Source organism: Cricetulus griseus, chromosome 7 (assembly GCF_003668045.3).
Source record: "Cricetulus griseus strain 17A/GY chromosome 7, alternate assembly CriGri-PICRH-1.0, whole genome shotgun sequence".
Classification (NCBI taxonomy): Eukaryota; Metazoa; Chordata; class Mammalia; order Rodentia; family Cricetidae; genus Cricetulus; species Cricetulus griseus.
Genome location: NC_048600.1, coordinates 128239740 through 128382286, shown reverse-complemented (window position 1 = coordinate 128382286; position 142547 = coordinate 128239740). Strand labels below are relative to the sequence as shown.

The 142547-nt window shown below is 47.8% G+C and overlaps 2 protein-coding genes and 1 non-coding gene across 8 annotated transcripts in view; 1 reads left to right on the top strand and 2 right to left on the bottom strand.

Annotated features, from left to right (window-relative positions):
• Positions 1 to 27059, bottom strand: part of Tmem94 (transmembrane protein 94) — a gene marked incomplete in the record, with an annotated part of 31438 nt that extends 4379 nt beyond the window's left edge. The window contains 23 exon segments of one of the 5 annotated variants that reach the window (XM_027425675.2): positions 99 to 198; positions 333 to 448; positions 702 to 840; positions 915 to 1096; positions 1867 to 2084; positions 2176 to 2278; positions 2627 to 2800; positions 3088 to 3403; positions 3979 to 4188; positions 4590 to 4754; positions 4884 to 4988; positions 5284 to 5340; positions 5660 to 5776; positions 5964 to 6050; positions 6243 to 6345; positions 6638 to 6789; positions 7258 to 7460; positions 8005 to 8141; positions 8386 to 8513; positions 8755 to 8874; positions 17835 to 17896; positions 18259 to 18426; positions 26948 to 27059. In XM_027425675.2, coding sequence (XP_027281476.1) covers positions 99 to 198; positions 333 to 448; positions 702 to 840; positions 915 to 1096; positions 1867 to 2084; positions 2176 to 2278; positions 2627 to 2800; positions 3088 to 3403; positions 3979 to 4188; positions 4590 to 4754; positions 4884 to 4988; positions 5284 to 5340; positions 5660 to 5776; positions 5964 to 6050; positions 6243 to 6345; positions 6638 to 6789; positions 7258 to 7460; positions 8005 to 8141; positions 8386 to 8513; positions 8755 to 8874; positions 17835 to 17896; positions 18259 to 18289 — 3025 coding nt within the window. 5 annotated transcript variants of the gene reach the window in all.
• Positions 27060 to 61533: 34474 nt separating this feature from the next.
• Positions 61534 to 61667, bottom strand: LOC113836708. Its single transcript, XR_003487152.1, has one exon. It is a non-coding gene; the product is annotated as a small nucleolar RNA SNORA70 (small nucleolar RNA).
• A 16304-nt stretch (positions 61668 to 77971) lies between these two features.
• Positions 77972 to 141819, top strand: Grb2 (growth factor receptor bound protein 2). Of its 2 annotated transcripts, XM_027425682.2 has the most exons (7): positions 77972 to 78130; positions 87037 to 87239; positions 90929 to 91009; positions 129954 to 130051; positions 135943 to 136065; positions 139352 to 139520; positions 140031 to 141819. In XM_027425682.2, the coding sequence occupies exons 2-7, from the start codon at positions 87162 to 87164 to the stop codon at positions 140214 to 140216; spliced, it is 735 nt and encodes a 244-aa protein (XP_027281483.1). In that variant the 5' UTR covers positions 77972 to 78130; positions 87037 to 87161; the 3' UTR covers positions 140217 to 141819. The 2 variants fall into 2 exon arrangements, with proteins under 2 accessions (XP_027281483.1, XP_027281484.1); XM_027425683.2 differs by lacking the exon at positions 90929 to 91009 and having other exon boundaries at positions 77973 to 78130.
• The last annotated feature ends 728 nt before the right edge of the window (positions 141820 to 142547 follow it).

The following is a 142547-nucleotide window of genomic DNA, read 5'->3' as shown; positions in this document are numbered from 1 at the left end:
GGGCTTTTTCACTCTTTGCTTAGAAAACTCTCATCCCTTCTGAGCTACAGCGGTGCCCATCCCTGCCAGGGCCCAGGAGGAGGGGCCGCAGCACTCACTGTCAGGGGTGCAGTCAGTGAAGAGAGGCACCAACAGCGGTACGTTGTCAATGTTCTGCAGGTGTGGCCGCACCTGGTGGATGCCCCGGGGCAGCTTGGCCTGCAGGAAGCAGAGATGTCGGTAGTCTCAAGATAGGGAGCAGAGAATGGACTCTCCTGCCTCCTCCTGCCCTTCACTTCCTGAGTCAGTTCTGTGGCCACTTCGGGGACATGGGGCAGATTCCACCATCGTACCCGGTTGCAGTCCTCCAGGAAGCTGGGGATGTCACTGTCCGTAGGCTGGAAGCTGATGAGGTCTGAGTGACCTTCCTCCTCTAAGAGGAGGAGTCCTTCGGCATCATCTCGGGACACTGTGGGGAGGAAAGCCTGTTCTCGCCTTGGGCCGGCCTTCTGCGAGTCTCAGCCATGCCCTGCAGATGGTACAACCTTCTGCCCCCAGGCCTCCACTTTTAACAGCCCACTGTTACTGCCCACAGAACATGGGGCTGTTTCCCAAGGGAGTGTGCATCTAGGCAGGTCCTAGGCAAGTTTCTCCTGGCTGTACTTCTCAACAAGTGGATCTCGCCACACTCACTCCTGCCCGCCACGAGCCTCTGCCCTCACCCTGATTCAGGTCATCATGGAGAGAGCCCGCATGGCTGGGGCTAGAGGGAGGGATCTCAGAGCCAGGCATGTCACCATTGGGCGTCAGGGAGACGTGGCAGTTCCAGCCTGTTTCCAGGCCCATCTTTTCAGCAAACACCTGTGAAGGGCAGATGGTGATGAGGGTGAAGGGGTGGGAAAGACCAGTGGGGACAAACGGGAAGCTCTCCCCACCTTGCTCTTGAGCTCATCCTCCAGAGAGAAGTAGACGAAGCGGATACAGGCGTTGACCAGCCCATCAATGAGACGCACAATGTCCAGGCGGGCCTGGTACTGGGAGGACACCATGCCCATGAAGATCTGACCGCTCAGGGCCTGCATGCAGTCTTCCTTCTCCAGCACCTCCCCGATCCCTTCTTCAGGTGGGCACAAGACACAGAAGCCAGCCGGCATGTGGCAAGACAATCAGGACACAGCCCAGTCAGGACACGGAGGAACCAGCAGATTCCAGGAGGCAGCCCAGAGCCACACACAGAGAGGCCACACCCAAATCAATGAGCATGAGGGCCCCCAGAGGACCACACACACACACACACAGCCACACAGGCGCACAGAGTCAGGATACATAAGAGCCAACATACATAAGAGAAAGACAATGAGAGGTACTCATTACTGAGGTGACTGTCCTGGAGAGCCACTCTGAACAGGGCTCAGGTCCTGCCCAGCCCTGTTCCAGGACTAGGGGGCGGGTCCCACCCTTAGCACATGTCTCCTGGGCTTATGAGATACTGCCAAATATGTATGTTTGGGATGGAAGGTAGAGTCTGTGTCCCTCTGTCCTGACAGTCTGGGCTCCGGCTTTTGTCCTACCCTGATAAGCTAACGTTTTATAATGCGCCATTGTAACCCTTCCTAAGAAGACACTTCCATATACATTCGCCCTCTTGAACACCAAAGAAACCCATGAGGAAGAGAGAGAGGACATCCAGTTTTAGATGAATAGAAACTGAAGGAGTCCCCATGTCACCGGCTACTGAATGCTACACTGGCATCCCAATTCCTGTGGACTGCCCATGGCACTTCCCCCGAGTGATGTCAGAGCCCTCTGAAGCCCATTAGCTCCTGGGGTTCTCAGCCCTGGGGAGCCCCCTGCCATCCCCACTGAGGTGAAGGAAGTTCACGGTACCATCAGAACTCCAGCTGTTGCGGCGGATGTTTGGCTTGATGGGGACAGTGCTAGGCAGCTCACACATGGTGAAGATGCTGCTCTGGCCGGGCGCCTGCACCAGCTCGATGCACTTGCCATTGAGCTGAGAGGACAGGCTGCAGCTCATGGGCTTGTAGGCAAAGGCGGAGCAATAGCCAGACAGGCAGGCTCGCTGGTAGAAATCCAGGACTTTCTTCCTGCCAGGGAAGTGGGAAGGAAGGAAGACAAGTGTTCTTGAGAGGCCCATGACCATGAGAGGCACGCAGACCAGCAAAGTCCCTCAGTCACCTGTCAGAACCCGAAAGAGGGTAGATGTCAGCACCATCCCAGAAGTCTGTGCAGGCCTCCAAGACCACGTCAGCAGTGCCATGGGACAGCATCTGCTCTGTGCCTGTGACGGGGAAGAGAGACCAGGTCATGAGGCCACAAAACAGCTCCTGCCTTATTCTGACCCAGCACTGTCCTTAAAGAGGGTGCCAAGTTACTCCTGATAGAGAAAGGGCCTCCCGTCAGACCTCCTGGTCAGTGAGCCACCATGGACTAGTGAGGCTGCCACTATAATCCTATCCTCTGGAGAGTCCCACTCTATGACTCTGGTCCCCAAGCCCAGTCCCTGCCACATCGGAGCATTCACTTGACTTATCTTCCCTCCCCTGAACAGACAGGATGGGGTATGGTTCCTGCCCATCAAGCCTTGGAAGGTTTGTCTGGAAGCCAGTTGAGCTGAAGTGAGGCTTACTGGTGGCGGTGTCTTTGATGAAAAGGCTGATCATGTGGCTGAGTGGGGGGCGCCGCTTGGTGACACAGGAGGGCCGCCCCAGCGATGTCTCCTTCACAGTCTCAGCACTGGGCAGGCGGTAGAGCGCCAGGTGGTTCTCCTGCTTGAAGAGCTCCTTGGCCCCTGGAGTGAAGCCTGTGAAGGAGGGCAGCACAAAGGACCATAAGAGAGGAGACGGGCTCCCCTGCCCAACTTACGTGGAACAAGGGAAACACAGAATCTAGTTGCCCTGGCCAGTGCCTGCCATCTTTATACCCCAGCAATTAGTCATCCTGCCAGACTAGAGAGCTAAGAGCGGCTATGTTCATGACAAATGAAAGCCATGCCAGGGACCGTCAGTACCAGGCCTGCTCTGAAAGGTCAGCAGTCACTCAGGTGGCCCCACCCCCTAACACCACCGCCACAGCGCCATACCGCCATACCAATGAGCCGGGCCAGCTCGCAGAGGCCCCAGGGCACGTGCACCGGCAGCACAGCACTGTGGCTCTCCTGCAGGGCGATGTTGCACAGGTGGTCGGAGAAGCGGCACAGGCGTTCAGTGACGCTGGCGTTACACAGATTCAGCAGCACATTGAGGCCCAGCGGCTTGAGGGAGGTGAGGTGTAACTGCCAGTTGGAGTCATCAAACTGGATACATGAAGGGTTCTGCTGGTCTTGGGACAAGCTCAGCATCTCCAAGTGGTAGTCACACACAAAGTCCTCAGCCTCATAGTGCTCACCCTCGGTCCCGGGCTGGGTCTGGAGGAAATGTGGGGGTAAGGGAAGCCCTAGGCTGGGAGGAGGTGTGGGAAGTCTCTGATGCCCAAGCAGGCCCAGTACTAGCCCCACAAGAAAGCCCATTTTCCCCAGGAGGGTACCAGTGCCCACAGTGCTCTCCTGTCTGTCCCTACCCTCCGCCTTCTATTTAGGATCTGTACCCATTATTCTCTGGCCTTCTGGCTAAGATCAAGAATAGGATCTACACTAATAAGCCTGGCGGTACCCATATAGGAAGGGGACAGGGGTCTGTGTTAACTGGGGACAACACCTGACAGGGAGCCTTGACTGTGTGTGTTTAGACAATTCTAATTAGGAGGCTGCTAACCCGGGGAAGAACCAGATGGGGACAAAGCCCTATCACAGACAAGACTCAGGTCAGACCTCAAAAGCCATCTGCTAACCAGGCCTGAAAACTACAGGAAAAAGGATTGCATGGGCCTCCCCTGCTCTTCCAGACCCCACTGATTCAAACTGAGGTATTTCCCTTTAATAGGGGAGTCATGAAGGCCTGAGACAGACATGGTGGCTTCTCTACACTGTCTCCCTCCTCTCACCTTGCCGGGCTCTTCCTCTCCACCTTCAGTGTCCCTGCTGAAGCTCACGTTGGAACCAGATGGGTGTTTGCTGCGGCCGTACACTTTGTGATGGGAGTAGGGCTCAGAGGGCTTGGGACCATCGCTGGGCCAGTCACCATGCTCCTGCTCGTTGGAAAGGTGCAGGGTATTGTTCAGGGAGCCAGCAAGGAGGGCATCTCGTTCATGGGGCTGAGGAGAACAGGAGCACACAGGTCTAGGACCAGAGTCTTATGGCTCCTGAGGATCAGGGAGACAGGGCAGTTCTGGGCTCCTAACTGCCTAAGCCTTCAGTTTTGATTTTTGTTTTTGGAGACAAAGTCTCTCTATGTAGCCCTGGCTGTCCTGGAATTCACTCTCTATGTAGATCAGGCTGGCCTCGAACTCATAGAGATCTGACTGCTTCTGCATCCCAAGTGCTGGGATTAAAGGCGTGTGTGTGACCACACTTGGCCACTCATCCTTCATCTTAACCACCCAGAGTCCCAGGAATCCAGAGCCCCCCTCTCCCTCCTAAGCCTCACTCTCCCAAGGCCACAGGCCCTGCTCCGAGGCTAAGCAGCCTAATCTAATTCCATGGGAGCGGGCCATACCTCCTCCTCTACCTCAGGATGGCAGAAGGAGCGGGTAGACAGGTCATCTGTGAGGTCCTCATGGCTGCTGTGGGGGGGCTCCACCTTCCCGCTGAAGAAGAGGACAGTCTCTGGGCTGGGATTTGGCCATGATAGGATCCCCTGCTTATCTACACAGCACAGCACCTATAGGAAAAGAAGCAGGCTTAGAAAAAGACGTAGTTATTAGTCTAACCACCCATTGGCCACACACGAAACAATCCAGACCCAGCCAGAGGGTCTGTTTAGTCAACCCTCCCGACAGGGCCTCCTCACCGTGACAGAACCCAAGCTATGCAGCAGACTGGCACTGTGACTCAGTGTTGGCGATGTCCCCTGGATCACCCTCAGAAAGTGACCCCAAATGCAGCGCAGCATTTCCTGGTGGGAGACAACAGTCTGTGAGGCCATCTGGGGTTGGCCTTACTTTCTTGAACACAGCCTGTAGGGTCCAAATCCAGGAGAGTCCAGGGAAACGTTGTGAAGTGGGGTTCTAGGACAAGACACTGATGGGAGACCAGCCTTGGTCAGGCGCACATGCAACAGGGAGGGAGGGGGCAGTGCTCCAAGAGCTCAGCTGGAGTTTCAGGCCATAGAATCACAGAGATCCAGGACGGACACAGCCCTCAGTGCCTGCAGGGGCCTGGAGGAAACCTCCTCTATCTCGGCAGTTTACCTGAGAGGAGACGGATTCGGTGTAGCTGCTGAGAGTATCCTCTGAGAACTTGGCCAGCTGCACAGACAGGGTAAGTATCAGTGAGGAAAAAGCTGCCTTCCCAAAGACCTCCACGTCTACACAGCTGTACTAGCAAGGCTCCTGACCCCTCTGGTGAAGAGCATCAGGCAATTCCAACTCCCCACTCATGGGATCCACACTTGGGCCTGGCCTGGAACCTACTTGGTAGCAGAAAGTACCTGGAATCATGCAGAGATCCCCAGGGCCTCAACACGCTAAAACCAAGGGGGAATTGGACTTGTGCCCCACTTTCTGGCACAGCCAATTAACTCTTTTTGTTCCGGCCGCTGTCCTCTGATGCTTTGGAACAACATACCAAAGAGCTGGGCGAGGCCTTGCTCATCTGGGCCAGGACACGGGCTTCTCCACAGGCGGTAGCCAGGACCCAGAGCACAGGGAAGAGCAGAGGGAGGATGGGCAGCATGCCATTCACCTGAGAAAGAGCAAACCGCATGCCAGGACCCCAAAGGGAAGAGAAGGGGAGGGGGCCATGCCACACAGCCATCCCCCAGGGAGCTGGAAGGAAGGGAGGCCAAGGAGACAATCTTCAGCTAAACCCTGAGATGCTCTGGGCCACAGAAAGGGGGGAACAAGACAGAAGCACAGCAGGGCACCCTTACCTGGAGCTGGAGAAGAGTGTACTGCCACGACGTGACCCCAGGTGCATTGAACATGAAGCGCAGGGCATTGGTGATGAGAAAGCCAGCCTGTGGAGACAGGATGGGCATAGCCTCAGTGTCTTCCCCCAGGCAGGGACTGAGCTGTAGGCCCCTTCCTTTGCCATTCACACTCTGGTTCACTCTGACCCCTCTGCATGCACTCTCCCTTAGGTTGGGACCCACAGCTCACCCATGTCTGGCCCTCTGCCCTGCCCTGCAGCCCCTCACTCATGCACGCACCAGGACCACCGGCACAGCATAGTGAAGCATCACTGACTGGACCGTGAACCTTTCGTTGTCCAGAGCAGTGACTGGGCGCGATAGAGCTGTGTCCAGGCACCATCTGCAAAATAGTCAACCCTCAGTATCTCTTGGGGGAAGAGCCAGACAGCCACACCTTGGAAGGGTTCTGGGCCTCCATCCTGGACAAACCAATACCTCCAAGTCCTCAAAGTCCCTAGTCAGCCTTGGTCCCGGCCTGGTCCACACAGTGCCCTGAGAGAGGGCCTGTGGCCACAGCTATGGGTTTCCCCCCCAGTTTAAAACTGGTCACAAGAGGCTGAGCAGGTGCCTCAGGGCCAGGAATGCACTGGAGGAGGGGACAGCAGGGCAGGACAGGAGAGAGGCGGTGCTACCTGATGTTGTCAATCACAGGAGTCTGCAGGACTCGGAAGAGCCGGTGTTGCTGGGGGTTCTGTGGGCCTTTCTTCACTTCCCCCCTCGGTGAGGGTGGTGGGGAGAAGGGGGGGAACAGATCTCCTGGCTCCAGGACAATGTGCTCATCATCCTGCCAGCAGTGATGGGGAGTGAAAGAAGGGGCACTATAAGAGTGCATTGTGGGTTTTGGGGAGTGGGAAGGTGGGGCCTGTTTTGTTTGGGGTTTCTTGAGACAGGCTCACTGCATAGCTCATACTGCCCTGGAACCCACAATCCTTCTGCCTGAGCCTCTACAGTGCTAGGATTTGAAATGTATGCCACCATGGCTGGCAAGACCACTCTTCCTCGACAGTGCCACCCAAGCAGAAATAGCTCCCACGGTCAGGGGCTCTCCACTAGCAATGAGCCCGCTGGGGTGGGCCCCATGGGACTTGGGTTTCTAGGGCTTAAGGATCCAGGAAAAGACAGAGCAACAGTAGGAGGAGGTTCCAGTCCTGCCCGTGTGCCCTTGTAAACCCCCAAGGTGGGCAGGAAGCTTCAAAACCTAGCCTAAGGACTCCTAACGAATTTCAGACACTCCCCCAGTTATTCCCTCTACCTTGATGCCCCTCAGGGAGGCGAATGACTCCTGGCCAGGTCTCAGGGCTATGATGTCTCCTTCTACCAGCAGGCTAACTGGCAGGTTTACCAGGTGTCCATCTCTGTAAGCCCAGTGCAGGGACCAGGAAGGTGCAAAGGGCATGTGGAGGTCTGGGTACATGGCATTCGGCCACTTGATCTCCTTCCCGTCCCTGAGAGCATCTAATGAGAACAGAAACAACAGCTCTGGTTCTGCAAACCTATTCCATGCAGCAAATACACCTCATATTTCACCAATGCCTCCCCTGAGGGTCCTTCCCTAGTATCCAAGTGTATCAAGAATGGTTCTAGCACTGTAGGGAGGGAGTGCAGAAGGAGTAAAACTGTCTGCCCACTCAATGAGAGATGACTTCCAGGAAGAGAAGGACAGCATGGGAACAGGCCAGGAAGAATGGGCAAGACTATTGGTTAGAGACAAAGGAGGAGAAGTAAGCCAGGTGCAGATGAGCAGAACAGAGCACAAAGCAGGTTGGGCAGCGAGGCTCTCGGACAGGAGAGCATATGGGATGGTGAACAGAAAAAGGAGAGGCTGAACAGGACAGCTGGAGCCTGTGGCCAAAGCAGCTCTCAGGAGCTGTATGTGGCATCTGGGTTGTCCTGGAGAAGCAAGAGAGCCACAGGAGGCACCTGTCACCCTAGACCTGTCTGTCTGGGTCTGGACTGGCCACAGTACATCTTTCCTACAGTGTCTGACCCTCAGCCTTACCTTGGATTTGGTCAATGATGCCCCGGAGCCTGCGCTCCACCTCCTGGCGCTTTAGCCGATCTTGCCGCCCAATGAGGATAAGATTGAGAAGCAGCAACAGGAACAGGGCAGAGGCATTTACCAGCTCCACTCCATGGCTGGAGTTGAGGGACACAGAGAACAGCATGGGAAGACCTCACAGCCTGCTCCCACAGTCCAAGGTGCCCTGCCCGTTCCTCTAGCCTGCTTCCTGACTCTAGCCAGGTCTTGGTCCCCAGTCAAGAGAAAAGGGATTCTTTTGTTCTCAGTTCACTATGGGCTAGCTCAAGCAACAGCCCCCCAGAGCCCTGAGATACCCTAGGAGTTTGAATGAAGCTTGCAGAAGTCATGGCCCCTGCTTACCTCCCGGCTGGCTGACCCCCGTAGCAACACAGCAACAGCAGTACAGCCAGCAGCATGAGAGAAGCCCCCGGCCAGTGGAAACAGGAGCAGCGGTTATTGAGGTGCAGGAAGCTGCTTTTCCATGTCTCCTGGAGCAACATGACAGGCAGGCAGTGAGTCTCCCAGCTTGCTCCAATATGCCCACATCCTAAGGCCACCTCCAGCAAGTAGGCTGGGACACCACTCCCAGGAAACTGGAACTTCTGACCACGTGAAGTCTCAGTTGAGTCTTTGCCATCCAGGGGACAAGCACAGCATGTCCCTGAGACAGGGCCTCTCTGCTTCTCTGACTACCCAGTCATGCTCTGGCCACCCCAGAGGAAGCTTCACCTTCCACGTACGACACTTCTTCCGCTCCTTGAGGTGTTTCTCCAACACAGCCTCCAGCTGTTCCTTCAGGACACTGAGGGCCTTCCGGGTAGACAGGCCCAGGGCCAAGGGGGGCTCTCCCTGCAGGGAAGCAGAAACAGTCAGCATCTCCCCAGGGTCCTGCCCAGACTCACTCTTTGATTGCAGGCCCTTCTCCCCAATCCTAACCTCCTACACTCCTTAAAGCCAAGTGAAAACTAAAAGTACGAAAAGGACTTTCTCAGTTCAGTCCACTTGCTCACCCTGGACCCATGGAGCCGGTGGCCTTCCTGCTCATCTGCTACCCATCCTCTACCCATTTTACATCGAGATTTCACACACAGACCAAAAGATAGGTATTTCTTTTTTGTTGTTCTGTTTTTTTGAGGCAGGTCTCTCCACGCATTCCTGGTCATCCCATCTTGGAACTCATTATGTCAATTAGTCGAGTAGGCTGGCCCTAAGTGCTAGGGTTAAACAGGGTTTACCCCTGGCTGTCCTGGCACTCACTCTGTAGACCAGACTGGCCTCGAACTCACAGAGATCTGACTCTGCCTCCCGAGTGCTGAGATAATAGGCATGCGCCACCACTGCCTGAAATCCATCTATTTCTTTAAGAGCGCTAACTCAGATGTTGTTTCTGGGGAAGACAATGAAGAAAAACTTAGGGCTGGTGAAATGGTTCTGCCAATGAAGGTGCAGGATACTAAGCATGACAACCTGAGTCCAAGCCCCAGGGCCTACATGGTAGGAGAGAACCGACTTCTGCAAGTTGTCCTCTGACCTGCACACACACACACACACACACACAAACAGATGTAGTAACTTTAAAAATTAAAAAGAAAAAAGAAGACCCTACCACCTTTACCTTCTAGTACCACGATTTTGCAAGACAGGATTTTTCGACACTAAAAGTTAGGCAAGGCATAATCTCATGGGAAAGACAGCACAGTGACTGTCCCTCGCTCTCCTGTCACCACAGCTGTCCCTGGGCATAGGGACCAATCATGTTGAGTGACGTGACCTCCGTTCCTGCTTCCTCCTCCTTTGACTCCAACTGCTCTTCCTCCTTTCACCCCACAGCCCGTCCTCACCAACTGCTGGGTGTCTCCAGGGAGACCTCTGCCACAGCTGCAGACTCACCTACCAGCCACATGCCTCCAAGGCCTACATTTCACCACCAACCTGGCCCTGCTCTGGATACACACCTGTCTAGTGACTGCTTCACGGGACGGCAAATACCCCAAACTCCAAACTCATTCCTGCCGTCACCTTTCCTCCCACACGGTCACTGCCCAGTCATGTCTGCACTACCCTAGCCTCCTACCTCCCCTTCCCTACCTTTTCCAAACCACAGAAAGACCCTCCACAGCTGACTCCTTCACCTTTACACATTTGACTGACTGACTGGGTCAAAGGTCAACTTTCAGGAGTCAGTTCTCTCCATGTGTCATGTGGGTCCCAGGGACCTTGCTTGTGTCATCAGGCTCCATGGCTGGCACCTTTATCCGCTGAGCCATCTCTGCAGCCTCCTCCCCTTTGCTGTTAAAACGCGCACCACAGCTCTGTGCCTGCTCCATGGGGCCTCCCCTGCTCTTCCCTCTGCGGTCCTTTGCTCATGTGCAAAGGGGTGCACACTTCCAGGCCAAGGACATACATGCCACTAGGCAACTCTTGCTTTTAGACAGCTCAAATGTCACCTTCTGTGGGACAGACAGTCCTGAAAGCCCTGAGCCGCACTTCAGGTTTGCAGTCTACAGGCATCAGGACACCTGGGTCAGCAGCTTGCACCTCTGGAACTGATTCCGGATTGGCGAGTCTGGCTCTCTTACTGTAACTTAAATTCCTTGAATTTTGGTACAATATTTGGTATAGAATTGAAGACAAATTCTCCCATCTCCACAAGCCCTCCCCGCCAAACTGGAACAGATGGTGCTAGACACATACAAGCTCAGTGAACATCTGTTGAACAGATGTGTGAATGGGTGAACCCACAAGTAGCTTCCGTGACCCCAGTGACACCTTAGTCAGGGGATGTCAACACAAAGCCTGCAGTAGAACCTGTAACTTTCAGAGGCATACCAGCTGCCCCCAGGCTCACGCCTTTAATCCCAGCACTCAGGAGGCAGAGGCAGGAGGATCTCTGTGAGTTTGAGGCCAGCCTGGTCTACAGTGTGAATTCCAGGACAGCCAGGGCTACACAGAGAAACCCTGTCTGGAAAGGAAAAAAAAAAAAAAAAAAAAAAAAAAAGACATGCCTGCCTGGGCATTGCCCTGACCCCACTGCACCAAAACTTTGGGGACAAAGCTGATATAGGGTGAATCCACTGGACAGATCTCCAGCTGTAAAATATCAAGACAACAAATGGATGCACGAAACAGAATTCCTGAAGTTCTTGAAGGGGCAACCAGTCTTTGCCACAGGCCACCTGACCAACTTCCACTACTAAGCAAATCCTTAGCCCGAGACACCTCAAGGCTGTCTACTGAGAATGAAGACCTGTGGGGACACACTGACCTGGCTGTCTGTACTCCTTGCCCTGACCCACCACCCCAATGGCCCCATTTCTGTCCTCTGCAGGGAACTGTTCCGCTTTGCCCACTGCCACTCTGCACTTCTCTTTCCTGACTAGTTCCAAATGTATCCGCTGGCTTTCTCCTTGGCCATGTGGTTTTGGCCCTGGTGGGACACACACCTCCATGATGCTAAGGGGCTTCCAGGCCTGAGGGGCAGGGGCCCAGTGCCACATACCTTGAATTGTAGATGCATGTGAAGCGAGCCCCCCCACACACATACACACCGGGTTGCCTATCACCAGCCACCTCAGCTTTCAGAATGCGTTTGGTTTGCCCCAAGGTTCTTAGTTTTTGTTTTTGTTTTTTTGGTTTTTTTTTTTTGAGACAGGGTTTCTCTATGTAACATCCTAGCTGTCCTGGAACCCTCTCTGTAGACCAGGCTGGCCTCAAACTCAACCAAGGTCTGCCCACCTCTGCCTCCTAAGTGCTGGTACTAAAGGTGTGCAGTACCATCGCCGAGTGATTCTTAGGTTCTTTACCTAAATCCAGTAGGATCCTGACTCTCCAGAACCCAGGGTCCAAAGCAAGTATTCAGTGCACTACTCAACCTCCTAGAGGGGCAGAGGCCTTCCTGGGGCTCCAGAGAAGAAGACAATGGGCTACAAAGGGCAGGCTGGGCCCTACCACTCCCCCTCACGCTACCCTGCTCTCTTAAGCTGGGTCTTCCCCTGGCTTCCTCTCCCCAGCCCCAAATAAGAGCTCCTGGGATGGGCAGGATTAAGACAACATCGCTAAAACTCATGATGTGTGAAACAGGCGGGGAGGAGGTAAGAGCTGCTGCGTGTCTAAGAGATAGGGACAAGCAGGAAAAGGGTCTAGGCCAAGTGCACAGGCTGCCCTGTGCAGGTTACATGGGAAGCTGCTGAACTGAGAAAAGCCCATGAGGAGAAGCTAGAGGATCAGAGAGGCACCCTCCTCCAGCCAAGCCTGCAGAGCACTCACTGGTTCCCGGCTACTGGCCACCCTGACATCTCCTGCCTCCTTCTCTGCAGCCCCCTGCCCAGGACTGACCGCCTTGCCCCACTTGCTTCCCTGTCCCAGGTACTCTGCTCCTCTCCAGGTGAGGGAGGCATGGTCAGAAGATGACAGATGCTCCCTGGACAGGACACCTGCAGAGCTGTCTGCAGGCATCTGCATCTGCCCCCACATGTTGTGTCTGGCCAGGGGCACCAACTCCAGACAGGGGATTAAAGACAGTGCAGCAGAGGGAAAATAAGATATTCTGTAATTACATGCTGCCCAAAGGAAGTGCCTGCCCACACAGGCTGGCCCTGTGGTGAGGATTGGGCCTTCTGAGCCAACCTACTCTATCTACACAGGCTTCAACTATGACGATCCAGCTGCTAAGCCTGTTCGGCTGACCCCTCTGTGGCAGGAGGGCCAGAGTTCAGGGTCAAATCTCTGCTTCCCTCTTTGTCTGAGCTTTTCCACAGGTGGCAGAAGATCCCGAGCCAAGGCGCTCAGTGGAAAACCACCGTGCTTTCTGAAGGAGGCGCAGAACCGGTTGGTAGGGAACACGCAGAGGGACGCAGGGTACTTACTCCGTGTTCCAGGGCGCCTTGGAGAGATGCAGCAAGTTCCTATTACCTGAGCAATAAATAACTAAGTCAGCACAGGCTAGGATCTGCTCCTCTTTACCCTCCGAGGTCAACAAGGGAGAGGAGCGTTTTGATGTGCCTTAATAAGTTCTCAAGACCAACAAGAGATTTCTCCTGCTCCTCTGTGGCTAAAAACTCACCCCTTCCCTGACACTGCACCACTAGATACGTTCTTGGGGCCAGGAGGGAGGCTTCTACACCAGAGGGACCAGATCAGAAGGACGCTCAAGTCTTTCAGGCAGAACAAGCCCTTGCCATTCCTGTCTGCCCTTAGTGGACACTTATTGTCACACGTAGTCAGAGCAAAGAAGGAACGACTTGAGTCAGAAAAGAAAGGTTGTTGTTGTTTGGTTGTTTGGTTTTGGTTTTTTGTTTGCTTGTTTTGTGTTTTTGAGATAGGTTCTCACTACAGTGTAATCCTGTCTGTCCTAGAACCCACTATGTAGACCAGGCTGACCTCAAAGTCAGAGATCTGCCTGCCTCTGCCTCCGAAGCACTGAGACTTACCCACTGTGCTGGGCAAAAAGGAAGCCATCCTCAGCTGGGCTGGCTGTCTCTGTTCCACACTGGAGAGGAGCACTAGCAGGACTTAGCATTCACCCGGGACAACAAGGGCAAAATGACTGACAACCATGAGCAATAATGTGGCACCCCGGCCACGGTGTGGAACTCAGCATCAGGTGGTCTAGCGAGCCTCCCAACAGCTGCAGCACTGGGCTTTTCTGCACTCTCCTCAGCAAGAAGCACCCAGCACCCAACACCCAGCCCGCGTCCCGCAGAACACTTCTGAGGTTCTCTCCACGTTTCTTCCTACCCTACCTGTTTCAGAAGCAGCAAAATTGAGGGAGGCAGGTTATAGATATAAACCTTGACTGGTGTCCTTGATAACAGATGACCACCAGTTTTAATCAGCTGGCCTCCTCACCAGGCCACCCCATCACAGCTGCTTCAGTCAGGCCAGATGGAGAGGAATCAAAGCTGAACTCAGCGCAAACCCAAGTCACTGAAGGAGACTGCCACTCCCACCCCTCTGAGTTTGGCCGGCACATCTGGACTCATCTGTAGCTGCCTAGAACCCACTATGTAGACCAGGCTGACTTCAAAGTCAGAGATCTGCCTGCCTCTGCCTCCTTGTAAAGGATCGTGTGGACCTCAGCGCCTTCACCTCCATGCTTCCCCATCTTCAGCAGCCACTGAAACTCAGAAAAACTGTCCCAACCCTGACTCAGTTACCTGAGTGATCCAGCAGGGAAAAATTCCCTTGCTATAGAGAAGGGCTGGAGTGCAAGCCCTGAGCTTTCGTCACCTGTACATGGAGCCTTGGGTCTCAGCATCCTTCCCCCTTGGGAAACTCAATCCCCAAGGCTGCTCTGAGTAACCTGAAAACGTGGCTGGCCATTCCAAGACACGCTAGTTTTCTGGCTCTCAGTCCCGATCTCCTTCCAAAGCCGTGGTTACCCCAGGCTCATCCCGGCTGCTTCCTGATTTGCAGCATCTTCAGGACTCCATTGGCAACCACAATCCAAAGACTCCCTCGTGAGCAGAGAAGGAGGCAATTAGAACTGTGAGAATCAAGCTGGCATACTCACCATGCTGTGCTTGCCCTGCTGGGGAATCCATAGCTCTGCCTGCTTGAAGAGCATGAGGCAGAGTCTGAGGGACAGGCAGGCAGGTATAGTAACTCCCAACACCACACTCAAGGATAGAGGGAGAAGCAGAACAGAATGAGAGAGCAAGAAGAGAGCGACTGTGAGAGAGAAGAGGGGAGAGGGCTGGACAATGTGTGAGTGAGAGGCCGGTGTAGTGCTGCAGAGAATCGGCACGGCAGAGCAGAGCTTCAATCTGCTGATTAATTCAGCCTATTTCCAGTCACGCTGCAGATTCAGGCAGGGAGGAGGAGGCAGCAGGCAGCAACAGCAGCCCTGAGAGGGAGGGAGGCAGGCGGGGGGGGGGGAGGGAGAAAGAGGAAGGAGGAGGGTGAAGAAAGGAGGGTTCAGAGGCAAAAGTTGGTTCACAATTTGCCAGATGCTCAGGAGTTTGGTCCTTCAGAGGAGACCAGTGCAGGGTGAGCGCAGAAGCAAGATACAGCTAGAGGATAGCCAGATGGACAGAGGGACATTTGGACAGAGGAAAGAAGCTGTCAAGGGCTTGGGGCTCCGAGGGCAAATGCTGGCATCCAGGAGTACCCTAGGGAACATAAATACTGGATCTCTTATCAGACTACCTGTCCACTGTCCCCAGGTCACTAGTTAGGACACCACTGTGGCTGAGCTCATCGAGTTCCCTGCCACTCAGAGCACAAAGCCCAAGCAACAGCAGCCTTCCACGGTGAGAGCAGCAGGAAGGAGGAGGGATTGGACCAGACCAGGGCCTTATTAATAGCAGCACATCCTGCAGCAAGGAGGGGGGCCAGCAGGGATTCCAGCAGAGACTTATAGGAGGCACAGGGGTCTGGTGGAAGCAAGAAACCAGTAGCAGAGGGAGAAGGCAAGGCCAGCTAAAAGGATTCCTTAGAATTGTAACACCTTCCTGGCAGGTGACACAGAGATCCCACAAGCTCCTGATCCACACAGGGAAGCCCTACATGCAGGCACACCAGAGACCAGGGCTGCCTGGGCACACCTGGGTCGCTTTTGGTTTGATTGTTGTTGTTGTTGGTTTCTTTGTGGCAGTCTCTCTGTGTGGCGCTGCCTGTCTTGAAACTCACTGTGTACATGGATCAGGTTGGCCTCAAAGTCAAGTGATCTGCCTGCCTTTGTCTCCTGATCGCCACCAAGCCCAGGAACAGGCAAAAAGGCCCCTACTCTGCACTTTAAGCCTGGTGTGAGTGACTAGGGCTCTAAAGACATGGCTCTGAGCCCCTAGCTTGACATAAAAGAAGTCAGTACAGGCACTGTGGGTAAAGGAAGAGGTAAGGAGGAGACTGGACATTCCTCTGTTAATGGATAGGCCTCTTCAGTAGGATGGTACAACACCCCAGGGACTGAAGACGGCCTAATGGGTCCCTTGGCTGGAGAGCAGGCTGGAGGCTGAGCGTGTTTCTCTAGGGCCTTCTGTCTCCTAGACTACACCCTCTCCAGCTGCTGCAAGGAAAGAGAATGCCTCTCCCCACCCCCTTGCTGGCCTGTGTACCTCCCTGTGGGGCCCCTGCCAAACAGCAGAATGGGGACAGAAAGGAGGGGCTGGGCAGTCCAGAGGTTAAGGGCAGGAAGTCTTTGCTGGGAGCAGGAAAGAGAGATGGGCGGGGTCAACTTCTGTGCCAGTCTCTGAGGACTGTCAGCTGTAGCCACCAAGAAGGACTCCTATCCCTCGGTTCCAGGAAGTCACTGCTGGGGTGGAAACCAGCTCTCTCTGCTCCATGGCACACCTTAGAGTGCATAGGGTGCTGTGTAGACAGCACCACAGCCCTTTCCCTCTCCACCCACTTCCCACCCTGCCTGCCTCAATGCTAGCAAAATAGCCCTGTTATCTCAAAAACAGGGGCCCAAGCCAGCCCAGCTACACGTCTTCCACCATGTGCTTCCAGACAGACTGGGAACCGGTGGGTCCAAAGGAGAGGGTTTGGGGTGCTAAAAGTCACACAGCAACAGACAAAACCAGCCCTGGCCTAAGGCGCTGACTACAGACCACCTGAGCAACAACTGTTACCATACAAACTCCTCTTAATCCTTTTTCTGAGAGTCCTGTGTATTATTATATTAGAGTTTACCTTCTGAGCCCCGTGTGTTAGTGAAGAGATCCTTCCTGGACTGGCAAGACTGCCCGGTGAGTAAAGCATACAAGTCTGATGACCCAAGTTTGATCCCCAGACCCCAAACAAGGATGGAGGGGGAAAACCAACTCCTAGAAGTTGTCCTCCACCTGCACGCTGTGGAACATGTACCCACATACACACTGCACACACATTCATAATAAATACAAGAAAAAATTACAGAGAAAAGGTCCTCATGTAGGTTGGAAGCTCACTGGGTTCCATTACTAAACTGACAATGTTGCTGACCCTCAGCTAGACTGTAACCCTCTACAAGCTGGGAGCCATCTCCCAGCCTCTAGAGCTTTGTCCCATGCTCCATAAACATGGCTGCTGCTGCTAGTATGTGGCTTTCTAGTCCAGGACTTGTGAGTCCAGAAATTCCCCAGGGGAATGAGCAAAGACAGAGGTCTACAATAGGGTATACAGAAGTCAGGCAGGAGACACAGAGACTTCCCGGGGGCGGTCTTGGCCATGGGAGAAGAATATCCTACATCTACTTCCATCCAGGCTTCAACTGCCTGGACTCCTCAAGCCTGCTGATCTTAGGAGCAGGTGATGCTGAACTCAAGAGTTGCCAAAGGCAGTCTTGAACTCACTTTATAGTCCACCCATGCCCCAAATTTGCCATTCCCCTGCCTCAGTCTCTAGAGTAAGTGGGATTACAGACCCACACCACCAGGCCTAGCTCAATCCTGTTGATTAACACACAGCTGTTTTTTGGAATCTGATGAGATGCTTGTCCCTAACCACAGACAGGGTGCCCAACAGTCTTCAACACGGCCAGGCAGGTTGAGGCACAGCCCTAGCACAGCACAAACAAACCAAATTACACAGCTTTGGGCAAGGCTGGCTTGGGATCAAACCCAATCAGAAAGCCTGCTGTGTTAACCAGGCTACCCTTAACCCTATATTCATCCCAGCCAGACAATACTGACCTCTGAGAAGGGGTCATAGTTATACCCCCCACAGGCATCACAGCACCCCCAGGTGAGGGGAGCCCAATAGAGACACTAGCTCAATAGAGAGACTCCCACAACAGCCACACAGCAAGAGAGCAGGGCCCACCAGATGCTTCTCCTTCAGGTCCATGGGCCCAAGGTACTTCAGACATGCCCAGATGAACACAATCACACCTGGAAGGAAGCGTCCGCCCCAACATGGACAAATCCCAGTGAGTCTGTCACAGTCACAGCATCTGGGGGGAAAAAAAAAGAGGAAAGAAATCCGGTAAATAAGGTCATAAGGTCACAAGGCAGGGAGACTGTTGTGCAACATGAGGACCTCAACTAAGACACAGAGCACCAGAACCCGGCTGGCCTGGCAATCCAGCAGCATACCTCAGGGGTCAGCGCTAGATGAGGCCCACTCTGGAAGGCCAGCAGACCAGCTCCAGAGCGGTCTCTGGAGAATGCAAGCCTTGTCTTTCAACCTTCACTTTCAGAGGTGTGTATGTCCGGTTCCCTGTGTCCTCCTCTATAAACCACCGACTTCCAGCAGCCAGGACGAGCCTTGGCTAATCAGCACATCTAACAGGGTTAAAGTCAGCAGTAAAGTCACCTGAAATCTCACACTCGTCATCAGGGGACATCGGTAGGGATGATGGAAAGAGACCGCTCTGCTCTCCACCTGCGGGGCAGCGTGTGGCTTGTCAGCACACGCATGCATAGATCAGTCCTCTGAGCCTCGTGTGTGGGTGACGTGTAGACCGGCACTGTGGGCAGAGGTCTGCAAAGATGAGCACACCAATCTGACAACCAGTGTGACAAAAGTCAGCTAGGTGCCTGGAAGGTGAAACCAGCCCAAGGGCTGGGATGTAGCTGTGACAGAACACACGCTTAGCGCTTGCAATGGCCTGGATTTGCTCTCGGCAGCCCTCCCCCTTCAAAAACAGGTAAGTGTGACCCTGACACCCATTCCCACCTGCCCCACCTGAGCCCTGGCCCTCACCCTTCCATCCTGGCAGTCAGCACAACTTTCACAATCTCAGATCAGGGTGTGTTCTCAGTAAAAAGTGACACTGAGTAATCCGGTCTGGTGCCAGAGGGCTCCTCTTGGAGAAGCACTAACCTGCTGATGAGGGCAGTTCTCCAGGGCTGCAGCCAACCTCATTACGAGGAATCAGAGGCCTGGGAGAGCTGACCCATAAAAGAGCTGTCGAGAAACAATTAAAAATCTATGTCCAGAGGGCCAGCCAGGAAACTAGGGTTTGAAGCCACCAACTCTACTTACAAATCCCATCCATTTCCTCCAAGCGGCACCAGGGCTGATGTCACCCACCATGCTGCCAAGTTTCTCCCTACCCCTTCCTTTCAGTCAGGACCTTCAATCAAAGCTGAGACATCGCCCTCAGGGTCAGAGACAGTGACGCTGGAAGTGGCCTTGCAAAGCAGCGACATTCAGTCTTTGGCAGCCAACTGAAATGGGATCCTGAGAGGCCAAATCACTCCTCCCCAAGGCCACTCTGACCAGGCAGCCTGAGCCTTGTTTACAGCTATGGCTGAGGTCCCCATGGCACCCCATCCCAGCAGGGGCTGAAGAAGGTATTCACCACACAGGGACAGGCACCAGGGTCCAGAAGGGGACTGTTCCTATAAACTTCTTCTGCCAACACAACCAGAGGGAAATGACTGTGGCCAGCTGGAACCACAGCAGAGCAGAGGGCAGCGAGGAACATGACATTTTTCTAAGAGTCTCTGTATTCCCATCATTCCATACATGGGATTCGGGGAGAGGACTGTTCTTAACATCTGACATGAAATCCAGAGCAGAGCTCTTAAAGGGCCAGCTCTGCCTATAGCCTACTGTGAAAAAGCATAGGTGTCAAAGCTAAATGAACACCTGTGGGTTCAAATTTCAGCTCCCACATGTGTCAAACACTGAACAATCTTGGTCAATTATTTGTCCTTTTCAGCTTCTGCTCCTTGTCCTTAGCATGGATGTGGCAATATCTATTTCACAGCAGTACCATGAGATTGTGTAAAATAGTACATGTACTGGGCCTGGTACAATATTTGGTACTCAATAAATAGTAGCCATTGCTCTCCTTAACACCAAGAGACAACAATCAAGTCCACCCAGGTCAAGAATAAGGGCTCAAGCTCCCAAGACTGAGTCTGAGCCTTGGGACCCACATGGAGGAAGGAGAGAACCAACTTCAACAAGTTGTCCTCTGACCTCCAAGTGTGGACACTGGCCATCTGCGTGAGCATGCACAGGCACACACACAAACCTGACTAAGTAAATTTATTAAATTATATAACAGGAAAGAATAAGAACACAAAGGTGAAGTGGAAGAGAGGGAACAGAAGAGGTATAAAGACCGAAATTCAAATGTCTCCTTGCAACAGATGGAGATCATTACAGAAAACCAGGATATGGAGAACGAGTACCCCTGACAATGTCTACCACACAGCTCCTGCACCTAGGGCTCGGGGTCAGAGCACAACAGGCCGTGGGTGAAGGGACAGGAAGTTTGCTGTGAGATTATCTCCTAGAAATGTCAAGGAAGCTGCACCCATGAAGTCTCACTAACATGGCTGCCTGAACAAGACCTGAACAAGGACGCCAGCAATAGGCATGCCAACCCGGAAGGGGGAACTCTCATGGGGCCCCAACCCTAAAATTATAAAATTATAGACAAGGATTGCTAAGTGCAGGAGAAATATCCTTCCCTGGGGAAGAACGCACAGATTGGTTATCCAATACTAAATAGTCAGCCCTAAATTTATATAATTATATATGTACAAGTAACATCATATGGATTAAGTAGGTTGTACTTACTTAGGAATATGTGTGTGTGCAGATGTGTGCGTGTGCGTGTGTGTCAACAATTGAAAAAAATAGAGGCCTTGTCAGGTATGGTGGCTCACACATTTAATCCCAGCAGTTGGGAGGCTGAGTCAGGTGGGTCTCTGGGAGTTTGAGGACAGTGTGGTTCACATGGTGGGTTCCAGGCCAGCCTGGGCTACATAAAGGCCAGGCGATAGTGGTGAACGCCTTTAATCCAGCACTCAGGAGGCAGAGGCAAATGGATCTCTGTGAGTTCAATGTCAGCCTGGACTACAGAGCCAGTTCCAGTACAGCCAGGGCTACACAGACAAACCCTGTCTTGAAAAAAACAAGATGAAAGGGAGAAGGGGAAGACATGAAGTGCAGGAGAGTTAGAAGAAACTTATAATAACCTTGGTTTGCCACACGTGACTAAAACAGGGAAAGAAGGGATGGATTTTTCCTGTTCCCAAGCCCAGAACCAAGGCCAAAACACCAAGTCAAGCTCCAAGGCTCTGGCTGAGAGTGAGCTGGAGAGTTGTCTGTCCTTCTGACCCTTCTGATTTAATCTGTATTAGCTAGGCTTGCACTATGGCCTTGCTCAGCACACCAAACAATATTTGCTGGGTCTCATATTTAGTTAAGTATCTGTAACCAAAGGGAACTAATTGGCATGCTAACACTATAATGAATGAAAGTTTTCAACAGCAAACTATCAGGTTTCATCCTTTGCATTCTAGTCAATATTTTTATCAGTGGCTCCAATTAGGAAACAGATGGTACGGTAATCAAATTCTTAGATAGCACAACCCTAGGAAAAATATCAAAGACAGGATCCAAGGAGATCTCAACAGGTTGCAAGGATGAGCCAAACCCAATAGGCTCAGTTTAACTAGGAAGAATAGTATGCCCTTAGCTCAGGCTAAAAAAATTACCATACGTGGCTTAGTCAAATACAATTCCAGTGTGTGAGCATGTGAGCATAGCTGCTCAAGGCTCATTAACATTCAGTCATGCTAACAGACATGTCTTCTTCCCAGCAAGAAAGATATCTGATAGCTGCCCAGTTGCACAACACACATTCATTTATTTGTTTTTTACTTTTGTTTTTGAGACAGAGTACACAGCCCTGGCCATCCTGGAACTCACTGTTGACCAAACTGGCCTGAAACTCACAGATATTTTACCTACCTCTGCTGGGATTCAAGGCATGTGACATCATTCCTGGCTATGACGTGAATGCGTGACTTATATATGGAGGTCAGAGAACAGCTTGCAGGGGTTGATTCTATCCCTCCATCACATGGGGCCAGGGACTGGACTCAGGAGATGGGGCTTGACAGAAAAACTCCCCACCAGCTGACTTGTCTCAGCAGCCCCCACAACACAGGACACAGAGAAGGAAACAGAAGCCAGGTACGGTGGATTACCTCTGTAATCCCAGCACAAGGAGCCTGAGGCAAGAGGAGCTCCAAGACTGCAAAGACAACCTGTTCTACATTGCAAGGTTCAGGCCAGCCTGGGCTGCAGAATAATAGCTAGCAAAAAAAAAAAAAAAAAAAAAAAAAAAAAAAAAAAAGGAAGGAGAAGAATACAACAGGTTTCAGCAGAGCAGGAACCAGAAGTGGAAACTGACCTGAGAGACACAAAGAAGAAAGAGAGAGAGAGAGAGAGAGAGAGAGAGAGAGAAGAGAGAGAGAGAGAGAGAGAAAGGCAGGAAGGAAGGGAGGGAGGAAGGAAGGAAGAAAAGAAGGTGCTTACCCTACACCAAAAGACACAGCAGATAACAGAGCTAGGGAAGAGTGGTACTATCTAAGACAACAAGAGAGCCTTGCTGTGTGAAGCCCCTGAACAGGGACTAGGACCTCCAGAGGAAGGGGAAGACCTATAAAGTGAAGATTGGAGATAGGTGTGGTGCCTCGTGCCTGCAACCTCAGCCTGGACTACATATGGAAACTTTTTCTCAAACACACACACAACCAGAACAAACAAAAAACAGCATGAGAAATATTTTTCTGTGAGATTAGAATTGCTTAACCTGACACAGCGGTATGCCCAGGCTTGCAAAGCTGAAACAGGTGAATTGTCCCAAGTCTGAAGCCAGCCTGGGCTACACAGGCCAGCCTGATCTATCAAGTGACAATGGAAGAGGAGGAGGAGGGGCAGTGGGGAGAGTGCAGGACTTGGGGAGGAAAAGTATACAAAAGTTAGAAGATGCCACCGGACATCAGGACTAACACTACAGCACTCAAAGCAATGTGGTATTGGCTTGGTATTTGAGAGTCCAGAAATAGAGCCAGACATTTTTGGACAATTGATTTTTAAGAAGATAAGTACAAAGAGAATTCAGGAGAGGAAGGAAAGTCTTCACCAAAGGCAATCAGAACAACTGAATATTCCAAGACAAAAATAAAAAAGAATGCCAACAATCCCACACCTCATGACATGCAAAAGCCTTTGTGCAGCAAAGGCAACTGTTAATGGTGTGAAGAGACAAGCTACATAAGAATCTTTCCTAGCTATAAATCTGACAGAAGATTAATATCTAGATTACACAAAAAATCTCGAAAAGCAAACCAGCAGGAAATCAAACAACTCAGTCAATAAAAGAGCTTTCAAAATGGACAGCTGGTTCTCAAAAGATGAAATGCAAATAGCCAATAAACACGGAAAACTGTCCAACCCTGCCAACCATCGGAGAAATGCAAATCAAAACTATATTGAGACTTCATCTCACCTGAACCCGAGTGGCAGTTGTTAACAAGTAACAGCCCCATGGTGCCAGTGCAGGACTTTAATCCCAGCACTCAGGAGGCAGAGACAGGCAGATCTCTGGTCTACAAAGTGAGTTAGTTCCAGGACAGTCAGAGTTGTTATAGAGAGAAACCCTGTCTCAAAAAAATCAACCAAACAAACAAAAAACAAGTAACGAGTGCTGGCAAAGACATGGACAAAAAGACATCTACTGTTGGTGGGAATGAAAACTACTCAGCCACTATGGAAATTCAGTATGGAACCCTGTAAAAAATTCAAAATAATGCTGGGCATAATGGCGCAGGCCTTTAATCCCAACACTTGGGAGGCAGAAGCAGGAAGAGCTCTAAGTTCGGAGGGAGGCCAGCCTGGTCTACAAAGCAAGTTCCAGGACAGCCAGGGCTACAAAGGAAAAACGCTATCTAGAAAAACAAACAAAAATCTCAAAATAGATCTACCATATGACACAGCTACAGGGCACCTGGGTCTCCAAGTCAACACCACAGACACTTACACATCCATGTTGACCACAGCTCTGTTGGCAACAGCTGAGCCATGGAACCAACCTCGGTGACGAACAGCAGAGAAACAGAAAAGGAAAATGTACCCCATGTACACATGGGTTTTTTTTCAACCATGAAGAACAAAGTTTTATCATTTGCAAGAAAATGGATATAACTGAAGAGAATCTATTAAATGAATAAAGCCAGTCGTACATATTGTTTCTATTTTTTCTCTCATTTTTGGCTCCTAAATTTTGTTGTTTTTTGAGACAGGGTTTCCCTGTGTTGCCCTGACTGTCCTGGAACTCTAGACCAGGCTGGCCTCGAACTCACTGAGATCCGCCTGCCTCTGCCTCCCAAGTGCTGGGATTAAAGGCGTGCACCACCAATGCCTGGCCCCTGGCTCCTAAATTTTATGTGGATGCAAAATCACACACACTCACACTCTCTCACCACACTCACAAACTCTCACACACCCACACACAGTCTCTCACACTCACACACTCATACACACACACACACACACACACACACACACACACACACACACTTACATACCTATCTAGAATAAAGGAGACAAATGAGAGGGAGAAATGGGGGGGGACATGCTACAGCTCTAATAGACATGTATGTGAGCGTGTCCTTGTGTCACAAAGGACTAGGTACAATGAATATATACAATGAAAATTCTAGTAAGACAAGTCAAACTTGGGAGGGGGAAACCTTTAAAACATTATGCTACATGGAGTGAGCAGTCACAAAAGGACAAACACCATATGATTTCTCTGACATGAGGTGTCTAAAACATTCTAAAACCACAGAGACAGAAAATGTAATGGAAATTGCCAGGGGTAGAAAAATGGGGAATGGAGAGTTGGCATTTAAAGGTTGTTTCAGGGAGGAAACAATGAGAAATTTCTAGAGCTAGGTGGTGGTGATGGTTACACACATTAATACAAATGTATTAAATGCTACATGACTTGGTAAAATGCTAAATTTTGTGCAATATATATTTTGCCATCATAAACAAAACAAAACAAAACAAAAAAACAGCAAACATCCGAATCTGCCTAACATTACCAAGCAGTTGTCTCTTTGGAGGCTGCTGCCAGCTCAGGGCAGGGTTATACTCTGGGAGCTCACCTCTGTGTCCTTCTCCAATAACATCTATCCTATGTTTCCTGGTAGTTTTTTGTTTTGTTTTGTTTACCTCTCTGCAAAGGAAGGCTGCTATCAAAAGTGTCTTCAAGTGGAACCTACAATTATAAAAACTGAGATCACACAATTATGCTTGAAACTCAGAGCAATCCTGAGATTCACCAGGTTTAGGGAGCATCAAGGTTGGGTTGAAACCCTGGCCTTACCCTCCTTGCCATATCCTGTGACCAGCACTGTTTACTACAGTCTCGGCAAAGCTGATTATCATACAAACCCCTGATCAGCACCACATTGGGTCTTTCTTTCAGAAGGAAGACATTCTGGTTTCAGCAGTGACCTAACATTTACTGTACCCAGGCCTGTTTGGAAACTAGAGTTTAAAACAGTTTTAAAGAGACCTGTCAGCCAGGCGTTGGTGGTGCAAGCCTTTAATCCCAGCAATCAGGAGGCAGAGGCAGGCGGATCTCTGTGAGTTTGAGGCCAGCCTGGTCTCCAGAGCGAGTGCTAGGATAGGCTCCAAAGCTACACAGAGAAACCCTGTCTCGAAAAACCAAAAAAAAAAAAAAAAGATAGAGAGAGACCTGTCTTTTCAGCCATGGAAAACACTGGTGAAACAACACAGACACAAGAACAGGACCAAAAACACCGACACACATTTACCGGAGGGTGCCAAGGGGGTGGGAGCCTTTTCACTTGAAAATCAGGAATGGCCTTGGAGGACCTGTGCGTCTTTCCGGTTCACATGTGACAGCCCAGGGTGAGTTAAATGATACCTTGGATCTAGGCAGTATTCATTTGACAGCTCCTCCCTCTCTGTATAGAAATTGATTCTGGAGTCCAATTTAGGGGAAAGGGGCAGGGAGGAACCAGAGTCTGTGACCTTTATTTCTCGTTTGTTCTCCTGGAGGTAGGCCTTCCAGAAGGTTGAATCTCTTCCCTTGGAGCTGGCACTCTGTATCCACTTAAAATAGAAATGTCAAGTGTTTTCTGTTTTCTTTCCATCTCACTGCCCGGTTGGCCTTTTGTGGTCTAATCATCTATGAGCTCTGGATACCAAATGGGGTGATGGGAGGAAGGGGACATTCCAGGACGGTTAACTCTCAGACTAGCTGGGGGCTGGTTTTATCAAAGGGATGGTCAATGCAGCACTCCCCAGAATCTAGGTTTCCCCGGTTTGTAATTCTGCCAAGAGGGAACCTAATAGAAGTTAGAGCTAAGGAAGCAGGTGAGATTACAATGGGCTCTACCGGAACGGCTGCACCCTGTTGCAGGGTAAGGCCACATTGTACAGTGGCCCGATTCGGAGAGCGACTGTCAAACTTTTTATTCCATCAGTCACTCTGATTTGACTCTTAGATGCTGAATCGCACCTCTGCCACCTCTGCGTTTGACTTTAGGGTTTCACAGTAGAGAATATGAGGGCTTAACACCGCAGGAGGCATCACAGGATTGCAAACGCTGTGGTGCTATGGTGGCTTCTGAAGAATCTTCACATGGCTCTACAAGTGGGGAAGCACACCCCAACTGCAACATCGCAGCCTTGCAAATGAACGAAAAGTCCCTCACAATTCCACAGGCGGGGCCGGCGGGCGGGCGCACCAGATCCTGTCAGCTCCCGGCCCCGGCGAGCCGGGCGCGCGCAGTGGGTGACAACCGTCTTTATTCGGGCTGGGGACACCCAGAGGCCTACAAATAAACACTCGTGGCATCAGGATTGGCAGCCCTCTGGCCCACGGCCCAGCCACGACCAACCTGGGCCAAGGACTCTTTGTTGGACACAACCTTTATTTCTGAGATGGAGCCGCGGGCAAGGGGCAAACCAGGACAGGAAGGGAAAACAAAACCAAAGAAAACACCCTGGAGGACGTGAGGGAAGCAGCCGGCCCGGAGACGGGGGGCTGGCGCCGTCCCCCACGCCCCCGCAGAGGGGCGTCCCCTGTGAGCACGCGCGGGGTGCACACCCCAGACACTCCTCGCCTTGGGTAAAGAACTCGGGGACGCCGAAGGCCGGGCCCCACGCCCCCTTGCTCCCCACTTCGGGCGGCGGGCCTTCTCGTACTTACCCCCGGGGCCCCCGGACCGGTCTTCCTCGCCCGCGTCCGCTCCCCTCCCTGCCCCCTCCTCACTTCGCCTCCCCGCCTCCAGGGGCCGCAGCCATGTCCGTTAAGGGCAGCTCCGAGGCCACTGGCCTCCTTCCTGCGACAACAGAGGTGCGGGCCAACCTGCGAAAGCGACGGACGATGATTGGATGAAGTTAGCGATGGCGGCAGTTTCTGATGTTCTTATTGGCTGCTCCGTGCGCTAAGCTGTAGCCTCAACCGCCCCCCCGGGAGACTGGCGGAATTATGTGAGAACTTGCTCCGAAGCGATACCCGGGAGCTTGCCTGGGTCCTACCTGGGGCACGGTGCTCCCGCGTTTTCAGCTGTAGACGATCTGACTAGAACCGATCACACAATTGTCTCCCCAGTGGTTTCTCCCCTAAACTGTTGTAAAGCCGTGGGCAGGCGATACCTTCTGCCCTTTACTATTTTTTAAAACGCCCCTTGCAAGATCGCCTTATCTCTTTTCTTGGATTCTCCCTCCTTGTTTTTTTAAAGTCCCTCCGGACTAACATTGCATCCAATCCGAAGCAATACTGTTATTTCTCCCTCAGTTCATTTGAAATCTAAAGGGAAAAGCAAGTTTAAAAAAAATTTTTTTTCCTAGATAATTAGAGAAATCGCCTGGGAATCCTGTCTTGGGAAAACAAAATAAGCCTGTGTCAGTATTTACTTCCATTTTCCCAGAGATCTAAGTCTGGAAGAGTTGCCTTAAAAAAAAAAAAATCTGTTTATGAAATCAGAGAGGGGTCATAGCTGGGCCTGGGAAGAAAGAGTCCCTTTCGTTATATTAATGTATTAATCATGTAATTAAAATTCCTCTTCTCAGCTAGAGAAGAAGCCATTTCTTACTGATTTAACTTTTAAAACTGATGAGTTGTTACCTAAAACACCTATAGAATCATGTCACTTTCCCACAACACAAATATCTGCAGTTTATTACAGTTCATTACAGATGACATGGAGAAGTCTAAATCTCTCCACTTAATCATAGATGTTCACATCATGATGGAGGTGGCATGTAGGCATTTTCAGGCCTCTCTGTCACATGGACTCGATACTGTCTCAGACATGCTGGAGAACTTCCCCAGGGTGGCTCTCGAGCTTTTCATGACAGCCAATACGCAAACACTTGCCTGTCTGAAAGCCTCTCTAACACTCCCGTCCTTAAACAGAACTGGTTATCTGCTTGGGTCTTAGGTCTTTCCACTTCATTCCACAAAACATCCTGCCTTTCTCAGGGTTACTGTTGCTGTCATAAAACACCATGGCCAAAGAAACCTGGGGGAGGAAAGGGGTTATTCAGCTTATATTTCCACATCCCTGTTCATCATCAAAGTAAGTGGGAACAGGAACTCAAGCAGGGCAGGGACCTGGAGGCAGGAGCTGAGGCAGAGCACTCCATGGAGGAGTCCTGCTTACTGGCTTGCTCTGCCTGCTATTTTTGTTTTTGTTTGTTTTTAAATGGGGTTTCTCTGTGTAGCCTTGGCTGTCCTGGAACTAGCTCTGGAGACCAGGCTGGCCTTGAACTCAGATCCACCTGCCTCTGCCTTCTGAGTTGTGGGATTAAAGGCGTGCCACAACCACCCAGCCTCAGCCTGCTTTCTTACAGAACCCAGGACCACCAGCCCAGGGATGGCACCACCCACATTGGGCTGGGCCCTGCCCGATCAGTTACTTATAAACAAAATGTCCAGCAGTCTTGCCTGCTGCCAAATCTTATGGAGACGTTTTCTCTGGGGCTCCCCCCTCTCTCATGACTCTACCTTGTGTCAAGTTGACATAAAATGAGCCAATACAACTGAACCCTTGTCAGAATGACACACAAAACACATCACTTTTCAATTAGAATCTTTCCTTTCTCATTTATGCCCAAGATATGTTATTAATATCACAATATAAAACAAAAAAGTTCTGCAGTCCTTACAAATTCAAATATATTTAAATATCCTGGGCGGTGGTGGTTCAAAAATCCCAGCACTCAGGAGGCAGAGGCAGGTGGATTTCTGAGATGGAATCCAGCATATTCTACAGATGGAGTTCCAGGACAGCCAGGGCTATACAGAGAAACCCTATCTCTCTAAAAATCCAAAATCTCTTTTAAAAGTTCAAGTCTTTCAGCTGTGGACTCCTGTAAAAATCAAAATTAAATTAAATAACTTCTCACTTCAAGAGTGAAGAACCAGGGCACAGTCACAACCTAAACAAAGCAAAACCAAACTCCAAAAGTATAAATAACTCAATGTCCAATTATCTGGGATTCACTCATAATCTTCTGGGCTCCTCCAAAGGGCTTAGGTAACTTCTCTGGCTCAACACTGTGACATAGGCTTCAGCTGGCTACATTCCAAGACTGCTGCTGTTCCTGGTGGTCATCCCATGGTACTGGCATCTCCAAAATGCGGGGTCTTCTGCAGCAACAAGGCTACACCTTCACCAATAGCCTCTCCCAGGCTCTCTTCAGGGTGCCAAGCTTCACTTCGTCTATAAGACCCCTTCAATCCCTTCATCTGCTGCTGAGGTTGCACCTTCACTAGCGGCCTCTCCAGGCCTCTCACAGTGCCAAGCCTCAGCTGCTCTCCATGACTTTATGCCTTCAAAACCAGTACCACCTGGGTTCAGCTGCCAGCATGAGTACAACCTCGGCCGCTTCTGGAACACAGCTTCTGTGTACTGACTCCCAGGAAACACTTCCCAGAAGACTTCACCTCAGTGATGCTGGTCTCTTCTTAATCACAGCTATTCTTCAGCCCCAGCTGACCAGTGTCCATTGTTCTTGCAAAGCAAAGATTTAACTTTAGTGTTACTAGTTCCTTGTTAATCACAGCTCATTCTTCAGCCCTAGTTGACCAGACTCCAGGGATTCTTCACAAAAAAGGCCAAGAAGAGTCTTTGCTTCCCTCTGAATCGTCACAGGCCAGGCCTCTGTCGACTGTACTGCTCTCAACAATCTTGTCTTCCAAGCTCCTACAGAACAGCCCACTGAGCTCTCAATAACCAGTGGCTTCTCTAGCCCCAAGTTCCAAAGTCCTTCTATGCTGCCCCCCCCAAAAAAATATGGTCATGTCTGTCATAGCCACACCCCACTTCTGATACCAACTTATCTTAATTAGGGTTTCTTTTTGTTTTGTTTTTTTGTTTTTTGGTTTTTGGTTTATTTGGTTTTTCGAGACAGGGTTTCTCTGTGGCTTTGGAGCCTATCCTGGCACTCGCTCTGGAGACCAGGCTGGCCTCGAACTCACAGAGATCTGCCTGCCTCTGCCTCCCGAGTGCTGGGATTAAAGGCGTGTGCCACCAACACAGTTCTCTTACCCTGGTCACTTGGGGGCTGTAGAAATGGAGCTTGGGGACTATCTCTACCTGACAGTACTGATAGTTTCCTCATAGTCCTATTGCAACAGTGTTTTGAGTGAATTAGTCCATGTCTCCAACACCCAGCTTTTATTTATTTATTTACTTATTTCATGTATATGAGTGCTCTTTCTGCATGTATGCCAGAAGAGGGCTTCAGATCCCACTATAAATGGTTGTGAGCCACCATGTGGTTGCTGGGAATTGAACTCAGACCTCTGGAAGAGCACCTAATACTCTGAGCTATCTCTCCAGCCCAGGGTGGCACCACCCGCAATGGGCTGAGCCCTGTTGAATCAATGACTAATTCAGAAAATGCCCTACAGGCTTGCCTACAGCCTGATCTTATGGAGGCATTTTCTCAATTGAGTCTCATTTCTCTCTGATGACTCTAGCTTGTGACAAATTGTCATAAAACTAGCCAACACACAGCCCTACGTCACATTGGGTGTGTGTGTGTGTTTGAGACGGGGTCTCTATGTAGCCCTAGTTGGCCTGAAACTCACTCTGTAGATCAGGCTGGCTTTGAACTCACAGGGACCCACCTGCCTCTGCCTTCTAAGGGCTGAGATCAAAGGTGTGCCCCACCACACCCTACCTTGGCCCCTCCTGACCACACATGCCTCTGGGCACTGTTTAGACTCTCTGAACATCACTTCAGTGTACTTGAACTGGTTGCCTGCCAGTTTAAGCGGCTGTGAAACACTCCTTTACCCCTGACACCCATAAAAACCTGCTGGAAGAGTAAATGGCTCGAGCCCAAACATGCCAATGGCACCCTAAATCACCTTGGATAGCTTTTCCAAAGCTCCGAGGGCCGGCCTTTTGGCCATGTCTTTTTAATCTAGCCATTTCAGGCAGCTAGCTGTACAATCCTTCATTATTCTGAAGCATCTCCAGTCTCTCTAAGATAACCCCGAGAAGAGGCCCAGGGCCTTCCAATGGAGATTTTTCATTTGTCTTTTTTTTTTTTTTTCTCAACATTCTTAGAAGAAGGAGCCACCTCTGTGTTCTCAGTCCCTTCCTTTCCAACCTCAAACGTGACTCCTATCCTGAAGTCTTGGTGGCTGCTGTTCCCTATCCATGAAAAGCCTTTCTGGGCCTCCTTGCTTCCTGATTGGCTCTTTTCACAACCTTTTCAGCTCTGGTAGACTTTGTGCCTCTGTTTTCTCCCAATTGCCTGTAGATAATTGTATCACCTTGCTTACCACATGGTTTATATCTTTGGCAGAAAATATTAATAATGCATAAACATGTACGGTTTCTTTCCCTCCTTCCACCTGCTGGAGGCCAGTACTAGCAGATAGGATGTGGGGTGTTTGGGAGCTGTTTCGAGAAGGGGGAGCTTTGTTAGGATTTTTGATGTGGTGATGGCGATTTTGTCTTGTTGTTTGTTTTGTTTTGTTTTGTTTTGTTTGTTTTGGAGGCTGTCCTAGAACTAGCTCTGTAGACCAGGCTGGCCTCGAACTCACAGAGATCCGCCTGCCTCTGCCTCCCGAATGTAGGGATTACTGTTGTTTATTTCTTAAAGTCAGGGTCTCACTGTGTAGCTTTGTCTAGCCTGGAACTCACTTTGTGGGCCAGGCTGGCCTCAGATTCCCAGAGATCCACCTGCCTCTGCCTCCTGGGTTCTGGGATTATTGAGAACCACCACACCCTGCACATCACTGGGTTTTGGGGGTTCATACTGTAGCCCACACATGAACTCCTTGCCCTCCTGCCACCACTTCCGAGTGCTGGGACAAGTATGTACAACCACGCAAGAGAAGGATGCATTTTAAAAAGAGAGGGCTGTGGGTGTGGTTTAGTTGGTAGAGTGCTTACCTAGCATAAATGAAGCCTGGATTTTGTCCCAAGCACCACATAAATCCAAAGTGCTGGTGCAGACTAGAGATTCTAGCACTCGGGAGGTAGAGGCAGGAGAATCAGAAGTTCAAGACCATCTTTCAGCCATACAGTAAGTGCAAGGTCAGCCTGGCCTACATGAGACCCTATGGAAAGAAAAGAAATGGGGGGCGGGGTAGAGTGGTCTGAAGTAGTGAAAGATTTTAGTTTGCTGAGAGAAAAAGTTTTAAAAGATTTTAGTTCACAGAGAGAAAAAGTTTCTCACAGGCCTTGGCCCAGGACAAGGAAGTTGGCCCCAACCCGAGGGCAGACAAACAATCCTTTTTGGGTCACACCTGGCCAACAGACAATCAGGGACTCTTCAGGGTACATTCTATGGTTTTTCCTTTATAGAAAATCAGGTCACACCTGGGTGACCACTTTAACACGAGATCATACTTTGTAATCAATCACTTTGTGCCCCTTGCCTGTATGCTGATCTGCGGTTTTTTCCTATATAAGGAGCTTGCACCCCATGCTGGTGTGTGCAGCTTTCCCGATATTGCTGACACCCAAATGCGCATTCATTCAATAAACCCTCTTGCTTTTGCAGCTCTTGGTCTGGTTTCTGAGTCTCAGGGGCTCCTCAGGATCCTGAGGCTCTTAGTGGTCTGGGAGTCTTTCAGTAGGGCAGAGTTGGGGGAAGATTGGAGGGAGAGAAGAGGCTTTAGAACAGAGTGAAAAGCATTCTGGCTGATTCAGTGAATGAAATTCCTCTCAGATGCTACTCTGCTACTGTTAAACAATTTCAGAACCAAAGAGGTTGGGTAGGAGAGATGGCTCAGCTCAGTGGTCAAGAGCACTTGCTGCTCTCACAGGGGACTCAGGATGGGAACCCAACACCCACATGGCAGCTCACTAATTTATGTAATTCTCCTTTTGGCATTTTTTTTTTCAAGAAATCATGATGGCATTAGATGTTACTTTGCAATTATTCCTGGATGCCAATTCAGTTTCTTTGCAGGTGGTTGTGTCTAGAGACCAGTAAGTGTCTTTAGTTTCCTCATGTCCACCTGCTCTTTCTCCCTAAATAAATAAGCATCCATAGATTTCCTCTCTCCTTAAAACAGAAGCAAGTGGAGGTATATAAAGCAAAAAGAAGAAAAAAATATGGGAGGGAGAAGAGGAAGATGCCTTCAACCTCAGGTGACAGGGCTAGGTGACATGCCTCTGTCAGAGGAGCCGCAGAGCTCTCAGCACATTCAGCTCAGTTTGCTAAACAGAGAACTACCGCTTTCTCCATAGGAAAATGAGCTTCTTCTGACCTCAAAACACAAGGATCAAGTTTTTGTTGTTGTTTTTCCCGAGACAGGGTTTCTCTGTGTAGCTTTGTAGACCAGGCTGGACTCGAACTCTCAGAGATCGGCCTGCCTCTGCCTCCCAAGTGCTGGGATTAAAGGCATGCGCCACCACAGCCCAACTCAAGTGTTGTTAAATCAGTAGAGTGATCCCTTCAAAACGCACCAACAGCCAGGCGCTGGTGGCACACGCCTTTAATCCCAGCACTCGGGAGGCAGAGACAGGCAGATTTCTGTGAGTTTGAGGCCAGCCTGGTCTCCAGAGCAAGTGCCAGGACAGGCTCCAAAGCTACACAGAGAAACCTTGTCTTGAAAAACTGAAACAAACAAAAAACGTACCAACAAAGGTTGGGAGCAGTTGGGTGTACAGCTCCTCACCCAAAACATATACAAGGGGCTGGAGAAATGGCTCAGAGGTTAAGGTCACTTGCTGCTCTCCAGAGAACCAGAGTTTGGTTCCCAGCAACCACAGCAGGTGACTTGCAACTGCCTGTAACTTAGCTCTAGGGGATCCAGTGTCCCCTTCTGACCTCTGTGAGCAGGTGCGCACACACACACACACACACACACACACACACACACACACACACACATCGTTTAAAGTCTTCCCAAAGCTGATCAATAAGGGCTGAGGTGTGGCTGAGGAGCTGAGCATGTTGCTAAAATATCTGAGGCCCCGGGTTCCATCCCTGGCACTGAAAAACACTGACTAATGACATGATTCTTGGTTGACCCACCTGCCAATCTGTCAGTCAGTACACATTTAGTGTCCCTGGAAAGTGCCAGCAAGATGCTAGACATTGGGAGTGCTAGAGTAAACAAACAGAGGAGAGGCGCTCTGTTGTCATCTGGTTAATATTCTGGTGGAAGCAACAACCCCTTACCTGCACACAGCAAGTGTGCAGAGTGCCGCAAAGAAGGCACCATGACAACCTTCTGGCTTTGTTCCCTTGGGTGTTTATGGTGACTCCGAGTTATCGAGGAAAAGGGAAGGAAGAAGGCCATCCCAACAGAGGGTGGCACTAAGTGACGGTCTCATGAAGGAAGTAAGGGTGCAAGGAGCTGAAGGAGACCCCCATCTGACCCAAACACCCAAGGGGACTTTCTGGAAGCTGGAGAGAAGTCTGGAGGTAAGCACATTAGCCTTTTCATCCATGTCACGGGTTTTGAACTCTATTCTGAGAACACCAAGAGGTGGTGGGAAGATCTTAAGCATGTTATGATTGGCATTTATAAAATACTCCGTCTGAGTAAAAACTGGATTTCAGAGAAGCAAGAACAGCATTGGGAAACTGGAACGGTGGGGGCAGGGATGCTGAGCAGTAGGGTGAGCCGCCTGGCCCTGTGCTAAGATGGGGGGGGGGTGCTGAACAGTAGGGTGAGCCGCCTGGCCCTATGCTGTGTGGGGGGGGGCTGCTGAGCAGTAGGGTGAACCGCCTGGCCCTATGCTGTGTGTGTGTTGGGGTGCTGAGCAGTAGGGTGAGCCGCCTGGCCCTGTGCTAAGGAGGCAACAGCCTGGGTGCTAAGATATAAATGCATCCAAGAGCTATTGAGTAAAAACTAATGGTTGACTTGAAATAAGTCAGAAAAAGGCAGAATGGCTCTCTTAAACTCTGAGCCTCATATCACCTCAAATACAATGACAGAAGCTATCTGCATCTGGAGAAGGCTAACAGAGTAAAAGTACTAAACAGTAAGTTGGTGACATTGGCATATGCTTGCAGTTCCAGCACGTGGCGGGCTAAGGTAGGATGATCAGTTGAGCCCCGGGAGTTAAGGCCAGTTGGGCAACAAGTGAGCTGAGAGTGGAATTGAAGGCAAATGCCTTCAGTCCCGACACAGAAGGGCAGAAGCAGGTGAGTCTGTTAGGGGTCAGTCTAGTCAACATAGTGAGTTCCAGGCCAGCCTGGGCTATGTAGAAGGACCCTGTGTCCAAACAAATAAACAGACCGTTAGTCTGCAGGAACGGCTGGCTCACCAGCTTAAAGTGTGAGCCACATCAGTCTGCTGACCCAGGTCAAGTTCCCAGAACCCAGGAGAAAAGCTGATGCTGTGGTGCAGGCTGTAAGCCTAGCAGGAAGATAGGTGAAGACCAAATTACCCAGAGGCTCATGCACCAGCTAGCCTGGAATACACAGCTCAACAGAAACAAGAGACATCCCATCTCAACAAGGTGGAGATGGGAACTGACTCCCCTTGCCTCCATATTTGTGCTGTGGAACCTGTGTATCTTATCTGTGTTCACATAAGGAGAGGAACAGGAGAGAGGAAGGGAGGGGGGGAGAGGGAAGGGGAGGAAAGAAAAGCAGGAGTAAACTGGACAAGTCAGGTGTGGGACACACACCTGTGATCCACACACTTGGAAGGCTATGGCAGGAGGATTTTGAGTTTGAGACCAGCTTGGGCTACATAGTGAGACCATGTCTCAAAAAGAAAAAAAGAAAGAAAAAAGAAAAAACAGTAAACAGGACATCGGCTAGAGAACGTTCTTGTTTCTAAGACTTCGCCCAGATTGAGTTAAGTGAGTCAGAAGCCTGAGTGATTCAGGCTTAGTAAGGAGCAACATGCTGAAGCACCTGCAAGCTGAAACAAGCCCCTCCTCCCTCCCACTGGAGCATCCTGCATCATTGCACCATCATCTTTTCCACCCAGTCATTTGCTTAAAGGTGACAGAGGAAATGGGGATGGCTTAAGATCTTTGTGCTGAGCAGCTGGAGGAGTGGCTCAGCGGGTTAGAGGTCTGACTGCTCTTCCAGAGGACCTGTGTGTGGCTGGCTCCCTGCACCCGGGTGGCTCACAACTGCCTATAACTCCAACACCCTCTTCTGGCCTTCAAGGGCCCCTTACTCTCTCTCTCTCTCTCTCTCTCTCTCTCTCTCTCTCTCACACACACACACACACACACACACACACACACACACACACACACACACGCGCGCGCGCGCGCGCTCATGAGTAAAAATCTTTGTACTGAAAAGCTTTTAACTGAGCTGAATGAAGCACCACAGAATCCCTGGCCAGAAAACTACGCTGCAAGTGGCTGATCCTCTGCCTATTGTCACAGCCAAAGTTTCAGACACTTTCAGGCTCTCTGAAAGGATGGGTCAGATGATCAAAGGGCACAAGCAGATGCTTGAGACAAGAAAGCAAATGTAAGGAGTTGTTTTGAAGGAGGGAAAGGTTTTATTTTCCTAATAAATTAAACAGAAAAGAACACGGAGAGCTGGGCGTTGGTGGCGAACGCCTTTAATCCCAGCACTCGGGAGGCAGCACTCACAGATATCTGTGAGTTCGAGGCCAGCCTGGTCTCCAGAGCGAGTGCCAAGATAGGTTCTGAAGCTACACAGAGAAACCCTGTCTCGAAAAAACCAAAAAACCAAAAAACCAAAAAAACAAACAAACAAACAACAAAAAAAAAAACACAGAGTCTGTGTCCTGTCTCTTCAGTCACATGAAATAATAATACTGAACGATGCCGAGGCTGTGATGGAACTGGCACATTTACATGTGACTGACTGATAGCCGCATTCAGTGTGAGGGTATCTTTGCTGGGCAATCTGACAGCAAATAATAAAATACAAAATGATCAACCCTTTGTCATGATTGTCATTTCTTATGGTAATACAACCCAAGGAAAGGATTCCAAAGCTCTGTGTGTATATGTGTGTCCAGGAAGTACTGAACCTGGCAGCGATAAGTAGATAAACATCACTCCTAAGGGGCTGGCGAGAGGCTGGGGTGGGGCAGTAATAACTCCACCTGCGTTGGATGCCTGGGACCCCACACGGTAGGAGAGGGATCAGCACCCACAAATTGTCTTCTGACCTCCTCATGCAAAAGTGTGGTCAAATACACATAGCAAATAAGTCTAAAAAAAAGTAGGGGCTGGAGGGCTGGAGAGATGGCTCAGAGGTTAAGAGCACTGACTGCTCTTCCAAGGTCCTGAGTTCAATTCCCAGCAACCACATGGTGGCTCACAACCATCTGTTATGAGATCTGGAGCCCTCTTCTGGTGTGCAGATATACATGGAAGCAGAATGTGGTATACGTAATAAGTAAATAAAATTTTTTTTTTTTTAAAAAGTAGGGGCTGGAGAGAGGGCTCAGCAGTTGAGAGCACTGACTGCTCTTCAGAGAACCTGGGTTCATTTCTCAGTACCCACATGCTGGCTCACAGCTGTAGCTCCAGTTCTAGGGGATCTGCCACCCCCACACAGACATACATGCAGATAAAATGCCAATGCACATAAAATAAAAAATTGAGAAATAATTAATGCCCTTCAGGAACTGGTGAGATGACTTAACACTTAAGAGCATTTGTTGCTCTTGCAGGGAACCCAGATTGGGTTCCCAGAACCTACACAGTGGCTCACAATCACCTATAACTCCTGTTCCAAAAAAATCCAATGTCCTCTTCTGACCTCCAGGGACACCAGAGAGCAGATACATACATGCAAAGAAAAGCACTCATCTGGATAAAATAAATCTAAAAATGAGTAAATACACCTAAAAGTTTTAATTGGAAGAGAGAGAGGGGATTGAGAGCAAAGTGGGCAGCTAAGCAATGTGGAAGGGATTTGGAGCCTCAAACACGGACACAGCTTCAGAGCAAAATACTCTGACACGGGATTTAAAGACGCTTGTGTTGTGTTTTGTTTTGTTTTTGTTTGCTTGGGTTTTTTTGTTTTTCGGTTTTTGGTTTTTGAGGTTTCCTTTTTGGTTTTTCAAGACGGGGTTTCTGATGGGGGATGTCCTTCTGTATATATATTTCTCTTATTAGTTGCTTTATAAAACACTATTTGGCCATTAGAGGCAGGAAGATGGGCGGGACTAGGAGATGAGAATCTGGGAAAGGTGGGCAGAAGGAGACGCCATGTAGACCACAAAGGAATAACAGATCCACACCCTTCTCTGGTAAGCCAAGATCACATGGAAATACATAGATTTATAGAAATGAGTTAATAATTAAAACAGAGCTAGCCAATAAGAAGCCCTAGCCATCAGCCAACAGTTTAATAATTAATACAGCGTCTCTGTGTGTTCATTTGGGGCTGAGGCTGCACAGGATCTGGTGGGAAAAGAAAAACACCAGCAACAGGTTTTTCTATGTAGCCCTGGCTATCCTGGAACTCACTCTGTAGACCAGGAGGGCCTAAAACTCAAGAGATCTTCCTGTTTCTGCCTTCCAAGTGCTTGGATTACACATATGCCCTACTGCCCTCCCCTGGCTGCTGCTCTGCTTACTCTCTACCATGTAAGTCCTTGCATTTCTCCTGCCTTCTGGAGAGGTGGCTTGTAGCAAGCTTTGTTTTTTGTGCTACCAACCAGCTCCCAAATCATAACATGGAAACTTAGTAGTTTTGAAAGCTAGGCCTGGAAAGCTAGGCCCAGCTTAGGCTCTTTTCTAGGTAGCTCTTTTAACTTAAATTAACCTGTTTCTCTTTACCTCCCTTTTGCCTTGGGGCTTTTTACCTTCCTTACTTCTGTATATCTTACTTTCACTGCTTCTCTATGGCTGGGTGGCTGGCTGGCTGGAGGCTGCCCAGCTTCTGGTCCCTGGTGTCTCCCTCATTCTCTTCTCCCCTTCTCCCCTTCTCCCCTTCTCTCTCTCTCTCTCTCTCTCTCTCTCTCTCTCTCTCTCTCTCTCTCTCTAGATTTCTCCTATTTATTCTCTCTCTCCCTGCCAGCCCCTCCTATTCTTTCTCTGCCCAGCTATTGGCCATTTAGCTCTTTATTCAACCAATCAGGTGCCTTAAGCAGGCAAGGCGAAACATCTTTACATCATTAAACACATCCTTGCATTGTTAAACAAATACAGCATAACAAAAGTAACGCGCCTTTACGCAGTTAAAGTCATATTGTGAGGCATAAACAAGTGTAACACATCGTTAAAATAATATTCTGCAACAGAAGCCACTTGGGCAGGCCCCTTCTGTGAGCAGCTGGTTTATATTGAAAAGATACAGGGATGTGTTCCATATCTCGATCAATACAGTCGGATCAGTAACTGCACCCGTGGGGTTATGGGAGACTGTAAAGCAGCCAATTTATCTGGGAACCAGCAACTGCTGTAAGAACCTAAGACCCTCCAGAGAAGTCTTTAGAAAGAAAAAAGAAAAATCTGCTGTGCTATCAGAACTATTTCTGCATAGTTGCCACCAAGAATGGGCCCTCTAAAGCTGAGTTCCTCTAACCTAGCAGGTATGTTAATTAGAAGAGGTAGCCAGCTTCCTCCCAGTCCAGTGGAACACTGACTCATCTGTAAAGGGAGCCACGCTAGTCAAAACAGGATGGAAGACTTCAAAGGAACAGTAAAACATCCTGCCTGGAGTGCTCCTTGTCAGTGGCTTATCAGGACCATGCAGGGCGACAGCTATAGTTCCTGCAACCAAAACCATTATTTTTGTGGCGAGGCAGATGGCAAGACAGGGTAGGATCTCATGAGAGGAGGGAACTTCAATGGAGAAAACGTGTCCATAACGCTGGACTGCGGGCAAGCCTGTAGGGCATTTTCTTCATTAGTGATTGATGGGAGAAGGCCCAGCCCATTGTGGGTGGTGCTACCCCTGGGCTGATGGTCCTGGGTTTCATAAGAAAGCCGACTGAGCAAGCCGTGGGGGCCAAGTCAGTAACTACCACCCTCCGTGACCTCTGCTTCAGCTCCAGGTTCCTTTTGTTGTTGTTGTTTTTGTTGTTCAAGACAGGGTTTCTCTGTGGCTTTGGAGACTGTCCTGGAACTCGCTCTGTAGACCAGGCTGGTCTTGAACTCCAGCTTCAGGTTCCTACACAGATTGAGTTCCTGTCCTGACTTCCCTCAGTGATGGACGGTGATGGGGAAGTGTGAGCAGAATAAACCCTTTCCTCCCCAAATCGCTTTTGACACAGTGTCTCATCTCAGCAATAGAAACCGTAGCTAAGACAGCTTGCTCTTCTCCCTTTTAGAAAAGACTTTCCTCGGCCGGGCATTGGTGGCACACCTTTAATCACAGCACTCGGGAGGCAGAGGCAGGCGGATCTATGTGAGTTCGAGGCCAGCCTGGCCTACAGAGTGAGTGCCAGGACAGCCAAAGCTACACAGAGAAAGCCTGTCTTGGGGAGGGGGGGCAGGAAAGACTTTCCTCTGTTGGGTGTACTGACATATATCTGTAACTCCATTACTTGGGAAGCTGAAGCAAGAGTATTGCCATGAATTCAAGACTAGCCTGGGCAATACAAGAAATGCTAAGCCAAGCAGGGCTACAGAGTGCGACCCTGCTTCAATTTGTGGGGGTAGAGGGTGGGGTGGTTTTTCTAGACAGGGTTTCTCTGTCTAAAACTGAACTGCTGAGAACTGAACCTGAGTCCTTTGCAAGGGCAATACAGTCTTAACCACTGAGCCATCTCTCCAGTCCCAGAATTTTTGTTCATGTGTTTGTTGTGTGTACAGTAGTGTCTGCACTTGAGTGGAGGGCAGAGAATCTGTCCTCAACCAGTGTCCAGATTTGGTTTCGTAAGTTTTTCTTTTTTTAAAAGGTCTCTCACTGGCCTGGAGTCACCAAGTAGGCTACACTGGCTCACCATAGAGCCCAGGGGATCTGCTTGCCTCTGCCTCCCCACCACTGCCAGGATTATAAACACATTTCATCATACTCATTTTTTAAGAAACAAAAAGCAAGACTTCTAGGGGTTGAACTCAGGTCTCCCTTGCTTGCACAGTAAACACTTTACCAATGAACTTGAACTATCTCCCTAGCTCAGGTTCTGACTCCTCAGTACCACTCACCAGCTGGTCCTCTGATTGTCTTCACCTGCCTGCCCTGTAATTGTCTCCAAGAAGTGACTGTATTTGGGGCCTCCTCTTGTCTACCATCATCTCTCTAATCCACTAAATCTACTCTCATTTTTTTATTCATTTTGGAGACAGGGTCTGACTCTATAGCCTAGGCTAGCCTAGAACTCACTCTTTAGCCCAAACTGGCTTCAAATTCATGGCAGTCTTCCTACCTTAGCATTTTAAGTGCTAGGATTACAAGTGTGAGCCACCACATCTTGCTTCTAGTTCCTTGGTCTTAAGGTGATGAGGCCCATATTCGTGAGTCTTGTATTCTCTCCTGAAGTTCTTTTACTTTGTCCAGCTGGTTATCTGACTCCTCCATGTGCATGTCTCTAATAAGCAGCCCAAACTTGCCTGTGCAATGCACACTCACAGCTTCTTCCCTAGAAGTGCTCCCTCCAGTCCTCCACTGTGAACACCCAGCCCTGAAGCTGAAACATGACATCTTGGCTTCCTTCCCCTCAGTCATTAAAAAAAAAAAAAAAAAAAGTAAAAACACAAGACAAAAATCCAGGTGTAGTGGTGTGTTCATAATCCCTGTACCAAGGAGGCACAGGCCGCCAGATCCCTGGGACTCTTGGCCAACCAGTTGGTCTAGCCTGCTAGGTTGAGTTCCAGGGTGTTGAGAAACCTTGTCTTAAAAAAAAAAAAAAAAAAGGCACCAGAGGAACAAATGACACCTGAGGTTGTCTTCTGGCCTCTACATGCATGCTTGCCTGCACCCACACACTTGGTGGCCCATACCTATAATCCCAGCATTTCCTAGGAGGAAATGGGAAGATCAGAAATTCAAGGCCAGCCTCAGCTATCTAGGGAGTATGAGGCCAGCCTGAGCTACTCGAGACCCTATCTCAAAATAAAAGTTGAACAATAAAAAAAAAAAAATGGTAACAGGAATATAGTTATCTGAAAGCTTTTCCAGTAAGTTAAAAAAAAAAAAAAAGATTTCTTATATGTGTATACATACCCCATGTATGCAGGAACCTGAGATGGTCAGAAGGGGGCATCAGACCTTTGGTACTGTTGTGAGCCACTCAGAGTGGCGCTGGGAATCGAACCTGCATTTTCTGTGAGAGCAGTAAGTACTGTTGGCCACCCAGCCATCTCTCTAACTCCTGTCTGAAAGCTTGTTGAGGTGGGAAAAGCCAGGTGCCCTGAAAATCAAATGCGGTTAGATGGTAGGACGCCCCTGTCCCCTTCTCCTGGCCCCTCTACATCTGTCTGACCTCAGGGCAGAGCTGCTGGCTCCCTTGAGAACATCATGAAAGTAAGAACAAAGCAGGGGCTTCGAGGTGATGTGGGATCGCTCATGTTATTGGATGCAGAACCATCCCTACAGACTGCAGGACAGGACACTCAGGGAGTCAGTCATCCCGGAGGGTGCTCTCACCCAGCCCTGAGGCCCTGCTGTGTTTCCACGCTTCCTGTTCCCACCCACTGGCTTGTTTTCTTTGTTGCTAACATGCCCACACTGTCCTGCCTCAGGAACTTCGCAGCAGTTGTTCCTGCAGCCGTTGCTGCCATCCCCAGGAGTTCTCCACACTCAGAATGTCCCCTCCTCTTGAGATGCCTCCCCTGACCTCCGACCTAACATACCCCACCCCCCAGTCTCTTTAAGGCTAACCTTTTCTTCTTCAGAATACTGATCCCCACTTGCCCTGTTTTGTGTATTCATGGGCTAATACCCAGCTCCCTCCACAGGGATCCAAGCTTCCTATGAGCAGGAAACCACGTGCATTTTAGTGGCTGCTGTTTTCCAAGCACCCAGAGCGGTGCCCAGCACACAGCCATATCACTTCAGCAAATGCGTCTGTGAAGGGCCTCCCAGGTGGTGTGCAAATGAGACCGACATGGTGGCTAACTCCTGCAATCCAAACACGTGGGCAGGAGGATCGCTGCAAGTTCAAGAGCAGCCTGGGTCACATCGTGAGTGTCAGACTAGTGTGGGCTACGAGTAAGACCCTGTCGAGTGTTCAAACAAGCGGGTACACGTTCCTCATTGTGTCCAGTTCCACATTGTGTACAGTTCTACATTGTATCCAATTCTACATTGTATCCAGTTCTACATTGTGTCCAGTTCTACATTGTGTCCAGCTCCACATTGTATCCAGTTCTACATTGTGTCCAGTTCTACATTGTATCCAGTTCTACATTGTATCCAGTTCTACATTGTGTCCAGTTCTGTGTTCCTCTGCCCCCTCTGCTACCTGCAATCAGCACTCTTCCACATTCAGATCAACTTTGTTATTGTTTGTCGTTGTTTGTTTGTTTGTTTTTTGTTGTTGTTGCTTTGGTTTTTCGAGACAGGGTTTCTTTCTCTGTATTGCTTTGGAGCCCATCCTGGAACTCCCACTGTAGACCAAGCTGGCTTCGAACTCACAGAGATCCGCCTGACTCTGCCTCCAGAGTGCTGGGATTAAAGGCGTGCGCCACCAAACCTGGTCAGAATAACTTTGTTTTAATTTCCGCATATAGTATTTGTCTCTCTGTGACCAGCTTATTTTAGTTAGCATACTGACCTCTGCCTCGATTTTGCAGCAAATGACAGGGTTTCATTCTTCCTTCTGGTTAAAGGATAACCCACTAGTGTAGACATAACACATTTTCTTTATCTGTCACTGGTCATAAGGTTGATTCCATGTCTTAACTCTGCATAGTTAACCCTTATTCTGAGTTTGACCATGGGCTTATGTGTGTTCCAAATCTTTACATAACAACTGTCACCTTTATTTTCAAAGATGAGAAAACTGAATCTGAGTAAGTCTAAGTAGCACATTCACTGTGTCCTGTGACAGGGTTCCCTGCAGGCAGTGTGATGTCAGAGGCCAGGGCCATTCATATGTACTGTGTGCTTGTGCAGGTGTGTGCCTTTATTGAAGCCCGGCGGTGGGTGGTATCTCACACCTTTAGTCCCAGCACTCAGTAAGCAGAGCAGACAGATCTCTCTGAATTCAAGGCCAGCCTTCTACATAGGGGGTTCCAAGACAGCCAGGCCTCTTACACAGAGAAACCCTGTCTCAAAAAAAAAAAAAATTCTTTTTTGTTGTTGTTGGTGGTGTTTTTTTGTTATTGTTGCTGTTTTTCAAGACAGGGTTTCTCTGTGGCTTTGGAGGCTGTCCTGGAACTAGCTCTTGTAGAGCAGGCTGCTCTTGAACTCACAGAGATCCACCTGCCTCTGCCTCCCGAGTGCTGGGATTAAAGGTGTGAGACACCACCGCCCGGCAAAAACCAAAATTCTTTATGAAGATATTATTCGCATGCCATAAAATTCACCTGTAATTAATTACCTGCCTGTAATCCCAGCACTGGGGAGGCAAGGACAGGAAGAATTTTGAGTTCTAGTCTAACCTGAGCTACATAGAAAACTGCTGTCAAAGCAAACTAGAGTAGGAGTGTGGGACAGGTGAGAGGGCTCAGCTGGTAAAGGTGCTGAGCCTGGTGACCTGAGCTCGACCCTGAGACTCATGTGGTGAAAGGAAAGAAACAATTCCAAAGGGCTGTCCTCTGACCTCCACACACATGTTCTCATAGCGTGTGCCCTCTCCCCTGGCAAAATAAGTAAGTTATTTTTATTATTATTTCTTTCTTTCTTTCTTTCTTTTTTTGTTTTGTTTTTGTTTTGTTTTGTTTTGTTTTTTGTTTTTTCGATGCTCTGTAGACCAGGCTGGCTTCGAACTCACAGAGATCTGCCTGCCTCTGCCTCCCCAGTGCTGGGGTTAAAGGCCTGCACCGCCAATGCCCGCCCGGCTTTTGGATGTTTTATTATTATTAATATTATTTTGTAAATTTTTAAAAAGTGGTCATTTTAAAAAATTTGGTCAGTTGTATAGCTTTTTTTTTTTTTTTTAAAACCACACCATTTATTTTCAGACTGAGTTGAACTCACCAGCATGAACTTGGTGCTGCAGCAGCCGCCCTCTTGGTTTTAGGCATTCCACCTCAGAATTGATGTCTGAATCTGCAAGTGACGGGTTTTAGGTGCCTCATTGGTCCAGCCTCTGTAGTAGGTCATCTCAGCCTTGGTGGGGAAGCCACATTCACCACATGCTGACCTCTGAAGGTGACTGTGGTGCACAGGTGTCTTGACACAGTCTCTGTCACCTTGCTTCTGCCTTGGGATCAAAGAGCCTTTCCTATTATTTATTTATTAAGAATTTCTTATTCTGTGGTTGGGTCCCCTGTACTCCAGGTTAGCCCCAAACTCACTATGTAACCTTGAACTTCTCCTCATCCCTCCTTCTCCCAAGTGCTGGGATTATAGCTATATACCAGGATACCAACGCCCAGCTACAAAAGAGCAACTGTATATCCTTTAGCATTCATTTCCACTGCCCCAACACCACCCCTTCCCCAGCTCTAGGCAACCACTGATCTACTTTGTGTGTTTGTGGATTTATCTACTCTGGATGTTTCATGTAAATGGCATCATTCACTCTGTGACCTTTACCGGCTTGTCTCCTTCACTGCCGGTGACATTTTCCAAGGTTTATCCATATTGAACCATCTACCACTACTCCACTTATTTTTCTGAGTGATAGTTTTTGAAGGATTTCAACTTCTATATTCTTTTTGTTTGTTTTTTTCTGAGGCACTCGCTCTGGAGACCAGGCTGGTCTTGAACTCACAGAGATCTGCCTGCCTCTGCCTCCCGAGTGCTGGGATTAAAGGCGTACGCCACCAACACCTGGCCTTCAACTTCTATATTCTTTATGTACAAAAACTAGCATGATTATGTCAGTGGGTAGACGGTCTTGAATAATCCACTCAGGGATTGCTTAGTCCAACTTAATGAAGCCTGTGTCCTTCCAGTAGTAAAGGAAACACTAACAGCACATGTTCAGGCTGTGTTTCCGGATCAGATCATACAGTGATGGTGAGAGCAGACGTGGCAAGATGGAGAACCCCTCTGGTAGAGATGCTGGTGAACCATCTTGCTTTCAGAAGGCCAAGGAGGAAAAAGGTTCTGAATGATACTCTGTTGCATGCATGTATCACAGCGATGCCGATTCATGGATGAGCATTGGAGTTGTTGCTACTTTGTGACTGTTTTGACTCAAGCTGCTTCGAGCACTCAAGTGTGAACATGCTTCTAATTTTAGGCAAATACCTGGGAGTGGACTGTAAGACTTGTGGGTGCAAAATCCAGGTTCACAATTGCTTTGTTCTGCTGCCTACTGGAATGGAGGAATCCATCACCAGTTTAGCTGACATATTAGTCTAGAGGTTATTATTATTATTACACATTTTTGTTTTTCAAGACAGGGTTTGTCAGCCGGGCGTTGGTGGCGCACACTTTTAATCCCAGCACTCAGGAGGCAGAGGCAGGCAGATCTCTGTGAGTTCTAGGCCAGCAGTCTGGTCTCCAGAGCAAGTGCCAGGGTAGGCTCCAAAGCCACAGGGAAACCCTGTCTCGAGAAAAAAAGAAGAAGAAGAAGAAGAAGAAGGAGACAGGGTTTCTTTGTAGCGTTAGAGCTTGTCTTAGAACTCCCTCTGTAGACTAGGCTGGCCTCAAACTCACAGGCAGCTGCCTGTAGAAAGCTGGGATTAAAGGCATGTACCACCACAGTCCGGCAAGTTCATTTATTTATTTATTTATTTATTTTAATATACTTTTATTTTATTTGGTGTTTTGGCTGTATGTATGTCTGTGTGAGGGTGTTGGATCCTGGAGTTACAGACAGTTGTGACCTGTTATATGGGTGCTGGGAATTGAATCCTCGTCCTGGAAGCAATATCAGTGTTTTTAGCCATTGAATCATCTCTTCAGCTCCTAGAGGTTATTTTTTTTTTTTTTTGGTTTTTTGAGACAGGGTTTCTCTGTGGCTTTGGAGCCTATCCTGGAACTAGCTCTTGTAGACCAGGCTGGTCTCGAACTCACAGAGATCCTCCTGCCTCTGCCTCCTGAGTGCTGGGATTAAAGGCGTGTGCCACCACCACCCGGCTCCTAGAGGTTACTTTTTAAAGATGTATTTTATTTATGAGTATTTTGGCTGCATGTATATATGTGCACTGAGTGTGTGCAGGCCCCACAGAAGCCAGAGATTTGTGGACTGGAGAGATGGCTCAGTGATTAAGAGCATGGACTGCTCTTCCAGAGGACTCACTCAGTGGCTCATCTGTAACTCCAGTTCCCAGAGACCTAACACCTTCTTCTGGCCTCCATTGGCACTGGGCATGCAAATGGTCCACAAATACATGCAGTCAAACACCCATACATATTAAATTATATTAAATTGAAAGAGGGAGAGAACATGTGTGTCAATGGAGACCAGAAGAAGCTCTCATGACCTGGAGATACAAGCAGCTGTGAACTGCCTAATATGGGTGCTGGGAACTGAACTCTGGTCCTCCGAAAGTGCAGTACATGGTCGTAACTACAGAGCCATCTCTCCAGCCCTGTCTTGAGAGTCTTGGGTAGCACAGTCAGCAGCTACTTGACCCAGGAGCCTGGCCAACTTTGAGTATACCAAGTAGTGACAAATGGCCTCTGAGAAGTGGTGGGTGATACTCCCAGAGGACACCCTGTTGCCAGGGACAGACTCCTACTGAAAATCACTTTCCTGAGAGAGTCAATCAGAGCCTCAGAGCCTCTGTGTGAGGGTGTTGGATCCTGGAGTTGCAGACAGTTGTGACCTGCTAAGCAAGGCAGGGATTTTCAGGGTGACAGGCTGGTGGCTAGAGGCGCTGTCAATGCTTAGGATATGATATTCTTATACAAAGCAATTAGGATTCCAGAAGCCAAGTAGACTGAGGACTAATTAATTCCTTTCCAAACTCTTCAGTTAGGATTGCTGCACTTCACCTCACCTTAGGATACAGTCTGCATCCCCTCACAGGGATAGGTCTCTCCTCCTGGAAACCCTGTTGCATCTTCAGATACAGGGCACACAGATTAGAAGCCGGCAGTGGGATCTGCAAGGCCAGTGTGTCTCAGAGCAGAGGCAGGAAGTGAGAGAGGGCCTGCTTTGGGGACAGATTCAAAGGCTCGAGACCTCTCCTTTAGGTTGCTTTGCTTAGATTTCGACCATCCCTTGCCAAGCTGACGGTATCAGATGTCCAACCTGTCACTATTTCCTTCAGCTTTGCCACTGTCTCCAGCAAAAGGGCCACTTGGCAAAGTGCTGGCTGGAAGATCGATGTCAATCATAAACACAGCGGCATCCCTGGGAAATCAGAGCACACACAACGGGCAGGCAATGTTCTTGGGTGAAAAGGCCAGCAAACAGAGGTTGTTGCCTTGGTTTTGTTTTGATTTTATCGTGGGGTGTGGCTAGCACAGTGCTCAGAAAGAACCACAGGAACTTTACGACTCCTGGATGTCTTTATTGGGCTGAAGTTCAGGTCTGTTTATAATTCTTGTAGTAAATCCTTGAGTTTACACACACATCAGGTCCTCCAAGGCTTTTCCCCAAAGACTGCTCCTCCTCTCTTTTGCCACAAATTAGTGGTGCTGTCTCTGTGTTCTGGAAGGCAGGAATGCGGGGCAAATAGGCTAAGAGCTTAACTCAGGTTCATGGCGTAAGTGGCCATGGGTCAAAAATAAACTCTAAGCCAATCATTCATCTCCCCCTTCACAGTGGGAGAGATGAGGAGCTGCTTTCTTTTGTGTCTGGGTTTGCAAGGCAAGGGACATACTATTTAGGGAACAGGTGCCTACCACCCCCACCCATGGTAATCCTAGCTGATTCCAATGTGCCATTCCAGCTCAAAGGCTACTGAGGAAAAGCCAGGCTTATCTTGAAGGTACAAGACACCACCTTGCTCTCTTTATCCTTGGTAAACAGCTGGGCCAGTCCAGGGATACAGAAGAGCCTCTCCATCAAAGACGTTTGTTTGCAGATGCCAAAGTGATTGAGATTTGGTTGGCGGTGTCCACCCCAGAACCCACCAGGGTAGGGTAGGAGCTCTGGAGAGGCTGCAATGGCAGTAGCTGTTGCATAACATCAGGACTAACTCTAGGAAATGACTAAAGTTCTTGTGGAAAGTTCTAAGAACATGATGGCAGGAGAAAAGAAAGCCTGTAGTGACTATGGGGCCTCTGATATATGTCACATTGGTATCAACTGGTGGTGATGAATTCATTGTAAAAAGGGACCATGAATTAAGTAGGGGTTTTGCTTGCATGTGTGTAAGTGCACCATGTGATTGCCTGGTACCCAGGAAGGCCAGAAGAGGGCACTAGAGCCCCTAGAACTGGAGTTACAAACAATTGTGAGCTGCCATGTGGGTGCTGGGATCCAAACTCAGGTCCTCTACAAGAGTACTGATTGCTAACCCTGTAGTGGTGGTACACATCTTTAATCCCAGCACTCAGGAGGTTGAGGAGGGCAGATTTCTGAGTTTGAGGCCAGCCTGATCTACAGAGTGAGTTCCAGGACAGCCAGGGCTACACAGAGAAATCCCGTTTCAACACAACAAACGAAACAAAAAGAATAGTGAGTGCTTTTAAGCACTGAGTCATCTCTCCAGTCCCAGTGAAGTTAGTTTTAGACAGATCCCTTTCTATGCACTATCAAAAGTAAACATGAGCAAGGTGTGGTGGCACATGCCTTAGTCTCCACACTTGGGAGGCAGAGGGATGTGGATCTCTGTGAGTTCGAGGCCAGGTTGGTTTACAGAGAGAGTTCCAGGACATCCAGGGCTACAGAGTGAGACCCTATCTCAGAGTAACAAAACTAAACAAAGAAAGAGCAAATTACTTAGTTAGCATAGGGGAAAAGTCACTTAATAAAACATTCATAACCCACCAGTTTTTGTTTTAGTTGTTTTGTTTTGTATTATTTTGTTTTCTATTCAGCATAACAACTTCAGTTGCTGGGTACAACTCATGGTTTTTGAATTAAGAATGATGCATGTATGGGGGCTGCTGCTCTGGCTCAGCTGGCAGAATGCTAGCATACACAAAGCCAGCCCTTGGTCTGAGCACCAGCACTGCATAAACCAAGCTTGGAGATGCATGCCCTTGATACCAGCACTCAGGGAGGTGGAGGCAGGGAAAGGCAATGCTCAAGGTCATCTCTTAGCTACATAGAGAGTTCCGGGCTAGCCTGGGCCACATGAGACCTTGTCTAGAAAAGAAAGAAGAGCAACAGAGAGAGAGAGAGAGAGAGAGAGAGAGAGACAGACAGACAGACAGACAGACAGACAGACAGAGGTTAAGTTGGGGGTATAGTTCAAGAGTAGAATTCTTGCATGCTTACAAAGGAAGAGGAAGAGGAATTAAGCTATCTGTCTGTCTGACTGTCTGTACCGGCTGGTTTTATGTCAACTTGACACAAGCTAGAGTCACTGGAGAAGATAGAACCTCAATTGAGAAAATGTGTTCAGAAGATAGGGTTGTAGGCAAGACTATGTGCATTTTCTGAATTAGTGACTGATGGGTGGGCCCAGCCTTTTGTGGGTGGTATCACCCCTGGATTGGTGACCCTGGGTTCTATAAGAAAGCAATCTGAGCCAGGTGGTGGTGGCACACACCATTAATCCCAGCTCTTGGGAGGCAGAGACAGGTAGATCTCTGTTAATTCGAGGCCAGCCTGGTCTACAGAGCAAGTTTTAGGACAGGGTACAAAGCTACACAGAGAAACCCTGTCTCGAAAAACAATCCCCCCCAAAAAAAGATGACAAAGTAAATCCCCTAAAGACAAGCTTTTGACCTTCTTCTAACATACACATTTTCCATGAGAGAGATATTGGCCCTTCAAAAGAGAAAAAAATCATTGAGAAGATGAAATTATCTTAGTACAATAGCTTGTGGCCTTTCAAAACTCACTTCTGCCCAACAAAGTCTTATTTCTTAATATTTAATCTCTGTCTTAAAGGAACATTTGAAAATGGTGTGCATTTTTTTTCTCCTTAGGGGAATTTTTTTTTTTTAAGTGAAAAGGTTAAAGAGAAAAAAAAGAAAACCCGATGTATGGGGTAATTTTGATTTGTCCAAGAAAGTCTCTATCAGCCACTATGCACCTTTAGCTCAAATTTCTGAAAGTCTTTGTCCGTGGGCCACTGAGCTGGCCCAGCAGGTGAAGGTACTTCCTGGTATGCCTGACTCTTGAGTTCAGTTCCTGAATTCTACACGGTGGAGAGAGAACTGAGGCTCCAAAGGTGTCCTCTGACCTCTGCATGTGCACTGTGGTATGCCCCCCCCACCCCCTGCCAGAGTTAAGCTTCGACTTGAAAGTCAGATGTCCAGGGTCACGGGAATGACAGTAGTCGCATATAGTCTGGAGGTTGAGATTTATTGTGTGGAGACAGGTGGACACTAGCAGAGAACACTGTCCCCTGCCTGTCCCGACCACACGCGCATCTTACCCACTTAGCTCATTCTGATGGCTGTTTGTGCTCACGTGTGATTAGTGTGTGTGTGTGTGTGTGAGAGAGAGAGAGGGGGGGGTGCGGAGGGAACACATCTTTATAACATGCATATGTGCAGAGGCCCAAGGAGCACATCAGGCCTCTTCCTCTACGCCCCTCCACCTTATTTATTTATTTATTTATTTTTAGGTAGAGTCTCTCACTGAACATAACACTTGCCAGGTCAGCTAGGCTAGCTGCCTATGGGTGTTGCGGTTGCAGGAACGCTGCATGCCCAGCTTTTTGCATAGGTGTGGATTTGAACTTAGACCCTTTTTTTTTTTTTTTAATGTTTTTCAAAACAGGCTTCTCTGTGTAGTCCTAGCTGTCCTTGAACTCACTATGTAGACCTCGTTCTGTAGACCAAGCTGGCCTTGAACACAGAGATCTGCCTGCTGAGTGAGTGTTGGGCTTAAAGGCGTGTGCCACCACTGCCCAGTGATCCTATCGGGTTTTGTTTTTGGTTTTTTGGGTTTTTTTGGTTTTTTCAAGACAGGGTTTCTCTGTGTAGCTTTGGAGCCTATCCTGGTGCTTGCTCTGGAGACCAGGCTGGCCTCGAACTCACAGAGATCCACCTGCCTCTGCCTCCTGAGTGCTGGGATTAAAGGCGTGTGCCACCAACGCCCGGCGATGCTGTCGTTTTAAACAGCAAGTGCTTTTACCAGCCATCTTGCTAGTTTGTGTGCAGTTAATTTTTCCCCACTTTACTGTGTGTGCTGTGCACGTGTGTGCTTTGTATGTGTGTGGATGTGGTGCATGTGGAGGCCAAATGTTGATGTCAGGAATCTTCATTGATTGCTTTTCCACCTTATTCACTGAGGCAGGGTCTTTCAATCAGCAGGGAGCCCCTGCCAGCTTGCTCTGGGGACTCCTGTCTCCCCCTGGATGGAGCTGGATTACAGGCAGGGCCCACCTGGCATTTATGTGGGTTCAAGGGATCTGAACTCTGGTCCTCATCCTTCTGTAGCAAGCAGTTAACTGCTCAGCCATTTTCCCAGCCACAAACTTTCATGGTTGATTTTAGAACATTATACAGGGCTGGAGAGATGGCTCAGCAGTTAAGAACACTGACTGTGCCGGGTGGTGGTGGTGCACGCCTTTAGTCCCAGCACTCGGGAGACAGAGGCAGTCTGTCTCTGTGAGTTCGAGACCAGCCTGCTCTACAAGAGCTAGTTCCAGGACAGCCTCCAAAGCCACAAAGAAACCCTTCCTCGGAAAAACAAACAAAAACCACCGGTTGCTCTTCCTGGTTTGGATAGCTATGGAGCACATGGTGGCTCACAAATGTCTATAACTTGAGTCCCTGGGAATCACACAGCCTATTCTGGCCTCTGTGGGCACTGCCCACACTTGGTAAACAAATATACATTTGGGAAACACACCTGTGAACATCAAATTTAAAATAATTTTAAAAAATTAAGAACGTCGTGAATGCAAAGTTGGGAAAGGAAGCCAGAAGAAATCTCTCTGGTATTTTATTCTAGTGCCAACTGAATTACCATGATGGATTTTTGCTTCATTTTGCTGAGCTAGGGTCTGATTGTATAGCCCAGGCCTGCCTAAAACTCACTATGGAGACCAAGATGCCTGCCTCTGCCTCCTTAGTGCTGGGATTAAAGGCCTGGCTCACTAAAACCATTTAAACTCAAGTATGTGTGTTCGCTAATACTCTGCTCTAGACAGAGCCTGCTGACCCAGAACCTTGCTCTATGCTGCATCAGGGATCTGCACATCAAAGGCAGTGTCTCCCCAGGCTGCTGGGTGAGGATGAGCATAAGAGAGAGGTTATCTGATAGTCAGACCAGGGCGTGGCTCAGCCCTTGCCTGCTATGTGCCTGTGCCGATGCTTTAGAATAGCAAAGTTTACCAAGGATATTCTTATAAAGCGTCCCCGACAGTGTGAAGAAGCTACATGAGGAAAGGCAGGTTTATTTAAAGATGATTTCTAGATTCCTGTCAGGGTTGTCACTACAAAAAAGTTGGCATAATTGATGACTGTTGATAAAATGCCTTTTCTATCTTGGGGTGGCAGAGGCTTTGTGACACTGTACAATGGACTATCAGCTGTTACTCCACCTGGCCTTCCCCAGCCTCCTCTCAAATTGCAGGCTGCCTGGTTATTTTTTATTGTAGTCCTGCCCTTTCTTCTTGTGTCCATAGAAACAACTAGTAATGTGGGGGTGGGGGGAGCTTGTCCTGTGGGGTCCCTGTGATTCCCAGAGCTTTGCCCTTAAACCAGACACAGAGCTTTTGGGTCTCTTGGTGTTGTCTTTTAGCTAAATTCAAAGCGTCCCCTTGCCATTGAATATGGCTAACAATGTGCTCCCCTGAGAGGGTACTTGTTCAGGATTTAATTGTGGGGGTCAGAGGACCCATGCTTTCTTCCACAGACTGCATGCAAGGTGAAAAGTGTACACCCCCAGATTTGACATCAAGCAAAGGGCCATACATGAAATAATATTTCTTAATTTTAATGGTTTTTTTTTTTTTTTTTTTTTTTTTTTTTTTTTTTTTTTTTTTTTTTTTTTTTTTTTTTTGCTATTCTTTCAAGACAGGGCCTCACTATGTAGCTCTGGCTGTCCTGAAACTCATTCTGTAGAACCAGGCTGGCCTCTAACTCATAGAGAACTGAATGCCTCTGCCTTCCAAGTGCTGGGATTAAAGTTGGGCTTTAAATGATTTTGTTTTTGTTTTTGTTTTTCAAGACAGGTTTTCCTTGATTTGTAAACCAGACTGGCCTCAAATTCAGAGATCTGCCTGCCTCTGCTTCCTGAGACCTGGGACACCCAACTATTGCATGGGAATCAAGATTCACAAGACTCAGTACAGGCTAAGTCAAGTTTATTGGGGAGAATGCACTCACACAAGAGGCCGGTGACTGCTGCAGGTTCCAGCTCCAAGGATCCACCCAGGCTGTTCCCTGTGAGGGCCCCAACAAGCAAGCCAGGCCACCTGCCCAGACCCCAGACCTAATACTCACCCCATCCAGTGACTCACCTGTGGCCACGCCCAAATGGGGGTGTGGTCAGCGCTACAGGTTCGGGTGGGGTGGATATCTCACTACACCCAACTAAAGATTTTATTTTTATTTTGTGTGTATGAATATTTTGGCGGCATGTGTGTGAGTATACCACAGGTGTGCTGGTACCCAGGGAGGCCAGGAGGGCATCTGAGCCCCTAGAACTGGAGCTGGAGATAGACAAGCATTAGCGCCATGAAGGATGGGAATGAAGTCCAGGCCGGCTCCAAAAGCAGCAAGTGCTCCTAACCACCCCCATTGGACAATCTCTCCAGTGCTCCCACCACCCCCATTTCCTTGTTTTAGACAGGGTTTTACTATGTAGCCCTGGCTAGACTGGAACTCATTGTTTAGACCAGCCTGGTCTTACACTCACAGAAACTTGACTGCCTCTGCCTCTACAGTGAAGGGATTAAAGGTTTGTACTTCTAGCCGGGTGGTGGCACACGCCTTTAAACCCAGCACTCGGTAGGCAGAGGCAGGCAAATCTCTGTGAGTTCGAGGCCAGCCTGGTCTACAGAGCAAGTTTCAGGACAGCCTCCAAAACAATACAGAGAAAACAAAACAAAAACAACAACAAAAAGTATGTACCACTCTGCCAAGGTATTTTAATGCTTTTTGGAATTTTGTTGCTAAATAATACAAGCGCCTAAATTTGTGAGAAAAATTTCCAATATAGTTAATACTTATTCGTTCTCATAGCCATTGAGATATTAATAGATCGTAGGAAGTATGAGCTATGTCTGGTCACACAGACGTGAGTCCGAATTTTAGATGTGGCATGCCCTGTGCGGCATCTTCCTTCCTAAGCCTAGGGTTCCTTAGAGGTAGGACTCTGGGTGATGGTGAGGCCTTTGATAGGATTATCCGATAGTCATTGGTCAGCAAAGGACAGACGTGGGGTTGGTGAAGGAAGGAGCTGGGAAAAGACAGGGAGGAGGGAGGGAAGAAAGGGGAGTCTGACCTGGTAGAAAAAGAGCTAAATTAAACTTCACATGGAATTTTACAATATAAAAGATATATCAAACATTTGTGAATGGCTGCTGAGGTGGCTCAGTGAGGAAAGGGGTGGTACAATATTATTTTCAGATGTGTGACTTCGCTTAACTCTGTAAAGCTGTGATTCTGTGCCTGTCTAAAGCACCTGGTGGTCCCAATAAAGAACTGAATGGCCAATAGGGACTCAGGGGCAAGGACAGGCAGGGATGCAGGCAGGGAGGCTAAATAGAAGGAGAACCAAGGGGAAAGGAGCATCAAGGGAACAAGGAGAGGAGGGCATCAGGGGCCAGCACCCTGCCACCCGGCCACCTGGCCACCCGGCCACCCGGCCACCCGGCCACCCAGCCAGACATGGAGTAAGAAGGAAAAGGAAAGATATACAGGAATACAGAAAGATAAAAGCGCTGAGGTCAAAGATAGATGGGATAATTCAGGTTAAGAAAAGCTGGCAAGAAACAAGCCAAGCTAAGGCTGGGCACTCATAACTAAGAATAAGCCTCACAGTTATCAGGGCACTGGTGTCAGGCCATCTCACAACAGAAAGTCGTTATGGTCAAGCCTGATGACCTGAGTTCAATTCCCAAGAGCCACATGGTAGAAAGAAAGGAGAGAACAGGCTCCTACAGTTACAGTCTGAACTGTCACACTCCCGCTCTGTGTCACCTGCACACTCACACGCAGGAACACACACAGATGAGTAAATATAAGTTTAATTTGTTTTTTGTTTTTGAGAAAGGGCTACTCTGTAGCTTTGGAGCCTGTCCTGGAGCTTGATCTATAGACCAGGCTGGCCTGGAACTCAGAGATCTGCCTGCCTCTGCCTCCTGAGTGCTGGGATTAAAGGCATGAGCTTTTAATTTTAAATGTATCATTTATATTGGAATAAATAATACATGCAACTAAGTATTTTAAAAATATAAAGAGGAAAAGAATAGAAGATTGGCCTGGCAGTGGTGGTGCACACCTTTAATTCCAGCACTGAGGAGGCAGAAGCAGGCAAATCTCTGAGTTCGAGGTCAGCCTGGTCTACAAACTGAGTTCCGGGACAACCAGGTCTGTTACGAAAAGAAACTCTGTTTCCAAGAAAAAAAATGTAGAAGCTTGGTCCCTTCCCGTCCCTGTCCTGTAAGTACCTCCCCATCAGTATCTCCTAGGGCCACTAATACAAATTTCCTGCATAGCTTTCCAGAAATTTTCATTAACATTCTTTTTAAAATATACTATGTTAAAGGCTGGAAACCCCCAAACTGTCCATTGTAGCTCAAATTCTAATTGGTCATAATAATGAAAACCAGGTGTAACTAGAAGTTTCTCTCCCACCCTCCAGTTCCCCAATAACCACTCAGAGGTTTATATAAATTAGAAATATTTGGCTGATGGGTCAGGCTTTTACTAACTAGCTCTTACAACTTAAATGAACCCATTTCTATTACTCTGTGTGTCACCGAGAGGCCTGTGGCTTTATTACCTCACATCTCGCTTCTCTGGAGGCTGCTGCCCAGACTTCACCTTCTTCCTCCCTGTATTTCTGCTTGGATTTCCCACCTAGCTATTTTCTGCCATGCCATAGGCCAAAACTGTTTTATTCCTGAGCCAATAAAGCTAACACATATTCGCATCATACAGAAGGTCATTCCACATCAACCCAGAGTCAGATATCGGGATAAATGCTGAAAGATCAGGGGAGCAGAGTGGTCAGCCACTACTTCTTGCCTCTCCCGAATCCTCAGACCTGAACGGGTGAGAGCTTCTGTCTCTAGGGATCCTCAGACTGAATGCCCGAGATCCTGTCTCTACCTCCCTCGTGCTGGGTAAAGGTGTGAGCCACCACCACGGCCTGGCTCTGGTTCTCTTTTAAGACAGATTCAATCTCAAGTAGCCCAGGGGACCTTGAACTCCTGATCTTCCTGCTTCCTCCTCCTAAATGCTGAGATTAAAAATTTATGCCACCCCCCCCAAAAAAAAAACTGGGTCTGTGGTGGCACACAGGCCTTTAATCCCAGTACTCATGAGTCAGAAGTAGGAAGATCTCTGTGAGTTCAAGGCCAGTCTGGTCTACAGAGCCAGTTCCAAGCCAGCCAGAGTTACACAGAAAGACCCTATCTCAAAAAAAAAAAAAAAAAAAAAAAAAAAAAAAAAAAAAAAAGGTGAGTGCCACCACTGCCTGGCCCCTATAGTTAACTAGTGGCTAGCTCTGCCCTCTGATCTTCAGGCAAGTTTTGTTTGTTAGACCACAAACAAAATATCACCACATCTTTTAGTATTTCAGACTGTGTCAGTTTGTCAAATGAACCAAAGAAATCTAACAATCTATTTCATGAAATCTCTGTGATTATTGAAAAAAACGATTTCCACACGGGAAAAAGTCCACATTAAGTCACTGAGTTAAAAAATCAGCCAGGCAGCTGGGTGGTAGTGGCACACACCTTTGATCCCAGCACTCGGGAAGCAGAGGCAGGCATATCTCTGTTGAGTTCGAAACCAGCCTGGTCTACAAAGTGAGTTCCAGTTCTACACAGAGAAACCCTGTCTCCAAAACAAAACAAAACAAAAAACAGAAAATCAACTTTGGAATGAAATTCCTCTTCAAGAGCACTGGATAGGAGTGTGGTCACAAGGTGGGCCTGGTGGTGCAAGCCTGTTATCTCAGCTGTTTGGGCAGCTAGGCAGGAGGGTCTCAAGTTCAAGGTCGATTTGGGCTGCAGAGTGGGTTCTGGGCTAGCCTGGGCAACTTAAAGAGATGCTGCTTCAAAAGTAAAATGTAGTAAAAGGAGATTTGGAGTTATAACTCTGTGGAAGAGTACTTGTCCATGGGTTCTACCCCCGTACCAGAAAAACAAAGACACAAACAAAATGCCTTGCTAAGCATGTGGCTGAGTGGTTTGATAATAAAAACAGCTGTCTGTACACTCCTATTGAACCCTAAGTATAGGGAGTGTTCTGACAGTATATTTACTTCTCTGGCCTGTGCCAGACAGGATGAAATCGTTCTAGCTATAATAAGACATGTGGGCTCAGAAAAGCAATATGATTCAGAAGCAGGAATCACAACCCCCAGAGCCAAAAGCCCCTCTCAGGGAGTCTCCTGGCTTCATCTTTCACCGAGGGTGACAGGGAGGGGCTAAGCCAAGCTTGCAGATCTGAACTCTGGACAGTGGCTCATGCCCGACATTCTCCACTGGCCAAGCCCACATTGTCTACATTCCCCTTGGTTTAGGTTCTCTTCTTGCCTCCTGGACACAGATACTTGAGGTCACATAGTTTCTCCTTCAGCTGCTGGAGGATCCCAAGGAGAGGGTAGAGGGGACAATAACTGGAGACCTTATCGAAAACCCAAGGGTCCCTTCCTATATTCTCCCTTGGCTGCTGGGGTCCGTCTCTATGGGGCAGAATGCAGTTCTTTGAGGTTTTGTGTGTGTGTGTGTGTGTGTGTGTGTGTGTGTGTGTGTGTACAAGCACCTGAAGCATGTGTAGGAAGGTCAAAGGACACCTTGGGTGAGTCAGTTTTCTCTTTCTACCATGGTAGGTACTGACCTCAGTCTGCCAATCAGGTTTGGTAGGAAGTGCCATTCCTCAAAGGACCATCTTTCTGGCTTCATAATGGGATCTTGCCTGTGTTGCTGGCATAGTGGTGAGCAAAGCTGCCTTCCAAATAATATCTTACATTAGATGGACTTGGTGAACTTAACCCTGCTTTAGCCCCAAGGGCATCTGTTTAAGGGACAAACAGGGCTATTTGCTGTCACACTGTTAATACGTTATTTACTTGTGTAAATAACGGGAGCTAAGAGAGATGACATGTCCCCAATGTCCCCTCAAACAGATATCTAATCACCCCAACTGAAATCGGGTCTGAAACCTCAGAAACATTGTCCAGTATTTAACATTCATATTTTTTAAAAGGGGAAGAGGTAGGGAGCCATGACATGCATACACACACACTAATAATAAATGAAAAAAATCCCAACGAAACAAAATTCTACTGAGAGCTGTCCTGAACCCAATAAGCTAGAACATGTCTAGTTCCCAATAAGGAACCAATGGTGACACTCTTTATCAACTATGTATATGGACAAGCTCGTTAAAATTTTATCCATTTATTTATTTATTCATTCGTGTGTGTGTGTGTGTGTGTGTGTGTGTGTGTGTGTGTGTGTGTGTGTAGGCCAGAAGCTAATGTTAAATGCCCCTTTTTAATTTCTCTCTACCTTCTTTTTTTTTTTTTTGGTTTTTTTCCAAGACAGGGTTTCTCTGAATTGTTTTGGAACTCACTGTGTAGACCAGGCTGGCCTCGAACTCACAGAGATCCTCCTGCCTCTGCTTCCAGAGTGCTGGGATTTAAGGCATGCGCCACCAATGCCCGGCTTCTACCTTCTTCTTTTTTTTTTTTTTTTTTTTTTTTGCTTTTTCAAGACAGGGTTTCTCTGTGGCTTTGGAGGCTGTCCTGGAACTAGCTCTTGTAGACCAGGCTGGCCTCGAACTCACAGAGATCTGCCTGCCTCTGCCTCCAGAGTGCTGGGATTAAAGGTGGGCGCCACCAACGCCCGGCCCGGCTTCTACCTTCTTTTTTGAGACAGGGTCTCTCACTGAACCTGAAGTCAACAATTTGACTAGATCTGTTAACCAGCCAGCTGCAAGCTCTCCCTCTCTCTGCCTCTCCAGATATGAGTTGGTAGGTGTGCAATTCTGTGCCTGAATTTTTATATGTGGTCCACACTTAGGTCCTCTTGTTTATGTGGAGAGCTTTTCTTCTTACCAGCTAAGTCATTGCCTCAAACCCACTTTTCCCCTTTAACCCAGTTCTTTCATCTCCCACTAATGGCCGTGTTTAACTCCTAGCTCTAACTCTTGTGGTTCAGGCCTCTCCTCCTCTGGCCTTCAGACCAGGCCAGACTGATGAGCCTTTTAGGTTGACAACATCAGGAATGACTACCACACAGCCCATTCCTCCTTTCTTCATTCCTTTGTCTCTTCAGAATATTATACATTCTAGAAAAGTGCTCTGCCACAGAGTTACACCTTATAGCATGTATATTACTTACACACACACACACACAGAGTCTCATTGGGGCTGGAGAGACGGCTCAGTGGTAAGAGCACTTGCTGCTCTTGCAAAGGGCCTGGGTTCAGTTTCTAGCACCCACGTGGTGGCTCCCCACCATCCATAATTTCAGTTACAGGGGATCCAATGCCCTCTTCTGACCTCTGCAGACACTAAGCAAGCAGGCGACACTCTACAGTCACACACACAGGCAAAACACTCACACATAAAATAAAATCAATAAATTTCATTATGTGTCCCAGGCCAACCTCAAAAACAGAAATCCTCCTGCGGCAGCATCCTGAATGATGTGATTTCAGATGTCATTTTACCATGGCTGCCTCCTTAGAGAATCATGAACTATTTTTGTTTTGTTTAGTTTCTGTAGGCAGATTAGATGTGGGATTTATTACTGAAAAGGGTGAAGCACACTGGAAGCTCCCAGGAGTGCAGGGCGGCCACCTGCCCCGGGCAGCGGGGTTAGCCAGAGAGTTCCCCCATAGTTAGTTATCAGTGACGACTGCTCCTCGACTCCCAAGTTCTCAATCGGTCTACATTAGTCATGGTGAAAACCACTTCTCTGAGATACGCATCTTCTAACAGCCAAGAAACTTGAACTTGACCCCACAGAATGTCTCAAACATATGTTCCTTGTTCCACAGGTTGGTACAGATGGACATGATGACCTGGTCTGGTCACTGTGCCCTGGAGCTTCCCAAGGACACACTGAACACCTGTCTGGAATCTAAATTGGGGACAGCACTGTGATCAGAGGTGTGAATATCTACCAGAAAAACTGTCTCCAAAGTCCCTTAGGACGGCTCAGATAGGCAACAGACTGCCCACACTGCCGAGGAGGAGGCTGTTTGCAGCCATTGCATACCAGGCCCCCCTGAAGAAAGGAACCTGGTGGCCTAATTGGCTGCAGACATGGGCTGCACCTTTCACGTCTCCTTCATCTTCCGTGTGTGGAAGCTGCGTGCCCAGGGCATCTTTGCCTGTGTGTGTACATAAGTATAGCTACATAAAGCGAAAGCTGTTCCCATCTGACGAACATAAATATAAGGGTGAAGTAATACTGTCCCTTCTGGTTGCCAAGCAGTTCTGGTATTTATATTGGTTTTTAGCTCACGATGCTTATAGAGATTTAATTATCCTAAGAATCTAATGTTCATGTTAATTTGGGAGAGGATGGAGATTTGGTGTCTTGGGCAGAGCCAAACATTTGAGAGCTGGTTGATTTACAGCTCCAGAAAAACTGTGAAACTTGGGAGCCAACTGTTTCACCCTTGCAGAGCAGAGAAAGGATTTGTGCATTTCCAAAGGCTTTGCACACACCTGACATATTCAGATAGGTGAAAACGAAATGATTAGGAAAACACAAAGCCAGACCCAGTGATGGTGGCGCAAGCCTTTAATCCCAGAATTTGGGAGGCAAAGGCAGGTGGATCTCTGTGAGTTCAAGGCCAGCCTGATCTGCAGAGCTAGTTCCAAGACAGCTAGGGCTACACAGAGAAACCTTGTTTCCCCCCAAAAAACAAAACAAAACAAAAAAACAACCAAACAAACAAAAACATACAAGCCTTGGAACTAATAGGCAAGCAATCCTACCTTAGTTTTTCTTTTTGAAACAGTCTTGTGTAGCCCAGCCAGGCCTTCGATTTAGTACATTGCTGAAAGAGACTTTGACTCCACTCAGCCACTGGACCACCACACCGGAATCTATTCTATTTTCAGATGAAACAGGCTGGGCATAGTGTGATGGTGCACGCCTTCAATCCCAGCATTCATAGAGTCAGGTGCAGGGGATCTCTGTGAATTCAGGACCGGTCCAATCTATGTAACAACTTCCTTGCCAGTCAGGGCTAAACTGTGAGGGTCTTCAAGGAAAAAAGAACAAAATAAAAAAACAGAGTTGGTAAACCAACTCATCAGTTAAGCAGTAAAAACACCTGCGGTGGCCTGGAAGGATGGCTCAGCGGTTAACAGCGCTGCTCTTGCAGGGGGACAGGGGTTCAATTTCCAGCACCCACATGGCAGCTCACAACTGTTTGTAACTCCAGTTCCTAAGGATCTGACACATTCCCACCATTGCACATAAAATAAGGTTTAAAAAACAAAACAAAAACAAAAACCAAAAGACCACAGCTTTTGCAAAGGACCTGGGTTTGGGTCCCAGAATTCGAATACAAGGCAGCTCACAACTGTCTGTAACTCCAATTCCAGGGGATCTGATGTATTCTACACTCTGAAGGCTTCAGGAATACATATGCAGGCAAAACACTCATACACATAAAATAAAAGTAAATGTAAGCTGGGCTGTGGTGGCGCTCGCCTTTGATCCCAGCACTTGGGAGGCAAAGGCAGGCAGATCTCTGTGAGTTTGAGACCAGCCTGGTTTACAGCCTCCAAAGTCACAGAGAAACCCTGCTCGGGAAAAAAAAAAAAGTACATGTAAAATATCTTCAAAACAAAGCAAATAGCCAGGAGTTGGTGGCATACACCTCTAGTCCCAGCACTGGGAAGGCAGAGGCAGGCAGATCTCCATGAGTTCAAGCCAGATCGAATTCTGGTCTGCAGAGCAAGTTCCAGGACAGCCAGGACTATACAGAGAAATCCTGTCTTGAATAGGAAAAAACAAAACAAACACCTACTCCACACATAGAATCTGCTATGAGTTCATTGTCTCCTTATTTGTAGTATAGCCATAAGAAGGGTACAGGCAAACATAATGGTCTTGACAGTCTGTCAACTCAAGCCTTTAGCTCTATGTTATATAAAGCACAGCCAATAGACCATGTCTGTTACCTCCAAAGTGATTGGTTTTCCTTATGTCAAATCATTGTCTCTGTGGTCAACCTGCTCAGGCAGACCCTGGTCCCCTTGAAAGCCTGCTTCAAGTTGCTCATTTACCAACCGATCCTGACTGATAATTTTCTCCATGCCATGACCTAGTTGTAATAATAGCGATGCTATTTTAAATTGAGGCCCCTCCCTTTTTTGGAGACAAAAGTCTGTTTATTCCAAGCTGGCCTTGCACTGGTTATAGCCAAGGGTGGCCTTGAACTTCTGATCTTCCTGCCTCCACCTCTTGAGTACTGGGATTACAGGCATGTGCCACCATGGCTAATTTTGTGTGGTGCTGGGAATCTAAACCAGGATTTCCTTCTTGCTAGGCAAGCACCCTACCAACTGAGCTACAGTAAGTGGGTGCTAACCTCCCCCCACCCATCTCCAGACAAGGTTTCTCTGTGTAACAGCCCTAGCTGTCCTGGAACTAGCTCTATAGATCAGACTGGCTTTGAATTCACAGAAATCCACCTGACTCTGCATCCTGAGTGCTGGAATTAAAGCCGTGTGCCACCACTGCCTGGCTTCACTAACATTTTTTAAAAGAGTTTATGCCGGGCAGTGGTAGCCCATGCCTTTAATCCCAACACTTGGAAGGCAGAGGCAGGCAGATCTCTGTGAATTCAAGGGCAGTCTGGTCTACAGAGCAAATGCCTGGATAAGCTCCAAAGCTACACAGAAAAACCCCCGATTCGAAAAACTAATAATTAATTAAAAAAGAGTTTATATTGGGCCAAGGTCAAACTGTAAACAAAATACAATACGTACTATTTTGTTTTGACATAAAACCTTCCGACATTGAAGATCCTTGCCAGATAAAAGGGCACTCGCCAGTCCTGGGGGTTCAGGCCTGTGATCCCAAAGCTTGGAAGGCAAAGCAGGAGGATGAGGAATTCAAAGTCAACATGGACCACAGTGAGTTCTAGGTCATGCTGGATACATGAGACCCTGCCAAACAGCAACACGTTCACCCAGGGGAACTACAAATTTGAGAGAGAGAGAGAGAAACTTTTCTCAAAAGAAAAAGAGGAAGAGGAGGAGAAGGAAGGAAGGAAGAAAGAAAGAAAGAAAGAAAGAAAGAAAGAAAGAAAGGAGAAAAAAGGACATCACATCTAGCTAGATCTTGCCACTGTGTTGTCTAGAACCTATGACAATTGAGAAGTAAAAAGAACCTAGGTCCTGCTCTAGGACCTAAAGACAAAGGGGTCAAAGCTGTGTTTCACTCCCTCAAGAAGGCAGGGAAAAATGCAGCTATGGAGCTTATTAAATAAGTGGGAAAATATTAGTTATGTTCCCTTGGAACCACAAAGTATTGAGACTTGTGGTGAACAAAGATTCCGAGGTGAGGAGGGTGAGAGCCGAGGGCTGTTCATTCCTGTTTCTGTTTTGGTTCCAGGGAAGCCGGGTTTCCATTGCATGGGATGCAACTGGATATTTCCTCCGTCCTCCGTGGCTGGGCCCTGGCAAACGCGGTTTCCTGGCACTCGGAGAGCGGCAAGTCCCAGCAGCGAGGTCAAATCCATTTTTGGAGCCAAACAGCAGCATTCCTTTACAGTTAGTTAGCTTTACAACCGCCAAGACGGCTCCTGCCGGTCTAGTCTAGAGTGACACCTAACGGCAGCACAGGGAACTGTTCCAATCGCCCGTCCTGTCGGAACCACCCTTTCTAGAACGCTGGATTCCCTGTTCCCACAGAAGTGTCTTGATTGTATCACTCACTAATTACTCTCTAATTAATGGTGACATGTATGCTCCACAACATGAGTGTCTCAGTTAGGGCTATTATTGCTGGGACCAAACACCATGACTAAAAAAGCAGCTTGGGGAGGAAAGGGTGTATTTGGCTCACACTTCCGCATCCATGTTCATTATTGAAAATGTCAGGAACTCAAGCAGGGCAGGAACCTGGAGGCAGGAGCTGATGCAAGGGCCATGGGTTATGGGCTTGCTCCCCATGGCTTACTCAGCCTGCTTTCTTATAGAACTGAGGGGTGACCACTCTAGGGGTGACATCATCCACTATGGGCTGAACTAATTAAGAAATTAGTTAAGAAAATGCCCTATAAGCCTGTCTGTCAGGGGTCAATTTTTTTTCAAGACAGGGTTTCTCTGTAGCTTTGGAAGCTGTCCTGAAACTTGCTCTGTAGACCAGGCTAGCCTCAAATTCACAGAGATCTTCCTGCCTCTGCCTCCTGGGTGCTAGAATTAAGGGCGTGCGCCACCACTGCCTTGGCTCTAGACTCAATCTTATGGACGCATTTTCTTAATTGAACTTCCCTTCTCTCTATCTTGTGTCAAGTTGACATAAGACTAGCCACTATCGTGAATATCTTGAAATTGTTCCTTCATGCCGGGCGTTGGTGGCGCACCTTTAATCCCGGCACTCAGGAGGCAGAGGCAGGCAGATCTCTGTGAGTTCGAGGCCAGCCTGGTCTCCATAGTGAGTGCCAGGATAGGCTCCAAAGCTACACAGAGAAACCCTGTCTCGAAAACAACAACAACAAAAAAGCCATCAAAGGCGGTTTGTGCACCATGTGTGTGCAATGCTTATGGAGCCCAGAAGAGGCCTCAGAACCCCTTGAACTGGAGTTACAGACCGTCGTCAGCTGCCATGTGCGTGCTGGGAATCAAACCCAGCCCCTTTGGAAGAGCAGCCAGTGCCATCTGTTGAGTCACCTCTCCAGCCCAGGAATGTGGTCTTTCTGTCAAGCGTGAGATGAGAAGCTTCTAGCTCCAGGTCTGGGCAGCGATGCTCTTGAGTTCCACATGAGTTACTTGTCTGCCAGGAGCAAGTTGCTCAGATAAGGGTCAGCAGTGGAATGTGCCCTCTCAGAGGGACCTGAGAAATAATAAGAAATAATGGAGGCAGGCATGGTGATACACACCTAAAATCACAGCACTTGGGAGACAGAGGCAGGGGGATCTCAGTGAGTTCCTGGTCTATAAAGTGATTTCCAGGACAGCCAGGACTGTTATAGGAGAAACCCTGAAGACAGACAGACAGACAGACACACACACACACACACACACACACACACACACAGAGAGAGAGAGAGAGAGAGAGAGAGAGAGAGAGAGAGAGACTGAGATATCACCTGTACATTTTATTTATTTATTTATTTATTTATTTATTTTTAGTTTTTCTGAGACAGGGTTTCTCTGTGGCTTTGGAGGCTGTCCTGGAACTAGCTCTTGTAGACCAGGCTGGTTTCGAACTCACAGAGATCCGCCTGCCCCTGCCTCCCGAGGGCTGGGATTAAAGGCATGCGTGACCAACACCGGGCCACATGTACATTTTAAAATTTGTGTGAGTGTATGCAGGCTTGTAACAATGCCACAGCATTCGTGTGGGAGTCAGAATTTAGCAAGTAGTCCTTGAACATGTCCTCCTATGGATGGTGGAAATATATTCAGGGTAGTTTTCAGCTGGGTGTGGTAGCGAAGATCTGTTATCCCAGTAATTGGGAGGCAGAGGCATGACGACCACCGACCATAAGTTCTGGGCCCGCCAGAGGACATGGTGAGGCTGGATAGGTGGCTCAGTGGGCAAGAGCACTTTTTGCTCTTGCAAAGGAACTTGGTTTGGTTCCACGAACCCGCACAGTGGTTCCAGTTCCAGGGAATCCAATGCTTTCTAACCTTTGCAAGCACCAAGCACACATGTGGTACACAGACATACATGTAGGCAAAACACAAAATAAAATGAGTGAATGAATTATTCTTTTTTTAGCAATCAAAGACATGAGTCAGCAAGGACAGGCAACCTCTGCCCCCAGCTGAGCCCTAAAACTCAGGGCCTTGCATTTGCTAGGCAAGCCTTTGCTCTACCACTGAGCTAAATCTCCAACCCCCCAGGCAACTTTCCCCAGGTTTGGCTTTGAAACAGAACAGTGTGTCTGCTCTCTCAGACTTGGAGGGAAGAGATTTTAAATGTGTGATTATAGCATGGCATTTGGTATGCTGTCTTAGTGAGGACTTCTATTGCTGCGACCAAACACCATGACCAAAAATCAAGTTGGGGAGGAAAAGGTTTATCTGGCTCACACTTCCATGTTGCTGTTCATCACTGAGGGAAGTCAGGACAGGAACTCAAAACAGTGCAGGATCCTGGAGGCAGGAGCTGATGCAGAGGCCATGGAGGGTGCTGCTTGCTCAGCCTCCTCCCTCCCTCCCTCCCTCCCTCCCTCCCTCCCTCCCTCCCTCTCTCTCTCTTTCTTTCTTTCTGTTTTGATTTTTCAAGAAAGTGTTCCTCTGTGTAGCCCTGGCTGTCTTGGAACTCGCTCTGTCGACCAGGCTGGCCTCAAACTCATTGAGATCTACCTGCCTTTGCCTCCCAAGTGCTGGGATTAAAGGCATGCATGTGCCACCACCACCCAACTTCTTGGCCTGCTTTCTTTCTTTCTTTTTTTTTTTTTTTTTTTTTTTGGTTTTTTGAGGCAGGGTTTCTCTGTGTAGCTTTGGAGCCTATCCTGGCACTTGCTCCGGCGACCAGGCTGCCCTCGAACTCACAGAGATCCACCTGTCTCTGCCTCCTGAGTGCCGGGATTAAAGATGTGCGCCACCAACGCCCGGCCAGCCTGCTTTCTTATAGAACCCAAGACCACCAGCCCAGAGACCACCTTCCCCCATTGGATCACTAATTGAGAAAATGCCTTACAGATGGATCTCATGGAGGCATTTCCTTAGCCGAGGCTCCTTCTTCTCTGATGACTCTAGTGTGTGTCAAGTTGACACACAAAACCAGCCAGTACAATCTGCCAAAAGGAGTTATCCAGGTGAAAGGGGGAGTAGTGGATACAGAAGAAGAAAACCCTTGCTCTCCATCAGTTTCTGTGGCTGGGAAGCAGAGCGTATGAGGACAGATGCAGTCAGAGACAGCAGCAGGGAGACATGGCATTATCATTCTGTTCTCATGGCTCTTCCTTCAGTTGAGAGAGCAATACTGCGGACAGAGGAGAAACACAAGAAACCTGAGATGACCAAAGGCATAAACCTGTCCTTACAGCAGACAACGAACAGATTTCATAAACTTTATGGACAATACCAAGGTCCCAATCAAATGTGAAGTTGTACATTTTGGGAGGGGTGGGATTTTTGTTTTGTTTTGTTTTTGAGACAAGATTCTCTCTCTGTATAACAGCCCTGGCTGTCCTGGAACTTACTCTGTAGACCAGGTTGGCCTTGAACTCCCAGAGATCCCCCTGCCTCTGCCTTCTGAGTGCTATTATTAAAGTCATTTGCCAACATACCCAGTTGAAATTGTAGATTTTTTGTTTTGTTTTGTTTTATAAGATAGGGCTTCTCTGTGTAGCTTTTGGAGCCTATCTTGGCACTCGCTCTGTAGACCAAGCTGTCCACAAACTTATAGAGATCCACCTGCCTCTACCTCCCAAGTGCTGGGACTAAAGGCATGTGCCACCACCACCTGGCTCAAAATTGTAAATTTTTTTTGTTTTTTGTTTTTATGAGACAGGGTTTCTCTGTGTAGCTTTAAAGCCTATCCTTGCACTCACTCTGTAGACCAGGCTGGCCTCAAACTCACAGAGATCTGCCTGCCTCTGTGCCACCAATGCCTGGTGAAATTGTAATTTTTTTTTTTTTTTTGGTTTTTCGAGACAGGGTTTCTCTGTGTAGCTTTGGAGCCTATCCTGGCACTCGCTCTGGAGACCAGGCTGGCCTTGAACCCACAGAGATCTGCCTGCCTCTGCCTCCCTAGTTCTGGGATTAAAGGCATGTGCCATCAACGCCCGGCAAAATTGTAAATTTTAAGTTTTAAAAATTATTATGTGTACGAGTGTTTGTATGTATGTGCATTCAGAGGGCATTGCATCCCCTGGAACTGGAGTGACAGATGGTTGAGAGCTGCCATGTGATGCTGGGAGTTGAACCCAAGTCCTCTATGGAAGAGTAGCCAGTGCTCTTAACCCCTGAGCCATCTATCTCTCCAGCCTTTGAAGTAGTCAATTTAAAAGAGGCTATTCACACTCATAAGTGGATACCAAACATAAAGTAAAAGATCCCCAGCCTACAATCCACAACCCCAGAGAAGCTAGAACCCTCCTCCAGAAACAGGTGGAAGCAGATGCAGACATCCACAGCTAACCATTGGGCGGAGCTCCTGGAGTAAATCCAAGTGAGGGAGGAGGGATAATATGAGCAAAGGAGTCAAGACCGTGATGGGAAAACCACAGAGTCAGCTGACCCCAGCTAGTGAGAGGTCACTGACTCAGGCCTGACAGATGGGGAACCTGCATAAGACCCAACTAGACTCCCTTAAGATAGGTGACAATGGAGTGACTGGGACAATACATGAGGCCACTGGCAGTGGGTCCAAGATCTAACTCTAACGCACAGACTGACTTAGTGGAGCCCATTCTGTATGGAGAGATACCTTGTTCAGCCTAGAAACAGGGGTGTGGGGGGAGGGGAGGTGCCTTGGTCCTGCCTCAATGAGATGATGGGACAGACTTAGACTTCCTAGGGGAGTCCTCACCCTCTCCGAGGAGCAGATGGGAGGTCAGGTGAACGGGAATGGGGCAAGTGGGAGGGGAGGAGGGAGGGGGAACTGGGATTGGAATGTAAAAAATAAATGAATAAATTTAAAAATATTTTTTAAAAAGAGGCTATTCAGCCTATTGAGTGTTTTTTGTTTTGTTTTGTTTTGTTTTGTTTGCTTTTCAAGACAGGGTCTCTCTCTAACTTTGGAGGTTGTCCTGGAACTTGCTTTGTAGACCAGGCTGGCTTTGAACTCACTGAGATCTGCCTGCTTCTGCCTCCCAAGTGCTGAGATCAAAGGAGTATGCTGCCACAGCCTGGCTATTGAGTGCATCCTTAAATCTAGCTGTGTTTTAGGAGACAAAGATGAGAAAGGGGAGAATCTGGCCTCAATGTTCAAAGTCTACAGGGTTTCCATTTGAGATGATGACAAACTTCTGAACACAGCCTGAGCATTCCCCTGGGGTCCCAGTTACCCTGTCGTGTCAGGTAAGATCATTTGGTTCCAGGGCTTCATTGAAGGCTGGGGATGCAGCTCAGTTGGTAGTGTGTGCCTAGCATGCACAGCTCTGCTTCGAGTGGGGCTTGGGGGCATAGGCTGTAAAGCGCCCAGTGATGTGGGCAGTGAGAACTAGACCCAGGTCCTGTGAAAATGCAGTGGTTTCTCTTACTCACTGAGCCATCTCTCAAGCCCCAGACTCAACCCTATCCCTTTAATGAATAGAAGGTTTCTTGGGAGAGATGTGGACCCAGAAACAGAAGGCATGGGAAAGGGCTGGCTTCCTCTGAACTTGATCTGGGAACTGGAGAGCCGTCAAAACCAAAGCCCACTTGTTCATTTGGGCTTTTATGCATTTATTTATATCGGGCACGGAGAAGCCTCAGCCTCAGTCCCAGACCACCCGAAGCACTTTCCTGGCATTTTCCAGTTTCTCCTGGCAGCATGAAGTCCCAGGAGAAGCACTTGAGGGACATGCCCCCAAGTTCTCCCCCACCCAGGGCTATTAACATCCTGATTCCTGTAATGGAGACACAGGAGGATCCCCAAGAGTCACGTATTCAGGAAACATTGCCATTTAGGGGCCTCCCCAGAGATGGCAAACCTGAGGTCTACACAAAGTGATTGTTTAAGGTTCATATTTCTTGGTCCTTCTTAGAACTGGTGACTGGAAGTCTCTGAAATCCTCGCAGCCCCCGTGCTCTATTGGGGATTTATGAGAACCGTTGACTCTTTTCTCCATCTCAAACGTTTACTGCTTCATCTAGAGGGGCCCCAGCCTGGCTCTACCTATGGCGGGAGATGCTCGCTAATATTCTAGACAATTCAGACACCACCTCCTCTACAGAGCCTCCATGAACTCCTCGCTTCCTTCTCTCTGGTTTTATCAATTTTCTTGAGACATGCTCTCCCTGTGTAGCCCTGGCTGGTTCGGAACTCGCTTTGTACACCAGGTTGTCGCTAGTCTGCCTGCGTCTGCCTGCTAAGTGCTGTGATCGAAGGCGTGCTTGCTTCTTTGACTTCTCCCAGTGCTTGTAGATCTCTGCTGTGTTCCACTATTTGGAGGTGAGGCTTATTGCCACCACTACTAGGTGATAAAGTAATTTAAAATTTATAGAGGGGTTGGCGAGATGGCTCCGTGGGGAAGAACACTTTCTGGGAAAGCAATTTCTGAGTTAGGGTCTCCAGCAGCCATGTAAAAGTGGACATGGCATGTGTGTCTGTAAGCCCAGTGTTGGGGAGTAGAGACAGACAGATCCCAGGAGCTCACTGGCCATGCAGCCTAGACAGAACTGAAAGCTCAGGTTCGGTGAGAGACCCCTCCTCAAAAGTAAGAGCCGCAGAGGAAGACGAGGAGGAATGGGTGTGCAGCCTTAAGCTCGATGAGCTTCCAAGGTCAACTGATCAAATTCAATAGAATTTTGAAGTAACCACTAAGCAAGCAAGAAGAGCTGAGGGGTATTGTGACCTAGGGCCCGCTCCTAAGGAAGGCATCAGCAACAGACAGGCAACAAAATAGTAAATTCTAGGGCAATGCCTAGTTCTTTCCTGTAGGTGGCAGTATTATAACTCATAAAAGTCACAAGTGGAAACCTTTTCTAGCCTCTAAAAGTAACTACCCCGCCCCCACACACTACAAAACAGCAAAAATGGAGGGAGGTACAACATAGGAGCTGGGGAACGTTAGGGACACACCCTCACACTTTTGGTGATTGATTTATACTCAGAAGTGGCTGATTTGGTCAGCAATTCTTGCTACGGTTTTCAACAGGTTTTTATGCCAGAGTGACATCTCCTTACCCACAACTGCACCATTTTGGCACAATTGCTATTACCTTTAAATATTCTTTTCCTGCAGGCAGTGGTGAAGCATGCCTTTAATCCCCGTACTCGGGAGGCAGAGGCAGGCGGATCTCTGTGAGTTCGAGGACAGCCTGGTCTACAGATCGAGTTCCAGGACAGCTAGGGTTGTTACACAGAGAAACCCTGTCTCAAAAAAAAAAAAAAAAAAAAAAAAAAAAAAAGGGGGGGGGGAAGAAAACCAGCCACATTTTATCTCCATCCCTCTGCCTATCTCCGTATTTACTTCCCAGTGGGTACTAAGAATCTAAGAATACAAACACGAAAATTAAAATGTGGAGTTGTGTCTGAACTAAAGTACAGGACCATGCTGCATCAATGAGATTGGAGGTATAACAGTGACGTTTTTCTTTTTAATTTTGTAAAACATTATTTTATTTGTAATTATGTTGATGTACGGGGCGTGGTAGAAGCATGTGAGCCCGGGTGCCCATGGACATCAGAGGCTTCACATCCCCACAAAGCTAGAGTTCCGGGAGCCTGTGAGCTGCCCCATGTGGATGCTGGGAACCAAGAGCAGTTAAGTACTCTTAACGGATGGACCATCTCTCCAGCTCTCTACCTCCTATTATTTCTGAGAAAGGACCTGAGGTAGCTCAGGATGGCCTTAAACTTGCTGTGTAGTCACCTGAACTCCTGTCCTCCTGTCCTTATGTGCTGGAATTATAGGCGTGACAACCCCACCTGGGTATAACAGGAATTTTGAAGAAAACACTGACTTGGGGAACTTATTATAGGGGCGAAAAATGCCAAGTGAATAGAGGAAATTGCATTAGCAAAGATATGGACGTTCAAAAGATACGGCACCTTCCGGAAACCACAAGTGGTTCGGTATAAAGGGAGTTGGTACTGGCTGTGAACGAAGAGGGGAGGGCTCACAGGCAGGAGCTCATCTTTAAGAGCCTTGCAACACACTTGAAGGTTATCTCCTCGATGATAAACATCTTAGTTCTAATTGATTCTCCGCTCTGCAGTCCCAGTGATAAAGTAGTTTGAAGATGAAAATCAAACTGTGGCCCAGCCTTGCTTCAGTTTGACATCGAATGGAGTCCCCTGGGCCTCGCCAGCTGTCTCAGCCCCATAATGCCTGTTTCTTTATCCCAGACCCTCACTTCCTCTTAGGCTAACCAGAGTCCCCACCTAAACCCCAATTCCTCTGTCTTCCTTGGCTCAGGAAGAAGTTCCCTGCTGTGTTCTCAAAGGCACCAACACAGCCTGTGTCACATTCTTAGAAGACTCTCCTCTTCCACTTTCAGTGTCAAACTCTAGGAAGAATAACCCTCTGGCTGAGGAAAGATGCTCAGTTAGGGTCGGCAGGAGACCGATGCAGTTTGGATGTTTCTGCCTGTGTGTCCTGGAGGGTGGCATTTTCCATTCAAACACCAGCTCTCGGCCACTTCCTCATACACCCCTTCCACCTTCCCCAGGCCACCCACCCCTGCTCAGATATGTGTTTGTTCCTCTCCGAATCCTTTACTGTTTGGCAGCAGAGCCCACCATGAACATAATTGCAAGCGTTTGGCTAGACAAAAGAGGAGTCCATGCTTAGGTACTGAGAGGACCTGTGATTCTTTTTTGCTTATTTGTTTGGGAGAGGGTCTTATGCTGTCTGGGTTGGCTTTGTACATTCCACGTGGCTGAGGATGGCTTTGATTCTCTGGATTCTACTACCCTAGTGTTGGGATTACAGTTGTGTACCACCACACCCGGCTCTTTATTTTTATTTTTTTAATTTTTTTCTTAAAATTCAATTTACAATTCATCCTCTATGGAGTACCGAAGACAGGAACGCTTTAACTTGACTTTCTTTTCTGTTTTCGGTGGAACACCCGGCTCTTTATTACTACTACTGTTATTCTTTTTTTTTTTTTTTTTCTGACAGGGTTTCTCTATATTATTTTGGAGGCTGTCCTGGAACTTGCTCTGTAGACCAGGCTGGCCTTGAACTCACAGACATACACCTGCCTCTGCCTCCCAAGTGCTGCTGTTATTCTTTTTAAATTTTTTTATTTCACGTGCATTGATGTTTGCCTGCATGTGTGTCTGTGTGAAGGTGTTGGATCCTCTGGAACTGGAGTTACAGATGGTTTTGATCTGCCATGTGGATGCTGGGAATTGGGCTAGTGTTCTTAACCACTGAGACATCTTCAGCCCCTTATTATTCTTTTATTTTGTGTGTATAGGTGTTTTGCTGGCATGCATGTATGTGTGATTTGTGCATGCTTCGTCCCCAAGGAGGCTAAAAGAAGGTGTGAGATCCCTCCCTTGGAACTGGAACTAGAGAACTGTGAACCACTATGAAAATGCTAAGAATTGAATCCAGGTCCTCTGAAAGAGCAAAAAGTGTTCTTAACCTTTCAGTCATCTCTCCAGCCCCTATTTCTATTAATTTTTAATTATGTGTGTGTTTGTGTGTGTCTGAGTGCCTGTGAGTGGGTGTGAATGATGTACATGTGTGTGTGAGTGGGTGGATATGTGTGTGTGTGTGAGTGTATTTAAGTACATGCATGTGTGAGTGGATATGAGTGGTGTGTGTGTGTGTGTGTGTGAGAGAGAGGGTGGGTAGGTATGTGTGTGTGTGTGTGTGAGAGAGAGAGAGAGAGGGTGGGTAGGTATGTGTGTGTGTGTGTGTGTGTGTGAGAGAGAGAGAGGGTGGGTGGGTATGTGTGTGTGTGTGTGTGTGTGTGTGTGAGAGAGAGGGTGGGTAGGTATATGTGTGTGTGTGTGTGTGTGTGTGTGTGTGTAAGTACGTGTGTGTCTGTGAGTGAGTGAGTGTGAGTGGTGGGTGTGTGAGTGTGTATGTGTAAGTACAGATGCTTTCAGGGACCAGAGGAATTGGATCTTCCCAGAGCTGGAGTTACAGGTGGTTGTGAGCTGTCTGATGTAGACAGTGGGAACTGAACTCAGGTTCTCTACAGGAGCAGTGTACATCCTTAACTACTGAGCCATTTCCCAAAGCCTATTTATCTATCTTAATACAAGGTCTCTCTATGTAGCCCTGGCGATCCAGGAACTTGCTCCGGAGACCAGGCTGGCCTCAACTCACAGATACCCACCTGCTTCTACCTCCTGAGTGCTGGAATTAGAGCTGTGTGCTATTATCACACCACTTGACCCTTTTTGTTTTTCTTGTTTTTTTTTTTTTTGAGATAGGGTCTTTTTGTTTTATTTTGTTTTGTATGTTTTTCAAGACAGTGTTTCAGTGTGTAGCCCTGACTGTTGACTGTCCTGGAACTCAAGAGATCTGACTGCTTCTGCCTCCCAAGTTCCAAGACTAAAGGTGTGCGCCACTATTGCCTGACTTTATTTTTGTATTTCTTTGTCTTTTTTTGTCTTATTCCTTCCTTCCTTCCTTCCTTCCTTCCTTCCTTCCTTCCTTTCTTTCTTTTTTTTTTTCTGAGACAGGGTTTCTCTGTAGCTTTGGAGCCTATCTTGGCACTCCCTCTGGAGACCAGGCTGGCCTCGTACTCACAGAGATCTGCCTGTCTCTGCCTCGAGAGTGCTGGGATTAAAGGCGAGCACCACCAATGCCCGGCTGCTTTCTTTCTTCCTTCCTTCCTTTCTTTTTTTTTTAAAATTATTTATTTATTTATTATGTATACAACATTCTGCTTCCATGTATATCTGCACACCAGAAGAGGGAACCAGATCTCATAATGGGTGGTTGTGAGCCATCATGTGGTTGCTGGGAATTGAACTCAGGACCTCTGGAGGAGCAGTCAGTGCTCTTAACCTCTGAGCCGTCTCTTTCTTCTCCCTTTTTTTTTTTTTGAAGACAGGGTTTCTCTGTGTAACTTTGGAACCTGTTCTGGAACTCTCTGTAGACCAGGCTGGCCTGGAACTCACAGATATCCTCCTGCCTCTGCCTCCAGAGTGCTGGGACTAAAGGTGTGCACCACCACTGCCCTGCTTGGAAGGTACTTTCAATGCAAACACTCGGTGAAAGAACAAGTGTGTTTCCCTATTTCAGTGAACCCATCTCCTCTATGGTACCAGAGGCTTGGTGTTCTCCACGCTGATGTGTTGGCTTCTAGACAGCACATTAACATTAGATGTGTTCTGTGCTCTCTGGTAATTGGAACTGGGAGTTTCTTCTCCAAGCTTCATGTACCACTCCCCCATACTCAGCAGCCCCCAGAGAGGAATCTATGTGCTCTGCATTGCATGGAACACGACTTTCTCACGCCTCCATTCCTCTGTTCTTATGTGCCTGCCTTTCCTTTTGCCGGCTATGCTCTTACCCTGGCTCCTCTCCTGTGGAACTCCTACTCAGCCTCCAATAATCACATCACCTACTTTGTGAAGTCTTTTATATAGTGGGCAGAGGAACAGAGTGAGCCTTTCTCCATCTTTTTGGCTTCTGAAGCATTTCCCCAAACTGCTGTAACAGTACTAAGTCATTATTTAAATGCTTAGAAAATTATTATTATTATTTTATTATTATTTTGGTTTTTCATAACAGGGTTTCTCTGTGTAGCTTTGTAGACCAGGCTGGCCTGCCTTTGCGTCCTGAGTGCTGGGATTAAAGGCGTGAGCTACCACTGCCCGGCCATAATATTATTGTTATTATTTTGTTATTGGTTTTTTCAAGACAGGGCTTTTCTGTGTAACAGGTCTGGCTGTCTTGGAACTCACTTTGTAGACCAGTCTGGCCTCTAACTCACTAAGGTTCGCCTGTCTCTGCCTCCTGAGTGTTGGGATTAAAGGCATAGGCCGCCACGCCGGGCTATTTGAATTATTTTTAATTATGTATAAATGTTATAGGTGTGTGTGTGTGTGTGTGCAGATGAATGCTGGTGTCAGCAGAGGCCAGAGGCACTGAATACCGTAGAGCTGGAGTTAGCCGGCAGATAGCGTTAGCCATCTGATGTGGGTGCAGGTCCTTTGGAGGAGCAGCAAGTACTTTTAAGCTCTGAGCTGTCTCTCCAGCCCAAGACATGACTTGTTTACTTTTCTGCTGGCACTCTCGACTGAATCGCTTGAAAGCCAGGATCTCTGCTCGTCGTTTTACCTTCTTCACCCAGCACAGGGCTCGCCTACACTAGGTCTGTGTCAACGAACAGAGGAACCAAACAATTCATCGAGCGAACCAGACTCCCAGACAATCTAGGCCTGGTCCTCTATTGGATCGAGCCATCCTGAGGTCTCCCTTCCCTTCTCCCTCTCCGCCTTGCTTTGGCGGAACGGGAAAGGGACGTGATCCGAGTGTGGGAAGTGCTCTCTCTTCCTCCAGGGCAGAGCTCTAAGTCACCGGCTCCGGCACACAGAGGGTTACAGCGACCCGGGGGCGGAGCCAAGCCCGTGCCACCTGCTGCGGGGTGGGCTGGCGCATGCGCGCAGGCGCCCGCTGGGCTACCTGCCGGAGGAGCGCCTGCGCTCTGGGCCTTTCCGCCGGGGGAAGTCTCGCGGGGGCGGGGCGCGGCGGGGCGGGGCCGCGTGGGGAAGTTCTCGCGGGACCCTGCCTAGGAGCGGAAGCCAGGCTGCTGCTGCTGCTGCTTCAGCGATCGGGCGGCGGCGGCGGCGGGCGGCGGTCGAGCCAGCGAGCGAGCGAGCGAGCGAGGCTGACGCGGGACGGCGGCCGGGCAGCGCGGAGCCCGCCATCGGGGAGGCAGCAGCGGGGTTTGGCGGGCGGCAGCGGCAGCGCAGGGCGGGCCGGGCTGGGCCACGGAGCGGACGGCTGCGCCACGGTGAGTGCGAGGCGGGCGGCGGGCGGCGGGCGGCGGGCGGGCAGGCGGGCGGAGAGCGGGAGCTCCGTCGTCCCGGCGCCGCGGCGGGCGGGCTGCCCGGGCGCCGATCTGCTCGGGGCTGCCCGCGAGGGCCGCTGGCGGGCCGGGGATGGCTCGGACCCGAGCGCGGTGGCCGCGCCGCCGGCTCCTCGTTTCCCCTTTTGGGGCGCTTCCTTCCTGGTGCCGGTCTTCCTCCCGCTCGTGCGGCGGCCGATCGCCTCGGCGTGGGGCAGCCCGGAGCCCGCAGCAGCCGGCAGGCGCGGTGCTGCCGGGGCCAGGCTGCCGGAGCCCGGCGGGCGGGGAGTCGGTGCCGGTGCCGGGCTAGCGCGGTGATGGATGCGCCTTTGACCCGCGCGCGGAGCAACCACGTCACCACCTCTGGGCACCTCGCGGCCGCACAGTGTGCGGGAGCCCGCCGCGAGAGAGGACCATCGCTGCCCGCACCCGGCCACCGCTCTTTGTCACAGCGTTGGGCGCGTCTGTTTGAGAACTACTAGGAAAATCCTTGTCGGGAGGGGGAAGCAGCAGCGGCAGCAGATGATGGGAATGCGGGAGCAAGGATTCCAGCGAGAGAGCCCCGCTGGTTCATGCCCGTTTGCAGCGCTCCTGCGAGCCAGAGTTTGTTTGGAAAGTGGTTTTTTTTTTTTTTTTTCTCTTTTTTTTTCAAGCTGCCTTCAAATGCAATAGCAGTGCCGTTTGCAGAGGAGCCCAAGCGCGCTCAAGGTCCATCTTCTGGTTCTATTGACACTCATAAGAGGCTAGAGAAATGGGCTTTATTTTGACTTCCGCACCCCTCTTCACTTTGCTCTCCGGTTTTTGCCTTCTCAGTCTCCTTTCCACTCCATTTGTAGCGCTAGTCATTGGCCCCTCCACCCTCCCTTTAAAAATAATCTACTTCCCCTTCTTGCTGTTCCTCCGCTATAATTTTCGAAGTTTCTGCCCTTTTGGGCACTGTTAATTTTCCCCGTCGTCCCAAGATGCCTTTTTCTTTTTTTCGGGAAGATACCTTTCCTCCTGTTTTCATTCCTTTACTTTTAAACGACCACTGTATTCCTCAGCCAGAAGGGCTGCTAGCTCCTCATGGGGGGGGGGGTGGCGGGACGGGGACTAAGTTCTCTCCTGGGAACTGGGAGACTCAAAGGACTTAATTCATTCCAAAGTAGTCCATAGAGCCACCAGATCACAAGGGGGTTTTGCCGATTTTCTTGCATCATTTGTATTTTAGTGTTTTCTTCACAGATCATGGCCTTACACCTAGTATTTTCTTTCTCTTTCCTGTGTCTTTTCACTGTTAAGGAAGATTGAGAAATTTGGGGGCTAAAAGACTCCTTTTTGAGTTTTTAGTATGGCTAAGAGCTAATTGTCAAACGAAAGTCAGCTGTGGATTTTATGAATTAAGATAGCTTGAAAAAATAAGGGGACAGAGCTTTAGAAATTTGTGAATTAAAGCCTACCCATTCTAACTACTAATTTAGTCCTTACCAGGCTTTTAAAAATGATTTATTTTATTTTTGTGTGGGTGAGTGTATTTTGCCTGCATGTATGTAGGTGCCCCATGTGCATGCCTGGTGCCCTCAGAGGCTAAAAGAGGATAAATACCCTGGAACTGGAGTTACAGAGAGTTGTGAGCTGCCATGTGGGTACTGGGAATTGAACCCTGGTCCTCTGGAAGAACAGCCTGTGCTCTTAGCAGCTTGAGCTGTTATCTCTTTAGCCCATCTTTCCAGGTCAGTTGTTAGGTTTTAAGTGCTATTTATTGGTGGTACTGAGGGGTTCTTCAGTGATTTCCATTATGTCAAGTGTGTAGCAGCGCTTGTTATGTAGCATTATGGAGTGTTGGACTTAGGAGAGGTGACCACAGAACAGAGCCACCATGCTCCCCCCACAGAAGTTAGGACATACTGAGGAGCTTTACCAGTGATTATTGAGATTTGCTCTTATAGTGTTTGCCAAAGTTGGTTTTCCCCAGAGTTGTGCCAAGTTGAATATGTATCATTTTTATTTTGTTCAGGCATAGTACATTTTCTGGAATGCAAATTTTAAAATTTGCTTAAGATTCCACTCAGGTTTTAGCTGTGATTCTTAAAATTTGTATGCATAAACATTACCTGGCAATAAGTTAACTAGAAATTTTTTTTATCCAATTACTTTTTTGAGACACGTTCTTGATTTATATATAGTCTACACTGGACTCAAACCTTTTATTTATTTACTCATTTACTTACTTTAAGGCAAGGACTCTCTGTGTAGCCCTGGCTGTCCTGGCACTTTCTATGTAGACCAGGCTTACCTCAAACTCACAGAGATCCTCCTGCCTTTGCTTCTCAAGTGCTGGGATCAAAGGTGGGCACCAGTATGCAAATAGGCATAGCCCTGCTTCAAACTTTGTATCATCCGGCTTCAGCCTTCCCCCAGGGCTAGAATTTTAGGTTTATGCTACCATACTTGGTAGGGGTATTCTTTACTTTTTTAATTAGGCTGTGGTGGAACTCCAGCAGTGTAGTGTAGTGTAAATGTTTCCTCTGAGATTGAAACATTTTAGTATGAAGCAAATAATTCAAAATGGCTGCAGGAAGGCCCTGAAACTGACCGGATTCACCAGGCCTGTTTTTGCCAGAGTCAGCAATGAGAACTGACTCTCTTTTGAACTAAGAGAAGCCAAGTGGCAGAGAAGACTCTCTAGATCAGACCAGCTGCTGTAAGAGGTTTAGACCAGAGTCCCTTGGAAAGGACGCTCTCCAGCCCATTGAATGCCTGCAGGCTGTGCAGTGAGTGCTCCAGGTTTCCTAGCCTTTGTGAGCTGTCACTCATGCTGGAGTGGGATGTGGTGGTGCAGCTGTCTTTGAGTCATTTCTGCGCCTGTGAGTAACCCCTCACCCATATTCCTGTAACTGACTCTGGTAAAACTCGCTGGTTTACCAAGTTGGACTTCAGTGGCTTCTATACTTTGGACTCTCTATTGTGGGCTCTCTGGGGAGAGTAGACGTGTGTTTTGTCCTCCCCGGGAAAAGCTTTGTCACATGTCAAGCAAGGACCCCACAACAGATTAGTTCTTGAATGGGTTGATTTAAAACAAACAATTTTTTTAGGTTTTCGTACAAATACTTGGATTAGAAGAAGAAATCCCCCATTAGGGGGGCCTCGTGCTCTGTGCGGAGCCGCTTCCTCTGGAGGTTCAGCACTTGTTCTGTTTCACTCCAGTGCTGGGGTCGGTCCTGGGACCTTGCACACGGTAGAGAAAAGCTGTAATACTGTGCTGTGCTTCCAAACTATGACTGATCTTTCATTTTTAATTTATTTATTAGTTCATCTGCTGCAAGCAGGCTAGCCTCAAGCACATTATGTAGCTGGGGGTGACCTTGAACTTCTGATCTTCTTGCTTCTACTTCCTGAAGTGTGAGCCACCACACCCCATTTATACAGTGCTGGGGATCAAACTCAGGGCTTGTGAATGCTAGGCAAGCACTCTACCAACATGGCCGCATTCCTAGCCCCTGTAGTTAGTTCTTACATATGTAAAGTAGTGTTAGACTGATGTGGGGTGATTTAACTTTAAAACATGCTTGTCTCCCTGGTGCCAGGAGGGCAGTGAAGCCTAGTACACAGAGCATGCTAAGGAATACATTACCTGAGAGTGGAGTGTCTCAGACCCCTCCATTTTGTTTTGGAAGAGGGCCTTATGTAGCCCTCAGTCTTGCTATGTAGGTTACACCAAGGCTGGAGTCTCCTCCCAAGTGCTAAGGTTACAGCATACGCCGTGGTGCCTTAAACCCAGGCCTGAGTCTGATAGGCAGGGCTTGACTGGTTAGCAGTGTCACAGCCTCTAGGCTCAGTCCAGTCTGTGATTAATGGGGCTTTTTTTTTTTTTTTTTAAGATTTTATTTATTTATTATGTATACATCATTCTGCTTCCATGTCTATCTGCACACCAGAAGAGGGCACCAGATCTCATAACGATGGTTGTGAGCCACCATGTGGTTGCTGGGAATTGAACTCAGGACCTTTGGAAGAGCAGTCGGTGCTCTTAATCTCTGAGCCATCTCTCCAGCCCTAATGGGGCTCTTAATGTGCCCGAGTTCTCGTGTGTGTGTGTGTGTGTGTGTGTGTGTGTGTGTGTGTGTGTGTGTGTGTGTGTGTATACTAGTTCACACTCACCAGCACATGTAGACTTAGAATTGAAAAGGGATCTATCATACTATTGTTTTTAAGATTCATTTTTATTTATTATGTGTACAGTGTTTTTCTTCTGCATGTATGTCTGCATGGCAGAAGAGGGTACCAGATCACATTAGCACCCAGGCTTTATACCCGAGTATATAAGGCCTTCGGTTTATGTTCTCAGTGCAAAGAAACAGTGCTTACTGGAAGAACAACGAGGCTGCTGCACAGAAAGTAATAGTATTCTGTTACCTACTAGTAGAGAGAACAATTGCTAGCCGAACAGTTTTAGACATATATTCATGTATTATATTGCTTTAAACAAATTGGAGGAAGTATCGCTGGGGGAGGTGTTGGGACATGGTCTTGATATGTAGCTTCAAACTTTTAGCAATCCTGCCTCAGCCTCTGAATGCCCCTCTATGCCTGTGTTTTGCAGTTTTAAAACTTGAAACTACATCTTGCTACCTCTGTAGAAGATCTATCTCCCTTGAGACTAGAGAACACTGATTTCATGGGTGTGAACTTTACTCCATACTTGTCACTTTTAGTAATGTAGAGTCTGGGAAGTAGATGTTAGTGCTTTATATGTCAGCTGCAATGTCTAGCAGATAGGAACTCCTCAATGTTGCCTCAGTGAACATTCAGGAGAGTGAAGAGTCAAAAATATTGCAGATTGGTAGTGCACATCTTTAAAAATTCCATCATTAAGCACACAAAAGAAGCCTTTTGTTTGTTTGTTTGTTTTTGGTTTTTCGAGACAGGGTTTCTCTGTGGCTTTGGAGGCTGTCCTGGAACTAGCTCTTGTAGACCAGGCTGGTCTCAAACTCAGAGATCCGCCTGCCTCTGCCTCCCGAGTGCTGGGATTAAAGGCATGCGCCACCACCACCCGGCAAAAGAAGCCTTTTGAAGGTGTGTTTTTATTCGTGTGAGTGTGTGTGCATGCGCCCGAGTATGTATGTATGTATGTGTGTGTTTGCTAAGTGTGTGCAAGAGGATAGAAAAGGTGTTGCTTCCCCCTGGAACTGAAGTTACTTGTGTGTCTGGGAATTGAACCTCTCAGTCTTCTGGAAGAACAGCAAGTACTCTTACGCACGGAGCTCTCTCCTGCCCTGTTTCACAGTTCTTAAAAATTTATTATGTATGTGTTTGTGTGCACACACGTCTGTGAATAAACACAGTATGGCTATCAGAAAATGACTTGAAAGAGTTGATTCTCTTCATGGTATAGGTTCTGGGCAACATAGGCTGAGCTGTCTTTCTGGCCCTCTTTTTGCTTGCTAGTTTAAATAGGGTCTTGCTCTTGGTTGGCCTGGAGTTTACTTTGCAGAACCATGCTGGCCTTTAACTTGCTCCTGCCTCAACTTCCCAAAGTGCTAGGATTATATCGTTGGCTTTGAAAAGCAGCAATCAGTAAAACTCAGAAACTGTCATTGTCAGGACACCATCGTGTAGCAGTAGGACATGCATTTTTAAGTCAGTCAGAATTTGCGACATCTGCAACACAACAGAACAGCAATAGAAAAAGTACACAGGTCAGGATAGAGATGAGGCTGAGCGCATAGTGTGTTTGCCAAGCATACAAGAGCCCAGATGGGATCTCCTGCCCTCCATTAACAGGGTGAGGCAAGGCGTGCCTGTAATCCAGCGCTTAGTTGGTGGAGACAGAAAGATCGGTTCAGGTTGTCCACTGCTATGTAGAGTTGGAAGCCAGCCTGAGCTACCAGAGATGCTGCCTCTAACATAGACATTCAACTCATCTGCAACAGGTTCCTGAGCAGACAGTTTTTTTTTTTAGTGTGGTGGTTCATACCTGTAATCCCAGCACCTGAGAGGTAAGGCAAGGGGACCACCCGAGTTCAGGACTAGCACAAGACACAGTAAGACTTTGTCTTAAAAAGAAAACACATGTCTAACACTTGTGAAAGTTGGAACTATTCAAGTAATCACTTAACAGAAAATCAAAGGAGAGGCCATTGAGATGGCTTAGTAGGTATGTGTATGCTACCAAGTCTGGTGACCTGAGTTCTGTCCCTGGAACCTACTTGGTGGAAGGAGAGACCGTACAGACACATAAGTAGATGCATGAGAGAAAATCTAACCAATACTTCCATGTCTGTGGCAAATAAATAAGTGTTTGACTTAGAAACCCTGATGAGATTAGATTAGGTTATCCATAACAAAGGACTCCAGCCTTCCATTAAAGACAGCAATAAAACTACACACCGTGTTATGCACAACACTATTAAAGGGAAGAAATCTGAAGACAGACACATGTACAATGATTTAGACTTGCACTCTCGAGTGTGCGTGCACGCGCGCGCACACACACACACACACACACACACGCACACGCACACGCACACACACGAGCCTGGTGATTGAGCCAGGGTTCGAGTGTGCTAAGCACATGCTTTCCCACTGAGCTCTCTCCAGCTCCTGCCATTCTCCCCAAGAAGATGAAGTGGCGGGCACATTAGCAATCCCTAATGAGAGTGTCTCAGCTGTTAGCACACAATCTCCAGAGCCCAGCACATGCAGTAAAGTCTAAGAAAATACAGCTTTAATTGTTGAAGTGATGGGGGAATTGTATCTGAAAATGAGCTTAAAGGATTTGATAAAATTCTATTCTCTCTCTAATTCTCCCTCCCTCCCTCTCCATGCCATTAGGCCAGCATAGCTTAATGTTGAGTCTTCATGGTCTAGAGAGGCAGGAGAAATGCCAGTCATTCAAGTAATGACCCTATCAATTACACCTGTAAGAGTGAACAAGACCCAGTTTTCTCACCAGAAAAATGGGATAATAGCTGCCTTCTAAGATAAACTGAGCAGTAAATCAGATTTTGTGCATGTGTATGTTATATGTGCGTGTGTAGTGCTTTGGATAGAGCCTGACAAGTAAGTCACTGGAAATTGAAAACAAAACATAAATGCAAATCAAAGCAATGAGGTGCCAGGGCTGGAGAGGTAGATGGCTAGGAGGTCAAGAGAATTATTCCTCTCCCTGGGACCTGTGTTTGGATCCCAGCACTCATGCCAGGTTTAGCTCAGGGTACCCCACACCCTTTTTTAGTCTCCTCGGGGATAGGCATGCCTGTGGCACACAGGTGCACATGCTGTCAGACACCCACTCTTACTTAAAAACAGTAGATATGGGTTAATCTATCAAAAATAACTACAGAGAGTGTAGAGGACCTTGTCTTCCTTTTCCAAGTAGACTAGCCAAGGTGTGGCCACGAAGAACAAGCTGCAGTGAGCTCATTAGGGCGATGGCCTTCAGACTTCGCTGAGGGCTTCCCACCCGGCTCTGTCCCCTGGCGGCACTCCTGTCACCCGACTGAATATCCCGTCCCCAGCAGGTTTGCTGCTTAGCCCATTTGCAGCTGTATGCTTGATTAATGCTCCCAATGTTAACCATAGGACAAAAGAATAATAATCACCCTTGCCCCTCAAAGTGAGCTGCTAGGTAGTAATTAGCCAAGAAAGGTACCACCATAAATAATCTGCCTCGGCTCTGCCAGGGCTCTTGTTTGCCTTTGCTTAGTTTGTATGGGAGCCGGGACTGCAAACCAAAATGCAGAGATCAAGGTTGTGTCCCTGTTCATGACCACACTGTCCTAGGTCACTGTCACTGGGTACACCATGGAGAAGTCTTCCACCTACAGAATGGGGGGCTCTCCTGACTGAGGGAAGCCACTGTGGTGGGAACTGGAGGAAGCTGGGGTTGGACTATCTGGCACCAGACTGTACTTAACCTGTCCCCAGAGAAGATACTTGAGGTGGGGGACTTGCAGTCTCAGCACTCCAGGTGCCAACCAGGAGGATCACCTCAAATTCTTGGCCACCCTGGTGTGTTCCAGGTCAGTGTAACTCTGGTGTGAAACCCTACCTTCCACTGCCCCCAGATATAAATTGATAGTTCAGATTTGCCGAAAGGGATTACTTTTAAGTGTAAATTACAACTTCAGCTCCTCTCTCGTGCTGTTTAGAAGTAAACTAGAGGCTGTCCCTGAATGTTAAACCCGGTCACCTACTCCAAGGACTGGCATCCCGGGTATCACCTACTCTGGTGCAAGAGCACATTTACCCCTCCCCAACAAAGAGCCCTGAGCTGAGTCCTCCGATGACCAAATGGTCCGTGGGTTGGGCACGGACCAGGCTGGTGCTCCTGTCCTTATATCGGTGGGCTAAAAGCATTCTGCTCAGTCTCTCACCTCTTGAGAATTGGTCAAGGTTTAGTTTGAATAGAGTAGAGCTGCTCGAGACTCAAGCCCTGCATGGCTTCTGACGCCGAGTGGGAGCGCCCTGGTTCTCAGGACACCAGTCGGTGGGGGTGGGGGGGGCGTGTAACCACCTCCAGAGTCTGGAGGTTGCCTGGACTGCCTTGGGCTGGGGAGAAGGCGTGTGAAGGGGTGTTAAGGGGAAAGGCTGAGACTGACGCCGGCTCCTGAGCTTACACCCTGCGGGAAGGAAGAGGAAGTGTATTCGGGAATAGCTTAAGCAGCTGCCGCTATTGGCCGCTGGGCCTGTCAGTCGCCTGGGGCTGAGGCTGAAAAGAGGAAGAAGGAGAGCTGTTGCCTGGAAGGGAGGAGGAGGGGGCTGAGCCCAGCGGAGCCAGGGGGCGTGGGGGCTGGGAGTGCAGGCCAATTGGCAGGGCGGGGCAGCCTTCGATCTGGCCACTTCTCTTAATCATCGCTCTTCTGATTCAGGGTGGCATTGTGTCCCAGTGTGCAAGAATAGCCCCAGAATCGGAAAGGCTGAACCCAGAGCTCTTCAGCAGGGAAGATTCCCTTCCCCCCTGCTTCAGGCTGCTGAGCACTGAGCGTCGCTCAGAATGGAAGCCATCGCCAAATATGACTTCAAAGCTACTGCTGACGATGAGCTGAGCTTCAAAAGGGGGGACATCCTTAAGGTGAGTGCTGATGTGGTCTCCTCTCCTCACCCCGGTGACAAAGAAGCTGTGCTTGCTCTTCCCTGGGGCATAAGTCTAACGTTTGCCGCCAGGTTTGATTGGACAGCTTGCAGTAGATGGGGAGTGGATTGTTAAATGTGGTATTAGAGAGTTGGTGTGATGTGTGGTCCTTAACTGCCTTTGTGTGATGTTTGTTTGTTTATTGATACAGGGAAAGTCAAAGGGGTATGAGTGATGGCTTTACCTTGTGAGGTTGTATTTTAAAAAAACCCACAAGGAAATTTTTCAAATCCTAGACGTGAATTATTTATGTAAAAGCATTCCTCTAGTCTTACTATGCACAGCCAGGAGCCTGCTTTTTGTGACGGGGTCCTAGCAGATTTGAAGCTGCTTAGGGAGAGGTTGGGAGTATATGCCCAAAGTCACCCAAGAGTTCATTGCCTTTTATTTCTGGAAGAGCACCAGTGGGCTCCACATCATAGTGTTTAGCTTCCTTTATACAAGTCAGACTTTGGCTTTCTTTAGAGGAACTTGAGCAGTTAATGCACATTAAAATCTAATTGCATAAAAACCGGGTACAGATTAGAAGTGAGCCGCTTCACAGTTTGCAGTTTTGAACCCTGCTATGACAAGAGCATTGGCTCCCCTCCTGGCACATGGTAATTTACCTAAATGTCTGGAGCAGTTTGCCCTATTGGATGTCACTTTTCTTTACAGGGGTAAATGTTTTCTGAGACGTGTGGACTTTAAGTCGGGGAAACTGAAGCTTAATATTTTTGAGTGCTGCCTGTGTCTCAAGTTTTGATATTTTTTCCTCAGAGATTTAGTCTAGATTGTTGGGATTTGCCAGCTTTTTTTTTTTTTTTTTTTTTGATTTTTATAGAGGAAGAAAGTGGAAACATGATTTATGGGAAGAAAGTGAAAGGTGATTTATAGGAAAAACCATGAAGAGTCCTTATGTGAACCTGTCAGTAGTTAACATTTGCCCTCAGTGGTCAAAGTGGGGGAATGTACTGTGTGACAAAAAACTTCCTAAGGAGACACAACACACAGGTTCACTCAGCCCAGATAGGGATCCCACAACAGAGTAAAATATGGACGTCACCAAAGTCCAGCTTGGTAAACCCCTACGTTTTATTGGGGTTACTTAAAGGAGCAGAGATGACTCAGAGACAGCTATTATCACTCAGTACCATCCCAGCCTGTCCCATTTCACAAAAGCTGGGAAATCTGGAGCATCCTGGACAGCCTGCAGGCAGCTCAGGCTCAGCTGGCTGGCTTCTGCTTCCTCCAGGCAGCCAGCCGGTCTGGTCTCAGTCTTGCAGTCTTTTTCCCTGTGGGCCTTTGCCTACAGCGCAGCCACTTATCTCTCATTGCTTACTCTGGCAGGGAGGGGCCTGGTGAATCTGGTCAGTTTCAGGAACTTCCTTCATACCTATTTTAAGTTGTTTGCCTTCTTGTTTAAAGAGTTTCCCTTTAGAATGGAATGTTTCAATCTCAGAGGAAACTGTTACACATTTTCCACATCAAGGAGCTGGGCCCTGAAACTGTTACACAGATACCAGGGAGTGTGGCTCTGAAGCTCCCACATAATGGTTAGAAATGTCATCTGAATTGCACATAAGGTTGTGCCGAAAGTCTGCTCCGAAGAAAGTAGAATCCTTTGTTGTGACACAGAGTTCTTCGAGAGTTTCCGAATTTGAGAGATGGACAGCAGCACCCCTGACTTTAGAGCACTTTGCTGGTTTCTTAGAGAGAGAGGGAATTCCTGCTACTAAATGACTCTGTGCCATTGGTACAGAGGTCACTTGCATTGTGGTTATTGTGTACAGTAGATAATCCATTTGTGCTATCTCATAATGAGGCTGGTTACTTAGGCACTCAACATTTGCAGCCTATACAAAAACCCTTAACCAGGTTTTTTGCTTGTTTTATTTGGTTTGGTTATTTGCAGGCAGGGTCTCTTTTTTTTTTTTTTTTTAAGCCCAGGCTTGCTTGGAACTCACTATGTAACCCAGGATTATTGATGAGTTCTACTTACAATCCGCCTGACTGGTTTTTTAATTTTTGTTTTGTTTTTTTAAATGCATAGACGTCCCCATTTAACTTCACCTAGTGACTTGGCCTTGCGGGGCTTGGCAGTTCATATTCTTCTTGCCAGTGCATCCCATTGCCTGTTAACACCACATCAACAAATTAAAACAAAACCAGGGACTCTAAGCAGAACCACTCCCTGGTTGCCTTAAGTTTGTCCTATTCCTAGACCATAAATGTTTGACAAGTTTTATGATGAGGAAGGTGAATTACGACGCCCCACTCCCTTTACCGTTCTGCTGGGGAGAGAAAGCCATGCACTCGGTTCTTTCCACTCTGGTGGATAACTGGGATGTGAAGTCATGATGCCATTACTGCTTTTGAACAGTGGCCATTAGCTGTTTGTTAGTAATCTGTGGCTTTACTCCAAAAAACAAGAGAGAGTGAGTATGAATATGTGTGTGTTGATACAGTGGCTGCCCTTTGTCTCATAGCTCTGAATCAGCCTTATGAAGAGGAGGGGCGTCTTCTGTGCTAAGAACTGTTGGTAAAACAAACAAGCAGTTTTCTTCCTTTCTTTGGGGAGTAAGCCCATGCCATCACCCGCTTTGATATCATTCCATAGCTCTTGGCTCCTAAAAGGGGCTAGAATGGCACAGAACACTTAAACTTTGAAATAGGGAGATATCTGTTATCCCCCTTTTGTCCCTTTTATTTTACTTTTTTGTTTCTTTGCTCGTTCTGTTTTGAGGTGATACCTGTGTTGCTCATGCTGGTTTCAAATTCACCTGCTTTTGTTACTTGTCCTTAACTATCTAAGCTTGTGTTTTGCTTGGAGAGCAGGGGTACTGGGGCTTAAGAAAAAACAAAAAACAAAACACTTTTCCTGCAAGCTTCAGGCCTTTGCATGGTTGAAATGCACTTAGTTCCCCATTGTTGTGGTAGAGGCTTGGAATGGGCCCGAGAAAGGGGTTGGAGTTGTAGCTCAGTGGTACAGTACTTGCCAGGCATGCAAAAAACCCTTCGTATTTTTGGCCTTGGTCATATAAAACTGCCATGGTGAGGTGTCTGTGTACGTACTTCAGATACTGCAGAAGCCACTTCTAGCCTACAGACCTTTTTGAATTCTTTTAAAGTTGCTTGCTCGCCCTCTTGGGTTCTGGAGGGACCAGTGCTCCAGCCATCCAGGTGTCCTTGGGCTTCACTACGTTTGCTGTCCTGGACTGCTTGAGAAATAGGTCTCGGGTTTACTTTCTGCCCCTTAGCCTCCGCCTGTCTCTGCTGCTTGGCTTATTTCAGTGTCGTCTTTACTGAGCATACCTTGAACCAGACCCTGTTCATTGCCTTGGCTGTTGGGAGGAGACAAAGCTACACTTTCTGTCTTGAGCAACAGAAAGAAGAGCACATCACTGTGCTGAGGAGTGTTAAGTTCAGGGTTTAGGAGAGGAAAGGCCCTTCTAAAGCCCTTAACTTAGTTTTTTTTTTTTTTTTTTTTTTTTCTTTTCTCATTTATTTATTTTGTGGGGAAATGGGGAATTTCAGTCTTTATTGTGTGGTCTAGTGTTGGCTATAGGAATGGAGGAGGAGCCTATGAGAGATGCTAAAGGGAACCCTGGCATCTAATAGTGTCTGTATCTCCTTCTTACGTGGAGCAGGAAGACTGCCCTCCCACTGGTGAGCACAACCCAGTCTGCTTGGATGATTTCATCACAGGTGCAAGGCCTACATTTTTGTGTGTAAGTTTCAATTCAGGTATTTGAGTAAAACATATAAAGAAATAAACAGTAGAGTTGTTTTAAGTGTTGGTATACTGAGAGACACCTTTATGATTACCCGTGGGTAATATTGTTGACTACACTAGAATGTTGTGTTTTGAGGTGTCTTTTTTTTTTTTATTTCTATTTTAAGAAAAAAAACAAAAAACAAAAAATCTTTACTTTTTGGTCTTTTTTAAAATTATTATGCAATATTATGGAAAGTGGCCGGGCGTTGGTGGCACACGCCTTTAATCCCAGCACTCAGGAGGCAGAGGCAGGCGGATCTCTGTGAGTTTGAGATTAGCCTGGTCTCCAGAGCAAGTGCTAGGATAGGCTCCAAAGCTACACAGAGAAACCCTGTCTCGAAAAACAAACAAACAAAAAAATTATGGTAAGCTGTTATTTTATTTTATTTTTCTTTGACACAGGGTTTCTTTGTAGCTTTGATGCCTGTCCTGGAACTCACTGGGTAGACCAGGCTAGCTTCAAGCTCACAGAGATCTGCCTGCCTTTGCCTCTGCCTCCCGAGTGCTGGGATTAAAGGCATGAGCCACCACCACACGGGTGATAAAACTTCTTTTTAGTTTGTTTGAGACATGGTTTCTCTGTAGCCCTGGCTGCCCTGGCACTTGCTCAGAGATCTGTCTGCCCCCACCTCTCAAATGCTGGGATCAGAGCTGTGAGCCACTACCACCTGGCATGACATTAATGTCTTTATGGCTGAAAAAAAAAATCCATAAATAAACTGTATTTTCTTGATTCTGTTACTGGACATCCGTGTTGGTTCCTTGACTTAGCTGTTGTGACTAGTGCTGTGGTAAACACTAATTTGACTTGGAGTCATAAGGAAAAACTAGAGGAATTGGCCTTTTAAAAAACAACAACAAAAAAAATAAACAAAAAACAGGGTTTCTTTGTGTAGCCCTGGCTGTCCTGGAACCAACTCTGTGAATCAGGCTGGCTGAAGATGGAGTTTCTGTCCCATTTGGTCCCAAATAAACACACAGAGGCTTATATTAATTATAAACTGTTTGGCTCATGGCTCAGGCTATTTGCTAGCTCTCTCTTAATTATTAACCCATTACTCTTAATCTATGTATGTCTTTGTGGCCTTATCGTACCGGAGAATGCCCGGCATCCTATCTTTCCAGTAGCTACATGGCATCTTTCTTGAGGCTCCTCTCTGCTTTCCTCTTCCCAGATTCTCCTAGTCTGGTAGCCCTGCCTATACTGGCTACTGGTCAATCAGCATTTATTCATCAACCAATAAGAGAAACCTATATTCACAGTATACTGAAGGACAGTCCCCCATGATCTCCTTTTCTGTCTAAATAAAAAGGAAGGTTACTTTAACATAGTAAAATTATATATAACAAAACAGTTATCAAGCAAGAATTATAATTGTAATATTTAGCTCACTAACATTTGGCAAAATTTGAAGAAAGTATTCTGTCATCTATCCCATCTTTGTGACTCTAAAGTTTTATATGTAACTATCTTTTATCATAACTAAGGAAAACCATAACCATAAGTATCTATCTTCAATACCTTCAAAGACCTCAGAAGGATAATATATAAACTCTAGAATTGACAGAGAAATCTCGATGCCTGGACAGTTACCCAAAGTTCCTCTGCCGTGTTGGGGCATCCATCTTCGGCCTATACGCCTAGCATCTCTGACAGACTTCTCAGTGAAGCAGGGAATTTGAAACTGTCCCGCCTGTATTGACAGCTGGCTTCAAACTCACAGAGATTGGACTGCCTTTGCCTCCTCCTGAATGCCGGGATTAAAGATGTGCACCTCCAGGACCCGGCCTCAGCTTAATTTTTAAGATAACGGTTTGTCGTTTGATTTCTCTCGAAGCAAGTAGATTTATAGTCACTTTGTCAGCTGAACTTGGAGTTTCCAAATCCATGCTGAGAATGAACTTTCGGTTCCTAGGCGTCTTGAGGCGCTGGGATAGAGACCCATTTCCCTCTTCCGGAGAAGATGACCAAAGACATGCACTGTCCCCTTGGGGGCTTTACTTTCTGCCTCTTTGACAGTAGGTTGAAGTTACTGTTGAACAGACACCATTTATGGAACTCTGCCTGGATGTTTCGACCTCAAGAACTTTTCCAGTGTTCTCTAGCACCAAAGGACTGACACCATTAGCCCCGTGAAGGACTGTGACACTATTAACTCCACAGTGTGGGTGTATAAGTAGGCTCAGAAACTAAGCCCCTGGAACTGTGAGCCATCCAGCATGGGTACTGGAAACCAAACTCAGGCAGAGCAGTCTGCTCCTAAATGCTGAGCCATCTCTCCAACCCCTGGTTTTAAATCTTTTAAGTTAAAGTGCACCATAGTCAGTGCTTAGTATCAAAACTTTGAGACCTTCAAAAAGCAAAACAAACTCAAATGACTGAGCAAATCTTGCTCCACTTGGCAGATGCTCTTTGATTTCACCATGTCCTGGATGTGGAATGAGAGACAGTTACAGTGTATTGTAAAGAATTATGCTTCATAGCTTGGTCTACAGAGTGAGTTCCAGGACACCCAAGGCTACAGAGAGAAACCCTGTCTCAAAAAACAAAACAAAGCAAAACAAACAAACAAACAAAAGAGTTAGATTCCAGGCTAGACTCTGAATCTTCACTAGCCAGTTGTGATCTTGGACAGTTTGCTTAACAATTTTACATTTTGGTCCTCCCATCTGTAAAATGGGAATAATAATAATACCTGCCTTCCTAGGGCCACCAAAAAGTTTAAAAGAGCTAACATGTTAGTGTGCTTAGAGTAGTGACTGACAGACATGATTAAGGAGCATGAGCCGTGTCAGGGAACTCCTAAGTCATATGCCTCTACCCATTAACCTGATAAGGGTGTGTATGCTGTTAACCTCAAATTCAGGACTGCTAAACCCTGTCCCAGAGCTCAGATGAAACATTAGTATTTGTTTGGTTTTGGTTTTGGTTTGTTTGAGACGGGGTCAGACTATGTAGCACTTGCTGTCCTGGAACTCTGTGTAGACCAGGCTGGCCTCTTGAATTTATGGAGATCTGGCTCCCAAGTTCCGGGATTAGAGCATGGGCCACCATGCCCAGCCCACTTAAATTTATTTTACCCATACATTATTAGAAAAAAAATGAGGAAACCCTCAAAATGAGAAAAAAAATGTATAAATCCCTTCTAGTACTATTATTTCAGAAATGTCGTAAGCTTTATCATTATGTGAAACAGGCTGTTGAAATGGCTCTGTGAGTAAAGATGTTTGCTTCCAAACCAGTGAGCTGAGTTCCATCCCTGAAACCCACACAGTGGAAGCAGAGGACCGACTCCTAAAAGTTGTCCTCTGACCTTCACCTGTGTGCCTTGCTTGGCAAGTGCATACATGCACTTGGGTGTGTGCAGGTGGGTATGTGTGTAAGCATGAATAAAAACACTGTTTTGGGAAGCCAAAGATGTAGCCCAGCCACAAAGTGCACTCGTAAGACACAGAGTCCTGGAGTTCCTCTTCAACACTGGGGGAAAACACAACTTTAATATGCTGCTATTTCCTATATTTTACTAATTACTTTTAGTGGTTACATAATATATCAAGGTAATGTTCTATAATTGACTTTCCTAGTTCCCTGTTGCTAGGTTTCTTGATTGTTTCTATTAATAATTTAGTTCTTAGTCTCAAGGGGGACATCGGGTACTATGTTGTCCTGCTGTCTTGACTCCTGGACTGATGTCACCTGCTTTAAGACAGTTACTGAGAGTGGCCCCAAATTTTCAGCCAGAGTAAATCTAACAGCACATCTGTTTGCTCCATTCTGAGTCCCCTGGTAACAGGACGTTAGTTATTTTACAGTTTGACATTGTTTATGGGACTGTGATAACCAGATTTGTGGAATGCTTCAACAGATTTGATATCTAAGATGCTTGGTGTTTTTCTGAGGCATGCTTTATTTTGTGCCCTTCTTTAAGGTAGTTAGTTGCCTTTCTGGCTCTGTCATGAAGTTAATAAGTAATTATGACACTAGAGGGATTTGGCATATATTTCTAGATACATTGTAGTTTGTTTTTGAGACAGGGCTTTGCTACATATACTTGGCTGGCCTGAACTTCCCATGTAGAACAGGGTGGCCCCAACTGAGATCTGCCTCTGCCTGGACTATAGGTGTGCACCACCAACGCTAACTGCATACGATAGTTTTAGTTCAGTTCTCCTCCTTTGAACCAAATGAATCTCTTCTAGTCAGATTTCTAATGCATGCCTAGGAAAAGATAGAAAACAAACTATGTTTTGTTTAGTGTATGTTGCAGGGGTGCTTTAAATTTAAGCTGTGCTGGGGGGCTTGAGAGACAGGTAGAATAAGGTATTAAAATCTCACAGGCATGCATGTTTCCAGTAGTCTGGATGCTGGGTGAGTTGTGGAGAACTTTTACTCTCTGGCCAGTGGTTTAGCAATAGGTATATTTGTAAACATGTTCTTTTGTAACCCAAAAAGGCATAAATTAATAGATGTCTGGTATAGGTAGTTGACAAAACTTCTTTGTTGTTGCCTTTTTTTGTTTGTTTGTTTTAGTATGTTGCTATGTAGCCCTCTGATCTGAAAGTCACAGACATCCTCCTGCCTCAGCTTCCCAAAGGCTAGAAATATAGGCATGTGTTCCTGGTAAAGTCCAGCAGGCTCTACTAATAATTCAGAGGTTTCTTTATCCTATTTTAGGGTCAGTTTTTTTTTTTTTTCAAGTCCAAGCACCTATCTGCTTTACTGTATGTCATTTTCTGCAAAATGTTTGACCTTGACAAGTAAATGAAGATTTGAAGTTATGAATGGCATTTTAATGTATTAATTTGTTTAATTGGAGAATGTAAGGAAAGTGAGAATATAATTTTCCCTGTGGCCAGATAACTTTTTTGAAGTTAAGTAAATCTCATCATTGGAAAACTTATAAAAAGCCCCTCATCAACACTCAATGTTTAGAACTTTTCAGGAGAGAGCATTTAATACGTACAGCCTCCGTCACTGTTTACTGCATGCCATCATGTGTACTGTGCTCTCTGAAAACCCAGGAATAAAACCGAATTCCAATGAAAGTAAGTGGGTATGTCATCTGTGGAGAGACAGACGGTCTGTTTACGTGTCCTGCACCCCGACAGAAGACAGAGGATGGCAGGGTTTGTGGCAGTCAGTAGGTTAGAGAAGATCACACGGATTAAGCCTTTCTCAGTTACTGAGTCCAAATGGAACCTGGAATTTGTCAGTTTTCTGAAACATTGTAACAGCATCACATAAGACATCCTCCTGGTGAGTTTGTGACCAGTGGCCTCACCTAATACCCAAGGTGGAAACTGACCTGATAAATGTTGCTTTGAAATTAGTTACTGAATTGATCTCCTGACTGAGGTCACTGGGGAGACCCATTTACCAGCAACTTTACTTGCCCCTGGAGTTGGGAAGTCCTTGTCTGGGCCTTGGTAACTCTCGACCACCGAAGTACAGCAGCTGACTGAGCTGCAGACTTCAGGCCTCACGGTTGGTTGGAGCACGGTGTGAAGGCAGATTTTGGCATCTCTTCTTTCACCTTCTTGCCAGGTAACAAAGGTCCAGCAGGAAGGACACACTCTCACCTGCATGTCTTCAGGTGACCCAATCAAGTTATTTTCTGCTCTAAACTTGGTTTGAGTCTTATGGTATGTGGCTCACACTGGCTGGCTTCTGCCCTCCTGCCTAATCCTGGGAGCTGCAGCACCCATGTTTACCACCACACCTGGCTTCCTGAACCTTTGATTTTTGTTCTGTTTGAACTACAGTCTTGCTTTGTATCTTAGGCTGGCCTCAACTCACGGTCGTCCTACTTCTGCTTTGGCACTGCAGAATTGTTGGTGTATAGAAACTCAGTGTAGACCAGGCTGCCCTTGAACTCAGAGATCGTCTGCCTTTGCCTCTCAGGTGCTGCCTCTCCCTGGCTCTTGTTTTGCTGGGTTTTGTGTGTGCTGTTGGTTTGAGAAAGGGTCTCTCTATGTAGCCCAGGCTGGCCCTGAACTCACAACCTTACTCTTGACCTTGTTGTATTAGGACTTCACTTGTGCTGGGCCAGGTCCACTTTGTACTTGGTAATTTAAAGTGCACAATAGATACAGGAACTCAGCCTCTGAATAGCACCCCACAACCCCCATGTCTGGGTATTAAATTCACGTTGCTGTGTCTGGTAGATGCATCTTCTTTCTTATGTAACTTTTGGTTGTGTAGCTGAGGATGGCCCTAGACTTGTGATCCTCCCGCCTCACCTCTGCAGTGCTGGGATGGTGGCACATAGCAATGTGTCTGGCTGAATTGCCCATTCGTTTTTGTTTTTCATTTTCTCCTTAAAGATACTATTTTTGGACTGGGCAGTGTTGGCGCACGCCTTTAATCCCAGCACTTGGGAGGCAAAGGCAGGTGGATCTCTGAGTTCAAGACCAGCCTGGTCTACAAAGGAAGTTCCAGGACAACCAGGGTTACATAGAGAAACCCTGTCTTGAAAACACAAAAATTGCTTTTTGATTATGTTACATACATGTGTGGGGATACAGGACCTCCAGAGTTCAGAAGAGGGTGTCAGATCCCCAGAGCTGTGGTGCTGGGTACCAGATACAGGTCCTCTACAGTACATGCTCTTAACCCTGAGCTTTCCCTCTGCTTTCCCTTTGTTTGCTTGTGTGTTTTCTGAGACAGGGTTTCTCCGTGTAACCACTCTGGCTGTCCTGAAACTTGCTCTGTAGACCAGGCTGGCCTCAAACTCACAGGCCTGTCTCTGCCTCCCAAGTTGATGAGTTCTTTAAATTACCTAGCTTGGTAAATTATGTGAACAAATACCAGTAGATTATGGGGCTGGTGAGATGGCTTAGTGGGTAAAGGCAATAGTTGCCAGGCATGACAACCTGATCCCTGGAACCCACGTAGCAGTAGAGAACTGTCCTTACAAAGTATCCTCTGACCTCTATGTGTCAAAATGGCACGTGCTCTGTGGCATGCATGCACACTAATGTTTTTCTAAAAAGGGTTTAAAGAAATCACTGGGTATTTCCTAAGTACTTAAATGGTTGATACAAAGACCAGGTTTTAATGCCCTGTTGTAAGAGCTTGCTGAAGATAGATAGACGTTGGATGTTTTGAATGGAACAGACTTTGTAAGACATTGGACAGATTTCTGAGTTAATTTAGAAGCTCTCACGACTTCGTTTTGGCTGTGTAGCTGTCCGTGACTTACTAAGGACTTGCATCTAAATTTAGCAAAGCTCTGAAACATTAACTGGAGCTGTCCTAGAACACTTCAATTTGGAATTGTCTTTGAGAAATGTTATTTGGCGGTTATGAAAGTAGATGTGAGCCATTGATAGCAACATGGCATACCCAAGAGCCTTGCACTTAGGACACTACTTTAGTTTCTATGAAATACTTCAGTTCAGTGCCTTCAGATTCATGCCCTCATTCTCTCTCTCTCTCTCTCTCTCTCTCTCTCTCTCTCTCTCTCTCCCTCCCTCTCTCTCCCTCCCTCCTTTCAAGAAGTACTTTATGGAACAGCTTTCTGTATAGAAAATATAGACTAGGGCTGGTGGAAAAAGCCCTTGACTGTGCCAGGGGGACAGCCTAGTTCAATCCTAGAGCTGCTGTGGGAAGACAGGGCCAACCCTGAAAGTTCCCGTGACTCTCCATGTACTTCATTTGACACAAACAAAACTTTTAGAAGAGAAGATACTCGATAGAATGCTTAAGTGAGGCTGTTCTTCCTTTACTTACTTACTTATCGTGGCGCCATTGGGGCTGACGCTCCGTCCTTGCACACAACAGGCAAATGTTAGTGCTCGCTTTACCAGTGAACTGTGTCTCCAGCCTTCTGCTTTTCAAAACTAGAACTTTATGTTAAAAATAGCCTGGGACATATGCCTTTAATTCCAGCCCTTGGGAGGCAGATTTCTGTGAGTTTGAAGCCAGCCTGGTCTACATAGTGAGTTCCAGGTCAGCCGGGGCTACATGGTGAGACCTTGTCTCAAAACAAACAGGCCAACAAACACTCTTCATGGCTTTTTTCTTTTTCTTTTCTACTTTTCTTTGCTCTCTCTCTCTCTCTCTCTCTCTCTCTCTCTCTCTCTCTCTGTGTGTGTGTGTGTGTGTGTGTGTGTGTGTGTGTGTGTGTGTGTGTGTGTGTGTCGTAACCTAAGTTATCTTGGCTAAAAAAACAAAAACAAATACTAATACACTGGACTTCACCACAGTTGTTTGAGTGGCTTCAGAAATGCAAAGGGATAAGTTAAGCCTTTTATTTCCTTCATCCCCAGAGTGTCTTTATGGTTTAGAAGTTTCTGCATAGACCAGAGCCGCTTATACCAAAAGCCTGTTACCTGCCTGCCTCCATCTCTTCCTCCCTCCCACTTCCCCATCTCCCTTCCCCTTTCCCTTTCCCCTTCCCTTTCCCTTTTCCTTTCCTCTCCTTGAATGAGGAGGTCTCACTCTCTCCAGAAGTCACAACTGCAGCTTCCTGAGAGCATGAGACACTGAGGTGAACGGACGTGAAGATGGGGTTCTGAGTGTGGGTCATGAGCAGAACACTTGCCTAGTAGATGTGAGGCCCTGGCTTTTCTGTCCTCAACATTGCAAGGGGGAAAAATTGTTCAGAGTTAATTAAAAAGCCCAAATTTTCATTCATGAGACCTAAACATGTTGGCTGATTTAATGCTATTTGTCAAATATAAAAGCATGGAATCCCTCAAGGCCATGGCTTATCAGAAGGACTGAACTGCTTACCAGCCCCACACCCCCTCCATTGGAGCAGAGCAGGGAGAGCCTCGACAGTAAGCACTGAGAAGGAAGTCTAAGGACAATGTCCAGTCGTGCCACATGCTAAGAACATGTTCTACCACTGATCTGTTCCCACAGCCTCCAAACCTGGATTTGTTTGTGTGTTTGCTTTGAGACAGGGTGTCTCTGTGTAGCTTGGCTCTCCTAGAGATCCTCTGCCTCCTGAGTTCTGGGATCCACCATGCCTGGGTGGACAGTTTTAGAATTTAATTGTGCGTGTGAGCATGTACGCACTTGTGCACACTCTCTGTGTCTGTCTATCTGTTGTCTGTCTGTCTGTCTCTGTCTCTCTCACGCACGCACGCACGCACGCACGCACGCACGCACGCACATGCGTGAGAAAGCATCACCATAGCTTGGGTGTGGAATCAGAGGACAGCTTTCTGGGGTCAGTTCATTTTTCCCATTTTCAGGTCCAGGGTCAAACTCAGGTGGTCAGGCTTGCTCAGTAAGAGGCTTTTTCCCATTGAGGCGTCTTGCCAGGCCTTGAACATGGATGACGTGTTTGTTTGCGGGGTCTCACTCTGTAGCCCTGTCTGGTGCTGACTTCACAGAGGTCTGCCTGCCTCTGCCTCCCTAGTACTGCATCATATGCTCAGCCCTGAACATGGTTTTTTTAGGAGAAACTTTTATCTTCAAACATTTGGTTTGTATAAAGACAGTTGTAGAGATAGCACAAGATACCTCACACCGAATTTCCCTTTATTAACCTCAGGTTAGTATGAACCAGCATTGATGCATACCTCTCAGTTTTCCTTAGTTTGCTGTATGGGTGGGGTGGGGAGGGGAGCATGTTATGTGTGGGGGGGTGGTATGGTGTGTGGGCGGTGGTATGGTGTGTATATTTGGGTTAGAAACCAGAGGTCAACCTTAGATATGTCTTCCTTTATTAATATCCACTTTATTTTTTGATTCAGGGTCTCTCATAGAACCTGGGGCTTACTATTTTGACTAAACTGGCTATGTAGCCCCTGTCTTTGCCCTCTCTCTTTGTTTGGGTTACAGACATGCACAGCCATACCTGGCGTCTACATGGTGTGGGATTTGGAGTTCAGGTCTTTCTGCATAGCACACTCTTTCCCTACTGAGCTCTCAAGTGCCCTTTAGCTAACTATCTTGCTTTCCCTTTTTTGGGGCGGGGGGGGGGGGCGACGGGGACCTCTTGTGGTGGGGAGAGCCCCTCCTCCAACACAGGGGGTTGTCTGTATAATCCTGGCTGTCCTGGAACCGGGCTGGCCTCACTCAACAGATCTGCTCGTCTCTGCCTCCCAAGTGCTGTGATTAAAGGCGTGCACCATCATCCCAGCCTTCGTTCTTTTAATGCGGTTTTTCCATTTCAAAGTGCCACATTGTTGAATTGTGTCTCCCTAGGTTCCGCTGTGACAGCTGAACACACAGACTTTAAACACTGTAGTGTCAGCTGGGCCTGGAGTGGCACAAGCCTGTGAGGCAGCTACTTGGGAAGCTGAGGCAGGATTATTAAGAGGTCAGAGGGCCTGGACAAAGTTGAGTTGATGGCTGGCTTAGGCAACAGTGAGTGTCTCAAACTGTATGTTAATGGGAAATGGGAGGAGGCTTAGTGCTCACTAATGCTTGCTGACTTTTGCAGAGGACCTGAGTTCAGTTCCCAGCACCCACATAGATACCCACAACAGTCTTAACTCCAGTTCTAGGGATCAGACCCCCTCTTCTGGCTTCCTGGCACCACACATGCACATGGTACTCAGACATACATCCAGGCAGAACACACACATAAAATGAAAACTAGTTCTTTGCTCATGCTGGCCGTATTCCCAGTTCTTGAGAGCTGGGTGGCTAGTGGCTGTGGTAATGGACACTGCAGACGCAGGTGTCTGGAGCCTGCTGCAGCTGTCACTGGTTTGGGGCAGGGCGTGCCTGGAATTTCACTGAAGTACGGAAACCATCTTTCCCATGCACTGGTGGTGGTTCTTCTAGATTTTGGAGGTGCTTCTGTGGACTGGGTGGAGATCTCGGCCTGGTCTACACTCCTCCTTTACTTTGGACCTTGGGTTTCCCAAGCCCTCTGTTCACAGCGCTGCCTCCCTTTGCCTGTGGCCTGTTTTAGAGGCCAGTCCTGCAAACTCACCATCATCACCTAGTCCCGAATCTTTGCCACTAAATAAAGTGGCAAGATCACAGTGTCCCTGTGTGTCCCTTCTCGGTTGGCCAGATGGTGCAGCCTTATTCAGGTGGTGTGCGTCGGCCTGTGTGATGCAGCCTTGAGGTGGCTGTACCACAGCCTGTGTGATGCGTTCTTGAGCTGAATGTGCAGACAGCAGCATCTGAGACGTGTCCAGAGAGCAGAGGCAGCGTTTCCTTGAATTCACTAAACCCATGATTACTGGGTTTTGTCCCAGAGCTGCTTTTACAAAAGCAAGGCTTTACCTGTGCACTGTGAGTCGTTCAGAGTTGGGTTTAACATGTACCAATATTTTGTAGTTTTGTATTCTCAAACAGAAAAGCTCTATGGTGCTTCATGGACAACACCATTAACTAGAAATTGAGGAACAGCGGTTCCAGCAATACACAGCACATGTCACTTTGCAGTTAGTCACTTAATTTCCTTGCACTCTGAGTGACTCACATCTCTGGTCTTCAGCCATATTGCTCTGTTTGCCTGCACAACCTTTTCAAACTGCTCAAGCGTCCTGTGTCTTATAAGCATAGACTTTCCACACAACCTGGAATTCACCCAAGTTCCAGATGGCCTTTGGGATCTCTTCTCCTTCAGCTGCCTCCCCAATGTCTCCAGTACAGGCGCACCTCTTGCCACCCTGTCAGCTCTTTCTCTGTCCTGGATGAGCAGCTTCTGTACCTGGAGCCTCGTCAGCGTTTGTATAGTAGTGGCCTGCTCAGTACCAGGTTATACACACCGGTTTTGTTGCACCTCTATGTTTTTTCCCTTGGGGTTAACACCTGGTGAGCTTCTTAACTACTTTTCCTCTTAATTTTTTTTATAAAATACAAGTATACTTTATTAATTACTGCATATGCAGTGATCTGTGCCTGTAATCCCAGGACTGAGTAGGTGGAGGCAGGAGGATCAGGAATTGAAGGTCTGTCTGTGGCTATACAGTTAACTAACTCTAGGCCAGCCTGGTCACTTGGGCCCTAGTGTCTAACTCCAGTCCAAGGCAATCTGACATTCTTCTGGCCTCTATGGTCACTGCACTCAAATGGTGCACACACATACATATATATGGGTAAAACACCCATACACATAAATAAAAATAAAGGCAAAACATTTTAATGAGGCTTTTTGTTGTTTTTGTTTTTGTTTTTCTCTGTGGCTTTGGAGGCTATCCTGGAACTAGCTCTTGTAGACCAGGCTGGTCTCCAACTCACAGAGATCCGCCTGCCTCTGCCTCCCGAGTGCTGGGATTAAAGGCGTGCGCCACCAACACCCGGCTAATGAGGCTTTTTTTAAAGAAGATTTATTTAAGCTGGGCAATGGTGTCGCATGCCCTTAATCCCAGCACTTGGGAGGCAGAGGCAGGCGGATCTCTGTGAGTTGGAGGACAGCTTAGTCTACAAAGCTTCACAGAGAAACCCTGTCTCGAAAAGAAACAGAAGATTTATTTTCTAATTGAGTGCTGCTGTGTGACTGTGGGAGCCGATGCCCTCAGAAGCAGGAGGCATTAGCTCTCCCTGGGGCTGGGATTACAGGGTTGTGAACCAACCACCCAGAATGGATGCTGGGAACAGAACTCTTCTGCAAGAGCAGTATATCTGTCTAGCCTTTTGATTTTTTTTTCAAGTCATTATTTCATAATTCCAATTTTCATCAGTTTTTAGTTTTGAACATTGATCCAAAATAGTGGCAACATTTTATTTTAGTCCAGCATAGATGAGAAAATGCCACTGTGTGACGAGGTTCTGAAATTTAGCTGCCCCCTGGCAGTTTTTCCTCTTTATCTTTCTGGTGTAAACAAATTAAAACAATCCATGGGGACTGTTTGAGATGCTCTGCCGATTTGTGCAGTTGATAGAGCCGTGGCTCTAGGGAAGAGCAGCTTTGGAGACTGCGTGTGGAGTATGAGTCTTTTCTTCAGATATTCTCTGTTGTTTACTTTGCTGAGTGGAAGATTTTCCCCCCATGTTTCTCAAGCATTGCTGGAGTGCTGAGCTTAACAGACAGCTGTTTAACTGTGCATTGGGTCCCTGCACTTGCAGGGATACCCTCTGACCTCTTACTAATGTGGTTAGCACTGCATGCATGGGTCTGTGGTGCCAAACCTAGCTGTGTCCTGGAATGTGTTCAGATGAAACAAGATACTAGAATCAAGAAAGGACAGGTGGCGCACATTCTGTCTTAGAGTCAGGACATCTTCAGTGACAGTCACAGAGGAAGGTCTGATGCGCTTTTCAAAACTTGTGCATAAACTTTTGCTTTGATTCCTCTAGACAGATTTTAGGCTTCGGGATATTAATAACTCTTTGAGAAGACAGCTCTTGGGGCAAATGCATTTTGCTGATAAGCTTGGAGCTTGGGCTTCATCAGTGAGTGACCTGTGCTAACATGCCACCCATGCGGTGATCGAAGGACTTAATTTTAGTCATTGACTCCACTTGCCAGTGTGAGTGGCAGTGTGACAAATTCATGTGCTCTGAGTGTCTGGATTTCTTCTGTTGGAACTGTGTTGGTCCCAGTTGCAGTGAGTAAAGTTCGGCTTACCTTGAACTGGGCTCAGTCAGGCCTTTTGCTTCAGCCTCTTGAGTAGCTGGGACTCTTCTTAAATTTTACCTTTGGCTCTTGGCCTTGTGACATAAAGGAACATTGAGCAGGTACATAAAAGTTTGAGTTTCCACTCCTTGCTCTCGCTAACCCTTACTTCAATAAATTAGCTGTGATATGTGCACTCCCTCCCCGTTGGATATTGAACCGGGGAGTCTAACGTAAGTGCGTAAGTGTTCCATGCTGAGCCGCACAGTCCCAGCTGGATATGTTGAGCTCAGATGCCTAATGATAAGTTGATGCAAAATAAGGACTCAATCATAGCGTAATACCTTCTAAGATTTCTCTTTTCATGTCCTTTGTATAGGTCAGTCAGTGAGTTTCGTGTCTGCTGTGGAGACCAGTTTAGTCTGCTAGGAATTTGGAGTAAAACAGGAAGCCTGTGTACATCCTTGAGGTACAGTTTATAAGAATACAATACACTGACTATAGGAAGATACACTGACAGTCTACTCTAAAGTGTTTTGGACTCTTCATCAGGAAAGGCATCGTGCAATGGCAGCTTCCTTCTGAGTGTTCGAACCTTCTACCGTGGGAAGCCTCGTGAGTACAGGTGGACCCCACATGTGGACCCCAGCGAAGTAAAAGAGGACAGGCCCACCCTGTCTATCACACCTCTGACTCCTAACTCACCCACACCCCCCATCTGGTTCAGGTTTGAAGTGTGGGCCCATCAGAATGCAGGAGGATCAGAAATTCAAGGTGATTCTGGTACATTGTGAGATCAAGGCTAGCCTGAGCCACGTGGGATTTTGTCACAACAACCAAAAGAAAAAATAATAAAATACCAGGTATCTGCCTTGTCTCAGGCAGCAGAAGGGAATTTTAAATCTAGAGTGTAGGCTACAGAAAAGCTCAGCTCATTTCCTATTCCCAGCACCACACAGATATTTGCACCGCCAGGAACTCCTGTGGTGTGTGGCATGGACATACATGCAGGCAGAGCACCCATGCTCATGAAATAGGTACTTTTATGTGATTGTATGTTTGTGCACTGTGAGTGTGCCTGTCACCTTAGCAGGTCAAGATTGGATGCTCTGGAACTAGAGTTAGAGGCAGCTGTAAACCATCTTGTGGGTGCTGGGAACCGAACCTGGGTCTTTTGGAAGAGCAGAGAGTGCTGTAACCATTGAGCCATCTCTCCAGCCCACACATGGATGTTGATTGTAGCGTATGCTGCATCTTACACCTAGGGATCCATTACCACCACAGTTGTGTGATTGGAACCTGAAAAGCAGATCTTAGTCAAATAACCTTCCCTAACTGTCCCCACGTAGTTTAAGTGTTTGCTAAAGGTGATAAAATGATATTTTCTCAGAAGAGGATGACTTTATTGTCACACCATTCTTTACAGTTCTGGTGTTTTGGAATTTCGTGGCTATAAGGGCTCTGTTCATGAAGAGTTAAATGGTTGTAACCTGGCAACTTCTGAGCGTACTTGCTCTGTCTCTCTGTCTGTCTGTCTCTGTGTCTCTCTGTCTCCTCCCTCCCTCCCCCCAAAAAGAAAAACAGATCTGGTGTCACATGAGGCATTAGCTTCTGCCTTCTCTGTGGACTCTTTCCAGTTTCAGTGTGAGCATCTGGACGGGCAGCAGATGGAGCTGCAATAGGATTGGTGTCAGACACCTGGCAGCTTGTAAGGCTCACAGTCTCATTACAGCGATCCCGTTACTAGAATTGCTAGAGGATGTACAAAATACAGATGGCCAGTCGAGAGGAAAAGCCAGCCACCTTTTTCATGATCTACTGTGAGACGTTCTAGGTACATCCTCAAACTGCCAAGAGCAACAAAGACGATGACATTGTAGCTCAGTTGATAGTGCTTGCCTAGCATGCATGCCTAAAGCTCCAAGTTCAGCCCCCAGCACACAGTTCATAGGAAAAAACCAACACGAAATACTAATTCTGATACATTTAGACTGATCATCTTCTAGAAAGTGAAAGGACCCCCTCCTTCAGGTGGGACCCAAATACTTGATAAATCCGAATGCCCTCCTGCTGGCCTTCAAAGGGACTTACACCTCCCGTCTCTTGCTTGGCTGAGTTTTTGGTTTGGGGTAAAATGAAGCAGTAGGGTTCAGTATCAGACACTTGCGCATGCTTGGAGTAATAGCATTGTTCTGAGTGCATTGTCTGTTACGCGTTAGCTAGAACTCTCAGCTGCAGAAAGTATAAAACGACCTGATGACCAAAGGACTGTGTGAACTGTGGACAACAGTCTTCAGGGACAGTGTTCTGTGGTAGGTGGAAGGACAGTGACACAGCAGCTGAACCATGGGCTCTTCTGGTCAGATCTGAGTTCCATCTGCGTCTTCCACTTACAAGTGACCTGGCTTCTCTGGAAGAAACTTCTATTCCTTCTTCCTTTTTCTTATTTATGTCTGTGTGTGTACATGTACAGGTGCATACAGCCCATGAACGGAAGTCACAGGACAACTTGCAGGACTCATCTTTCCTGTCAGACTTGGCGGCATGTGTCTTTACCTGTTGAGCCATCTTGCCAGCCCCAAGGAATTTTAGATTCTTCACCTGTAGAAATAGGGTGGTGCTGTCCACTTCACAGAACCTTGAGGATGCAATTGCCTAAAATGTCATGAATTCTACTCTTGATAAAAATGAAATCAATTGTGTTCTGTTTGGTTTGAGGCCGTCTCTCATAATATAGCTGAGGCTGGCCAAATTGTGTACACCACCATGCCCAGTATAAATTGTATTCTTTATTGCAAGAGAAATGAACTCTTCTGAAGTGTGTATGGTTACATAAGGGGAACTATGAAGAGTTACTGGGGATCCATGCACTATGGTGGTGCAGTCAGTTTGACCTCACTGTGTGTGGCATGTGTGGGCTCTAGAAGGGAAAAATGTTGGGCAGATGTGGAGAGAGCAGCAGCATTCCAGGCAGAGCTAACACAGGCGCCACAGAGGTCGACCGCTGGAGAAGCAGGGAGTTTACCACCACCCAGTTCCAGTCCTGGCAAGAGGTATTTCGTGTGTTTGCTGTGTTTTGTTGAAGTGAGAGTCATGGCTGTGTTGCCAAGTGGGCCTTGAACTTGTTTTCTGCTTCCTGTGTGTTAGGAGCTTAGGTTTGCCTCGTGGTACCCAATGTCTTCCACCTTAGTTTTAAAAGACAAAGTCTCACCACAGCCTGGGATGGCTCTGCCTTAGGAGTGGTGCAGTTACAAACATGTGCCACCACTTCTGGCTGGGATGACCCTGTAACGGTGGAAGGTAGTGGAAGGGTTTTACACAGAGAAATGACCACACACAGTTGTTTTGTTTTGTTTTAACCATACTTGTATTTTAAGTAAGAAATTGTCACAGCAGAGTGATAGAGGCAGAGAGGTCACTAAGAATGTTGTGTTGTTTGTGTGGAGTTGGTGTTAAGGGGACAGTCTAGTTCCTTGGGGATGGAAGGGAGACTGGCAAAGACCAAACTGGGAAAGGCAGTTGGAGAGAGAGGGTTTAGAGTATCATGTGAACCTTATGCATTCCACTTGGTTTCGGTTACGTTTGAACTGCTTGTCAGACATGAAAGATACACACACACACACACACACACACATACGTACATGTGTGCAAGCACATATACACACACATATGTACATGTTGGTTTGAACCAGAAAGATTTAGTCCTATTTCTGTGGAATGTAGACTTTAATCGCTGCTTGTAAATGGCTGTGTCTGTGTCTGTGTCTGTGTCTGCAAGTTCACCCACCTCTCCTTTGAGTCCTGGGCTTACAGGCATGTCCTCCCACACCTGGCTTAAAGTGAAACCACAGAGATAGAGTAACACCCAAAAGAGAATCTGGGGTTAGTGTGTGGCTCAGTGGAAGAGCCTTTGTGTAGCAAGTGTGAGGCCTGGACTCATTTACACAGTATACACCTTCAGAACCTTGGAATTCTGGGCATGTCAGGAAAGGCCAGTGTGAGCGATGCATGGAATAGTCCTCCTGCCCCTAACACCGTGTTCCTCATACACGAGTGAGTCATGTGACTTTCAGTGTGTCACCACAGTGTGGGGATCACAGCACCCCTCTTAGCACAAGCGCCTAAGATGTAGCGAAGCATTTTGAAAATGTAATAGTCCTCATGTTGATTGCACTTGGGGATTCCTAGAATAACGGTCAGGCGGTATTCCTTTCACCGTCCTCACCACAGTCCATATTGCTATGCCTAAGTGGAAACAAACGGTATTCCAGTTAACGGTGGTTAAGAGCATTGGCTGCTCTCCCAGAAGACAAGAGTTCGATTATCAGTACCCACATGGCAGCTTACCACCGGCTGTAACTAGCTGCAGAGAAGCCTACACGCTCTTCTGGACTCCATAGGCACCAGGCATACATGTGGTACACAGACATCCATGCAGGTAAAACACTCATATACATAAAAAAATAAATTAGCTTGTTTCTTTTTTACACTTTATGTGCATTGTTGGTATTCTGCCATGTATGTCTTCGAGGGTGTCGAATCCCCTAGAGGTAGAGTTATAGGCAGTTGTAAGCTGAGCTGCTGTGTGGGTGCTGGGAATTGAACCTGGGTCTTCTGGAAGTACAGCCAATACTCTTTAACTGCTGAGCCATCTCCCCAACCCCTAAAAAATTAAATTAAAAGAAAAATCAGAAATGCTGCTGTCAGGGAAACCAGAGTGACTTCCCCTTTGTCATTGGTTTTAGAGTTCACCTGGAATCACATGTTTATGGCTGAACATATGGCACACTTTGACAAGATGAGAAATTCAGTTGATGCAACATGCTTCAAATCCTTGAGAACAGGTTTCCTGACTGTCGAGTTAGAAAACTAAGTGTATGCAATGGAAAAGAGCCTCCCTGTCCCCAAGAGCCCTGCTGTGGCAAGGATAGGTGTGAACTGTGCTTCTTCCTGCACATGCCCTGTCGGGCTTTCAAGGGAGCTGCTGCGGCTGTGCGTTCTGCTGGGCACACAGGACAGTCACACCATGGCTTCCCCGCTGTCTTTTGTGTGCCTCACATGGCCCTGTCCATCCCCTAGACTCACTGTTTTTCTCTTCCTCTGCCCCCACATGGGAGCCTTTAGCATTAACTGTGGCACTCTATTTAGCAGCTGTCACATTAGTAATTGGGTGAGCCAACTGGAGGTGGGGGCTGTTCTGCCCTTTTGAAGATGAGCCCCCACACCCCTGTGCTTAGGTACCCACGCTGGAGCAGAGGCAGCTGGCTGGATCCTGAACTCAGACATTTGATGGTGTGCGTGGGAACATGTGTGGCTTTGGAATTTAAATTCAGGACGAAGCCTGTGCACCTGATGACCGGAGGATACCCTTTGCAGCAGTCAGAACTTGGTTCCTGTTCCTTTTGTCTTCACACCCAGCAGTTTGCATGGCTCGTAAAGTGAGAATTATTCAGTACTTGTATCTGTGGCACTTTGGGCAAATCAACGTGTTTAAAAATATCTGCAGGCTTCCATAGGAATGCTTCCTGACTCCTGTGTGTTCTGAGTGACTTGGCAGTGAGTGAGTTGGATCTTGCATTCTTGGCAAGGATGATGTCTCTGCTAAGGGGTGAAATTTGGTTCCTAGAGTTTGGGGGTGGGAAAAATGATTCAGAAATAAAATAAGATATATAACAGTATATACATAGTAAGTAGTATATCTTTGATAACTGATTTTTATAAGAAATAGTGCACACATTTAATCCTCTTCAGGAGGTAGAAGCAGGCAAATCTCTCTTAGTTCAAGGCCAGTCTGGTCTATATAACAAGTCTCAGGCCAGCCAAGGCTACATAGTGAAACTCTATCTTGAAAAATAAAACAAGGGAGAGACGGCTCAGTGGTTAAGAACTCTGACTGCTCATCCCAGAGGACCCGGGTTCAATTCCCAGCACCCATGTGACTATGAGTTCTGATACCTTCACAAAAACATACATGCAGGCAAAACACCAATGCACATAAAATAAAAATAAATTAATTAAATAATTAAATGAATGAATAAAACAAGGGACTGGAGAGATGGCTCAGCAGAAGACCTGGGTTGGGTCCCAGCACCCACATAGTGCCTCACAATCACCTGCAGTTCCAATTCCAGGGTAGTTGATAGCCTTCTTCTAACTTTTGTGGGCACCAGACACCCATGTGATGCCCATCCATTTATGCAGACAAAACACTCTTACACATAAATGTGAAAATCAGAAAACTTATAGGTTCTCTTTTGTCTGTAAAAATAAGCTGAAAAATACGGTAAGCTAGAAGAAGTGAACATTGATTATCATTGTGTGTGTGTTTAGTTACTTGTTAGAGGGTGGTTGTGAACGTGTTGGGAGGTCTGGAAACTTTTGGGATTTTTCTCAGTCTTTCTCCGTGTTGGTTCCAGGGGTTTGAACTCAGGTCCTCAGGCTTAGCAGCAAGTGTCTCTACCCAGTGAGCCATCTTCCCAGCCTCTAATTTTGGTAATCTTTTTATTTGTTTGTCTGTCTGTTTTCCGAGACAGGGTTTCCCTTTGGCTTTGGAGGTTGTCCTGGAACTAGCTCTTGTAGAGCAGGCTGGTCTCAGAATTCACAGACATCTGCCTGCCTCTGCCTCCCGAGTGCTGGGTCTAAAGGCGTGCGCCACCAACACCCGGCTTCGGCTCTCCTTTTATAGGAGCCGGTTAACAGAGCTTTGGTTTTCAGTTCAAGCCACAATCTGGCTGTATAAGTTCTGGCCTTAGACTCGGCCTTCCTGCTTCAAACTCCCGGGCAGGGCGCCCCGTGCTTCATGTGGGTGTGCTCATGCATGTGTGTGAAGTGGTCGTGCATGCAGAGGCCACAAACAACCCCGTTGTGTTGTAGGCATTGTCTACTCACTGTGCTCTTGTTGTTGTTTAGATTTTTGTGAAGCTTCTTTAAAACACTTTTCTAGATTTATTTAAAGTGTATGAGTGTTTTTGCTAGAATGTATGTCTGTACCACAGCGGTCAGAAGAGGGTGTTTGAATCCCCTGGAACTGGAGTTTGGGTAGTTGTGAACTACCACGTGGGTGCTGGGACTCGAACCTGGCTTCTCAGTGAGAGCAAGATTTGCTTTTAACCTTCCAACAATGTCCTAGGCCCTGAAGATTTACTTACATGAATGTTCTGTGCACCTTGTGCAGTGCCCAGGGAGGCCAGAGGGGACTCTGATCTCCACTGGTTACAGCTGGTTGTGAGCTGCCATGTGGGTGCTGAGAACTGAACCCTGGTGTGTGTGGGGGTGTCAGCTTAAAGGTACCAATAATTATTCCAAACATATAAAAACTGTTGTGTGCACACCCATTCTCATTCTCTCTCTCTCTCTCTCTCTCTCTCTCTCTCTCTCTCTCTCTCTCTCTCGTGTGTGTGTGTGTGTGTGTGTTGAGATACTCTTTTTGAGATACTGTCTCTTCGAAGCTCAGACTGACCTTGAACTTGTGGTGATCCTCCTGCCTCATCCTCACAAGACTTTATATAGCACACCTGAAAATTGTAATAGCCTGAGAATATAAGGCCAGGGGGAAAATGTGGCCATTCGAACTCCTAAAAATCACAAAGGCCATCGATAAGGAAGCACAATTTTAAGACCAGATTAACTTTTTCCCCCTCACAGCTGTAGGCTGTGAGCTTAATGATGAAAGTTGAACTAAGTCTTCTAAAAATAGACATTCATGACACAAGACCCTTTTGCTGCGTAGAGGACGGATTGCAGAGGTGGGGTGATTCTATTCCAAGCACTGACACAATAGCCCAATCCTAGCTGATGTCTGACCCTTAGAATTTGGGCAACTGCTCGTCATTTGGGTCAGGAGAACAAACTGCCGATGCCAGTCACCCTTTGCTTTCCAGGCAGTGTAGATACTGTTCTGTTGAACACTACCTCCCCAAAGTTGTGGCATGGCCCGCACAGTTCCCTCCCTTTCAGATAGACAGGAGAGCGGGATGTTCTTGTGGTCTAGAATTGAGGGTCTGACACACAGTGTTTGCATTAACACCTCCTGTTATTAGTGTTTCTAATCCCTGTCTTCTCTGTGGGTTGTGACATTTTTGTGTAACCAAAGTGCTGATTTTCTACACTGTGCAGTGTGTAGGTGCTTACAGACAACTATAGACTGAGCCGAGCGAGGCTTGTTGTCTTTTGGAGGGACATGCCAAGTGCAGTGCGTGCTTCTTTGTGTCTCTGCCCCCAGCCCTGTCAGAATCCTGATTCTTTCCCAGCCTTCTGGCCCTGCAGCTGCCTACAAGGGGCCCTAATTGTGGTAATTAGCAGGACTGCCTCCACTTCAGCAGCAAAAGGAAGGGTAATTTAACCTGTCTGGTGGTTGTTCTATTTGTCTTCAGTCCCATTGGAGATACTCAGAGAAGTGATTGTTACAGCCTGGATTTTCATGCCCATTTTCTTCATGAAAAGGGTCTGTGTTCATGGTCTTTCTTGTAAGCCTTGAGTGTCACTTCTGGCCATAGAGAAAGAATATGTGGCAAGGCACAGACATGAATTAGGGTGTGTTGGTTAAAATGGAATATTCTAGAGATAGAGTCTAAAGGCATTTCAAAGTATGTAGCATCTTTTTTAATTAGTTATTTTTAAAAAGCAATGTTGGGGCTGGAAAGATGCCTCAGTGGTTAGGAACACTTGTTACAGGGGACCTGGGTTTAGTTCCAAGCTCCCACATGAAGGCTCCTGTTTCTAATGACAGTTCCAGGGGCCCTGGTGCCCTTGTTCGACCTCCTCAGGCCCCATGAATACACACAGTGCACATGCAGGCAAAGCATTATAACATAAAATAAATCAATTAAAAAGAAGTGTGAGTGGAGTGGGAAGGGCTCCAAGGTCCCACCCCTCCTTGAGAATATGAACGGTTGCCGAAGAGGAGACATTTTCTTTAGTGCCGTAGGCCCTGCTGAGGTGCCAACTAGTGTTCCTGTGAATAACCCCAAGGAAACTCACAGGGTTACCACACACACACACACACACACACACACAGAGAGAGAGAGAGAGAGAGAGAGAGAGAGAGAGAGGATTGGGGTTAGTTGGTGTCATGGTTAGCATCATTTGCTAGTTTGACGCACCTGGGAAGAGAACACACCTGAGGGATCGCCTCCGTCAGATTGCTGTGCGGGCTGGGGTTGTATAGCAAAGGCAGCCGAGCAAGTCAGTGGAGCGGCCTTCCTCAGCTCTGCCTCAGGGCCGGCCTCCGCCTCCCTTGATGATGCTCCCTCTCCTCCCCAGATTGCTTTTGGCCAGTGTTTGTCATAGCGAAAGGAAAGCAGCCTAGGACAGTGGGGCAGAAAGGAGGACCAGCGGGCAGGATGCGACAAGAGAGTAACAAGGGCTGAACATGTCCAAAATATGTGGTGCACACGTGTGGAGATGCGTGAGGAACCCATGGTTACACATATTTAATGTAAGCTCTTCTATTTTATAAAGTTTGGTGTTTTTAGACATCAGAGGAGAGTGCTGGCCATGTAATTAGCAGAGGAACACTTTGCCTTCTGTATTCAAGGTCCTAGGTGTGGGCTCCATCTTGGGGGTGGGGGTTGTTGGGGAGTGAGAAGTAAATTTAAATTCTTTAAATAATGTAATGTTTGTAATGTTGGTTGTGGAGACTTACTTATCTATGTGTACGAGTGTTTTGCTGCATGTATGTATATATGTGTGCCTAGTACACTGAAGAGAGAGTATCAGATGCCCTGGGACTGGAGTTCCAGACAGTTGTGAACTACCATGAGGGACCTCTGGAAGAGCAGGCAGTGCTCTTAACCTCTGAGCCATCCCTCTGGCCCTGAGATTTCTCTCTCTTGCTAGTTCGCTGAAGAGGTCTTTCAGCTGATCACCTGGGCTTCCTGCTGCCCTCTGTCCCTCACGTCTGTGGGCCATACACCAGCCAGAGTCATCATAAACCTCCTGAGTCCTCATTCTGTCCTTTCAAGCCTGCACACTGTGGTCCAGTTCTGGGTCTGTCTGGCTCCTGGGGCTCCACTTACTGCCTAGCTTCCTTGGATTTAGCATTTCCGTCTCTAAGCTGTGCAAGGCCAGGGGTGTAGCTCAGTGGGAGAGAGCTGACTGTGTAGTACATTGTGCTAAAGCCTTCTTGCCCAGGGACCTTTACCTAGGCTCTTCCTCTGTTGTAACCTCTCTCTTTGCTCTCACTTGAATTCTCTGTCCTTGCCAAACCTAAACCAGGGAGATCCTCCTCACAGTCGCTGCCCTGGAGATACTTCTTCTGACCCCATCTTTGTGTGTGATTAGGTCTGCCCAGAATGCTGTCACTGCTCCCTGACCTCCTCATCACAGAACTCATTTTACCTGAAGGTTTCTGTTTTCTGTATTACTAATTATTACTTGGGAGGTGGTGTGTGGGTGTGTTGTCAGAGCTCACCCTGCAGTCGGCTGTCTTCCCTTCATGTGCATTTCAGGGGGTTGAGCTACAGTTACTGGGCTTCCTTGCACGGTAAACGAGCATTTATGCTGAGCTCCCCCCTTCCCCTCTGAAACTGTAATGTATGTCTTTGCCTGGTGCCCTAAAAGTCATTAGAGAGGTTCAGATCCCCTGGGAATTGAACCCAGGTCTTGCAGAACAACAGCCAAATTATCTTGTCTGTTTTCTACCAGCTTCTAATGAGCCTGGTCTAAATAACTTTCCATGAAATTGTGCGTGCGTGGTGTGGTGTGTGTGTGTGTCTCTGTCTGTCTGTCTGTATGTGTGCGTGCCTGCGTGGGTGCGTGGGTGTGGGTGTGGTGTGAGTGTGTGTGTGCGTGCATTCGTGTGCGCGTGCGCGCGCTCACATGCTGCATTGAGCATGGCCCTGTCAGAGGACAGCTTGCAGGGTGTCCTTTTCCTTCCACCATGTGGGTCCGGGGGTCAAACTTGTCTTTGGGCCTGGCAGCAAACACCTTTACCTGTAGAGCTGCCTCACTTGCTCTGATATACCTTTCCATGTCACTGACTTGATTTGTTTTCCTGTTTGCCTATGTCGTCACCGGGAAAAGGCCCTCAAATGTGTGAATGATAGACACAGATGTGAAATGAGCTCCTTCATCCAGACCAGAGTTCAGGAAACAGTGCCCTGGTAGTTTTCTGGGCTGTAGGGCTCCTCAGCCTTGTGGTGGGTGCAGGGCTGGTGGCTTGTCTGTCTGTTAGGCAATGGCACCTCTACAGTGCAGTGACGTTACCAGCTGATCATTTGTAAGAGATGGCTGTTTGATCCAGTCTCAGACAGCTGTCCAAATGCATTTAGTTAGCATTTGTCACTTAAACCCTGGATGGCTCCATCACAGGAGGGCTGGGTGTAGCCAGCCTGGCAGAGAACAGCAAGCAAAATGTGGACAAACAACCCTGTCTTCTTTTTTTTCTGCCAGATTAAAGTACCAGAGTAGTGGTTCTCAACCCGTGGGTCACAATCCCCACAGAGCATCAGCTAGTTAGTTACATTACAAGTCACACCAGCCCACAGAGCATCAGCTAGCTAGTTACATTACAAGTCACACCAGCCCACAGAGCATCAGCTAGTTAGTTACATTACAAGTCACACCAGCCCACAGAGCATCAGCTAGTTAGTTACATTACAAGTCACACCAGCCCACAGAGCGTCAGCTAGTTAGTTACATTACAAGTCACACCAGCCCACAGAGCGTCAGCTAGTTAGTTACATTACAAGTCACACCAGCCCACAGAGCGTCAGCTAGTTACATTACAAGTCATACCAGCCCACAGAGCGTCAGCTAGTTAGTTACATTACAAGTCATACCAGCCCACAGAGCATCAGCTAGTTACATTACAAGTCATACCAGCCCACAGAGCGTCAGCTAGTTAGTTACATTACAAGTCACACCAGCCCACAGAGCATCAGCTAGTTAGTTACAAGTCATACCAGCCCACAGAGCATCAGCTAGTTAGTTACATTACAAGTCATACCAGCCCACAGAGCATCAGCTAGTTACATTACAAGTCACACCAGCCCACAGAGCATCAGCTAGTTAGTTACATTACAAGTCACACCAGCCCACAGAGCGTCAGCTAGTTAGTTACATTACAAGTCATACCAGCCCACAGAGCGTCAGCTAGTTACATTACAAGTCACACCAGCCCACAGAGCATCAGCTAGTTAGTTACAAGTCATACCAGCCCACAGAGCATCAGCTAGTTAGTTACATTACAAGTCATACCAGCCCACAGAGCATCAGCTAGTTACATTACAAGTCATACCAGCCCACAGAGCATCAGCTAGTTAGTTACATTACAAGTCACACCAGCCCACAGAGCATCAGCTAGTTACATTACAAGTCACACCAGCCCACAGAGCATCAGCTAGTTAGTTACATTACAAGTCATACCAGCCCACAGAGCGTCAGCTAGCTAGTTACATTACAAGTCATACCAGCCCTCAGAGCATCAGCTAGTTAGTTACATTACAAGTCATACCAGCCCACAGAGCATCAGCTAGTTACATTACAAGTCACACCAGCCCACAGAGCATCAGCTAGTTACATTACAAGTCACACCAGCCCACAGAGCATCAGCTAGTTACATTACAAGTCATACCAGCCCACAGAGCATCAGCTAGTTAGTTACATTACAAGTCACACCAGCCCACAGAGCATCAGCTAGTTACATTACAAGTCACACCAGCCCACAGAGCATCAGCTAGTTACATTACAAGTCACACCAGCCCACAGAGCATCAGCTAGTTACATTACAAGTCATACCAGCCCACAGAGCATCAGCTAGTTAGTTACATTACAAGTCATACCAGCCCACAGAGCATCAGCTAGCTAGTTACATTACAAGTCATACCAGCCCACAGAGCATCAGCTAGTTACATTACAAGTCATACCAGCCCACAGAGCGTCAGCTAGTTAGTTACATTACAAGTCATACCAGCCCACAGAGCATCAGCTAGTTACATTACAAGTCATACCAGCCCACAGAGCATCAGCTAGTTAGTTACATTACAAGTCACACCAGCCCACAGAGCATCAGCTAGCTAGTTACATTACAAGTCACACCAGCCCACAGAGCATCAGCTAGTTAGTTACATTACAAGTCACACCAGCCCACAGAGCATCAGCTAGTTAGTTACATTACAAGTCATACCAGCCCACAGAGCGTCAGCTAGTTAGTTACATTACAAGTCACACCAGCCCACAGAGCATCAGCTAGTTAGTTACATTACAAGTCATACCAGCCCACAGAGCGTCAGCTAGTTAGTTACATTACAAGTCACACCAGCCCACAGAGCATCAGCTAGTTAGTTACATTACAAGTCACACCAGCCCACAGAGCATCAGCTAGTTAGTTACATTACAAGTCACACCAGCCCACAGAGCATCAGCTAGTTAGTTACATTACAAGTCACACCAGCCCACAGAGCATCAGCTAGTTACATTACAAGTCACACCAGCCCACAGAGCATCAGCTAGCTAGTTACATTACAAGTCATACCAGCCCACAGAGCATCAGCTAGCTAGTTACATTACAAGTCATACCAGCCCACAGAGCATCAGCTAGCTAGTTACATTACAAGTCATACCAGCCCACAGAGCATCAGCTAGCTAGTTACATTACAAGTCATACCAGCCCACAGAGCATCAGCTAGCTAGTTACATTACAAGTCATACCAGCCCACAGAGCATCAGCTAGCTAGTTACATTACAAGTCATACCAGCCCACAGAGCATCAGCTAGTTAGTTACATTACAAGTCATACCAGCCCACAGAACATCAGCTAGTTAGTTACATTACAAGTCATACCAGCCCACAGAGCATCAGCTAGTTAGTTACATTACAAGTCATATCAGCCCACAGAGCATCAGCCAGCTAGTTACATTACAAGTCATACCAGTAGCAATGAAGTAATTGAATGGGTGGGATTGCCTTCCTGTACCGCTCACCCACTGAGCCACTGCGCTCCTTGTCTCGCTTGCTCTTGGACTACCTTACATTGTTCTGCAGATGTGAGTTGAGCTTTCTGTGTAGCTGATTGGAAACATTAATGTGAATTCATGATCACATTTTTTATTCTCTTGTTTTTCATGTTCATCAATACTTCCAAGGGTGAGGATTGGGTTTTCTTCTTCCTTCACCCCCATTTCCTAAACAAATTCTTTCCTAAACAAATTCTTTCAGTGTGTTAGACAATTAAGTATTAACTAAAGTGTAGTTGAAAGGAGATAGCTAATGCAACTCATTATGGCAGTTCTGTACCCTCACCCACTTACCAGCTCTTGTTTTTTTTTTTTTTGTTTTTTTTTAAAGAGGCCGGGTCTTGGGGCTGGAAAAACACACCAGTGATACCATGCTTGCCTGCCCTGAACACACAGAGAGGCGACTGGAGAGGAAAGGTGGTGTCCCCCCTGACCAGGTTACCCTGACTGGCCTTGAGTTCCTGGGCTCTATCAGTCCCCCCACTCACCACTCAAAGAGCCACTGTGCTTAACTGAGTCTGTTATCCCCACCCAAACGATGACAGTGTTCTGCCTACTGTTAGAAGTTTGGGGTAGATATGGGAGCTACTTGAGAGTCTCAGCTCTGCTCACAATGAGGCCTCACAACAGCTTGGGTCTTGGAGTCCTCGACCAGCCTTGGGAACAGAGAAAGACCCTTGTGGGCGGGGTGGGGGTGGGGTCTGTCAAGGCTTCTTTTGTAGTTTTCCTCTAGAAGTAATAGCAGAAGTTGAATATTTACCCTGCCCCATAGCAAACTTTACTCCATTTAGTAGCCCCTTAGTACCATCTAGAAGATACCATGGCCTGGTGGGAAACACCCGAGAATACTTCCGGGTGTAGGCAGGGTTACCCTAGAAATCACCGGCAATGGAGGGTATGGGCAGGGAGATCTGGGAAGGACTTCAACCTTCAGTTGGGGTGCGGGGAAGCAACTCTGTACACAAGACAGACTTGGAGCCACTGGCCCTGGCCCCATCTGCCTGTTTGTGATCCATATAGACCAGGGCACAAAGAAGGCAAGGGAAGAGGATTGCCACCGGCGTGTGCCCACGTGCACGTGGGTTCGTGTAGACAACTTGTAGGAATCAGTTCTCTTCTACCACTTGGGTTCTAGGATCAAACACAGGCCATCAGCTTGGGGGCAGGTGCCTTTGTTTATAATCCGTCTCACCAGCCCTGTCTGCTTGTGTGAGATCTGCTTTTCATTCGCAGTGAACTAAAAAAGGGAAGCTTGCCTGGTGACTTTATGGAGCAAGTTTTGTTACTGGTCTGGTTTCTGCTTCTTTTAGACAGCATCTCACTATGAGTCCTTCATGGTTCCCTGGAGCTCACAGATAGCCGCCGGCCCCTGCCCCTTGAGTACTGGGAATGTACCACCACATACGTCAGCTTTTTAAAGCCACTTCCCCATGCCTTTTGATTCTCCTGTCAAGTGTGCCCCCTGAACTGCCCCCCAACCTTGTGCACTGTCTTCTCCGGTGACTGTAGAGTGCCCCCCCCAACTGCTAAAGCAGTGTTTGAGGATGCAAGACAGGGTTTCTCTGTATTGTTTTGGAGACTGTCCTGGAACTCACTCTGTAGACCAGGCTGGCCTCGAACTTACAGAGATCCGCCCGCCTCTGCCTCCCGAGTGCTGGGATTAAAGGTGTGCGCCACCACCATGTGCCTCCACTAGAGTTTTTTGCTTCACAGCCCCATATTAACCTAACCATGACCCACACGTGCACTTGATATATATACCCTGGGAGAGGGAGTATATATCCCATCAGCATCCCTCTTTGTTTAGCATGTGGTCACAGTAAACCTACACTAATTTGGCGAATGCTATCCTGCTGCAGCAGTAGCCCAGGCTAGCCTGGGATTTACAACTTCTGCCCCAGTTCCTGGTGTGGCACTGCCCTTTGTTGTTGTTGAATGATAGCTGCTTGGGCTAAAAGACCCATTGAGTTTTCCCTATAAATCAATGGATTTTGCACCTTGCCTCTTGAATCTCGAAGATCTCAAGTTGAACCAAATGGACTGTTTCTGTTGTTATTAATTGGGTGGAAAGAGTAGATCTTGAAGGGAGCCAATGGACAGATCTGGTTGTCAGGGTCAGAGAATGTATGCTGGCTCACCTTACTTCAGTGTTGTGTTGTTTTGTGTTTTAAGACAGAAAGTTTTGCATAAGATGAAAAGCCTTGTGGTTGGGAGCAAGATAAAAAGAACAGTAGCTCAAAAAAATATGCATTAAAAGACAGGCATGGTGGTGCACGCCTTTAACCCCAGCCAGCACTCACAAGGCAGAGACAGGTGGATCCTTGTGAGTTGTAGGCTGCTAGCCTAGTCTACAAAGTTGAGTTCCAGGACAGCCAGGGCTACATAGAGAGACCTTGTTTCAAAAAAGAAAAAAGCTGTTAAAGAGTTAGCTGTAGCTTATTGGCCATTTCGTCTTAGAAGTTAGTTCTGATATATCATTTGTTCAGGAAACATAACCTGTGTTCTGGTTAGTGACTGCTCAGTTTGGCCAAGAGAACAGTCTGTCCCACACTTGGATGGGCTGAGCAGAGTAACAGCTCAGGCTTCCTCCAGTTTTCCTAATATCTCTTAAGCCAGGATATATGATCTTCCTTGGTGTTTAGCCCTAGCCATGGCACCCATTGGACACCCACCTACCTGGTGCACCTGGAGTTTGTCTGACTCTGGAACCCTGGGAGGGTTCCCTTTGTTTCTGGTCTCCTAGGTCCGGCTGGCACTATGGTGGCATTGAAGTTGTCTAGGGCTGGGGATTGAATGCAGGGCCTGGAGCATGCTGTTCAGCCAGTCACTGAGCTGTAGTCCAGCCCCTGGGTGTTCCTAGTGTACATTTTGTCTGTCGTCTTAAACTCCCTGGTGTGTCTGTGTGTTGCTTTCTTCCCCCTGTTCCCCCATTGTGACATTTTGAGAGCCATCCTGCTTGAGTAACCAGCCTTTCAGGGTTTAAAAAACAAAACAACCCACCACCAAAGACATTTGCTTTGAGTGGAAACCCTTTTGTGCCCCGTTGTAAAAAGTCTATCCTGTGTTAATTGTCTGACTTTGGGTTTCACTGTCTGCAGACTGGTCTGCGTGGACCAACATCATGTAATGTGAGCCATTTTCCTGTTTTGTCAAGTTCCAACGGCACCCCTTCTAAGTGACAACTGAGCCAGGAGGAACTGGGGAAATAGCAGTTTAGATTTCAGGACTAAACTTTCTCAGAGAAAGAAATACTCCTCGATACCCTGTGATTTGGTGACCTTTTTCTTTTTTTCTGTTAGGTTTATTTTAACGATACCCTAAAACACAGATGGAAGGTCAGCAGGGCCTTTGTGCTCAGCAGCTATGAAAGAGAGGCCCTGGGACTGTCTGAGGCAGGTCACTGCAAGAAGGAACTAATGGGGGAGGGGCCTAAAACCCTTTTACATTTCTTTATATAAAATCTGCATAAGGGAGCCCCCAAGAGTGAGTGACACAGGAACCATCCAGACAGCTCAGAGTTAAAGGGGATTGCATGCTGGCAGCAGAAATGTGTTATCCGTGTCCTAACCCAACACACACACAGCTAGCCAGCTACACAACTGAGGAGAGGGAGACCCTGTGTTCAAACCCTCACTTCTTCTCCCTTCTGTCTGGTCTGAAGTTGATGATCATTACTCTGGGGGATAGCAGGACCTGGTGTCCACTTTCTCAGTGATCTTCTTGTAACAATGGTGACTCTTCTCAATTGTTCAACTTCTGACATCTTTGATCTTCTTCTTGGTTTTAGTTTTTGTTGTTTGTTTCCCTTGGTTTTTCAAGTCAGGGTTTCCTTGTGTGTAGCTTTGGAAGCTGTCCTGGAACTTGCTCTGTAGACCAGGCTGGTCTCGAACTCACAGAGATCTGCCTGCCTCTGCCTCCTGAGGGCTGGGATTAAAGGGGAGCGCCACCTCCTGGCTGTCTTTGAGCTTCCTAAATTGGCTCTGCATTTCAGAGATGCCAATGTGGTCCTGGACCCCTAATGTGATAGCTTTTGAGGGTGGGAGCACGTTTGTCTTGTTGCAATTCAGTGAAAGAATAAAAAACTCCAAGCCTTCCAGACTATTACTGAGAAATGTTGTTGGGAGAATTGCAGCTATAAAAATAAACCTGCATGGAGTGGGGATGAGGCACCGAGACAGATCACTCGCCCAGCCTGTGCAATGCCCGGGCACTGAAAAACAAAGTACAGCAAAAAAGCACAACCCAGTCACAGGTTACACATGCAGCGGGAAGATGGCACCCTCAGGTTTCCAGGAAGCATTAGACTTGTGTTAGAAACCGACACCTCCATCTCTCTCCTAAGCCACTCAAAGCTTCGCCTCCCTCGCCCTCATCATGGTCACGAGGCCCTCCCATGCTCACATCTCCATCTTGAAATCTTTCCGTTTTAGAGACAGTGCACACAGCAGCCTTATGACACGATTCCATTCGTCCTCCCATTTTGAGGTACACAGTGGCCATTTGGGAGTGACAGGCAGACTGATTACCTGACTCTGTTTCTTCCTTTATTTTGCCTCCCCTTCTTTAGAACAAATTCAGGGGGATCTGTCTGTCCTCTTCCTAGGACCCTGCTGGCTGTGGTGATTCACAGAGCCCTGTGTCCCTGCACTTGAGCGATGAGGCAGGAATGTCATAGTGAGTTCCGGGCCAGCCTGGGCTACATAGCAAGACTCTATCTCAAAACCCCTTCACCCCATTCCCCAGAAAAGAGATTCTTGTTTCTTGTCAACTAATGAAGAGGATACCATTCTCTGTGATCTACGGGTCCCGCTTGCTCTGCTCCTGTGGGCAACTCTCAGAACAAAGCTTACGTCTCAGAATACATCGCAAGCCATTCTGAGAAGAACCCCAGTTAAGCATTGGGTGTTGAGCTAGCTTCAGGACACTGGCAGGTTGGTTTGGGAGCGGCCATGGCCTGCCAACACACACCAAGTACTGGTGAGTGAGATGTTCTAAGGGTTACTGACTAATCCTCCACTAACTGCTTAAAACTAAGGTGAGAGAGAAGGGTAGCTAATGTTTTATGAGCTCAGAAATGAATCTGGAAAGAGCTGACTGGAAGAGGAAACCACACCACAGGAAAAGATATAGGGGTGCTGTGTGCTTAGAGGTTGGTGAGTTAACTGGTTTGCCTAGCTAAGGGTTAATTTGGAGAGATACAAGGTGAAACATAAGATTGATCCAATCCAGACAGTGGAGGTGCACCCTTTAATCCTGGCACTCAGGAGGCAGAGGCGGGCAGATCTCTTGAGTAAGAGGCCAGCATGGCCTACACAGCTAGTTCTAGGACAGCCAGGGCTGTTACATGAGAAATACAGTCTGGAAAAAACAAAACAAAATGTTTAATATAACAACATAGTTTATGGAGAAAAACCTCCATAGGTACATGCAATTTTATCAACACCAAGCTCAGAATAGGGTTGTTTGTTTGTTTTTATTTTTAATTGCATAAAGTCCTGTCCTGACTGGGACATGGCTCAGCATGTTCTCACTGAGCTGTGGCCTTGCTACATCTACCCTGAGCCATTCAGAATGGTGCCCTGCAGATGAGGGCAGATGAGAGGTGCTGCTGACCTTTGTGTGTTTAGTAAGCAGATGGAGACTGTGGAACCAGGAACCTTCCTTACCCAGTATCTCTAAGTTCATAATTGTGAGCCAAGGTGTTGTGGATTCTACCTGAGCTTTTAAGCCCAGCACCTAGGACAGAGACAGCAGGATCTGGAGTTCAAAGCCTGTGTGTGGTACATAGCAAGACTCTGCCTCCAGGAAAAAAAGAAGAGTGGTAAAGAGGAAAGAAAGAAAAACAGAAAGGTTCATAATGGCTTATCTGCGTTGTGGGTGTTTTTCATGGCTTGGCACACAGGATGGCAGGCAGCTTAGCCAAGATGATTCTCATGCCGAGCAAAACCTGCAACAGATGGACGTGGTGATGGCAAGGGAATTACTCAAAGTGCTGGCAGTGAGGAGTGTGGCTCAGCCCGAGTCGGTCCCCGTGCAGGCAGCGCGCCGGGAAGCAAGTGACAGCAAACTGGCAGGAACTAACTTCAAATAGCTCTCAGACCTTTACCTTGTGAGGGGCCAATCGAGTTTGCTTTTAAGGGTTCAAACCTTCAAAAAGTGTATTTATTTTCGTCTGCTCAAAGTATATGATACATATATAGGCTGGGGTGATGGTTCAGTGAGTCAGAACACTTGCTATGCAAGCTTAAGGACCTGAGTTCAAATCCCACATAAAAGATTCGGCATGGTCAGTGGTAACAGTAAGATCAGGGGCTTGCTGACCTGCCAGCCAGCGTAGCCAAGATTCAGTGGGAGACCCTGTCTTAAAGGAGTAAGGTGACAGATGATGGAGGAAGACACTGATTCCCTCCTGGCCTCCACCTGTCTGAGTGAAAGCAAATGTGTGCACACATGCGCTCAATGTACAAGTGTCTCTAGACGTCATGGTAGCATTTCAGTATTCTCTTGGTTGCTGGATGGAGCTTCTGGTGTAAAAATTCTGCAATTCAAGGACTAGCTGTACATTATATTTTTAGTTTTTATAGATTGAGAGTTTAAATGGTATTTGGTTTTTTGGTTTTGTTTTGGTTTTTTGAGACAGGGTTTCTCTGTAGCTCTAGCTGTCCTGTAACTCATTCTGTAGACCAGGCTAGCCTCGAACCCCAAGAGCCTTCTGCCACACATCAGTTTTGATTGAGGTGTCATACACAGCAGAATTCATGTGTCATAACTGAATTTCCCCAGACAACACCTAAATAAATAGCAGTAGGAGGGGACACCACAGCGTCCCTGATCCCACCCTGTGGCCGGCCTCTCCTGAAGCATCTTCCTGATTGGGGCTAACAGTCTCTGAAAGGGGAGAGGGGAACCCTTCACTGGAACTGGCTCTTCTTCCTTTTAAAGCCTCATCTCTTGATCAGTGGGCTTCCGAGGAACCAAAGTGCTGTTCGTGTGGAGGGTGTGGGCTGTGTAGCTACCGAGTCACAACTCAAAGCAGTGCGGAAAGGCCAGAGAGAAATGCAGCTGTGGGTGCTGGCTGCAGAGATTTCTTGGAGTAGGCAAAGTGGAGCTGACTATGGGTTGCTTAGGTGGCCTGTTGAGAGGAGGTGACAGATGAGCAATCTCTAAGTGCCTTCTTCAGGAAGGGGTGACAGAAACGGTTTCCAACAGCTTCCTCATTCTCAGGGCTCAGAACAAGCCCTGGACTTTATCTGTGAGGGGTATGAATGGGCAGCTAGAAACAGACTCTGGGGCACCTGTATGTCGAGTGCCTTGGGCAGCCGTCACTCCACTTTAAAATCATGTTCACTTTTGTAGCCTTTGCTAGTTTGTTTGTTCAAACTTTTAGATAAAAGTTACTTTGGGGTCAAGCAGTGGTGGTACATGCCTTTAATCCCTGCTCTCAGGAGGCAGAGGCATGAGGATCTCTGTGAGTTCGCGGCCAGCCTGGTCTACAAGAGCTAGTTCCAGAGCAGCCTCCAAAGCCACAGAGAAACCCTATCTCGAAAAAGAAAAAGCTAATTTGGAGCTCGGCATGGTGGCACATGCCTTTTTCATGGCCAGCCTAGTCTACGTGAGTTCCAAGCAACCAGGACTATGTAAGACCCTGTCTCGAAAAGCAAACCAAAGTTGATTTGGTAGGCTGGAGAGATGGCTCAGCTCCGAAGAGCATGGCTGTATTGCTCTTTCAGAGCATCTAAGTTTGGTTCCCAGCACCCACGTTGGGCAACTCACAACTGCCTGTGATTGCAGCTGCAGAGGGTCCAGTGCCTTCTGGCTGCTAATGCCACTACACTTAAGTGCGCATGCGTGTTTTCTTTTAAATGAGCGCTCTCGTGCTCCCTCCCTCCACTCCCCTCCCTCTCATGTTGAAGAGTGTTTTGCCTGCATGTATGTCTGTGCATGACATTTATACCTGGTGACAGCAGACTCTAGAAGAGGGCACTGAATCCCCTTGAACTGGAGTTACAGGTGGGTGTGGGTGCTGGGAATTGAACACAGGTCCTCTGGGAGAACAGCTAGTGCTCATAACCACTGAGTCATCTTTCCAGCCCAAAAAAGTTTAATTTATGTTACTGTGGTGTTGGGCTTCCCCGTGAAAACTGTTTTATTCACAGAGCAGGTAACCAGCCTGCTGTTACGTTCTAGAGTGCAGACACAGCAGCACCACGGCTGCCTGGCATTCCCAGATAACTGAAATTGTAGCCATTCATTGCCAGGCATCAAATTTTCCTGCCATCTGGGAGACAAAGGTGTAATAACACCAGGGGATGGTTTGGTGCCATAGAAAACCATGGCTGTAAATTGTCTCCACACATGGAGTTCCCATGTTGGCTCCTGCATTGACAGAGGGAGGGATATTCTTAGGGGGGTGGCCCCTGTCTTGGTAAAGATGGCAGTGAGAACTTGCAGCTTCCGGGACTCCTGGCATGTCACGATGTCTGTTTTCTACAAGGCCACTGGGTACAGTCAAACTGGCCCCTCTTTTCTGTTGCACAAATAGGTCACAGCCACTGCCTTGTCTGCCTGGCTCATCTGCTTTCCACGAACTCCGGAGGGGGTGGAGTGTGGGGAGTGCACCCCCAGCAGCTCTTGCCCAAGCCTGCTGACTGCTCTGTCATTACTCGAGGGTCGTCTTTCACAAGACACTTGGGAGGCCACATTTTTTTTTGAAGCCCTTATTTTTGGTTGATAACAGTACTGGCCTTAAGCAACTTAAAAAAAGAAAAGAAAGCAGGGCCTCCCCTAGTGGGCTCTTGAGAGCTCTGTGCTTCAAAGATGGGCACTGTGGATGAGGAGCCTCTTGTCCCAACCCCCTGTCCTCAGTGTGCCTGTGAGCAACAGAGTGCCTCTGTGGCCTCTGCACAGGTCAGTGTTTGCTAATGAAGGCTTTTAAATTATGTGTGTCCTACACAGTATACCATCACGATCTTTAATAAAGTGTGGATGATTTCCTAAAGACTATTTTGCGTTTGTGCCTGCGTGTATGTGGCCTCTCTTGGAAGCTAGAAGAGTGTGTCAGATCCCCCGGAACTGGAGTTACAGGCAGTATGTGAGCTGCCCTGCGTGGATGCTGGGAATCAAACCTGGGTCCTCTGCAAGAGAACCAGGTGCTCTGTGCCACCTGTCCAGTCCCTATTACTTTTTTGTTTTGTATTGTTTTTTGAGACAGGGTTTCTCTGCAAATCTGGCTGTCCTGGAACTGTAGACCAGGCTGGCCTTCAACTCATGGAGATCTACCCTCCTCTGTCTCCCAAGTGCTGGTGTTAAACATAGTCAGTTCTCTCTTTCTGCTTTGGGTTCTGGAGCTCCAACTCATCAGGCTTGCATGGCAATCACTCTCACCCACTGAGCCATCTTGCCAGCCCACAGATGTTTAAGGAGGAAAAAAATAAATAAAACCATTTTAAATTTGGTATGGGAGTTTATGCCTCTAATTCCAGTATACAGGAGGCTGACCCAAGGAGATTGCCCTTAGTCTTAGACCAGCCTGAGGTTCACAGTTCAAGGCTAGCCTAAGCTATAAACCCCCAGCTCATAAAAACAAAACAAATAGAAATCTGTCCTTCCTACTCTATGGGTATATGAGCCTCTTGAGAATTTGAGGCTGCTTCATTGAGTTGAGTGCTTACTGTTAATTTATTAGCTTTTGCAAAATTGGCCCCATTGGCTGTTTTTGTTTGTTTGTTTGTTTGTTTGTTTTGTTTTTTGTTTTTTGTTTTTTTGTTTTTGGTTGGGGGCGAGGACACAAGGTCTTATGTAGCCCTGACTTGCCTGGAACTCTATAAACCAGGCTGACCTCAAACTCAGAGATCCGGCCGCCTCTACCTCCTGAGTGCTAGATCAAAGGCGTGAGCCACCACACATGGCCCACATTGACACACACCTAAAGCCAGTGACTATGCCTGTGGCTAGGGGCTGGCCAGCAAGGCGGAGAGGCAGCAGCATGGTGGAGCTCTGGGCTTGGCGGCTTTGTTGAGATTTGCGTTGTCTCTGTTGCAGCTGAGAGATGGTTGCCCTGTTTGATGTTCTGTGTCACTTTCAAATGTCAACATGCAAGCATCAGCCATGTTAGAGCTTTCTGATTTCTAACTTGACTGCTGTTCAGCATCTCAATATCCCTTTGTAAAAACAATCTTACCAGCTTCCTTTCGGAACGTCACTGCACACTGTAGACTAACCACCGTTTTAGTCAGCATTTCCTTTGCTTCCCCCATTTTGGAATTGAGCTCACTTCTGTATTTTCTCTTCCTCTGTCCCTTTTGGAGACAAGGTCTCACTGTGTACCCATGTAGACCTCAAAACCTTGAGCAAATCTCCTGCTTCTGTTCTCATTGCTAGAATTAGAGGTAGAGGCCACTATACTTCTGTGTTTTCTTTCCTTAATTTCTTTCTTTCTTTTAGAGTTTTTTGAGGCAGGGTTTCTCTGTGTAGCTTTGGAGGTTGTCCTGGAACTCACTCTTGTAGACCAGGCTGGTCTCAAACTCACAGAGATCTGCCTGCCTCTGCCTCCTGAGTGCCGGGATTAAAGGTGGGCACCACCACCATCCGGCTGCATTTTCTTTGTTAATGCCAGCATGGTGGGGGACACACCTGTAAGCCTGCAACTCGGGAGGTAGAGGATTGAGAGTTCTGACCAATCTGCTCTGGTTACACAGTGAGTTCTAACCAGCTTGGTCTACAAAGTGAGACCCAATCTAAAAAGCCAATCAAAACAGCCCACACACATGCTTGTGATTATAGCACATGGGAGGTAGAGGCGGCAGGTTCAGAAATTCAGAGTCATCCCAGCCACCGAGTGACAGCCTAACCTAGGCTACAGGAGACTTTTCGTTATATATAAATATTTCACTAGCTTTATAACCTCTGCCTTTTGTTGAATTTGCTCTGAGTCTTGGGTCTGATTGTGTTGGTTGGTCTACTTCCAGGGTGCCCGACCTCAACACAGAGATGTAGGATTTGCCTGCCTGGTCATTAGAATAGTTTCCTATACACCGGCCCCTCGCTTGTCCCGATGAGCTGCTTGGTAGGGGAACCCAGCATTGGGAGTTTGGTGGTTGGCTTGCAGAGAACATTGCTTTTCTCTCCCAGACTGCAGCCTGCTGGGTCTCTGTGCTCTCCGCTGCCAGTGCCTCTGTCTCCTAGAGAATCTCCTTAAGAAAGTACTGGTTGGTTATGCCATCATTCCTTCTGCCTTCCCACTGAAGGGTTAATTCTAGGTGTTGAAAAAGAAGCCTGAACTTGCATTGCCCAGAGTTTTCTTTTTTCTGTAACTTTTATAGTTTAACGTACAATGCTGGCTGTTGAAGTTAAAAGAATTCTGATGCCTGAATAAGCTTTCCACAACCCTAGAAGACGTAACTGTCTATGGCTGCACTTACAACGGGGGAAAATTGATGATTTTTTCCCCCCTCTTGTCCTTTTCCAGGTTTTGAATGAAGAGTGTGATCAGAACTGGTATAAGGCAGAGCTCAATGGGAAGGATGGCTTCATTCCCAAGAACTACATAGAAATGAAACCACATCCGTAAGTTGGACTCCAAGTTCTCACCTGCTTGTCCTAAGAACTGGTTTCAAATTGGATTGTTGGGGCTGGAGCAGGGTCTCAGTGTAGCCTTGACTGCTCTGTAATGAGGCTGACCTCACAGAGACCTTTGTCCTTCTAGTTCTAAATTTAAAGGTGTGTACCATTGTGCCTAGGTTAATTTGGTTTGGTGAGATGGTCATATCATATGTACATCCTGCCTCAGCCTTCCAGAGTTCTGGGGTTACAGGCATGTACCACCATGCCAGGCTATCAAATACTGTTGTTAAATTCAAAATGGAGCCCACAGTAAGGTGTCATGGTGCATACCTGTGATCCCAGCACTTGGAAGGCAGGCAGGTGAGTCACAGCCAGTACACAGCCAACCAGAAATGCACACTGAGACATTATCTCAAAAACTAAAAGTACAAACAAAGTAAAAACCATTAGCCAGGCATGGCGGTGCATGTCTGTGACCCCAGGATTTGGAAGGCTGAAGCAAGAGACTTGTAAGCCCAAGGTCAGCCGGAGCTACTTAGAGATCTCAGAGCCAGCCTGTACACACCAAGACCCTATCTTAGACAACCAACTAGAAAGAAAAGATGGCCGAGCTCTGCAGGGGTGGCCTAAGGCAGTGCTTAGTGAGTTTTCTTATTAACCACCAGCGTGTAGTAACGGGGGTAAGGCTGCTTGCTGTCTGGAATCTCTGAGAGTCAAACTTTTTTTTTTTTCTTTTAAATACAAGTTCCTAATTTTCATTGAGACCTTTATGGCCCAATGCATCTCATGATTTCTTATGTTTTGAGTTTTACACAGAGTTCTTACCATATGGTTTCTTGCTGGTGCATTTGATGACCCATGGGATGGTATCCTCATTGTCCTAAACGTTTGCTTTTCCATGCAGAGTTCCCATTTCAGAAAGAAGGAGATAGTTCTCTTCCAGGCTGCAGGAGCATTGAGGGCTGACTTCCTCCATGCCGTCCATCCCCTGCAATGAGCATTCTTAGTTTTCTTCCAAACCCCTACCTACCAGTCTTTCTTACTGTTGTGTATCGTGGCAGAGTCCCGGGTCTGTTTATGATACACGCAAGAGCAGTCATTTGCATACCTCGTAAGTCAGAGGAGCCCAGGCTCTCAAAACTCAGACTACAGTGCTGCCGGGGGTTCTGTTGGCTTAATGCTAAGCGTGAGACTGCTGGGCGCCTGGCCCCACCTCGAACAGTCCAGTGGCCCCTCTTCCCGAGATCACCATTTTCTCCCCCCAGTACTACAGCAGACATCACATTGAATTGGAGACACCCTCTCACACACGTCATGGAGCCAGAAGGGTCATCTGACTGGTTCTTTTTCACTCTGTAAATTATGAAGGCCTCTGGTGTTTTTGCTCCAGTGCTGGTAACTTATGAATGTGGCGCTCACTGTAAAGGCTTCACAGTGGAAGGAAAGAAAGGGAAGGGAAACATAGAGCCATGAACCAGCTTGCTCCCATGCACGTGGTCCTTGCAAGTGACTGATAGTAACTGGGCCAAACACCACAAAGGACCAAATCCTGAGTCTCATCTCAAAAGTTGATTTTTTTTTTTTTTTCTTCTCCACAAAGCTGTCAGCTTAGCTCACGCCTTGGTCAGTGAGTTCTTATGGAGTGTTGTCATGTGCCCCCAACAAGATAATGGGATAATGAGAAGGTGTGATCTGCAGTTAACCTGCCCCTTGATGAAATAAATCCCCACACTGTCCTGGGAAGCTCTTAGAGATAATGTCCAGGCAGCCTTAACCTAGAGATGCAGAGTTTGATTGCTTGCGGGCGACCACAAGGAAGTTGATGCTACCAGGAAAGAAAAAGAGAGAAAGAAGCCCCAAGGAAACGTCTTTTACCTCAAGAACAGCCAAGCACCTCAGAATGTTTAGACATTCCATGGGGTGACTTACAAGATGAAGAAAGGTCTCATTTGTATAGTTTTCTTGCTTTTGTTTCTTGGGCAAGTATGTGAGTTTAGTTTCTACCCAAAAGATTTTAGGTCCCTTGGAGAATTAGACTAGGCTTCTGCTTTTATATTCCACTGTAACTTGTACCTTGTTTTTTGGTTTTTGGAGGTTTGGGCTTTTTTTGTTTGGTTGGTTGGTTTGGTTTGGTTTTTTGGAGACTGGGTTTCTCTGTGTAGTCCTGGCTGTCCTGGAACTCACTCTGTAGATCAGGCTGACCTCCATCTTACAGAGACCCTCCTGTCTCTGCACCCTGAATGCTGAGATGAAAGGTATGCTCCATCACTGTCCTGCCTACCTTGCTTTTTTGTACAGAGTGGTTCATTAAAATTTTTTTGCTGCTATTTAGGCTTAAAGCCTTAATGAAGAAATCTAAATGCTAAACCTTCAAATAAATGGCATATGCACATTAGATTCCTGGACCTCTGTCCGTGGCTGAGAATGCCTCTTGCCTGAGATCCTGTAACCTAAGATTGGGGCCCAGTGTGCAGTACAGCTGGCCCAGGTTACTGAAAGGCAGGCTTGAGTGGGGTAAACTGAAGTTCTGAAACTTCAACATGAACTTCTTACATCTGATTCCTGTGGTGTTAGTAAGCCTGCTTTGTAGACCCAGAGACTGGTATTAGGGTTCAAGCCTCAAGCTGAAGACTAGAGAAGCAAAGCAGCCAAGCCAGTAGATTTTACCTCTACCAAGCTGAAATGGCAATCCTGTCTCCATGAATCCTCAATCTGTAGCTAACCAGGGTGGCTGCTTTGGTATTTTGATCTCCAGTGGCTTTAATAAATCATAAACAATATATCACCACAGGGTTTCTCTGTGTAGCCCTGACTGCCCTGGAACTCTCTCTGTAGAGAGATCCTCTTGCCTTTGCCTCCCGAGAGTTTGTATTGAAGGAGTGTGGCCGGCCGTTGGTGGCGCCCCCGCCTTTAATCCCAGCACCTGGGAGGCAAGAGGCTGTCGGATCTCTGTGAGTTCGAGGCCAGCCTGGTCTACCAATCGAGTTCCAGGACAGGCTCCAAAACAGTACAGAGAAACCCTGTCTCAAAAAAAAAAAAAAAAAGTAAATTGTGTGTTTCTTTTATATGTCTGTGTTTGAGTGTATGTATGTGAGCCCACAGACATCAAAAAGAGGCATTGATCCTCTGGAACTGGGGTTATAGGTGGTTGTGAGCCACTAATGTGGGTGCTGGGAACTGAACCCAGGTCCTCTAAAAGAACATTAGATGTTCTTAAACAGTTAGCCACCTCTACACACACAACTCTTTTTTTTTTTTTCCTTCCCACCCTCCCCCTCTTTTCTTTTATCCTGGGAATTGAATAGTAGGCAAACATTCATCACTGGACAATGCCAAGCTCCCCTAAAGTTTGTGCTTTCGTGGCCCATTAAGGCCGGGCTCACTTTATATGCACAAGGCCCTGGAATCCACCCCTAGTGCCTTAAAAATATTAATTTTAAAAATAAAAACTGCAAAGGCACATGGTTTCATGGTAGAGCATTGCCTCAAACTCACGAGGTGTTGATTCCCAGCACTAGAGTAGAGAGGAGAAGGATGGGTGTGGTGGTGTGTACTTGTATTTCCCAACATTCCAGAGACTAAAGTAGGCAGATCACAAATGCAGGGCTGCCCAGGGGCTGACAAACCTGACAACAGCGCAAATTCAATCCCAGATCCCAGGGCAGAAGTGACTCTCAGAAGCTGCCCCCTGACCTCCACGGGTGCACCATGGGGTTATAGGTGGCGAGTACCCGAGCACTCACACTCACACACTAACTGAAATTAAAGAAAGGGAAGGCCAGCCTGGGCTTGCATAGCAAGATAGCCTGAGAGCTGTGGATTCCTGACAGCTGTGCTGGATCAGAACCAGCGCCTCCTGGGTGCAAATTGCCGTGGTCTGCGCCCTCCAGATGGTCTGGTAACACAGGCATTTTTCAATCAGGTTGTTAAAGATAGAGCCACCCTCCTGTGGAAGGAAAGTCTGTAGGTACTGCCACTGACAGGAGAGCCACTCTCATGAGAGTTTGCGTGGTGGTATGCCTGCTTACCATCTCTTGGGGTTGGGGGAAGAAGTGGAAGAAGGAAAGGGCCAGAGGCGCAACCCTTAACCTGCAGGGGGGGCCTGGGATCAAACCCTTGGTCCTTTAAATAACTTTAAATAACTTCCTACCCACCTACATCAGCATGGTCTGCTGGGCGCCTTGCACTGGCGGGAGGGAGGAAAGTCCCAGCCCCTCCCCCTCCGCCTGAGCTCTGCAGAAGGAACTAAACATTCAAAAGTCTCTCTCCAAGTCTCTGATAGTGCTGGGGGCTGCTGGTCCCCAGCGCCTGCCTCTGTGACTTACAGGCCGCCAAGTAGCCCAGTGTACCTGGTGCTTAGTGTGACACCACAGTGTGGTGTGCCAGAGGCCAGCCCTGCTCCCCTTTGTTTGTAGAGGTAGTACATACAATAGAGTGCCAGCCACCTGTGAAGGCCGACAGATCCACACACTCTTCATAGTAAGTACATGTGGGCGGAGCCTATGGCGTGCTATAAATAATACCCTGGAAAATACATCCCCCACCCCCCCTTGGCTTTCCTGCTTGCTATTTCTAGGGTAGTACAGACCAGTCTTTTTAAAGACTAGCAGAACGTTTGTCTGTAGGCATGCCGTTATACATAAATATCACCATTAAAAGGACCCGTCAGGCTCGGTCTAGCTCAGTGCTAGAGGGGACCAGCCCCGCACGCACAAGGCCCTGACTTCTGCCTCCAGCACTGCAAACAGGAATACTTTTAGAGAAGCTTATTGGGTTTATAAAAGCCTGTGAAAGTAGAGTCTCTGACTGAATGCTGAGTGCTGTTCCTCCTGCTGTATGGGGTCTCCCGACCCCGTGTGCTGGAACCAGGTGCAGATAGACAAGAAATTTTTGGTTCATAAAATGGTTCTCAAACTAATGTTTCCTTCTGTTTTAGTTTTTGAGACAGGTTTTTGGAATGAGACCCAGACCAGCCTTGAAGTTACACTATTCCTCCTTCCTCTTCCTCCCCATGGCTAGGATTACAGCTGTGCATCACACACTCAGCCTTTTTATTCTTGACACATCTATTTTGTAAAGTTCCAATTAGGAGACAGGCAGTAGCGGTGTGGCCACTTCTAATCCCAGCACTCGGATTAAAGGCCTGCACCACCGCTGCCCAGCTCTGTGTGTAGTAACTTCTGATGTTCCTGATCCTGTGGTTTGGTTTTTGTTTGTTTGGGCTTTTATGTGAGGCTGATACTCAATGCAAGTATCCTGTCACTGAGCAGTGTGTCCTCCACCCCCATGCTCTGTCTCCCTTCAGGGCTTTTCCCAGGGGCTGGGAAAGCTGCACCCTGAGCCTGTCCTGAGGCTGGAGAGGAGTGCTGGCACCCATACCCTGTCTACTTTCTCACCAACTAAGCCTCCCTTTGTGCTTCAGCAGAAGCAGCCCTGCCTCCAGCTTCTAGTCCTTCCAAGTCCCCTCCTGCACTCAGGCTTGACAAGACTCTGTGCGGTCCCGAGTCCAGTCCATCCTCCCCCCCACCCCACGTGGCAGGTGCGGCAGGGCTTTCCTGAGTGCCCTTCTGATGAATTTGGGGCAGGGTTGTCTTTGGCTTCAGAAACCTGACTTCAGGTGGCACATTGGGGATCGTCTCGTCTGAAGAGTGGCCTGCACCGGTGCCTTCCTTGAGTCTTGATCTAGAGAGTGGAGTGGGTGGAGCTGCTTCAAAGCTCAGCTCATCTCTCTGGAAGGCACTGAGCCAGAGCAGGCCTGGTGAGCCTTAGGCAGGAGACCAGCTTGTGAAGAGTAGCTTCCACCAGCAAAGAGATCTCGTATTTACGTGTGAGGCTGGACAGCCCAGTTTCTTTGTGGGGAAGCAGATGTTGACTGGATTGCCTTCCTTCCTTAGGTGGTTTTTTGGCAAAATCCCCAGAGCCAAGGCAGAAGAAATGCTTAGCAAACAGAGGCATGATGGGGCCTTCCTAATCCGAGAGAGCGAGAGTGCCCCTGGGGACTTCTCCCTGTCTGTCAAGTAAGTATTTCCTGCTGGAGTGTCCACAGAAACCTGCTGCCATTGACTGAAATGTAAGGCTGTGGGAAGATGTTAACAAATCTTTCCATGGAAATCCTAGTGTTTTTCATGAACCTTCAGGAACTGATGTCACTCATAGCCGGTTTCCTACTCCCTACCAGCCCTGGTCCCTGTCCCTGTCCCTGGTCCCTGGGTCCCTGGTCCTGCCTTCAGTATAGTTGCTGCCACTCAGGCAGAATAAATAACACATGTCATCTCAGCTCCTGTTGCTCACCTGGACCAGATGCTATCTGAGGCTTTTCATGTCTCTTGAAAATGTTTCTGTGAGTAGGTGGGATTCCCTGTCAAAAATCTAGATAGGACTTAGACATGCAAGGTGTCACGTGCCTTTATCTCACACTTGGGAGGCAAAGACAGGTAGATCTCGGTGGGTTCCAGGCCAGACTGAGTTATATAGTGAGATCCTGATTTTCCATGATGTCTGACTGGTCATCTTTTTTGGGGGGGGGGTCATCCTTTTCTAGCTAACATGTTACTGCAAAAGCCCCACCCCCAGAGTCTTTTCAGTCATTTCTTTCCAACACAGACTCTTACCTCAGGCTATCCTGGAAGTTGCTATATAGCAGAGGCTGTCCTCAAATTAATTGACGGTGCTCTGCCTGTCTCGGCTGAGCTCCTGAGTGCTGTGATGACAGGCGTGAGTAGGTACATCCCCTCATTCTTTATCCATAAAGGGCTGGGGGAACCTGGTGCCTCTAACCCCATCCCCGGGGACATGAGAGGACAGACTGCTGCCCTGAGGGATCTGAGGTTTAAACCCAAATTGTCAGGTTTGTGCACAAGCGCCTCTGCTCACTGGGCCACCCCACCAGTCCTGCCGTTGTCTTTTAAACGCACTGACCAAGGTCTTGCTCCATTGCCCACGCTGGGAACTGGGTGTAGCAGGTGTGGGTTTCAGGGTTCTGTTAACTAGCATCATGGCGAATGAATGAATGAATGAATGAATGAATGAATGAATGAATGAATTGCCTGACTGGCCTTGAACTTTCCATCTTCCTGCCTTCACTTTTGTGTAGTAGGAATATCAGGCCTCCAATCTAGGCACCAGAACAAAGTTATGCTTTTTGTCTAAATGGCCTCAAACTCAGGGATTCACCTGCCTCTGCCTCCCGAGTGCTGGAATTAAAGGCGTGGACTGCCACAGCTGGCTTGCAGTATTTTTTTTTTTTTTTTCAAACTCAGTGTAAGAATAGTTTCCTCTTGCAACCAGGACTTTTGAAGGTCTTTTTGTTTGTTTGGTTTGGTTTTTCCAGACAGGGTTTCTCTGTGTAACAGCCCTGGCTGTCCTGGAAGTCATGTGATCTGTGAGCCAGGCAGGCTGGCCTTGAACTCAAAGAGATCCACCCGCCTCTGCCTCCTGAGCGCTGGGACTGAAGGCGAGCGCCACCTGGCTTGAAGCTCCTGGCCAGACACATGTGCGGATGGCTCTGACAGCATGTGGAGCTGGGCTTGTAGAATTACCATTTTATGCTTCAGCAGCTTGTGTGTCATCTGCTTTTTTGGCCTCTGCTGCCCCTAGTAGCAGTAAAACAGCTTAGGAAGGAGAAAGAAGTAACCAACCAGTGGGTAGCAACAGACCCTGCTCTGTGCGTTTCCTGAAGATGCCCTTAAGGCCAAGCTGTTCCCTTCCATCAAAGGAAGTCTTGTAAGGGATGGAGACCTAGCCCAGTGTGTGTGAGGTCTACGAGAGCTAGTTCCAGGACAAGCCTCCAAAGCCACAAACTCTCCCCCCCCCCAATAAATAAATAAATAAATAAAACTTTAAAAATTAAACTTTAAAAAAAGTTAATGTGCTATCACTTTAGGAATAAAATAAGGGGGAGGATAGAGTACCTACCTCACAAACATGAGGGCCCGAGTTAGGACCCATCGTGTAAAAGCTGGGGTAAAAGAGAGACAGGTATCCCTGGAGCCAGGAGGCCAGCTAGCCTGGCCTAATCAGTGAGCTGCTGGTTCTGAGAGAATATGGCAGAGACTTCCATCATTGACTTCGGTTTCCACACACATGCTGGCACACGTGCACACGGAGAGGTGGGCAGAGAGAGAGAGTATGAAATACTGCCTTTAACACAGGCATCTTCACAGAACCAAGGGCTTCACACGGCCTCAATCTCGGAGATGGTGCACTGGTTTCGAGATGTCAGAGTCTGGTTAAAAGGCCGTGGTAGAAGTGACCCTGGCAGTCAGTGACCTGCACTCTCCGGAAGCCAGGTGCAAACCCAGAAGGGCCCTCGACAAGGCCTTCGGATGTGCAGTCCTCTGCTTTCGCCAGCGCATTGGCTTCCAAGTGAAAATGTGATAATGAAGTTGTCTGACTGCTTTGGTCTTGCTTTCCTCCATTTCAGTTACCAAGATCAAGTGGAAACTGCAGAAATAACTCCTGGATTTTAAATAACTTAAATGATTTCATATTGCTGCAATGTGTGTCCATAGGGGAAACAGTGTATCTGGTTTCAGATTTGCCCTGAGTGTTAGTTAGGAAGCGCTAGTGTCCTGCCCCCCCTAGCTTGAAGCTCGGTGCTGCCTCCTGCTGGATTGTCTTCAGAATGCCTTCACCTTTTTTAAGCCCTAAACTGGAGAGACTCCTGGAAAAGATTTGAAGGCTTGGCAGTGATCAGGAAGCAAGGTCCTGGCTGAGTGACTGTCATGCCCAGGTGTCACTAGGGCAGACCCTGTGATCCGGCCAGCATCAGTAATCACACTTGTTAGCCTTGTTGTCAACTGATAAGAGTGTTTGTTTCTTCATATTTGGTTCTCGTTACCCTGAAAAAGAAACAGTATGGCAGTAACTCAATGGAAAGCATGGCTTTGGTGGCACACATGTCATCCCAGCCCTGGGGAGGCTGAGTCAGGAGATCACCATGAGTTTTAGACCTGCTTAGCCAGTTAGTGAGCTCAAAGCCAACCTGAGCGAGGGTTTGGATGTCACATGGCTTTTTTACCTGTAAAGCAGATAAGCTTGGACCTTCATTACTGGGCTGTGTGAGTAGATCATCAGGTGTCTGCAGAGTGAGACTAGTGGGTGGACTGCCCTCGTGAAGACTGTTCCTGGGGCCAGCAGTCAGGAGAGGTCTAGGGGAGGCTCCCGGAACAGTCCCCACTCTGTCCAGCTGAAGACTCGGTTGCTGTGCAGCTATCATGTCCACAAGTTCTGCAAAGCCACCCCAGGGACCCTCAGGACAGCCCTGCAGCTGGCTGCTTCATGCCATTCTCCTCCCATCCTCAGGTTTGGAAATGATGTCCAGCACTTCAAGGTGCTCCGAGACGGGGCCGGGAAGTACTTCCTGTGGGTGGTGAAATTTAACTCTTTGAATGAACTGGTGGACTACCACAGATCCACGTCAGTGTCCAGGAACCAGCAGATATTCCTGCGGGACATAGAGCAGGTGCCACAGGTAAGCCAGGGCCTCCGCAGCACCACTCTGTGCACCAGGCTGCCTTCATCCACACTGAGGATCTGCAGTTGTCAGTCAGGTAGTTTTGCCACCAGGGAGAAGTGCTTCCAGACCCGGGTGGGCTGTCTGCTCGAACCCCTGTCCTTTGCTTAATTACAAGCAGGGGTTTCAGTCAGAACTGCCTTTTGACTTGTAGGACCTAAGTGACTGGAACACAGACATTTTTACACCTGTTAGCAGAGCTCTGGTGCGCACAGCCTATGTTGTTGCCGCCCCCACTAGTTTAATAGGCCCATTGGCCATCGTCAGTGACATAGGTGTTTGTACCCGAGTGGGTTTTGGATATCAGTAAAGGATTACTCTGAACCCAGCTAGGATTGAGGGATGGTGGGATGGAGGAAGTTAGAGGGAGGCTGCCTTGGGAGTGGGTGGACAGTGAGCAGTGGCTGACAAGGCAGCTGGCAGCATGAGGAATGAACGCCGTTCTCGTCCTCTGCTTGTCTTTTGCAGCAGCCAACGTATGTCCAGGCACTGTTTGACTTTGACCCCCAGGAAGACGGTGAGCTGGGCTTTCGCAGAGGAGACTTCATCCATGTCATGGATAACTCAGATCCCAACTGGTGGAAGGGGGCCTGCCATGGGCAGACCGGCATGTTTCCCCGCAATTACGTCACCCCAGTGAACCGGAACGTCTAAGAAGCAGAAGAGATTATTTAAAGAAAGTGAAAAGTTGAGACCATTCACAAGAATTGCACCCACATGCTGCCTGTCACAGCTTGTGAGGGAGTGCAGAACATCTGGCTGGGTCCTACTGGTGACCCTCTCACTTAGGTTGAAACTTTGGGGGGTGGGAAGGGGTGTTTGATTTCATAATGCCAAAACTTAACCTATTGAATTGAATTACAGTTTTTATTACAGAATCTCACTGCTGCTCCTGTTCCCCTCCTATCTCCTTTTCTCATCCTTTCTTTCCTGTCCTTCAGTGCATGACGTTTGAGGCCACGTATAGTCCCAGCTGATGCCAATACTAAAAGAAACCAAGTGGGCTGGTACTTTCTCTATGCAAAATGTCTGTGGAGATGAATGGACTAAAAGAGCTATATTCTTCACACACAAGGGGCGGCCAGGGCACCTGGGGCCCGTGAATGGGCTTCTGCCAGAGATGCCTGAGGGCATCTGCCTCCAGCCCAAGCCTGGAGCATCCCGTCAAGGTTGGACTTTGTAGGGGAAGGAGGCACGCCACCCACCTCTGGTCCCCGAGTCACTGCAGACCTGCGCCTCCTCCCACTGTCTCCCCGTCAGGTGTTGCTCAAATGTTGTTTTTCATAGTGCCTTTTTTCTTATTTCAAGGGTGTTTTATGAGTGGTGTTTTTACTTTTTTTTATATAAGTTAAAGACAGTCCAGAGCTTTTCCTATCCTGTATAATATTTTCCTCTCAGGGCAGGGGAAACAGGATAGAGAAAGGAAACAGGAGAAGCAGAGCGTGGTATTGCCTGTCTGGAGGGGCCAGAGGTCTTGGAAGACTCTGCTCCCTGGCTGTGGTCTGCCCTTTCCATGCCTGGAGCCAGTGAGTGTCAAACACAGAAGACAGGGGCAGGTGGCAGCCAAGCTGTCCTTCCTCCCCTGTCACAGGCCTGCACTCGGGTGGGAGCTGAGAGTATGGCTTTTCGTTGTCCTTGCTCTTAGAATTAGGTCCTTGCTCTCAATTGTGTATTTTCCAACCTGCCCAAGAGCGCAGATAGCAGGGTTGGGGCTTGGTGTGTTCACAGCTGTTCTGCTGCCGCATCCCATGAAGCTGTGTGAGGTGGGAAAGAGCACAACCCATGCAAAGAAAGCTCTTTGTCTGTCTCCTGTGAGCTTCCAGTCCTCTGTACACCAATCTCTGCACCTAGCCTCCTTCCCACAGCAAAACAAGGCTCCTCCTAGTCTCCCTTGGAGTTGGCAGTGTCCTTGGGCTGCTGGGCTCTTCGGGGTGGGGTCTCCCCTGGACTCTGTTGGGAGATGGACTCAGCCCTGCCCTGGGGGCGGCCTTCCAAATGGAGCTGTCCCTGCCCTCCTGGTTTTGCTTCCTCTTTCCCTGCTGATGATAAAATGAAATAATGAGTTACACCTGGGCCATTTGATTGTTTTATTTTGGAATTGGTGTATATCATGAAGCCTTGCTGAACTAAGTTTTGTGTGTATATATTTAAAGATCAGTGTTTAAATAAAAAGACCTATGTACTTACTCCCTTAACTTCTGCGAATAGCGATTTGGTAGGTAGTGATTAACTGTGAATAAACATACAATGAATTCTTCTCAGTGCATCTTCTTTTCTCCCTGATGACGTCTTTATATTCTAGACAGGGTCTCTCACTGTTGCCCTGCCTGACCTGGAATTCACAGTGTTCCACCTACCTCTGCCTCACGGATGCTGGGATTAAACACAGGCTGGTACATCTAGCCCCTGTGGCCCCAGAACAAGTGATTAGTTCATCATTTGGAAATTGGTTTAGATCAAGAGCTGGGCTTACAAGGCTCCTCCCGATCTCAGAGGAAGTAGCTGAGACCCCTTGACTATGACTGCTGCTTCTAGGGTGAGACAAGGCTCTTAAAGCAAGGGTTAATAGTTGAACAAAAGAGAAATGACTTTGAGCAAACAACCTCATTGTGGTATCACAGCTAGGGAGTTTCCGGGTGCCACCCCTCCCCTGCAGTGAGTTAATAAGCAAGAGGGCGGTGCTCCTGTCCCCTCTGCTGGCTCTGGTTCCATGCAGACTACCCTGAAGCTAAGCAGAAGTTCCCAACATGAGGTCATCAGAGTAAAAGGCAGAAACTGACATTGCACCCCATTTATGTCCTTGATCAGTTTGACCCCTTCCTGGTTTGGGGGCTGGGAACCCGAAGCCTTGCACTTGCCAAGCACTCTGTCTCTGAGCTGGGTCTCCACTCAGTGGCTTCAGAGTTTAGCATCAGGAGAAATGGTATGACTGGCCTTCAGGCAATCATGTTGAGGCACAGATTTCGTGATGTTTTCCCCATTCTC

Excerpts from the sequence above, each read along its gene's own strand:
- Grb2 (XM_027425682.2), top strand. The coding sequence starts at position 87,162 with ATGGAAGCCATCGCCAAATATGACTTCAAAGCTACTGCTGACGATGAG. Across the intron at positions 130,052-135,942 it reads ATAGAAATGAAACCACATCC|GTGGTTTTTTGGCAAAATCC; the intron begins GTAAGTTGGACT and ends TTCCTTCCTTAG. Across the intron at positions 136,066-139,351 it reads GACTTCTCCCTGTCTGTCAA|GTTTGGAAATGATGTCCAGC; the intron begins GTAAGTATTTCC and ends TCCCATCCTCAG.